General features: G+C 39.0%; 3 protein-coding genes across 4 annotated transcripts; 2 read left to right on the plus strand and 1 right to left on the minus strand.

Moving 5' to 3' along the window:
* Positions 1–2010: 2010 nt before the first annotated feature.
* WASL (WASP like actin nucleation promoting factor) lies at positions 2011–54803 on the minus strand. 2 transcript variants are annotated; one of them, XM_067315468.1, is made up of 12 exons: positions 54382–54803; positions 29320–29454; positions 27995–28081; positions 27322–27418; positions 22528–22551; positions 17311–17479; positions 13888–13930; positions 13325–13478; positions 12433–12450; positions 8653–9170; positions 6235–6343; positions 2011–4746 (listed from the first exon to the last, which is right to left on the minus strand). In XM_067315468.1, exons 1-12 carry the CDS (start codon positions 54499–54501, stop codon positions 4685–4687), a joined length of 1536 nt encoding a protein of 511 aa, XP_067171569.1. In that variant the 5' UTR covers positions 54502–54803; the 3' UTR covers positions 2011–4684. The 2 variants fall into 2 exon arrangements, with proteins under 2 accessions (XP_067171569.1, XP_067171576.1); XM_067315475.1 differs by lacking the exon at positions 12433–12450 and having other exon boundaries at positions 54382–54801.
* Positions 54804–93910: 39107 nt separating this feature from the next.
* On the plus strand, positions 93911–106355 carry LOC106495911 (hyaluronidase-1-like). Its single transcript, XM_013956473.1, has 3 exons — positions 93911–94828; positions 104794–104883; positions 105927–106355. The coding sequence occupies exons 1-3, from the start codon at positions 93911–93913 to the stop codon at positions 106353–106355; spliced, it is 1437 nt and encodes a 478-aa protein (XP_013811927.1).
* A 14610-nt stretch (positions 106356–120965) lies between these two features.
* On the plus strand, positions 120966–131435 carry HYAL4 (hyaluronidase 4). Its single transcript, XM_013956462.2, has 5 exons — positions 120966–121919; positions 124269–124358; positions 125499–125854; positions 130685–130809; positions 131395–131435. The coding sequence occupies exons 1-5, from the start codon at positions 120966–120968 to the stop codon at positions 131433–131435; spliced, it is 1566 nt and encodes a 521-aa protein (XP_013811916.2).
* Positions 131436–144179: the final 12744 nt, after the last annotated feature.

Genomic DNA, 144179 nt, shown 5'->3' on the forward strand with positions numbered 1-144179 from the left:
TTTATTCTTTGGCATCGACATTCACAGGAGCAGATCTGTGATTTTAAGTGCCTGCCTGTTTAAGGCACAGAGTTTAAATACTCTGTCTACACAAGCAATATCATACATTCTTATTTCTTATTCTCAAGCTTTAAAGATTTCCAGATTGTTAAGTCCCACAGTCTGCACAAACAAAAATACAGTGCCGATTATTGCTCTTCCCTAACTTGTTCTGTTCTTAAAACTTCTCTGAAGTTTCTCAGAAAAGCTTACATTCCCTCATCTAATCGCCAAGTAACAAGTTGAAAATTCACACTGCTTGAATAACAAAACTCAGAACTACGACAATGAACCTTGGGGGGGGGGGGGGAGGCATGAGGTAACGGCTTAAGAATTTCACTCCAAAAAGACTCCAACTGCGCTTCAGAGCACGAGCAATAAGGTCTTTAAGGATGTTTTTCAGTGATAATAGATAAAACACTTATAATAAATGTAAAAACATTAAGCTGTTTAGAGATGGGCAAGTGCTGCAGGTATTACCCAAAACCATGTTAGAGGCTGAATACCTGACAAATTACTATTCTGGCTCATCTTAGCAGGCTACTCTGCAAATACTGTAGAATTCAGCACACAATAAAATTTGTCAGAAAACGACTCCAATTATTTATATTTCAGTCCTGATGCAGTGATTGTTTATTGTTTCCATTTCTCTTCTCAACATGCGTTACTTTCATATCTGTGATTTCAAACAACTAAGGGCTTATTTTTTCAAGCAAATATAAACATAGCATATGTGTTATAGTAGTTTATTGCCTTTTTTTTTTTTAATCTCCTCCATATCTATATAAACATTCTCAAACTTTCAAGTATTACCTGAGAGAGAAAAATGTCAGGGTGGTGTCACTGACTGGCAGTCAAGTTTAACCATCTGCATTAAATCTAGACAGCTAATATTCTAGTTCATATTACCCCATATTTTATTTCTTCTCACACACAAGAAAACTCCAGCCAATAAACAAATACATAGTAACAGGAGTTCTCATGGTAGTGCTATGCAGTAACCCTGGTCCTTTTGAGAGAAAAAGGTTTAGTATCTTCTAAGCTTCCCTAAACCATTTTCACTTTTCTAAAAATAAAGCTGCTTATCACTGTACTTAAGCTTCAGGAACTTAAATTGGACTAGGAATTCCTCTAGTGATTAGATAAAGGCTGTTGCAATGGATTGACAACAGTCACCCCCCCCCCAAAACAAACAAACAAACAAAATTTCAAAACAAACAAAAAACCCCCCACATCCCCAAAACCTCCTTACTTGGGAATATGTTAGTAACTGCTGTCAATTAAATAATGTAACTTTGAAAGAGGAGCCTCCTTTCAAAAGCATGTTTTAAACTTCTGTTCACTAAGGAGAGAGGAAATAATTGTATGCTTAAGCAAACCCTGTAAATAACAATTTGAACTTTGTGTTGTATTTAAAGCCTAAAACTAGAAAAGTAAGAGAATGTGTACACAAGACAAACATTTGAGATGCCAGACTATTCAGACTTAGAGGAGAAAAGCAGAGTTATGAAATGTAATGAGCTCAAATATTACAGTCTTAGGTACAAGATATTTACATCTTGAAAAAGGCTAATAAATTACAACATTCTGAAAAGAGTTGGCTATTTAGTATTCATTCTGGAATGTTTATTAATGAAGCTATATTTGTTCAACCTTGAAATGTTATTGTATTATTGAACGTGCCTGCAGCAGTAGTTGTTTCCAGAGAAGCTGCTGAGCAGCAGTCAGATTTGCCAGGAGGACAGGGTGTTACATTCTCTTCCTCATTGTGTTTATTCACCAGCACTATCCAACTTTCCAGAGACATGAAAACTACTGAGATTTGACAGCAACTATTTACTGCTTCATGAACTTGGCTAGGCAACCAAAATCACTTTCAAAGTGTGTAATCAATATGTGCAGCTATTTTAAAAGCTGTTCTACAATTAGCACATAAAACAAAAACAAAAAACAACCACAGTTTTACACTAGTTGGGTCAAATTAATTTTATTATGCTCCATGATGAATTGCCACCAGTGCAACATCCTATTCACTGTACATTTCAAAAATTCACATACTAAAAATTTCAGTTTGATAAATGGAAAACTGAATGATTGAGAAGTTTTTATGGATTTCATACGTACAAGTGGCTAGCTGATATTGTCTATGCACATAGAGTGTTGAGATGCAAAAGCCTCATGCTAGTCTGTTAATTGCTAAGGCTATCTGGACAGTCATTTAACCAGAGTATATAGGAGAGGCCTTTATTACAATGTTTAGCAACAATGCACCAATATCATGAAATGCTATCTTCTGCTCATAGTGCAAGTGGTGGAATGCTGAAGCATGCAGTTATGACTTTACCTTAACTGCTATTGCAGTCTTTATGCCTGAATTTTATCATGTACACACACTATTTTAAAGCAAATATTAATCTGGACACCACAGAATGTGAGTGTACTTTTTATATGGAGAGAAAAAAACCAAACCAAACCAAACAAACAAAAAAAACCCCCCAAACCTTTCTTTGGCCAGTATCTACAAATCAAAGTTTTATTCAACAACACAACTTCACCAGAGCTCCCAAAACTTGGAATAGAAATTTGATTAATGAACTGTAATGCATAATTATATTACAGAAATCCCAACTCAGAAAACATAAGAGCTAAACATATCTAGTAAGTAGCATGTTCAGAAAACCTATAGGCCTCATCTGGTTAATTTTAAGTGCCCTATATGCAATAAGAATAAGGAAGCCGTGCCAGAAGTTATATGAAAGCCATACAATTGTTTTCCTTATACACAAGCTCCTAACTCCACTGACATTAGTTAACCCAGGCTGCACTTGCACTTGACTCAATGCTCAAGCCATTACAGCAGCAAAGCTAGTAGGAAGGGTTTCCAGTAGCAGAGGGCAATGCAAAAGCTACCGCAAGAAAGTTAGACCACTTGGAATTTTCTTTTTCCTCAAGTTATGTGCTTAAATTACTCTCAGAAGGAAGTTGGCATCCTCTGAATAATTTAACTACAACCTTACCTCTCCCACTACCTTTCAGTAACTTTCCTTTCTTTTTATATGTCTAAACTCATTCTCTAAAGACTAGGTTATAACTGGGTTAGAAATCCAAGCCATATCATGCAGGTCCAGCCTGTCAAGATCAGGTCAACACTGGGTTTCAGTCAATACAATTCTGATAAACTAAATTTAGTTTGATACCTTGACTACAGTCAAAGACCCAGGACACTATGTGTTAACTATGCTCCAAATATGACTGACTTAACTAAATATTCTGTGCCAGATAATGTGGCTCTCTTAAAATAAAAAATAAAAAAATTCTCTACCTGAAAATTACAGTAACAGTAATTAGTGCTGCAGATATTAAATACCCACCTAGCATAGATTAGTGTTTTGTAATAGGCAGATATGCCAATGTTTACCACACTATAAAGTACAACTTATATAAATGTGAAAGCTGTGAAATGAGAAACCATCTTCTGTCCACTTATTCAAATACCATTCCTGTAATAGGGTCCTTGATCTTCATCAAAACCCTTGGTCTTAAAGCCAACATATGAAGACAGAATATTGCCATAAAGTTCAGTACATATTAAAAGTGTATATTCTGAGTTAATGGCTTTCCAACTTCCTGGATGTAGGACTGGTGTTTTAGCATTTGTTATGTACCATTACTCAAAGACTGCAAAGTAATACCACTTAAGTTTACTTTATTAGTACACCAATGTCCTACACATTTTAAAATGTAATTAAACATTATTAAAGCAAGCATTAAATGCAGCCCTTCAGCCCAAAAAACACATAAAATTGATTTTAAAAATAAATCAAACTGTAGCAATTGCCAGACTCCAGTATAGCCCCCAGCAATTTACACTTCTTAATTCTGAAAGATAAGAGCTGGAAAGAGAGGACTGAACTGGTCTGCATCAAAGATGCCTTTACCACTACTATAGCGTAAAACCACCCTGTTTGACCTCAGATAGACAGTTCCCTAATTAAAGCATTCAATTATTCACTGCTGTTCAATAGCAGTCTGTATTGCTACAGTTAGGACAAGGTAATCTTCACAACTAGCTATGCATATCTGTAGTGATTTTGTTTTACGTAAAGCATACTGCTAAGATTTGAACTGCAATGTTGTGATGTATTTGAAACTGTGCAATATTATAAACCAGCCTCAACATTCATGTAATGTTGCATTTGAAATGAAGGGGCTAAATAAACTAAGAGCTGCATCACTTAAAGAACATAGTGCTATACTAGGTTTTAATAAGAAAATTTAGATACAGAAAAAGTAGGGTATGAAAATAGTGTTTTCCTTCTTGCATTATAACTAAATTACATTAAGGTTTTTGTCAGTCTCACATATTACATTTAAACTCCCTTATTGATGGAATGGAAAGTATTCACATGATCATCCAGGTGTAAACTCGCACACATTAACAGGGAGTAGCTTTGTAGAGGATTATGACAAACCTTTACAGATTAAATGAGGTATTGCACAGATTAATAAAAAAGCAAAAGGCAACAAAAATATACAGCAAATTGATAGAACATTTACATGATAATTTTACAGAATCCATAGACAGAAAGTAGTGTTTAGTATATCATTCACCTTAAAAAATATATATATATAATATAATATATGATCAATCGTCCCATTCATCATCATCCTCAAAGTCTTCTTCATCATCTTCATCCTCATCTTCATCTACAAGACAAGAAAGCACAAGTCATTTGCATGCACAGAACTAACACAACAGAAGTGTTACCTATTTCTTCCACAACTTTCGGGGGGGGGGGGGGGGCGCGGGGGACAACACCAATGAACAATCATTTCAATGAAGCCAGGACAATACACATGGTAATACTGAAGTAGATCCTAAGATCCCTGGATGTGACATTCAATTTAAGTTGCAACTACTATCAAAATGTAAGTTCTAATTCCTTCCCCTTCTCACTGCCTTCCTACTGCAGGAAAAACAAACACACACAAAAAAACCCCTTCTCTTATTGTAAGAGAGAAACAAGTTCTCATTTCACACTTTTACTGCTATTACTTTTCTCTGAAAAAGTGAGTGGCCACCATGTTCCAGATTGAGTTTTCAACTTCAAGGACAGATTCACTTCTGAAACTTAAGAACTGCTTCCCCAAATTTACTATATGAAGGGTTTTTTGCTTACTACATAAGCAAGAAAAAAAAAAGTTCTTGTTGGCTACAGACTGCTATTGTTACTGGAATATTCTAGATTGTGTAACGCACATCAGCTTCCATTTTTGCTAGCTTTATCCCATCTTCCACTTTTTTTAATTTTAGTAGGCTACAATTTTTAAATTATTGTACATATAAAAGTACTGATTTGTCAGGTCAGGGCATTCTCTCCTACGATAGCTCTGAATTTAGCATCCTTCTGGTGTTTAATTTGTGTAAAGCAATTTGTGTAAAATTAGAAATTACTACGTAGGTCAACAAATCAATAAGTTATATTGCACTCAGTCAAAGGGTCTGCAGAGTGCAAGTGCAGATTTGCTTCTAACGTAAATTCTGGTAGAAGAAAAACGTATCAAAGACTAAACAGAAGAGATGCAACCAAATAGCTGCACTGCAGCTACTGAACTGCATTCATTACAAGCTGGTGTTTGAAAAACGCAAATCCTCTTGTCACTGTTATAGTCTTACTTTTTCCACACATTGAAGTTTCAGAAGTTTATTCAGTAAAAGGTATGGGACTAGTCAAGTTAACACTAGTCATTCATTTATTATCCAGCAGGTGGCATCCAAAGTACGCTGGAAGCCACAGAGCTCTAGGAGTGTGCACCTCTGCAAGAGCCTTGGCTTCTAGAAACAAAAAGCTTTAAAAAAAAGCCTTCCTTCCAAAATATTCTTTTGACTAACATTATATTAGATATCTAGTGGATAAAAATATATCAGATAAAATTAAAAAAAGTCTTTAGAAGAGGTGGTTACTAACCCTGATTTGTAATTTTAAAGTCAGTATTACTGCAAACTACTATATACCAAGTAATTCACAAAGTAGCTCAGTGTGACCACTGAACCCATCACCAATGGTCTGTCTAGAGCGTTCTGTATTTGATTATATTCTGAAATTCATTTTTTTTGCTTAATATTTTATGTTCCACAGAAATGTTAATACTTAAATAGACACCTTGAGGTCAGAAAAATTCTATCAGACTGACCTGAAGAATGAATGGCTTTGCTCCTTTTCTGCATAACTTCCATTAACGCACCCACAATTCCTGAGGTGGGTGCAGGTGTAGGTGGTGCACTCTCTTGGCCATCAGATACCTTGGAAAAAAAGGACACAAAGAAGTAAAAAGCAAAACAATTTGTGTATTTCTAGACAAACTCTCCTTATAAAATTGATGAGTTTATTTTCAGCCAGAAGGACAAGTGAAACTACAGTTTCAGCTTCCTTAGCTCAAGCTAGACCTATGTAAAAAAGTCAGAAATTCTTTTTTTTGGCAGATAATCTTGAGTATGAACTAACTAGACTGGTATTATATATTACAACTCATACATCAGAAAGCGAGCGCTCAGCTAACAGAAAGCTTCTTAATGTAATCATACAGGCATAATGATTATATAGCTCCCCAAGCTACCTATTTTATCCCTAGTATATAACAAAATTTTCTTCTTGTTTGGGCTTGTTAGCCAAGTTTGTTTTGGGTTGATATTTCCTTCTGAAAGTAATACAGACTTTGATACTGCATACCTGTACTGACAATTAAATATTAATATGCCCTCACACTTTTTACACCAGAAGCATCAAATGCACAAAAGAATGACAAAAAAGCAGAACTGAGAGTAAGTGAGGTTTGTAACAGTAAAAACGAGGTTGAGCAGAAAACTTGCACTGAGCATCAGATTAGCTGAAGGTTGGATGAAAGTTGTGAGAATAAGCAGTCTAAACCAAAATGTGTAAAGAACACAATGAAGGATGATGAAAAGTAATAACTGAAGAGAGAAAAAAGAAATGAATTACACTTACAGAGTATGAAGGACTGAAGACGGGACTTGGTAAAAGTGATGAGAAAACAGAAGTTAAAGTATAAGGGGGGAAGAGAGAGAAAGAGGAGAGAGAGAGAGAGAGAGAGAGAGAGAGAGAGAGAGAGAGAGATGGCCTATTCTTAGAGATATAAGAAAGTTTGAAAATATTTTCTCCGACTTCATAAATTTTTAAAAGCTTGAGTAATTCAGGTGAGCAAATCCGTAAACTCTAGAAAACCCTCATATTTCAGAGCTCAAAGGCCAGAGAGATGTGTTATCTTTTGTACATCTACCACAGGTGTGCAGTGTGTTCTAGTTTAAGGGTTTTTTTTTTTTTTTTTTTTTTTAAAGAAATATGCAACCTCAAGCATCTCAAACTGAAATAAGGTCTTGGACCTACATGTTTATTAGTAAATTAAAGACTGCTATACTATATTAAATATACTTCATCTCCCCCTCTCTTTTTTTGTTTAAAGTTTCACAGCCTTTGTTTTCCTTGGGCCACAGTACTTAAGTGACCTAGACATGTCAGCAAGTTTGCTTACACAAGGAAAACTCGATACTATGACTACTTTCAATATTTCTGCAATTTTTACAGCATAAAACTTTTCTCTGCAGACTTCAAATTTGTTAAAAGCAGTATACTCCTAAATAGACAGTGATTACAGAAAGAAGTTCTAGATTTACACATTTTAGTATGCAAAATCTGTTTATAAAAAGTATTCAGTCATCTGCAAGGAAAGAGTTTGTTTTTCAGCATGGTTACACTGGGACCAGCTGATGGGGCTTAAGGTGGGAAGATGTTGATTTCCTCGCTTTACAAAAACCAATGATGATCTTGAATCCTCCCTTCTGTTTCCTCCCACATACCTTCTACAACCATTCTAACTACTGACTAGTCTTAGGTTAGGAGCACTTGCAATTTAGTGTTATCAGTGTGGTATTTTTGGTTTATTTTACTGTAATGTTAGAAGTGGATCACCTTCCATGTATAACCTCCTCTAGATGTCAGCTGCCAGGCTCTTAGGCTAACTTAATACTATGAATACATTTAATACAACCTATAGGGTGGAGTTACCCTAACAGCACTCCTGTATCTGCAGGCAAGAACTACCTTGCACATATTCAGTGTCCTAAAGAACAGATCGAGTAATACCCTGAGCTGCAGCAGGAACAGAGGCAACCTCTATGGGTGCAGGCAGCCACCTTCTTACAAGCTGCAACACTTGCGGAGCACGGGTCTCTTCTAAAACGGCAAGAAATAATCTAGTGATTGCTTTATAGCACTATTACCGCTGAACCCGTCCTCTGCAGTTATTTTTCACTGAAGTATTCAGGAAACCAGAAATCTTTGCATAGTACTTCTTGCAAAAGTTCTTTAAATTTAAAGCTTTACTGAAAAGTGAGAAGTGAATTTGAAATAAGAAAAACTCATGTATCAATACTCATCTAGCAAAAGTCCAGTAGTATTGTTTAAAGTCTTATTTTAAAAATTATAAAAAATATGATCCAGCCCAAGACAAAGCCACAAGTTACTGTTCATGCTGTGGTACTCTATCCATTTGCAAGTTCCATTAGGGACTTGGATAAGAAACAGCTTTACTTACAGATTTCAGTTGTATACCCTGTCGTATCTGGTCTAATAGTGCATCTCTTCCTGAGCAGGACACTGGTCGACTGTTATGTTCTACTTTCTTTAACTGAGCACCTTCTCTGATTTGATCTAAGAGTGCTGCTTTGTTTCCTGCAGGAACTGGAAGCTGGTTGTCAACCTCTGCATGAAGGCCTGGTGGTGGAGGAGGACCAGGAGGGGGTGGAGGTGGAGGCGGAGGCGGGGGCACAGATGACCCACTTGCTGGTGGCGGTGGCGGTGGAGGAGGGCCAGATGGTGCAGATGATGAATGCACTGGTGGTGGAGGAGGATTCATCCTGTTTGGAGGAGGTGGGGGCACTGTTGCACCTGGTCTAGATGGAGGTGGGGGTGGTGCTGCTGTGGGAGCTCTTGAAGGAGGTGGAGGTGGTGCCCCTCGGCCCCTAGCAGGTGGAGGAGGAGGGCCCGAGCTATGGGGAGGTGGTGGTGGAGGTGGAGGGGGTCCTCCTCTGCATGGTGGTGGTGGAGGTGGAGCTGAAACAGAACAAGACAGAATATATAATTACATACTACTCACTACTCTTCAATATTCTGGAGACTTACAGAAAGAGCCAACAAGTTTTTTTTATTTTTATTTTTAAACAACAACAACCACCACCAGGCTTTACCTTGCCTTTTACAAGGATCTCTGTGCCTGTGAAAGTTTTATCAGTCCTGGATTAAGTTGAAAATAGCTGAAGATAAGCTACACTTATACGAACACAAGTTAAGCTGAACACAGCCCCTATGTCTCTGTCACATATTTTGAAAGCACAGAATGAATACGGCAGGGAGCAACTGCAATATATAAAAAGAAGTCACAAAACAAGCTGTGTCTTTTTTTTTTTTTTTTTTTTTGGGGGGGGGGTCCCTACAGTAGTAGTTTCCTTCATAATCCAAAGTATACCTTAAGTCAACATTTTAGTTTCCCATGACAAAATGTGGTAAGATTTCAAAAGAAACCTTCAAAATTTTGTTGAATTACGACAGAAGGGGAAGGGGAAAGAGAAAGGTGTTAAAAAATACACTTAAAAGGAAGTATACAGAATTTCCACTCTGGAGACTATCCATTAATTTATATGGGAATTACTGAGAAATATATTTTTTGAAGCATCATCTTCTAATAATGAAAAAAAAATTAGAAATATGTTAATATTGGGAGGAGGTGGCATACAATGTCAAGCACACTATATTCAACCATATGCATTCACATCCTTAAACATACCTGGCAGCAAATAGTGAAGTAGTACTGCTGATGCAGCATCTCAAGTTACAGATGACAGGGGACATTCATAAAGACTAACTTTAATCTACTGAAGTTAGTTTTCCTCAGTAGGCAACAGCAGAGAAGCTGTTACAAAACCACATCTCTCTCCATTGACTATTGCTTCACTAGAGCAAAGCTGCCTTCACATGTCACTCAAAGTTTGCTTCTTTCTGTCATGGAAAGTACCTCCCAAATAAATGCTTTTTTAGTACCATCACTAGGCAATAAACTTTCTTCCACTCTATACTTGGTGTTCAAAAGGACCTTTTTTAAACAAAAGGATAAGCAAACATGATCTAATACTCATTTAGAAATGTTATCTTGTTAATAGTACAAGCATTTTTTAAATTTGCTTCAGTGAGGTAACTCATTCTGGTGTTCCCAAAAACCTGCTTCATGAGTTACTGGAAAAATATATGAGGATGATCTTTCTTATGATTACGCACCTATATTTTATTCTAGGTATTTGGACAGATTAATCTTGAAGAAACTGGCAAACATTAACAACAATATTTTTATGCAATCTTTATTTTTGCTAACATAAGCTACTTTGAGCCTTTCCTTCAGATTTTATGCCTGCAAAGTCTGAGTGAAATATATGAAATCCCTCTCCCTCCAAAAAACCCTATGAACTCTGACTCTTACTCCCTTTTACTGAAAATTAGTTCCAACAACATTGTTATGAAAAAGACTGTAGGAAGCAAACAACTTCAGAGATACCTCAGTGCATAGGATCATTTCTATGAGTTTGTGTTGAAATGTACTTCCTCTGCTAACAGCATTTTAAATAGCACAATTAGATTTCCTCTTCCATTAAGCATCTAATGGCTTGTGGCACTATACTTTGTGTGGTTGTTTCATGCAACTATTTAGCAATATGATGGTGCCTGAATTATTAAAAAAAAGAGTCATGTTTGATTGCATATGCTTTGATTGTGAAAAGGACTTTGCCCTCAAGAAAGGTCCTCAGGAAAGATGCTTGATTTTTACCTCTTCTATTAACCCCTTCCTGTTAACTGCTGAGAAAGCAACCTGTCTGCAATGAAAGAGAGGAGAAATCCCTGAAAAGGGAACTTGAAGCAGGAAACACCAATGCCTCCTTCCCTGCATATCATATAGAAAGGCATACCCTTCTTAAGTGTCATGTTCCTAAGTTTCATATAAATTTCTCTTTTTTCCCCCACCCCCTCAAAAAAAAAAACACAAGCAAAGAATCTCCTCTCAAACTTCATCTTCATAAATTTTTCCAGAAAGAAATATTATCAACATTCTTGATGGAAAAAAGTCACTTTTCAGTTGACTTGAACTTAGTTTCCTTCTGGGCCACTGAAGGCAATTGTTTTCAAATATAACTTATTCAGCAAGTATACAGTCTTTCTGTATTACTGAAATGATATACAAATATACAACATGGCCAGGCTCCAGAGTCTGTAATGTCTATAAATCTTGAACACGAGTTTTCCTGAGGAGAAGGGTTTATTTGTATCATATCCAGAGAAATATGCAACATCCAAACTGTGAAAATACAGTTCAGGAGGTTTTTTAAGGCTTATCTGCACTTTAACTGAAAAGTGAAATGAATGAAAGTTCCACATCCTGTATTGGAGTCGTCTCCCCCCACCCCCACAGGACTATAGCTAGCTGTAACATCTGTAACAGAGGGGAAAAAAAGAAAGTTTTTATAAATGCAAGTTAATCTGAACACGGGTATTAACAAAGAGGCTGTAAAGTCTATCGACAGCATCATCACAAAAAAAAAACAACAAAAAAACCAGCAACACCAAAGATAGAGGGTAAGAAAAACCAAGAAGTAACTTCTGTTTCAACAGAACAATAAATTGACTGTGACTCTCTTCAGTATCTTAGCAGGTTGAATACATAAGCACAGAAATTCTTGCAACAGAACACAGGAAAGTGCATTTCAGTGGAAAATTAGAACACTTCAAACAGCAGTCAAGACAACACACCACATAACATATTTCTGGATTAAATCACTGAAATGATGAATTAGAGCTTTTAGGAGCATTACACTACCTCTACCATAAAGCAAAAGCCTGATCTTATTCATCATGCACATTAAAGACGAGGCAGCTACTCTTTCAATTGCATGCACGCAAAGTGGTCATAACTTGACATTAATGCATACATATTAGAAAAACTAGCATTTTTAAAGGATTTTAAACTAGTCATAGGACTCCAAGGCAAATCTTCTCAATCTAAGAAGTTTGTGATCGGCATTGTGATATCAAGAACTCTGTACGCATTTAAACAGAGTTAAGATTATATAAAGAAACTGACAGACTTGTTACTGAGACAAAAATTAAGAATTCAAATTTTGCTTGCAATTTGACTAACAAAGAAGTTTGACTAATATTTAGTATCATTGTCAAACAAATGTGGACTAAGATTTCTTATCTATTAGGAAAGAATCACACAGTTGCAGCATGAATAGTTTGGAACATATGCTTGGATGCCAGCTCAAATACATACCACTCCAACGTGGGGGACCTAAGGAATAAATGTAATAAATTACTGTACCCTGAACCTGTATCTACAGTATTCAGGCACTAGAAAAACTTATTCACCAGTTTGAAATGGCTATAATTTCAACAGCTTTCATATCCTACTTCTCCTGGAAAGTGTTCTAGGCAATCTTTTTGAAGTTTGATATTGGTAGTGTAATTTTCAGACTGACTTGCCATGTTGCAGTAGATAATGCATCACCCAAAAATGTATTTAAATGTTAGGCTGGAAATGACTTATTTTAGAGTTTTCTCACAGCAGAAACCTAAATCAGACCTCCCTGATCAAAAAACGCTACTTTTACTTTAAACAGGGAGGGGGGGGTGAAAGGGAGAGGAGACACCTCTGGTTTCTTTAAACATTTACATCAAATTTGCAGGCCTCCGGCTGTTGCAAGGCACATCACACAGTGCTGCTAGGGTTAAATGGACACCACACATACTTGTCAGCCACGTACTACTACTATAACTGATAAAAGAAATATTGCTTTTAAGAGTTTAATTTATTTATGAGATTGAGACTATAAATAAAATATACATTTGCAGTCTGAAAAAATCCACATGAAATATACTGCATAGCTTTGCAGTCAGTAAAGCATTACTGGAAGTTACTTAACTGACATAGAAACGATCTTTAGTCTTTAGAAGAAAGTGCTCTCATGGGTGATGCACAGACTTTTTTTGATTTTTTTTTTCCATAGTGTATGATGTACGGAAGCATTACAAAATCCAATATATCTGCAGTGACATGAAGTCCAGAGAAGAATATCAGAAACTGATCATCATTAACAGCTTACAGTCCAATTTTTAAGGCAAAATAACCCCAGCAAAACCTGACGTGGAAGTAAAAGGAAGCCCACCTTGTCTACGCAGTTCATTTTTAACAGCTTCCACACCTCCTGTTTTTTCAATGAAATCATATATGACCTTTGAAGTTTCTTTGTCTTTTAGTTGAGCCTCTGAAATTCCACACAGATCAAACAGGTTTTTCAGTTCTGGGTCCAAGTTGTTCACCTGCAAGTTAAACAGATCAGTTCCAAGTATCTTGAAATAGCAGTTGTATTTTTTTTAATTTGTATTTGTATTAAAAAAAATAAAAAAAATCCATGTAGTTAGGAGGAGCGGCAAAAACAAAAGCACACGTCTCCGGGTTGGATTTTTCAGTCAGAAAGGACTATTTTAGGAGGGGGATGTACCTAACACAAAAACTTAAGTTTTACAAATTCTCCCCTTAATCCCAAATTCCTGTTCCCTTCTGCTCCTCCATCATCTTTCTATGTTTGAATTACAGAAACAAAGCAGTTCAAAAATCATGTGATGTGGAATTAACATTTATTTGATGCCAATCTTCAACCACTTAAGTTAAAAAGCCTCTTCAGCTTTTAACCATTCAGTATGTTGAACAATGCATTAAATTACTTACATCAAAACCTGTGTTTGGGTCCCAACCAACATGTCCAATGTGTCTAAAAAAGCAGAAAAGTCCATTTAATCCACAGAGTAAAAAGAATCTTGTTAACCAAAATAATTATTTTAAAATAGCAATTTTAAAATAAGATAATAACCCCCAGATATCTGAATCACTACCTAGCTTCTACCTTGATCTCATTAGACACATCAGTGCCTCACTTGTGAGGGGAATAACAATACTTCCCTTCTTCTCACTTTTTGTCTTGTGAGAAAAAGAAAGCAGAGAAACCAATTTTCCCCTTAGGTTATAGCCTGCGGCAAAAAGTTCAGGCTCCATACCATCCTGCAGTACATACTGATACTAATAAAAGGGCTGCACAAAGACCAAGGAGAGCCTCTGCCAAGGTCTTTAATGTCACATGGCTGTAATCCTCCTCTTCCCTCCCATCACGGTTTGCTGTCTAACCACTTTCCTGACATTTCTCCCATTCGCTTTGTTTTTTTCGGAGAAATAAAGTAAGGTTGCCATCTTCCTAGGCTTCACTCCAACCTCCTTTACTCCCCTAAAAATCCAGTACCTACTTCATGTGGATATTAAAGAATTATTTTATTTGATTCTCTAATCAGCTAAAAAGGCAGCAGAAGAGTTTGTGTCTCTCCAAGCCACTTTACACAACTGCCTGTTGGCTATAAAAGACAGAACTGTACTATTATCAGCACTCCAAATTTTGAGTTTCTTCTTGCCAAGGGTTAGTTCTACAAAAACAAGATGCTGAGAGTTCAGAAAGTCCAACTCGGTTACAGAAATACCAGGTGAGCTGTTACCAGCCAATATAGCTTAGACTAAGCGTGCCAAACTGCAAGGACTGTCTTGCTGTCTTTTTACAGTGCCTAGCACAATGGTTGTTGGATCCGGGCTTGGGTCTGTTATTACCACCACAGTACAAGTTTCCTTCATGACAATGCTGTTCTATGTTCAGGTTTTGGTCTTGGTATAACTGACTAGTTGACTTCTTAGCTCAAGGGGTAAGAGGAAAAGGAGAAGTCCAATTTAAAAATTGCATTATATTACAGAAAAGGCAGAAAGGGAAGCCCTCTGCTTTGCTTAAATATTTAAGTTAATATAATTTAAATATATGAAATTCTATTTAAATGGAAGGCATATTAAATTTCTTCCATTACCAACATATGGTCAGACTTATCACTACGGTATGATTCTGGATGTTAAGATACAGCTTGCTTTGTGTAAGCTAGATGTGTATTTCCAAATATATAGTCTCATAACCATTTCTAATGCATTAACTGGCATAGGCAAGTTAACAGAAGTTTACTAGCAAATATAATCTTATAGCTATCTCTCCACATACCTGTGCATTTCATAACGTTCTTTTAAAAGCTTGTGTGCATGAGATTATTAGTCAGAAATTATTACTGCACTTTACTGATATTAAAGTTCATATGAAGTAAAATGTTAACATTATTTCTCATTTATTTTCATCCCTCAAAGGGAGGAAAATAAGTTACTTATACATAATGACCACAACACATTATGCATTGCAATTAAAAACAAACCTCTGGAAATATTTGTAAGGTAACCATAACTCCTGTGTTATTTTAAAAAAGTGTATACAGCAGTAAGTTATATTAATGTTAAGTACAGTTTGATTTTTTTTTTTTTTTGAACTGCTCAGAATAGTGAAAGTCCACATGTGGATAACAAAAGGAATTCAAAAATTGTATTTACTGATTACCACTTTGATCCAGAATAAATAACATTGACAATGTTCATCTTCATCAGTATCACAACTCAAGTTACATACAACTTCAACTGATATATTCTCCTAACAATTCCAAAAATTATTTTTCTCGTAACTGCATAAAAACAGTAATTAAAGTATCTTATACACTAAGGTGACATTTAGCTGCAATTCACAGGAAACTTAACTAGAACCTAAGGGGGGGGGGGGGGAACCACACCAAAAAAACACCCATACATTTTCAAGCTGCTTTTGCAAAGTTCCACTACATACAATTTAAAATTACATTTAACATTAGTCTGTATACAAATCTTGACATGAACTAGAACGTATCCTTTGTTTGAACTTCATTAAATATTTTATCATCTTATTCTCAGCTTTTCTAGGACAGCTTTAATATTTTATGAGTGCACATAGTGTTCCACAACTGTCAAAGCCTGACAGACATTATAAACAAAGTCTCATACTCAACATATGTATCCGCGCTACTTAACACCCCTCCTACAGTTCTGATCAAAGGCAAGGTACGTTAAGGCAAATCGTGACTTGCAGTTTTGTCTGCCTGTGCCAAGTCTGCATCAGTACAGCCACAGTAGTGACCAGCTACCAATCATTAGACAATTTTCCTTACAGATCAAGTCTCATTTTCTTATTTTCTGTGTTTTTCAATATTAAGTGACTAACAGATACAGCACTTCAATTCTCTGCTCAGTTGATGTTTGAATTGTCCAAATACAGCCTAGTCAGAAATGCATTTTAGCCTCTCTCTCCTTTCATTTTCTGTCCTCTGCCCTATTCTACAGAACATTCTCTCAAAACACTATAATAATATTACTATAATTATAATATTACAGTAACTGGTAACACTACCATTATTTTATGGAGTTTTACTCTAGAAAAGCAGATCAGTGTAAGTGATGCCACAGAATGCTTCAAAAGAACAGGATTTACTAACTTGGGATGCGATCCTAACACTGATTTTCTAAGACTTCAAGGAAACTGATCTTTCCTGTAATTAACTCAAGCTTTTTATTTGTTAAAGCAACAGGAATTCAAAGTATACTTATTTTAAAATGCAGAAGATCAAATCATCAAATGACAGCTCAAAAAACCATTAACAATTCAGTAAACTGAAGCAGAGCTTTTCAAAATAACATTTTCCATCTATAACAATAGCTATCATTTAAGAAATGCTAGAAAACAAACTCGATTGATTCTTAACAGGTGTGCAAGTGCATCCTGTACTTTCATCACAAAATACAGGTGGTAGCCCACATACCAGAATAAGTAACATTGCAAACAGAAAGCCAAAGATAACAACATGGCTATATTGTTTCCGCTAGCATACCAAGTCAAAACCAGCACATGTATTTTGTATGACAATATGCAGACATAGCCTAAGAACAGCAATGTTAAAAAGTTGATCAATGAGGCTGTTAAGCTGACCACTTAATCTAGGCATCTTTATGCAGCTAAGTTGTTTTTTGAGTTACTTTAGAACAGCAAGTTATTTTGTGTTTGTTTAGAACGGAAGTAAACTTCACCTGTGTCTAAAGTAACTTGCTTTAAACCTCACAGCATGCCAACTCATATTACTATAGTTGAGATGACAACAGTTGCACAGTTTAAGCCTGGAGCACTTGCATGTGTAACTGACAAATCTCAAAAAGTGTCCTTACTGGAAGTTAGATGGTGTTCCAATATCTGCCTTTGTCAATCTTTTCTTTTTAGTTTTTCCCTTCTTCTTTTCTTTGGTATATGAAATATTGTTGACTTGAGGAGTATAAAATCTGTTAGTTGTAATTTCTGGGTTTTTGATATCAACAGTTGCCATTGGTAGATTTGGACCTGTGAAGCGAAAGTACAAGATTTTTACTATTGTGTTTCAACAAAACCATATTTAAACCTACTAACTGCCCCTCCCCCGCCCCTTTTTTTTCCCCCGAATGGGAAGATACCTGTACTGTAGCCATTGTTCTACATGCCACATGCATCTGAGTTCTGGATGTCAGAAGTATAAACTAAATTATTTGCTGAAGAAAAAAATGTTGTTACAGCAGAGCAAGGCCAGAAGAGTTTTGTAAACTGGAATTTAATTTTTGAAAGTTTGGTAAAGGAAATAATTTGAAATTAAGAAATTAAGATGTGTACAGAATTCATGAACTTTTTTATTCATTAGAATAAGAAACATTAAGGTATGTTTCTACACAGAAACAAGTGCAACTACAATCCTAGATACAGGTACTCTGACTTCCATAAATAAAACAGTAACACCAGCATACCACTACCTTGACAGCACAGTAAACTGATCTTAAAGGAGATCTTTTGCTTAGCAAGCTTCAAATGGGAATGATTTCTGTTACAGCACACAGAACTTAACACAAGAATTTCAGACTGTATAGAGACTTCACTCTGTATACATTATCACCTCTCTGAAGCACCAGAGTATTTATAGAGCTATTCAGGTTTTTTTTTTATTTTTCATTCTTTGACAGGTTCACAAAATAATCAAAGACCCAGATAAAAAGAGCTTGAAGAGTACTAGCAATAAAAGCAGCACTGGAAACACAAATTAAACACTCAAATTATGAATTAAATTCTCACACCTCATTCTTGAGATAAACAATTCTGAATTACTAATCTAGTCATTTTAAATGTATCTGAATTATACTCCTGCCAATTTTAGCATTCTAGTTGTATTTGTTATTTACATAATACTAGTAAAGAATCATACCTAGCAGGTTTTCCACACAGGTTTTCAGCTTTCACTGAAGATAGCTCTGAAGCAAATGCTAGTAGTATTTAAATACTAAGAGGTAATTTAAGCATGTTGTTCATAAATATCTATATATAGAGATATATATGTACACATGTGCGTGCACATGTGCACCCCTCAAAAAAATAAAACAAAAAACCTACAAGGATAAGTAATTTCATTCTTCCAAAATTGAAGCCATCTTCCATTCCCCTCTGAGTTGCTACCCAATGGTCAGCAAGTCAATTAAAATATTTTATCTTAAACTCAGGCTTCCAACCTTATACTGAAGTGGATGAGAAAAAACATTTATCAGACTTTGGTAGAGCAGAACCTTATTTTGACATCATCTATTCACAACTGCATTTTGTAGGGAGTACTCAGTCATCCTAAACTTTCTGCAGGGACCAGCCTTCTGAAGCCTTAGATTACACAGTCCAGACTCTGAATCAGAAAGAAGCAGGCACTGTGATAGGTAAATTATCGGATGCGCAGTTTAACACCTCCGTAGGTAGTGTCTAGTATCGACCAGAACAACAAACAAGAAAAGAAACAACACACTGGGCTAGACAAAGCTCATCTGAAAACGCGTGGCAGCTCCTACATTCCAGTGCAAGTGCTTGAGGACAAGATTTAAAACTGCATGAAAACAGCACAAGCAACAACAAGTGTTTTCTGCTAGCAGCAATTACAAAACTAGAAATGCTACAGTCTAGACAACTGTCTTCTGAGAGTACTAAAACACAAACTGACCACATATTGCTATGCACAGCAATTTATATACAACACTTAAAATTAGCATTAAATTCACTAATTGTCCAGTACTATCAACTCAAAACTTAACAATGTGCAGTTAAGTACATCTTCAGGATGAACGGACAATTACAGTCTTTATTTCATTAGCTTAGTATGAAACACTGTAGCAGCTCATTTTCTATTTAATCATTGATTATACTCTCTCACTATTATAGATATTTGTAGTTTCAAGCTATACTGAAATTTAAAATAAAACATGTAAAGTTCTCAATATACTCACAACTGACAAAGCCTTTCAATATATGCCTTGCTTTTTGCATGTAAAACCCTAAATTAACCATAAAAGGTTACGTGAAGAAAAATTTCAAAATGAAATTTTATTCACCAGAACTCAGTTTAAGGGCTGATAGCCTGATTCCTTGATACTAATAATATTCATTCTAGATATCACAGAAAGATCTTTGGTTATTCTTATCATCAGCTTTAGATCTTAGATGTCCACGAGGGATACAAGAACCTTGAAAAGAATTATATTCTTCTAGAACTGCCATATTTATATCCAGTAAAAATTTTCCCATCATAATACATGCACCTTCCCCATAAGGTGTAGACAGCTCAAAAAATGAAGATGAGAGAAGCATATAGAGCTCATCATTAGGAAGTACCTGACAATACAGTGGCTTTAAGCATCCACTGTTATCAATATCTGTGATATCCTCAGATGGGGCTCCAGCAAACGTGGTACAAAACATTTTGAAATATTTTCTACTTTATAAAATTTCTTGTATTTTAGAACTTTCTGGGCTGTCTGTAGCCTGGAACAGATGCCTTAGAATAACTGTAAACTGTTCTAGTTAACAGCTGAAATAAATCTGTCACATGATTTTTAGAGATTTCCTCAAAGACTAGTTCTCTGACAAATCCTCCTTTCATCTGGAACTTCACTAAGAGGTCAGTTCAACCACCACAACTCCTCTTTATTTGCATAAAGAGACCTCGTCATCACAAATGAGAGCAGAACGTAAATCCCAGGAAGTTACAGGCTAATACGCTTTATATAACTGTTAATGCTAATTTGATTTAATCCTGCAATTCTGTAAAAACAAAATAAAACCCAAAAAACAAATCCATACCACTGGAAAGATCATATCTTACAGCGTTTTTCCCATACAACTCTACATTTACCTCAATATATGCAGAAAATCCAAACAAGCCCCAGCTAAAACAAAATACCCCACAGTATTTCAAGCATGGATCATATGATTACAGAAATGTGACTGTTGCTGTTTTTCAGTTTTAAAGTAACTAGGTACTGATACACAGTACAGGAAAAAAAGCAAGTAATCCATTTTTTTGGGGGGAAAGATTTCACTGTACAGAAAGCAATACAAAAAAAAGTTACCCTACAAGAGCTCTTCTTCAGTTACACACTGACAGTTTATTTCTTCTGTTCCAGGCTGAATTGCAAGTACTGAAATGAAGAGTCTGAAGGCCATCATCATCTGAGGCTATAACCTATGTCCCAAGCCTGTCTCAGCTGAGACTACAGAAGGCAGGAATACAGCTAATCAAACCTTAGTTCCTTTATCAATAAAGCAGACAAGCTTTATACAATTCAAGGAAATCATAAAAGAAAGGTAGACAGTTCATGAAAGAAATATGGACACCCCAGGTTAGTAAAATGCAGAGCTTTGACTAGTGATTGTAAAGCATAAACACTGAGCATAAGCCTATGTCTTTTATAGAACAATTCAGCACAAATGTATAGGATGAAAGCATGCAAGTTTAGTCCATCAGTATTTTTCCTCCAAGAAGCTGCTGTTGCCTGAGCTATGACAGGATGAATAATGGAAACTACCATTTATATTTTCAGTACAAAAGTTTTCACAGGTTTAGTTTTCCTAAATCTTATTTCAGTCAAACATAAGAAGTCAGACAAATGATTTGTTTGTGTTATTGGAGGTGAAGATTTACAGTAGAGACAAAAGGTTTTTTTTGTTTTTTTTTTTTTTGTGGCACGTGGTGCTATACAGCATCACAACTACTGTTTTTCTTTCCCTCTGTCCTGCAGACACTGCTATCAGGAAGATACTGTTTAGGTGAGGGGAGGCAAATGTTGCTGAAAAGGTAGAACAATTACAACCTGAAGGCTCAGGAAACTTAGAGGATCATACACTGGTATTACCACAAATTAACTGAAGGAATCCAGCTGAAGAAATGGATATCAGAAATGCCTGTGCTAAACTGGAGTTACCAACATTACTGCCTGTGCTTCCTCAAAACTAAAGTGTTTATGAGAACAGAAACACTGATTTTTTTTGAGACACATTCTACACTGCGGAGGCTTTATTTGGAAATAAAGGCCATCAGTAGTTCCCATAAGTCAGGATTAGTTAGCAATTACCTACTTCCGTGACTTACCGAGATGCTTAGACACCTTGGCTAGTATAACCTTAAGACTACCTCCTCAAGTCTGTGGGTTTAGGGACTTAAGACTACTCCTCCTCAGGGTTTAGGGACATCAGATAATCAGTTGACGATATCCTTGCTCAAGTAGCAAACTAATAGACATGGCAATATGACCTACACTCCGGATCACCAACAGAAATATTACAGGTTAAAATCACTTTTTAGTTTCAGTGTGGGCTCATAATGAGATTAAAGACTTTATGCTTGATATTCACTGATGTGCATTTTTCACTTGATCTTGGAATAAACAATAAAATTTTTCGATCAAAGTTATACTTAATTTTGATTCCTTCTATCAATTTAGTAATGGCAGGATCTCCTGAGGAGCCTGCATCTTCATGTCAGCAAGATGTATTCTTGAGGCAAATAAATTCAAATAATCCTTGTATGCAAAGAAAAATGTTTAAAGTTGAACAACATACAATATATGTCCAAAAGACTATGCTACAGGGTTAGTTGGATAAATTGAAACTCAGATTTTAGAGGTGTTTTATGAACTCTGTCATGATTAAACCTATCTTTAAATAAATACCCTCCCCTATAACTATGTTTTAATTTCAGCAAGGTTCTGTATATCAACCATATATACATGTATTCTGAAGACCCAGCAGCAAATGAAAAATACAAAGCCTTCTGCATAGTTTAAGCTGAAGGGCTTCTGTTCTACTTGAAATAAAACATGCTCCTCCAAAAATATACTTTACAAGTGCCAGCTAAGCCACAAATCTTCCAAGCAAGAACTAAACAAACACCAAAGAACAGAAGCAAAACAAATATACTAACCTCCAGAATACAAATTTACTGCTTTCTCCACCACATAACTATCCTGAACAAGTCCAAAGCAAAGATATACACTAACAGTAATTGACAGAATTGGGCAAAAAATAAAATGCAGTAATTCATGCAAAAAGCTTACCATTTGGTGGGTCTCGTCTTTTTTCTGTTGAAAGAAGGAAAAGAACTATTTATTCATCGGTATCACCAGAAACTCATTCTAAATTTTATTTTTCTAGCGAAGCTTTGAATGACCTTGAACCTACTCTTAAGAACCTAAGAATATCTTTAAAGCCTACTTGTTACCCAACTAAAACAAAATTAAGCATTACAAAACTATAAAAAACATCTTAGAAATAAACACTAATTTGAAGTGAGCAAACTAAATCTGAACATAAGGAAGTGGCTGAGTTTCAGACGTTTTGAACACTTCACCAAATTTTGGAGTCAACAAGCAGCTTTCAAATGACTTTGTTCAGATACAACCTATCAACACAGGACTTCAAATAATGTTATACTTTTTGATTACTAGTGAATGAGACAGGTCCTTAATTTTAATTTGAAATACAATTAGCACTTCTAAGCAGTGATGTTCTCCCACAGACCCCAAAGCACTTCACAATTATTTTGGTTTTATATGCAAAGAATATAAGACAGAGGCAAGTCACTTTACCCAATGTTACTCACTGGATAACCGAAAAACAGGGAACAGAATTCAATCGCCTAAGTACTAATAACTGTTTCACTGAGCATGAAGAATTTTGTTTGACATGTTAGAATGTAGTTGCAAACATGTCACACCTAGGAGTCTCAGGCACTACTGTCAGCCTACAATGGTAAACTCTCCTTTAAAAGGAATTTCCCTCACTTACTACTCATCGCTATCTACCTCAGACATTTACCTACTGCAATCATCCTTCAAGACACATAGCTCACAGTTACATTTACACTATAGGCATACCTACACACACATTCTGAAAAGTTTTGGGTTTAGCAGTACCTATGTGGGCAAGCACAGTTTATCATCTCCCCCTGCCACACAACATGGCTCCATAAGAAAGACTGTATATGGTCCCTTTTAAATCTAGAGTATCTGGAATCTATCAGGGACCTAGTCCAAAACTGCCAACCCATTATATTTTTCAAGACACAAACACAGTCTTCCCCAAGGAAGGGAGCAGGCATCTGACTGTTTTGATCTGTACCCCCCCCCCAAAAAAAAATCCACCCCACAATTAAGTGTGCAAGGCAATTTGACCTGGTATACTGATCTTCAGGTGGGAGTAAAGAACGAATATGACCAAAAACCTCCGAGAATCATCTTTGGCTGAGCAAGCCTTCCAAGGACAAGCATTGTCTCTTAGCTCACAACAGAGCTTATTTAGCACAGAGACAGCAAGCCCCTGCAAGGAATCCTCAATAAAAGGTATCAGGTCTAGGGGACAAAAAGGGGCTTTTTTGCCCAATACTGTGCTCTCTCTCCCTAAGCATATACAGGGTAAGAAACTACTCATGCTGGACTGCCAAAAAGACTGCTCAACTTTTGGAGCATACTTACAGTCCTATCCAGGAAGGAACAACTCACAGAGACAGTAAAGGAGAGCGTAGGTTTGAGAGCAAGTCATCTGGCACAGGATGGGATGCTGGCAAAAGCACTAGGCATTCATAGGAAATGTTGAGTGACCTTGTGCTAAATCAAGGGAATCCATTACAATTTTCATTAGGAGAAAGAGAGTTCAAGAGATAAAGTAACAGAAAACAAAGTGAGACATTTTACACACTTTTCCCAGTATTTTTTGCTGGGTTTATATAAGAAGGTTAATCTGTGGCCAAAAGTCACTAGTTCTGTTCTTCTACAGTTGCCACTGCAGACCAGAAAAATATGATCTCCTGTTCTGAAGTGCAGAAGACCTGACTGGAGAGCAGCGTCAAGAGCAGGTACTCTATCAGAGAAATTTCTCTTTTTTTGAGGATGAAGATGCCTAATGATGCAAAAAGAGGCATCAATTGCACCAACTGCCCATGTCCGAGAAACACAACGATTCCTTCAGTAAGTATTCCTGGAAACAAGAGGGATCTCTGCTTAGACTTGAACCCATGCAAGCTGAACACTTCAGAGATATGCTTGTCTCCCAGGCAGACAAAACGAAAGCTGTAACCAAAGAGTCAGAAGATGTTCTCCATATGCAGCATCCACTGTATGAAGTTCCTGAAGTGCATTAGGAAGGTCATCAGGAGCTAAAGCTTGCATGGTAAGCAGAGAGCTTCTGAGAGGGCTAACAAAGCTCCCACTCCAGAACTACAAGCTGTCTATAAAATTAGTCAAGCACTCAAACCTTCTACCTCAAAGGCAGCTAAAAACAAGGCTAAAGACTTTGCTGCAAAATTATGGCTAAGTGCTCAGCACATGAAGAGGACAGTCCCTGTGTGTGAACACACATCAACATTCCTGATGCAAGTAAGAAAATAAAAGAATTCATGGTTCCTGTGTGCAGGTATACCCAAAGTGTGAATGTTCCAAACCGACAAGCACTAAGAGAAACATTGTGTTCAATGTTTCTTCAATCTGCTTACTAAGAGGAACTATTTGGGATCAGTTTTTAAGAATTAAGTATAAAGACCATTTAAGTAAGTCCAGAGAAATTAACTGATTATAGTAATTTCTTCCTAAGGTTAAGAAACTAATTTTGACTTTTTTTTTTTAATCAGAATTTAGCTAGACGAAAAGCAGACTGATATTAAAAATATGAAGACTTCACCTCAATCATTTTCTTTCTTCTTTCTCTCATTCTATTCTCTATTACACTCACCCCATAAACAAACTTTTGTACATTCAGTGTGGACCTGTACTTTCATCTCTGTGGAACTCCAGATGCGCTTACTCTAGAGCTGTCCACACATTGGAATACATTTCATGTACAGTGAAAAAGAGCAGACAGCTAGCCTCCTTTTGAGGCTGTTAGATGATATTTTGCATAGCGATACTAGTCTCAGCCTCAAGCCATAGCTTTCTGAGGAAGAATTGTTGTTCTTGCTGCCTCCCAATGACAACAGCTTTCCAAAAGACTCCTGGAAAAATCTCTTAGCAAGCCCTGAATGGCAAAAGATGCTGCTAAGTGATCACAGAGTACTCATTTCAGTAGAAAATATGTCAGGTGGCACCATGATGAAATGAAATATTTTGGAAGGCACAGGAGTGACAAAATCCCTTTAAATAGAAAGGACATCAAAAATACCAGGCTATACGACTTCTATTTTTGAGAAGTTAATTGCATTAAGAAGTATTATGCCACTTTGCAAATCAGGTTATGACTTGCAGAAGTGTAAAGCCTGTTATTTTAGAATCACAATTAGATACAATCCTGTCCATGCCATAAATACAGAACTCCATCTGGTGGCTTGTTCCAGGAAATCCTTGTTTTTTTTTTTTTTAATTCTTGCTTTGAAACTGAACATAAAAAAAAGTCTTTTTTTTAAGTTGTCTTCAATGTGTAGTTTAAAAAAAATAAAAATAAAAAATATTAGTAAGCTCATCCTACACATGATTTTGAGCACACAAACCAAGACATTTGCTCAAAGTGTAAGCAGGAAAACTTTTGTTGTCTTGAGAAGAAAAACTACATGCAGAATTTTGATCATCCTGTGAACAGGGGAGGGTTTTTTGACCGGAACCACTTTATTTTCGAACAGTTTATCATGGCCAACAACTTGGATACTTATTTCCTCCCAAGTCATGTCTGTGCACTGTAGCACAATATTTTAGACAGATAATAGTTAATAGAATGAAACTTCAAGAACAGGGGATGCAAGTTGATGCAAGTTTACTCTTACTCTACAAAACAGAAACATACATTAATAATGTCATTTCTTAGTATCCTCACTTCTTCTCAAGAAGTCATACTACCATATTCTAACTCTGCCCATAGGTAAACTTAAAGAAAGCAGTTAAGCTTCCGGACTGAATGCTCTGTGCTTGAGGCACCACACCTGAAGGAAATCTAAATGGCTACATAGATCATGTAGGTTACTGAGAACACTTGCAAGGATGGCATTGCAAGATCAGGGATTCCTCTTTACATTGGATTATACTGCATTCCTAGTGCAATTCAAGTCCAGAATGGACTACAGAAAAGCATCCTGTAGCTTGGACATAAGCCCGTGCTACTGCTTACAGCAAGCCTGAGAACATCCATGTGTGCCCAGCCCATGTTTAACATCAGCTTATTCTTCATGGTCACATGGCTGTCAGACAGGCAAGGTGCTAATGGGCTCCTCATAAAAGGACCCAGACAGGATCTGTAAGAAGCCCGAGCTCCCTTTAGAATAGTGACCATGCTTCTAAGGCATCCTGCAGCTGGCAAAATACATGTCATGCTTCAGACCGTCCTGCACTGCTAGGAACACTACAGACACACTATGTCTTCTGTTCTTGGCTTCTGACAAGATTACTGCTTGTGAATAAAAGACATTTCTCTACTAAACGCTGGACTAATGCCAATAATTCATTCACATGGACTACTGAACGTACCAGATGGTAAAATCTTCGTTACAACCCACTTGGGCTGAATTTAAACAGATTAGTTACAAACAGCCCAGAGCTAAAAGAGTGTTTAGTCAAATGTGAAAACAGCTTATGGGAAGATTTCTAGTTTTCCCACTGACAGCTTACCCTTTTTGCTTCTTCCTGGTCTATATTTTCAAACACCATAACCTTGGAGTCCAACTTGCACAGAAACTTACAGCAAAGAGCACCAAAGTTACTTCAGAAGAATTTTTTTTGCACAATAGAAAAATGAAACATGCTTTCATAATGCCATTACTTCTACATATAAATATGGCAGTAATGCCTTCAGGAGCTTTCAGACATAGAAGTAATTTCCTGCCTCCCCCCCAAAACATAAACAAGCCTGAACTTAAGATTAATTCGAATATTTACCAGATTTTCTTTGCCGTCGTCCAAGTAAATCTGTTACTGTTTTTCGGAATAGTTTAGCTTCTTCTTCATTAGCAAAATTAAGACCAACTTGACATGTCTGAAAAACATTAATATTCCCCCCCACCCATGACTAAGAAAACGCTTCAAAGGTTTTCTTAAATGTTTTCTTATACCTTTTGAAGGTATAACCAGGAAAAAAAAGAACAAAAAAACAAAAATAAGAAAAACACCACACTGTAAATTTGGCACCAGAGTCTTAAAACATATTCTAACCTAGGGATGCTCATCTACTAATCAAGTTTCTAAAGCTCATACTTTATCAAATTTGAGCAAAATCTTGTAGGCTGAAATCAAAGGGGAGAAAAAGGCAAAAATTTGTGTTTTAAGGATACATGAAACTTCACAAGCATCATCTGCAAGTGAAAATGTGTTAAATGTATTATCACTAAAGGGAGTTGAAAATAAGTGCATTTTATGCTTCTGTCTTATGGATTAAGTTTTCTAGTTGAGACACAAAAGTCTATTTATAAACAAAAATCTTCAAGGAATAATTAATATTGTACTTTTATAACTAATTTTACAGAATGAAGGTGAAGATCTCAATTATATTAGAAGAAGCTACTACGCAAATAAAAGACATTTAAAATAGATATTCAAAGATGTTGAGACTCACATCTCCAGCAAAGGTATGAAAATATCCTCTAGGACTATTATATACAAAGTTATTGTACAGCTCCTGCTCCCACAATAATTTCCCATCCTGAAAAGAAAAAAAAAAAAGGAAAAAAAAAAGATATTGAAAGATATTTTGAAAAGAAACTACTAAGTTTAACTTGTTTCACAACAGAACTTAAGAGTTTGAAGCTCCATGGTGTTAAGCATCTACCCTGCCATTCACCCAAAGACTGAGCTCAAAGTATACTGGAACATGTAGAGGCACCAGACTATTCCAGGTCACTGTCTTCTGTTCGAATTCCTGCATATTTTCAAAAAATACCTTTCAAATTCTACAAATCCGCAATCCTGATATTGGCAGCAGCAACTGTGACCAGTGATAATAGTGACAGCAATAATATAGTTATAATAGTAATAACAATAAAGGAGACTTGTACCAGTATGTTAACTATTTCCAGGTCAGCCCTCAAATAGTAACTTCAAAAAAACCAGAAATTTCACCTTTGTAAAGTTTTATATATTTCAATGGCATTGCAGTTCGGTACCCAAGGAACAAGTTTCTAACTCAAATTTAACAATCAAGTGGCCAAGTCACAAAGAATGCCAACAGGCAATCTTGAATGAATGACAGAAGTCAAGCCCTCAATGCTCATAGATAATGAGCTTTTTAGCTGTAGAGATAATAGGAAGCCTTCCAAAGTCTTAGTGAGAGTCACTAGGACTTATGCTTCTTGGTATTAGTTTATGAAAATGTGACATGCGCACTTCAGCTCTTACTTCCTATTCTGTTCTGAGTGAAATATTACAGTAGGATAGAGATCTTCAGTATGAACGTACACATCATGGAAAATCCTCTTGTTTGTCCTGCAATTTTCACATGTACCAACACACCAATCTTAAAGCTTCTTTTTCTCATCCCTACAAAGACAGCACCTAAATTGAAAACATCACACAATGTACAGGCACCTGCTAAAATTTTGACAACTATCCATACTGGTGACATTATACTAACTTCTACTAGTTTCACTAATCAGATTAGTAGAAAACTGCTTCTGTGAATTGTAAGAAAAATCATACCTGAACTTTATTTGTTCCATAAGAGCTGACATCTGTGAAATTATTGAATTTAGAATAGCCGAGAAAATTGCACAAATACCTATTAACAAGCATTGTAATTGCACTGCTCACAGCATGACATCTATTTACTTCAGAATTCTTGTATGAAGTTGTAGATGTAACAATTCATTCAATTCAAAACGGTGAATGAATACAGTTTAAAGAGTCTGAAAAGGAGGAAAAAAGAGCCAAAAAAAAGCTACTTACCTTGATGTCAAATATTCTGATAAAATATGACCTCTGTGGATTGTCCTTTACAAGGCAAGCTACACCACAGCACTTCTTTGACCACATGGCATTGCGATCTGCTGCATATATTTGAACGACTGCTGAAGACATTGTCTAAAAGGAAAAGTAGCTATTACTTTTAGGATTAAATTACAAGTCTGCATTTCACCTTTTAGCAAAGTATCTGTTAATTTTGTTCTTCATTTTGGGCAGCAACTCTGATGATTTCCCAGTTGGTAACACAGTCAAGATCAAACAGACTCCATATCACTTATATGCATTTTTTGCAAGATGATTTAGATGGCTTTAGACACCTGATAGGTCTTTGAGATCTTGGCCATTGGGGGGAAAAAAAAATAAAAATCCAACAACAAAACATCAAATAGACTTGCCTGTAACACGCAGACCAACAACTGTGGTGGTCACATAGAGAAGCCCTATTGTGCAGCTAAACTTCTTTCTGTTCGGTACTTCAAAATGGATAGAAATGAATTATTTAGGTTAGGACTGTAAATTAAACAGTGCCTGGAAGTGTTCCCAGTTATGGGAATGCAACTGTCTATATAGCTTAATTGTTAGAACGGTCTCTAGCATGATTTTAGTCTATGTCAACTAGCCACTTCCTAAAATTCCTGGGCATGGTTTGGGAATTCACATAAGCTAGGATCATTCCCAGCTGGCAGTATGAAACCATCCTGTTTTCAAATTAAGAAATTTTAGTGAGAGATGAAGATTATTCCACACCAGATGGCCTCAATGCCCAGAAATCTTCCTGAATATACTTTCTAGTATAGGCATAATTTATGCATAATAAATTATGGACATAATTATGGACTAGAGCATCTATCATATGAGAAAAGGCTGAGAGAGTTAGGATTGTTTAGCCTGGAGAAGAGAAGACAGAGGGGGGAATCTTATCAATGTGTATAAGTATCTGAAGGGGGTGTGAAAGATGGAGCCAGACTCTTCTCAGTGATGCCCAGTGACAGGACAAGAGGCACTGGGCACAAACTGAAACACAGTATGCATTGTATGAAGAGTTACCTCCTTTTGTTTAAAAATTTGCCACCTGCTAGTTTCAGTTAACTGTCCCTCCTAGCTCTTGTACTATGAGACACTGTTTATGGTTCCTTAGTTGCTTCTCTGTGATACATATGCTTTTACAGATATTCTGTTATGGTTGGTTCTTTTCCTCTTAACTTCCCTATTCTTTAGGGAGTGATGCTAGTTTTATTAAATTATTCCTGCACAAAAGTTATATTAACCTCGTCACTCATGAGGATCTTACCTAGTTCTACTACATCCTTCTTAGACTGGGGATAAGAAAGTTACAGCATAAGTCCAGTTTGTTAGCCGTTTGAATATATGGTCACAATAATAATGTCTTCTATTTTTGTCTGTATTTCTTTCCTTGTAAGTCAAAATGTTTTATTTGCCTCTTTGACTATGAAACATTAAGTTGATGTTTTCACAGATCTATTATAATTCCAAAACCTTTCTTGAAGGATCATACCTAATCTGAGTAATGGGCTCTGTATTAGGTTTTCCCCATCCCCTTTATCAACATCTTGCCAAAGAGACTGACTCACGTAGAATGAAAATGCGTCTTGTTGCATTATAAGATTATCTAAGTATCATCAGCACCCACATCACACTTATGTTTCAACAGGTTAACAATGATCAAAAGAATCACCATACAAGCTTTTTAGAATTTTCTTACCAACAAACTTCCATTTTTTCCTTAAAATAGAATCAAAATAATTAGCCAGACTGTCAGCTACTCCCTAAGGAAGTTTTATAACCTTTGTCCAAGAATTGTAATGTAGCTTCCACAAGTTAAGATATGGATTCTGCTCCTTTTTTGCAGCTACTTCTTCAGAAGTACTAGAATCGACTGCTAACCCTTCTGGTAACCTACATTCAAAAAAAGCTTTGCAGTTGCCTCTTCAAGCATTCTACATCCATACGGAAAGAAGTATGATTCTACATTTAACCTACAGAGTAATATGAATATTTTAATCATAACCGAACTTGTCAGATGAGGAAAGGGAATCCTGAATTAGCCACACCAAAGCAGTTAGCTGACAGATGTTGCAGGTATAAGAGATGCTATTCTTTCCTTATATTGCAACTGTAATGGGCAAAGACTTAAAATTTTGGCCACAACTGGCCAGATTTTGTTCAAAACTTCTGCTAACAGATGTCCCTTATTTCTGCAATTCCAGCTCATTCTTCAGCTGATAATCTTGCAGACACAAAACAACAAGGAGCACAGATGGAGCCATTCTACAGTTGTGACTAAGGCAGCATCACATCCAAATACAGTAACTGTCCCACTGTCCAAACACAAAATCTTTTCAACTCTTCAAAACAAGTCCAGTTCCACTCCCATTAACCACTCAAAATAATAGGTGGCCTAGGTAACACTTATATGCCTTAAATTTAAAGCACAGAAGACTATGGTTGATCAGTATCAAGAAGGATTTCCTTCTACACATTGCTTCCTATTGCACCTAGTAAAAAAGCACCAACTGAATTATTTGAGTAAACCAGTAACAGGTTCAACTCCATGACAACAGCCTTGAACCAGCACAGAATTCTTCACTCATTCCTATGAATTTTCCAGTCATGGAAACCACCTACCACTTGAGTAGAAGGAAGAACACTACACAAAAAGAGAGTATGCCCGCATTCTGCATAATCACGATAGATTTAATTAACACTTGGGTGCTCTTTGGCACGTAAAGCTTACTGGGAATGTTAAAGAACAATTTCACTGAATCTAAAGTAGGTGTTGTTTTGAGACTTACCAAGCCTAGAATTCAATTACATTTTAACTTATTAATTAGCATTATGCAAATTCCTAACATTCAGACTACAATGAAGTTTTCACATGTTAGAACATAATTATGAATTCCACTGCCATGCCCCTACTATTTTTACTAAAGGGACAACAAAGAAAAAAAACCCCAACATATATCTTTTGTGGGGGAGGAGGTGGATTAGGGAAAATCCAGCTCCTTTTACTCAGCTACTGTTCATTTTCACCATACATAGCAATGTTGTTACTCAGTTTCTGGAAGACAGGTGGCAAAAACATTTAGTTTCTAATCATTCACTGACTTCAGAAACTTTCAAACTTACTAGTAAAACTTGTAACTTGCAAAAACAGATGACCATAAACTTCATCCACTGCTATTCATTATGAATCCCAGCCAAACAAATTCAATTAAAATTTTTTCAACCTTAATTGCAGGGTCTGAGAACACTTAAGCCAGTGTCATAATTTAAACATTCAATTGCATTTTCTGAAGAAGCATTCAATTTGTCTGTTGTGAAGTCAGTTATTACATATAGCTCGTTTCTCACACATCATTCCTGAACAGAATGTTGTATCTAAAAGTATGTTTGTTTGGTTTTAATTATGTGTAAATGTTTCTTCAAGAGAGGTCATGCCATTGACTTTACAGGAGTGCCACTAAATACTCTAATTAGTGATTTTTTTTTCCTGAGCTATAGTAAGTTTTGATATTATTTAGTACCTAAAGATATTACTGTATTTTCAGAAGAAGAATTTTAAAGTTGACACTACTGCTTTGTTTAATAATTTTGGTGAGACCTTGCCTTTCTTATATACCTATAGGATTTGAAAAGGTGGACAGGGAAAAAAAAAATAAGCTAGTCCACAAACTGACAATAGTGTGTGTGTGCGTGTGTGGGGGAGGGTCATGAAACCACCTTCTGCCTGCCATAACTAACTTGCAGTAGAATAATGTAAACACATCAGCCAGTGTTAGTTTCCTGCCTAGAAGCTGGGCAGGAAATACCCGAATACTTCGATCAGCTTCTGGTGTGAACATCTGTTGAAGTAGCCTGTCAAATTAATGGATTACAGTAATTCAGCTTGTTCCTCAAAAAAACTAAAAAGCAAGCCAACACAAGCTATCCTCATCAATGATATTACTGGTGTGCAGGTTGCCTGTGACAGATTTTTTTTTTTTTTTCCAAAGCATGCTATGGTGGAAATCCCTATTATGTCTAAGCCAACATGCAGAAGAAGCCCGACCAGGTGGTGTTGGCTGCTCCTACTGTATCACTCATTCACCTCTAGAGTAACTCTTCAAGAATAAAGGGCCATTGTTATTCAATCACATTAAAACAGTGATAAGTAATAGGCTTCCTCAGATGGCAGGGCTCAGAAATAGAGGTGCTAGAGTCAAGTACCACTTCAGAGAGGTTAACACTTCATGAGGAGGTGTAACCCTAATCTTGACCACAGCAAGTACAGGAAGCTTCAGTGCTGAGGAAGTCTCTAATAGCCTAGCATTATCTGAATCACAGAAGATATGGAAACTCACTAAGACTCATGGACTAGAAAGACAAGCAGCAGAACAATGCAGGATAGCTAACTCTATATGTAGCCACCCTAATCCACAGGAAGTTAGTCAACTAGAAGTAATTCAGTGGCTGGTATTTCCTTCTCTACATTACAGGGGTTCTACAGGGGAAAAAAAAAGGGGGGAAATAACATGTAGCACTGATTGATCAAGCAGAAATACCACTTGAAGCATTAGCTCTACTTATGTCAAAAGAATAACAGCTAATGTTCTACAACTGGACATTTACATGCCAATACTTTAATTTTGTTTGCTTTGAATATTGTGAATTTATTAGTCAGGCAATGTAATACCTGAACAATGTTCTCTGATCAGCTTATCTTTAGGGTCAGAAATAGATGGAGATTGCAAAAAATGTGCCTGTAGTGTTCAACACTGCTTATGTGTTTTATCCCATTACTCAACACAGAAAGTACAAACAGATTCAGGAACCTCCTCCCCTTCTCAAGGGAATGTCTTCAGAGGCCTACAGAACTGAATTCTGCTCATTCTTTCTGGCAATTTCAATTCCCTTCTGCACAGTGGTCCAGTTTTAAGACAAAACGTTGCCACTTTCTTGGCATTTAGGATGTTCTGCCATGTGGGAACAGCGTGTTCCCTTCCTACCAGGAAGGGCAAACAACCACTTCCAGGGTGAGTGTTCGAATCATGAAGCAAATCTTACAGAAGGCAAGTATTGTAATCACCTCCAGCTAGGCTTTTTAGATGAACTGAATACCCCTGTCACTATCCAGATGATCCCTAACTAATTAGGCCACTTAAATGACCGGTAAGCATGTTTCCCTAACAATTTCTACATTGTAAGCAGCAGAGGCACTTTTTACATTAGACAAAAACATTTCCTAGCACTTTCACAGAAACTTAGTGACTATGACCTTAATTAAGTTCAGAATTCTACAATATTTGACAGCCACAGAGAGCAAGTAATCCAAATCTCTCTTAAGCATAGATGCCAACGACAGCGGTTTAGGTCTACTTCAGACATCACTGCTAAAAACGAGGGCCTCCTTCATCAAATTTTAAAGATCTCTTAATAAATATTCACAAGGGTCAACTGCCAATTACTTAATTTTGCAGTTTTAGAAAGGGAAGGGAAGAAGATGGGAAGTAGCAGCAGATGGAGAGAGAAGAGGCTGGTAACAGTAAGGGCAGACTGTTTTTGCTTTCTGCTGACTCCATCTAAAGAATCACAAGGACTGTGGCCCTATTCAGCAATGCTGAGAAAAGAATGAGATGATGGAAAAAGTATAATAGGTGTCTGACTGTCTTATTAGTCTCTTCCCTCAAGAGCAGGGATCAGGCTGTTTATGATTACTGAATTTTGTATAACTAGAGTATCATGATATTGCCTGAGTAGCAGATACATGGAGACTTTTCTGTAGATAAATACACCTTTCAAAGACCTTACAATATTTTGACTATTAAATTTAGATTTTAGTAAGTTATATTTTGTAACTCTCATACTGGCTTACAATTTGTATTTTAGCACCAGATTATCCCCTGAATCTTCACAGAATTCTAGTAATGTTCATTCATTGTGGATTTAGATATTTATTTGCAGTTCAGGAAAACTATACTAAACTTTTAGAGCTATTATAGGTTTTGTTTAAAGAAGTGCTAATAATTTTCTCTTTAAAGACAACTGTGTATTGTACCTTAAGATGCAATGCAGAAAGAGGATTTTAAGCTATTTTCCCATATGAACAAATACGGGACTTCTGAGGTTTTCTGGCAGATTTCAACAAAATCAAGCAGCTGGAAACAGATCTTGTATCTTGTAATTTTGATGCAACTTATAGGAAATTATTTTGAGAAGACAGACTTTGATTACTCCATGGAGGGGAAGACTGAAACAAGATTTTGTATTATATTTGACAGAATCCACATAAAAGAGACCTTTTTGTAAATGTCCAAACACATGAGAAGCTTTATTTGGTGCAAGTTAAAAAATTACTCAACTGCAAGACAAAGGGCCTCATTAGTTCTATTGCTCATAGAATTTTTTGTTAAAATCACCAGTGTTCAATTTAAGCTTAAAGCATGCTTCTCATTCCTTAATTTCCCATAATTACCAACAGATTTAAAAATATACTATGAATAGCTGCTAAGAAATTCATGTTTTTTTCCACCTATCCACAGTTCGGCTATGTTAAATAAAGCCACAGCATTTACTTATTTGAAGGCAGAAATAAGAGAACAGGATTTTCTGAAAACAGAACAGAAAGTTCCGTTCAACAGAAAGTCACTTTAGGTATTTCATATTATCTTGGAAATATGAAGATCTTAATCTAAGCTAGGTCCATGCAACCATAGCCCAAAACATTAAGGAATCAAGTCACCAAAGCAATTTAAATAATGTTAATACCTGAGAACAGATTTTCCACCTTATTCTGATCAGCTGCAGCATCCTGACTCAAGAACTTTTACTGATGCAAAGAAGCTGTCAGTGACCATTAAGTGACATTACAATGAAAAAAGGGATGAAACAAGGGACTAGTGTTTAACAAACCTAAACTTAATATAAATCATAAATAATAGTGAGAATTTACTATTCTGAACTTTCTTCTTCCATAATTTCTCAAAAAGTAAATTTTGAATTAGTGAAAATAGCTAGAAGACAGGAAATACATTTCAATAATGTGTTTTTTTTCCTTTACTTAGAAAGAAGATTTTATATGCTTCATATTTTCACTTAAGAGGAAGTTTACTTTTGCACACATATCTAGAAGTTCAGACAAACGGATAAATTATGCCTGGTTTATAAAACTGAACCTAGCTTTCAAAAGTGATTTACGCAGTGGCCCACTGGAAAAAGCCCACAGATCTTGATACTTTTTTCATACTCTTATGTGTGGAAACATACCTTTGATCTGCCTCATAATTTAAAAATTGTTTCTTTTCTCTAACCACGTGACTATAAAAGTGCTTGTCCAGGTTCAAGTCTGTAGTTATCTAATAAAGTGATCTTTCACTCCTAATCTTTGCTCAGGCAGTTACAGACAGCTCATGTGGTTTGAGTGTGTTCAGATGCAAGTTCACTTACATTTCTAGTACTTACTTCTGAGAACACTCCAGTTTGGCTAGACAGAGCTAGCCAATTACCTTTCAAATGCTCATTGCTTCCTAAAATATCCACATCCCAAAAGCTGCTCAACTATGGGTCACAGAAGTCCAATAATTAAGATGCGAGTAACCAATATAACATTTAAAATCAAATCAAACAACATATCATTAATTAAAATAGACATGGTTTTATCAGACACAGAATAAAGATTTTTTTTTTGAATCCCACAACCTCAGTTCAAATAAACACATACAAGTATTCAGCCTTCCAGAGATATGACATAACCATAAGCACAAGCATGCTCCAGTGAAAATTGTAATATTCCAAATTGGTCTCAGTTGTTTAGCAGTTAATTTACTAGATGACATATAACCTTTTAATACCGTCACTTCCTGTGTACCTAGATAGCATTATTACTAGCTTAATCAGCTGTCTCATGCCTCAACATTTCGAAATCTTGGCTGAACAGAAAGCAGCAGGCACATGACAAAATGCTACAGTATGTGTGTCCTGCTTTATACATTTAGTTACTTTCAGAACTAATGAAAAGGTGGAGCACACAGATCTTCGATAAAATTGTCTGTGTCCTACTGCCACAGAGCAAAAATTATTGCTATGAAAGACACACTCTGTCTTGTATTCCACCCCCAATGGTTCAAAGTCAAGGCATACATAGGACTCTCCTTTTTCAAAGTTTGGGCAATTTTTAGATGAAATGTTTACAATTGTTTCTAAGCCATTTTAAGTTAACCAAGACTCCCAAGACTAAAGAGACCCTTACATGAATTAAGCACTGTACAGATACTTAGATTAATTGGTTCCCAAAGCTATGTTTTATGGTTCTGCAGAGACTGGCAAATTGATTTGCACCATGAATCTGTATGGCTTGAAACACCAGAATTTCAAAGCAATCCATGAGACAGAATCAGGGATAGAATCTATTTTGTCTTGTACCACTGCTTATTCAGTTATAATAGAGATGAACTGCTCTGTCTCAACATTTTCTGCTTTTCTGCCAAGCACCACTACCTTCTCCTTCATGCAGTAAGGTCATCTTTTTCTTCAGTGCTCCATGAAGCATTTCATTTTCTACCCTTTAACATTTTTCCAAATGCTATTTGCTAGTTCTGTATTTAATGCAGGTTCATATAAGTAGAACTTCACATTACTTTGAAAATGCCTTTGAGAAAATAAGTCAGAATGCAGACCTCTGTCATCTAGCAAAACCAACACAGGCACAAACTTAAAAAAAAATGTTTTAGACCTACTTAAGCTTTTTATAGACCCACTCAATGGTATCTGCATCATCACTTTCATAAGTGTTCAGAGCAACAGTTAAATTGATTAAAGGATGTGAAGTATAAACTTCAGGAATTCCTGAACTGTGCTCATTCTGGAATACTCATTAATGAGCCCTTGAAAATTCTATTTAACATCTGCTTGTATTCCCATGTATAGATTAAAAAAAATACAGATGAACATTTGCTTTGCAGAGATGAGATTCATGTGAACTTTTCTTAAGGTCCTTACATTTGAGGACAGAACATAATATTCAGAAATGCTGACTTCAGACACCTAGGGAACACTGGAATAAAACAGCTTAAGTTGTTTTAAAATAAAATGTCTTTTGTAAGAAAACATTAACCTCATGCCAACACAAAACAAAAATCACTTCAAAATACAAGCCAAGTTTGAGAAAAGGCTATTAAAAGTAAAACCTCTTTGAATAATAGCCAACAATTGGTCTCTTGCAATCCTGTATGAGTTTTGTCCTGTCCCATAAAGCAAACTCAATCCACTTATATAAGGGTAGTTACAGATGCAACTCTTCCCACTTTTGCTGGGCCACAACTAAACATTTAATTCCTCCTTCAACAGTTCATGTTTGAACAGAACAGTTTTGATAATTCAAGTCAAGATAAGCAAATTCGTAATTCTACTTTTTTTTTTTTAATATATCAGTAGCTTTGAGTCTGCTACGAAAAAAATTATCTCCAGTTATAAGTCTTAAAAAGTAGTTATGCTACTGGAAAAAATAACACAAAGACTTAGTAGTTATACAATCCCTGGCCAAATTCAAAGCTCAGTCCAGGGATACAATGCTAAAAACCCCTTTAGAACGGGAGACTGATATCTAATAGTGAAAGCATCAAATAGATGTTTGGGAGATCACTATTTTAGCTTTAGTTCTGCCAGTGGCCTGTTGTATGACCTTTGCATTCATTTCTCCCCTGTGCCTCAGTTTCCTGCTCTGTAATATACAGATATTGACCTCTACCTTTGTAAAGCACTTTGAGAACTACTGAAGAAGAAAAAGGATTAAGTTGCTACAGACACAAATCCATTACTTTTGGGGGAGCTATATAACCCTTGCTATGAGCAAATAAAGTAAGGACAGTTTAATTTCCACATCACTAGTGTTAATTTTCCCCAGAATGCATGAACACCAATTAATATTTGATAGTCTAGTTGCAATTGACTGCTTCAGAGTGTCTCAGACATGCTATAATCATGAAGATCAGGAAATGCTGATATTGTTATCATGATTGATGAAACCTTGATTAAAGTGACAGTTATTATAACTAACAGTAATAATGGTCACTACCTCAAGACAGAGGGATCTAGAAAATCATGAGACTAGGCACAAAGGAAGTCTGACACTGGCAAAATCAAAGGAGCTAGATAATCACATAAAAGCACTTCTCAAAAGGCTCTCTAGATTAATTCTGACATAGCCTTTCAACAAGAGAGTAATCATTACCCCCCACATTTAGGTTCTTTCTCTTTTGAGGTATTCCAGCTACATAGTATAACATACTACAGATACTTCGGATTTTGGCATTGCTATTTTTGCCTCTTAAAACATGTATTGAGATCTTGCCCTCAGTGATATCCTGTGACACGGGCTCTATAGTTCAAGATTAACAACGGAGTTGACATTTTCCTTTTTGAACTTACCACCCACTACCCAAAAATAAATGCAGAGGACTGCTGGATGGGAAAGCGCCTTTCCTGAAGCCAACTTCTTCCTCCACAGTTCCTTACAAATCCAAACTGTCACTTAGTATCACAAGGCTGCTTGCTCTGCTAGGCAAAGCTAGAACACAAAAAACTGCAAAGAATTTACTAATTTGCAGTTGGTAAGTTGTTTCTTTATACAATAAGGACCTTGCAGAAAGAAGGCAGCAGGATGTATTTCTCTACCCTCAACACTTTGGTGTCTATGTTTACTTATTCTTCATGAAGAAAACACCAATTTCTACTTTAAATCACAAGACCCTCATTTTTCTTTTAGTGCACAGCAGGTAGCACAGCTTTAGATAGCATTCCTAATGAGCTATTTGGAGCAGAACTGAGGAGCAGAGGCAGTGATATTGTTCTCAAACTTTTATTCTTAAATATTCATATGTTAGGACGTGGCAGAGTAAAAGCATCCCCCGAAAAAATTGAAGATCATGAGCTTTGCACTAGTTCAGTATTCCTGTTCATGAGCATAACCTGTGAATATTATTCAGTAGCTAAAACAAGCATGCTACATGTCACAATAAAAGTCTGAATTTACAGATAATCCAAAAGTGATTTTACCTATAACAGTACTGAAGTACCATTAGTTCTTGTGTGAGGAGCAAAGCTTAAAGAAAATCAATATTAGACTAGATCAATATAAGAATTTTTAGAAGCCATAAAGTCACCAATGTAATTTTAACACAAAGACAGTAGTTTAGGGTATTTAATAAACTCTTAATAGAAAATAGCTGCTTTAAAAAAAAAAACATTTAGAAGAAGCATTAGAAAGATTGACACTGAACTTTACTCTTTTAGGTTAATACTGCCTGAATTAATAAAATACAACAAGTTGAGCCAAAAGAATAATTAATGAAAAAACTTAAGATAGCTTTGTTCTCGATCCTAATGAGAATGAAATACTGAAGACAATCAATCTGCACTGCACTGGCATCTTAATCAGCCAGTATCATTAAGCTAATCAAGCATTAGATTTGAAGCGTTACATGCTTCAGTTTCTGAACTGTTTTTATCCAAGTATTTCAATCTGTTCTGGAGCTATTGACAATGAGGCTAACATGTTTAATGTCAGTGGTTCTTGCTGCTTGAGAGAATTGACAACAGTTATACTCTCAGGTCAAGTGTTTGTCACCTTTCTGAAAAATTCCACTTATGCAATGATAAGTTACAGTGGTTTCATGATGGTATATAAAGACAGTGCAGTGCAACAATATACCTACTAACAGAATAAGAATGCTCATAGTACTAGTCATAATCATTAAATAATAGAAAAAAGGTTATTAGTGACATATAGTGATATATTCTTCCAAACATATAACACACGTCTGGGAAGGAGATACTCCTACATAAGGGCACTGATGCAACTGAAACCCCGATGACTGAAAGAAGCTCCACCTTGCCAAAGCAGACACTGGGCTGCCAATTTTTGCATGAACTTTCCTTTTCTTTGTGACCAGCAAAATACACCAATTGCTTTGAGCACTACCTAAACCGCCTGATTCTGTTAACATAAAAACAGAAAGCTCTTCATGTTGGGAATATGGAAGAGAGTATCAGTCCCAGGAGTATACAGTTCAGAGAAAACAAGTCAATATCCTGATTAAGATAAGGCTCTTAACCTAGAGATTGAGATGAGCAAGAGCTCAAGAAAAGAGAAACACTACCTGAAACACTTTATGTGGGTACAGGAATAGAGTATCTCTTTCAGTCTCCTGGAAGAAACAATCACAAGAATGGGAGTGACATACAAGAGCACCACATTAATCTGATGTTCATAATGTTCACCAGATTGAGTCTTTAGCAACCTATCAAAGGCTTACTGTATAACTGGGTTTCAAAAAGATCTAGGAATTAAGTTGTTTGCCAGAAACTTCACACTGGTACAAACACCAAAGGGGGCAGCATCAGTAACACAGGTAGGTAGGTCTTAACCAAGTTTGAGAAAAAAGAAACCAAAAGAAAAAATACAGATCTCCTGCTGGCCCAGATTTCAATCCCAGGCACGTGGATTATTTACATAAAGTGAAGCTATTCAGCTCTGATGAAAGTGTCTTGTAGAACACTTGTTATTCAAAAGTAAATCCTTCAGAAGAAGGCATTTTTAAGTGACAAAGGCCTCTAACATTCACCGTGTGACACAGAACACAACACAGAACTTCAGAAAAATACGTTAGCTGATCTGGAACTTCAGATCACAAACTCTTCTGATCTTGATATGTCTGTGACAGACATTACAGCCCTCTGGAGAATCACAGAATCAAAGTGTCAGTTACCTTACTTCAGGACCAGATTAATCTGACATAACAGGACACCATGCTGCACTGCAGCAAAGTGTCCAATGCTCAAAAAGAAAAAAAAAGTGTCAATCTGATCTGAAAAATGGCCTCTAAGATATATGTCTGGCATCCTCATTTATGGCTCATTTATTTGGTACGAGTCAACTATTTAACACCCTTTGCTAATTCACACATGGTGACCCTGGAGCAACAAAATTATCTCCGATGAGCTACACCAGCATATGGATATAGGTACTGCACCATTTGACTTCTAGCGCAATTATTGCAGCCAGAATTATTGATGTGTAAATCACCATCTAAAACTAACCCTAAAAGCATTCAGCTTCCAAATCCATGATGGTTTATTATCTCCCTTTTACTTTGAAGCAAAGACCACCTGCTGTGGAAGAACAGCTTATACAGCACCAAGCATCACCAGGGGTCCAGTTCCTGCCAGTGCTGACTTATAAACACAGGCCTTAGGGAAAAAAAAAAAAAGATGGCTTGAGGGGGAAGAGAAGCTCACAGGACAACAGAGAAAAACCGAAAAGCTGCAGGTAAGTGTCTAAAGAACAGTGGTGCCTAAATGTGATCTGATGTCAGGTCTAGTAGATGTGGAAGACAAAACTGAAAAAAGGTCCTGAGCTCACACCTTTGCAGCCCCAAGAGAACCAGATGATTAAGGTGAGACACCAGAATTGACAGAATGCCTGTGGTGATTAAATGGTCATTAATCATGCTACTCCACTCCCGCAAATTCAAATGGGAAACAAATTATGTCTGAACTGATAGAAAATTGCTAAAACTCTCTAAAAGGCAGCTGCAAATTCCAAGAGACCTCAGCATCCCTCTGGAAGCTCTGAAGAGGCACACAAGTTGGACAGTTCTTAAATTACTTACAAACTAGCCATCAGAAAAGAAAGCCTTGTACAAGACTACATTTTCTTTGTAGGCCAGTGCTCTGTAATCAAGAAGCATATTAAACGAAATGTAACAGCCCTTAAGGTAATCTCTACTGTATATAATGCAGCCTATTAAAGAACAGCTGGAAATTAATCAGCTCTCCTTACCAGAAGGCTCTGCCTCCCCCCTCCCCGAAATCAGAAAAGGTGATCAGCAGCCTGATGAGTTTGTATTCACAATATGTCAAATGCACTTGATAATGTGTCAACTGCAGTAAGTTGCCACATGCAGAGGCACACTTTCAATTGCTGGAAACTTCTAGTCACCTGAATCTTCTCAGGTTTCCAAGGCAATTTCTAGGAGCAGAGAGGCAAGACTTGAATTCTGCTGCTGACAAGAAAATCTGCATTGACTCTACCTGGATGTCAGAGAAGACAGTTATGGGAACAGCAGCAGAGTTGACCCTCACTTTGATACTAGTATGTGCTGATAATGAAAATGCTAGAACAGATGGCTTAGTTAAGTTTCCTGATCCCCAACACTATAGTTGCTTGTCTCCTGGTAGCTTTCATTGGTTGCATTAGTAAATCGGACCAGGGCCGCCTTCTGGACCTAATGGCAAACAGTACAATAGAGTTCACATCTGAACAGATGAACTTTCTCTGCTCCTCCCAACAAAAATTGGGTAAGGATGGCCTTATACACACTACCTATTTAAACTGTTTACCCCATGTTATTCCCAAAACCATGTTCATTTATTATTTGAGTGAGTGCTAGCTAGCATTAGCCACACCCATGCCAGGAGGTGTGCCAACAAATTAAACACCACACACAGTTACAAGACAGTGCCTAGGTTCATTCTACCATCCTTCTAAGTTTGCTAGTATCAATATAGGTAGCACAGCTGGCTGACAGACCAGGATGAGGGAGAGGACAGGATGAATCTTTCTGGAAAACTACATTTTGAGAGCATGTTGATTCTGGTTATCGGAAACAGAAAGTTATAGTCTAGACAGGTACGGCAAGTGCAAAGTACGGACTCTTTGGGTACACTGTGTGAAGTTTGGAGTAGCAGCAAGGGGAACATTTGTTCAAAAAGCAACCCTCAACTAAACAGTATAAACAGAGTGCAGAGTAACTAACAGAATTTGTTTGCAGACAGTAAAGGTCAGAGATGTTCAAAGACACTATTAAATAAAAGTCTCAATGAAGAAATGAAGCACTGAAAAAGATATCTGCTAAATGTCATAAAAACACAAAATGAAAACATGAGGTGGACTGAGCAAGAGCTATGTTGGCTAGAGAAACATTTAGCATCAAACCCATCTCTATCCATCTTATCAAACGAAACTAAAATACCACCAAGTATTCACCATATATAATTATGAACTAAGATAAGGAAGGGCATGCTCCATACAGATGTACAGACATAGTAACAGTCTCAGCTGTATAAATACTGGCAACTGAATACAGGCAAATCTTTCAAAAACGCAACTAAATCTTTTTTTTTTTCTTTTTTACAACAGGAGAGTGATCTTTGAATCAATATTGAGTTCTTTGTAGAAATCAAGTGCAACCAACATTTCCTGTTGCACTGACACTTTAAACCCTTCTGTAGTTTCAAATGAAAAGTTCCAGATAAACAAATTGAAAACAGTGGCTAACAGGGCAATAAAATCCTTGAAGAAGCCAACGTCCATTCAAAGAAGGTCAAAACTATCAAAACACACCGTGCTTCTACTGTGGATAAAAAAAAATACCAACTGATGTAAAATTGTGTAAAATTAAGCCACAAACCTATACTTTTTTGAAAGCGTTAATTGGCATGTTATTAAAAATATAAAAGCTCATTTAATAATTCTGTATGTCCAATTATGGAACAAATTTCTTACCTGAGACACTCTTAGCTACTGACTAAATGCAAATAAAGAAAAGGCAGACTGCCACTTTATTTATTAGAATGTACTGCTTCCTTTTTTGCAAATGCAAGAGGAAGCTTGCCCGCAGTATTGCACTGAACACATACCACTACAGGACGTTCATAGCCTTCTTCCTCTCTTTTCTGTTAACCACAAAAATCAAGCACAGTTTTATAGACAGGAGCCTATTTAGACGTATTTGTGTATATTTAGTGTCATAAGCTAAGCGATGATTCTGTTTGCTTTGGCTGACTGAGGGGGAGTAAAAGAAAAAGTGTCTGCTTACAAAGGATGACCACATCTTAGCTCTCAGAGACAGAGTTGTCACATGGATAGAGGAGCAGGAAATAACTTACAGTTCACTCAAAGCAGTACTAAGCATTTCTGTGGTTTCAAATCTCAGCTTGTAGAGTTGCTGAAGCTGTATCTTCCACTATACAGTTCCTTAATATAGGAACTTCCAAACTGGAGAGTCTGGTCCCGCCTGGAGAAAGAATAGAGAAGGGTGGAGCAGGGCAAGAAGCCTGAGGAATATCACACCCAGGTTTTGCTTCTCCCTCTCTCATCCACCAGAGATTCTCTTTTCTCTAGCAAGATTAACATTTACTTTGGGCCAGTGAAGATGGAATAGGAGAAAAGGGTCTATCTTAGGCTGAAGTGCACTTCACACATCCAACAGCAGCCTGCTGGCTGGCACAGAGTCTGCCTCCTTTCCTCATCTCTTTCTTTGTGCAACACTGTTGAGTAAGGAGAATACAAGCCATGTCTACGCCAGCACCAGGAATGGACAGGGCTACACTTCTTATAAGACATCAAATCTGTCGGTGAGAAAAAGCAATTACGGAACTGAAAGAAGCTGCATGATAAGGGAGCGGTGGGAAGAATGGCAAGGAAAAAAAAATAGAGGTTGGGGGAGACACCTTGAAATCTTTATGCAAACTAAGTATGCTGGGGCTGGACGTAGAAAGAAAAATTCTGGAGGTACTTGAACTACAAGGAGGAAAAGGAAATCAGGGGAGAAGAGCCTTTGGCTGGGACATAGGGGCAGAAAATGAAGTGAACAATGAGAGTTCAAGGAGCCCATGCTGGAAGCTGAGATATGAGATTTGGAGAACAGAGATCAAGGTGCAGGAGTGAAGGAAATCAGCCAGAGGCAGCTTACAAGGGAAACAGTGGTTAAATTAATCCCTAAAAATATCACTACAAACTCTACTGTAATCTGCTGCATAAAATTCTTAACAGAGTTCCATTTTCTATACGGAAACTAAGACCCTTCTGAAGAATTACTTAATATACTGCTTCTGTTGTAAGATATACTCTACAAGAAAGTTGTGAAACATATTATACTTTTTTGTATTCTCTTACACCATTACAGATTCATATTTTTCTAACTTAGATATTAATCCAACAGAAAGCATTTACAATTTAGTGCCAAATTCCCACATTCCCATATTCTTGCTGTTCTTCAGGCTAGAGAGAGAGACAATTATTAGGCTTTGTTACTTAACATTCAGAGTATGTTATTTAGGAATACATATTTTAACTTAACCTTTCTTGTAAATAATCCTACTAAGTGTCTTGGTTGACTTTTGGGAAAGCTGTCATCTGTTACAATTGAAGTAAACATATTTTAAAAATGTTTTCAAACCTAGAGACAAGAATTTTCTTCCATAGTTGAGAGTTCAAATAATGAAAAGTCATCTTAGCTTTTCAAGGAGGAAGAAAACCTTCACTTTTTCTTTCATTAGGTCGGTATTTTTCAAACTGCAGGCACAATGCCCCAGCATACAGAATAGGCTTAGTGAGCATGAATAGGTTCCTGTACAACTATACCACTCAGATGCTGCATACAGGCTAATTAACAAGGAGAGATCAGGGTAAAAATAACATATTCACTTTGAAGGCAAATGTGATGAATGCAGGGGAATTTTGAATTAGGTATAAGCTTATGAAGGGGAAAAAATAGTGTGGGAAATTATGTTACAGAAATGGAAACACTTATGATCTTGATTAGCAAGCCTTAATGCAATATTTCAGCTTTAAACTACATACTGGAGAAGTACAAAATACATTAGCACTGTTTCTCAGCAAACTTGTATCAAACAGGGCGGGGGGGTGGGGGGAAATTGCCTAGAGTAAGGATTTTTAAGATAGCTGAATAAACAGCACAGGGAAAACAGTCTCACCAAGACGGGAATGCATGTGCGAAAGCAAGTGCCTAAGGTAAGTCTCAATCTGGTATAGCAAATTTGCCAGTATGTCATGGAGCTCTTTCAGCAATAGTTTCCTTGCCAGCGATCATATCCTTTACAGAATGTTAAGTTTACAAGAGCCGACTAATTTGTAAGATGCTTTAATGAACTTCTTCCAGAGCCACGTATTCTTAATGCAGGAATTTTATTTTGAGATTCCTAAAAGGCCATGCACATAAAAAGGTACCAGAAAAATTGTCTACCTTTAACACAAAGGTAGCTGAAAATAATCAAGCTTGAAGAAATAAGCAAATGAGCAGCTTTCTAAGCAAGCATCCCTATGACTATCTGCATTACATCTTTCCTTTCCTAACTGGCCCTTCTAGTACACTGCTCCTGTGACACGAAGATCATAGCACACTTCAGAACTTGGGATTTATCTGGTCCTGTCTGTGAAGGTAATGGAATATCTACTTTGCTTATTTTCTTAAGGTAGACAGGCATAAACAACAGGCCTGGAAACAACAGGAGTTAGCATGGCAGTGTACCCAAGTAAATACGCTGAGAACAAAGATACCTTGCACAGCTTCTGTCTATGGCTGAATCATGTCCTGGTGAAGTGGACTGCTTAAAACCACCCATGAAGATACACTCTTAGTTCTGCTAAATCCAGTTTGTATAATTTATTTACTAACAAACCAGCAAATAAAAGATTCCTGCTGTGCCCAAGTAACAAGTGACACATATTGACAAGGTTTCTTGAGGAAATTATGCCCTAACATACCAAAAAACAACTGTCTAGTGCCCAAGACACATTTTTGTTACTTCCTTTTACTGTAATAATATTATCTAGGCATTATGTCATGAAACCATGAGTCTTCTGCACTATACTAAATTTTAATTCTCTTTATAAATATTTCTCAAGAGACAGGAGAAGCCTATGAAAGACTCTCACTAGAAGAAAGGACACCATAAATCTTACCACATTCCTTTAAATGAATGGTATATGTTCTCTGACAAACAGAACACTTAAGACTTCACCAAAACCCACCTTTATTGAAGACAGCTCTGTCTATAAAATATCCATGAAAGAAGCAAGCCATTTGCTATGTCAGTTAGAGAACTGCTGCAGAATTTCCAATACTATCGCTTATCATATGCAATCCCCTTCAACATTACACAGGCTCCAGCACCGAGCCAGAAGCTGCCAGCAGCAATTGCTGCTGTTGGTGGCACCTACAGCCAATACTTACCAGCGACGGCAGTAAACAAATTTAATCCCTGCACTACTAGAGACACTACCAGTACAGCAGTAACAGTCATACAAAAAGCTCTAGAGAAAAAAAACATGGAAGCTTCTGCTGGCAGAAGTAACAGAACTCCACTGAAACTGGAGATTCAAAGTTTTAAGTTTGAGTATCCTCCATGATTACCCTTTTTTTACCCTGAAATTGAATGGTGTAATAAGCAGAGTATATAGGATTCATCAAGTCGGGTTCATACTAAATTCCTTCAAAGTCCCAGAGGAAACATGCCAGTGATGACAAACTGATGCTTATAATCAGAGGATGCAAAGAAATCACACAAATTCTTCATTAAAGGAGGAGCAAAGCAGAGTCTGTCTATTTACACACTTGTATGAAATAGCAAACTTGAGCAATTTTTATCTTCTCACAAAAAACTCTGTTCTCCTGAACAAGTGGGATCTCTCTCTTATGCGTTCTCCTGAACAAGTGGGATCTGGACACTTTGGTGGAAATCCATAAGATGTTCTGACTGCAGGATGTTCATTTGCATCCTACATTAAAACTTATGCTCCAACTTCGTAATCTCCTAAACTCCACCTGATTCTTAGCTGTGAAGAGCTGATAAATTACAACACAACAGCATGTGATTGCAAATTGCTTTCATCCTGTTGTATCTGCACACCACAGGATTCCAGAGCACATTATCAGGAGCATGGGCGGTATTTTCTACAGGCTAATTAGCCACAGAGATGCTCAGAGACTTCTGACACTTGACTACCCTCAAAACAGAAAAGGTCTGCAAAGTAGCTCGGAAGGGAATACCAAAGCTCTGGAGAATTCTCAAGAATTTAAGAGGTGAATAGAAAAGCCTTCTCTATGCTTAGCAACACAGCACTCCATAACAGAGATGCACGGTGACTGAAATTTGTAGGACTTAGAGGTCGAGACACCTACATGCAGGTGTCTGACGTGATCTACATCTCTTCACTACCAGCATAGTCAGGAGAGATGTAACCAAAAGAGAAATTGAGTTGACAGTCGTACGTGTCTATCTTAAGCTAAGTAAAAATAAGAGATCAAGGCAGAAGCCAGTGATGCCTATTAACAGTAATGGAATTCAAACACCTAAATTGTCACCTCTTAATCCTGAGCCGAATGCCATTCTTGGTGACTCGATGCTTTGTGTTAAATGTGAACAACTATGGGACACAGTGCCTGCTAGAGTGTTCATATGTGGACTCAACACATTTCGCATCCACAACTAAATGATCTTTGTTTACAGCACATTTCACAACTGCAGTCAAAGAGCAAGCTACGAGCATGAAATACTTGTGATAAGTAATCCTACTGTAGATACATGAAGGCAGGCACTTGCTGCAAAGAATCTGATTTGACCTCTTCCTGTGAGAATCAGTTTTGTAGGCACAAGTTTGATTCAAAGGAACTGTCCAAAAAAAAAAAAAAGAGAGAGAGAGAGAGATTCTCTAGAAGAGAAGATGATTGCTGACAAGTTGTTTAGAGAAATGACTCCACCGGATACTAATGAGGCAAATGAAGAAGTTGCATGACAGATACCTCAAAAGAAATCTAGACATAACTCTTAATACTCCTGCATTCCACAGGGCCTTATCCTTTACACTTTGTTTTTCCCCTCTACATCTCATCTCTTTATGCGTTTCTAAAAGAGATAGCTACCACTTCTGACCTGGTGAATCAGTTCTTCCCCTCTCTCCCAGAGATAGCTCCTATTCAGACTAGAATCTCAGCCTTTCAGATACCTTTGTGGATGCACAGCCAGCAGCATAAGCACAAACTGAAATATTTCTCAGTCACATAAACTTGCCTGTTACTCAGTTTGTAAGCCGCCTTTAAGTCTCGGCTCCTGCTGTTTTCATGTGCACAAGAAGTTTTATGGGTTCTTTCCTGATAAAATTTTTACGTCTTATCAATTAAGAACTAAAACTCCCATTTAGATTTTTATTCTGTTTTATTTCAATTATTATTGCAACTTGTACTTTGGCTTTGACAAATACAATTGTATTCTGCTCAGTGCATTTTAAAAGCAGTTTTCTCAGTTTATTACTCTTATTGTGACTTTTCTTTGCATTCTTCCACCATTTCTCATTTATCACATCAGTCAGGGCAAGATCTTGCCAATAACAGGTTATTACTAGACTTATTACATGTTATCCAAGATTCAAGTCACACTTCTGAGAACTGTAAAATATCCACACTCCACTACCTGCTTCTAATCTTAAGTATACACCGACATTTTCTTTCCTAAGCCTTCTCATATATAAGCATAAAACTATTTCTACAGACTAAACTGATTTTCAGCCAGTGACATTCATGACTGATAAGTCTTGCAAGTTAGTAAACAGGTTTTCTTTATTTAAAATGGTTAATTGGACCCTACCTCACCCCCAAATAAATAAATAATATTGTACTGAACAATAAGATTTTTGTTTTGTTTTTTTTGTTTGTTTTTAAGAGTGACTGTTTTGCAACTAAACTCAGATTTCAGCAAAAAACTTCCAAGTTTAGCATAGCCAAGAAAATAGTTCATTAACATAATTGTAAACAATCTCATAGCTCTGCTCAGCATAAATTTATGGACTTTTATATTTACAGTATGATAAAAGATTAGCTATTGATAAATTTCTACAGATGTTAAATTTAACCCCTGACATTGATCCAAGTACATCTTGTTATCTAAGTTAGTTACATGCTTTTTGTACATTTAAGCATGACAGAAGCCACTAAATATGGTATGCTGGATTTCACAGTAGGTATGCTGGATACCTACTGGAAAAAAAAAAAAAACACACACAAAAAAACCACACACAACCCCCCCCACACACATTGTTTTTTATTTAAACTGATTTAGCTATAGGTGCAACTTTAATTACGAACAAATAGCTTGTTTCTGCTCACAGCAGGTTAGGTTTTCAAAGATACTTTAACTGCTTATAGATTCAGGTAAGCATTTTACAGCTCAGCAAATGAAAAAAAATGGGTGCTGAAATCAGTAATATTATTTACATATATTTTTCTGCTAGGCAATGAAACTTCCAGAGCATTAGAAGAAGTCCAGAAAGTGATATCAAACACAATGACAGCCTTTTCACCACTTCCCTCACTCCCAGGTAGTTTTTGTGGTTACCAGTCATAATGATTTAAGATTACATTGAAATTATGTCAGTATTGGAATTCTTAGCTTGTCAGTACTAATTTAAATAAAGCTACTCTCTAAATTCTGTTGCTTGTCCATGGAACAAAAATTGACTAGATGAATCCTCAATATAATTTCAAAGTAACTGCCTTGCAAGCAGCCAAACACATCAGTCTATAAAGTAAAGACTGTTGAAACATGCCATGTTCAGAGCTCCATAAATTCTCCTGACTAAGGCCCTTCAGGACTGATCCTAGCATTACGTCCTCCTTGAAAGTACTATGAATTATTATTATAAAAGGTTATTAGGGGTCATAATTGCATGCCTCAACTGTTCCTCTGCCATTCATTTTCCTAGTCATGTATACACAAGGTTAAGTAAAACACAATCTGAAATGATGCTGAAGTACACCACATCTGGTAGCACATTCATGCCCAAAGTGATGCAACCATCACCTATAGTAGCCAGGTAGCACAGTCAATTCAGCTCAAGTTAAAGCAAACTTAACATCCTGTGAAACTTGCAAAATTTTTGTATACTAGTAACATTTACTATCTAAAGTTTCAAGAATGCCTAATTCCAAATATGATCAAATATAATGTATGTTACAGTTAAAAAAAAAAAAAAAAAAACAACACTCATCAGCATAGCACGCTGACGCTGAGCTGTAATCAAGCTAGAAGGTCAATGGTATGCAGAGTACCATACAGCTCTTGTCAGATATGTTGGATTCAGACTGGAAAGTTGAAGCTGTTACCATCCCCAGGTGCCCATCCCTCTTCTCTGGGAGATATTGCTGTCCCTGGGATAGAAATGTTCAATTTGGTCATGAATTAATTTCCGAGTTGCCACCATTTTGGCTCAGCATGCTACAGAAAGCCAAAAAGCCTAGAGTACTATCTTTGACAGTCTTCTGGACCCATGTCCTCAAACATATGATACAGACCCTCAATTACAGTAAGATGAGCCTAAGCTTAAGCTAGAAAACATATAGGGCAGGAGGAAAAGGGTAAGGGGGTTGGCCACAACTAATAAATAAAATCCTCAGTTAGAAAGATATCCAAGATTCAGACTAAATGGCAAGAATGTGTAGTCTCCAAAAAAAAAAAAATCCTTTATCTGTAAAACTATCAACATGTTACAAACCACACATCACCCAAACACTATAAAGATATTTACTTCGAGGCCTGTTTAACTTACCCCCATAAGTAACACATTTCAAAAACTTAAGATGAGTGTTACAGCAGAGCATAGCAAAACAGACTTTTCCTTGACAAAGAAATAAAAATAAAAAAAATCTCAGTCACAGAAAAAAAGAGTCTGGAAATCAACTTAAACACACAAATTCATGTGCTGCTTCTTAATATAGACAACAGTTTACTTTTTTTTCTTGCAATGGAACCAAATGTATGAAATGTGTGCCTGAAAGTAATTCAAGTAGTTAGATAAAGGTGTTTCTTACAAATTTATTACTTTTTACCATAACTCTCTTTTTACATGTTTCATGATCACACTTTCTGACCTATCCGAAAATGGCAGTAACTTAATTATGGTGACATCATGTTATTTAACTCATTCCAATGCAAATATCACCTACTTCCTGTTCGGTTACAACTCTTGCCTTCCTTGCAACATTCGGTTTGATCAACAATACCATTTCAAAGTCCATGGAGTAATGTGGAACTACTATGATTACACTGATATCCTGCTTTAAAATAGCGCAACAAGAAGGTGTAGGTGCCTGATGTTACTATTCTAGGCGTCGGACATGAAGCATCAGAAGATACCAGGATAGCATCATTTTAAACGGCTTCAAAAAGGTAATTTGAAAAATGAGAAGCCCTTTAGGAAAAAGATACAAGCGGTTAACTTTTGAAGCTCCAAAACAGTTTATTTTAAAACTGTATTAAAACTCTACTTCATAACTATATTATATTAATATGCAAGAAGCTATTCAGGAAATTAAGAACTTACTGATAAACTTGGGAACACATCTACTACACTTTTTTCCCCCTTTTTTAATCTTGATATTGCATTTCTTTTTTGACAGAGAGAGATGCAGCATCAGAGTTGCACCTAAAAACGCCAACCTGTTGTTCAGGCTGACAAAAGTACAAGCTAAATCCAAGGCAGGCCTAGCACCGATACGAGCCTTCCCCCAACTTTGCCAGCGTTGCTTTGTTGTGCCGCAGGTGCAGCTGGGACTCATGTCAGCCTTGTCAAGCAATCAAACTTTCGGGCCGCCCAGCCCCTCCGCAAGTCGCAGGTTAGCTGCGGGGCAGAGCGGAGCGGAGAGCGCGGCCGGACAGGCGCTAGCCACGGCTGCCGCCGCTGCCACTCGAGACGTCCGGAGGGAAGAACAGCCGGGGCCGAGCGGCCCCGCGCAGCCCGCGGCGCCCGGCCCGGCCGGAGGCGGGGGGCGCCGGCACGGGGAGGGGGCCGGGCCGGGCCGGGCGCGGCGCTTGGGGGTAGCCGCCCCCCTGCCCGGGCGGCGGCGCGGTCCGCGCCAGCCGGGCCAGGCCCCGCCGCCTCCCCTGCCCTGCCGGCGGCGCCGCGCTCGCCTCATTCATTGCCGCCGGCAGCGGCCCCGCGCCCCGCCGCCGGGGAGGCCGCGGCTCCTCGGCCAGGCCGGGCCTGCAGCGCCGTCCCCCGCCCGGGCGCCGGCGGCGAGGAAGGCGGCTGGGCCGGGGAGAAACTTCCGGGCGGGGACCCACGCACGGGCCGGGCCAGGCGAGCCGAGGCGGGCAAGTTACCGCCGCGGTCCCCAAGTTCCCGGCCTCCCTCCCCGCCTGTCCTCGCCCGCCCCCGGCCGCGCGCCCGCCCTGCCCCTTGCCCGCGGGGCTCACCACGCATTTCTTGCCGAGGAAGCCGAAGAGGCTCTCGTTCTCCTGTGGAGTCAGCAGCAGGGAGCCCACGTTGCTGACCCGCCGCGGCTGCGGGGGCTGCTGCTGCTGGCTGCCGCTCATGGCCGGGGCCGGCCCCGCGGGGCTTAGCGCTGCCCTCGCCGCGCTGCGACCGCCGCCGCCCGCGGCACCCTCCTGCTGCTGCTGCTGCTGCTGCTGGCCGCCGCGGCCTCACGGCAGCCGCATCGCGGAGCCTCCCTCTGGGGCCGGGGAAGGCGGCAGGGGGCGGGGGGAGAGCGGCGGCCGGGCCTCGGCGAGCTGCGGGCGGCCCGCGGCGGGGCGCCGGGGAAGGGAAGGGAGGGGACGGGCCGCGCCGCGCCGGTCGCCGCTGCCCGCCGCCAGCGGATCGCGCCCACCCCGCGGCGGGCACTAAACTTCCAACTTCGGCCCGGCTCCGGCGGCCGCACAATCCAACATGGCAGCGGGGGCGGACGAGACCACAGCGCACAGCAGCCAGAGGGGAGGCCGGCAAGCGCGCTGCCGCCGCCGCTACCATGCGCGGTGCGACGACCCGCAGCCGCCTTCCGCCCCGCCCGCCCCTGGGCGGGCCTCGCTCGCTCACGCCGCCGGCGGGGAAGCCCCGCGCCCTCCCCCTAAATACCTGCCGGGCCGGCTCGGCGGCGGGAGGCGGGGGAAGCGGCCGGAAGCAGCGCGCCGCCGCCCCGAGAGGCCCGTAGCGCTGCGGGCGCCCGAGAGGCCGCGGGCGGCGCAGCCCGGAGCGGGGGCCCGGCTGGCCGTGAGGCGGCCGGGGGCCGGGCGGGATGTGGCGGCCGCGGCCGGGGGGGAGCGGTGCCGGGGAGCCGGGCCGGGGCCGCGAGGCACCTGCCGCCGCCACTGCCCACCCGCGTGCGGGAAACGTGTCGGAAAAAATCGGGCCCATACTCAAAATTACCCGGAGCGGGACCGGGCATAAAAACGTTCATGATGAAATCCCATAATAAACATAATCGTTCTTACTTAAGTTCATTACCAAAGTGAGTGCTCAGTGCAGTTGGCCTCATGCAGTGCTTTGAGGATGGAGGTGACAAAGAGTGTGATGGAAGGCCGGGGCTGAATTCCAATTACATTTTTAGTCAAATGTGATTTAATTTATAGCTCAAAAATCTGTTGAACATTTGTTATTGAAAGGAAAATGTTTCCTTATGGCTTATCTTATGAATTACTGAGTCAATTTTGCTGTTCCAAGCTGTGTTGCAGAGGGTGGGTAATTTATGCACCACTTCGCTTCACTGTGGAGAGGCAACTCCTTCTCCCTGCTCGGTCACACAGAGAGGTAGGAGTGGGTGTGCGAGACTTCACGGTCCTAAACACAGGCTTTTACAGTATGAGGTAAAATAGCTGGTAAATATAGTAGTAGGTACTTAGGCTTTCCAGGGGGTCAGCTGCAGGGGAGAAACATACACAGACAGTGTGCTTCGTGAGCTAGGTCTCTGTTCCCTCTGCCTCTCTCTCTCCTTGTGGTAGTCCCCAGCCGGGATGGCTGAAGGCCTTTCAAAGCCCTGCGGCCCGGAGCACAGCTGCCCGCTGCCCAGGCCGGCCTGCAGCTCCGCAGGAGAAGTGCTCGTGCTTCTCCACGTACGAAAGTGAAAGCCAGATGCCAAGCGAGCACCTTGCTAGTCTTCTCAGTATTTTTGAGTGAAGAATATGTTGGCTTCATCTTCTCTGATAAATTCGTTGTCCATCTGGAAAATGCCAAAGCGGCCCCTCTCGTGATGAGTTACTTTGTATTAAAAAAACTGAAGCACAGGAGGAGAACATGCAAACACAGATCTTTGTAAGAAGCTGTACCGACTTTCCTTCATGTCTTCCAAAAGATCAGGCAGGAACAGATGGCAAACCCTTCTGCTCTGCTTCTAGGCCTCTTGTCCCCTTGCTTAAAAGAGCCTGTAACAGTGTTTGAAAATGTAAATAAGGGAGAGTATGGGGGGGGGGGGGTTGGAATCCTGAGCCTCCAGTACAAAAAGTTCAGATAAAGGCATATACAGGATTCCTCAATGTGCAGATGTCTTATAAGTGGTTAGGGTCTTCGTTATATAGGAAAACCAATGAGTAGGACCCAATTACTTACAAAGTATATTTCAACAATAATAGGTTATTCAGTTTTAATTCCTTTTCTGTATAAGTGTGTGCAGACTCAGAACATATTTTAGTGGAAAAGGAAATATTTTAGTTGAAGCCTGTTAGAATATTGGCAGCATTTCGTTGGTTGAAAATGTATGTAAAAAGATAACAGACGTTAAACTACTTTACAAGGCGCTTGTTTTTTATTTCATAAAAATAGTCAGTTATTTTATAGCCAAAACCCATTTCAAGGAAATGTATATGGTGGTCACAATGTAAATAGCTGAATTAAAAATATGGTAGGCCTCTAATAGGTACTTTTCTCACTTTGGCCCCTTAAGTTCAGTGATGTTTTTCTCATTTTCGTTAATTGTTTGTTCCTCGTTGTGTGGATCTTTTCATCCAAATAAAATTCTGTTATTACTGGTGGTACTTTTTGCTTCATACTGTTCTTCTCAGACCAGCTGGCCAGTAGCTATTCTTAAGGACACTTTAACCAGACTCTGTTGTTAGGATTTTTTTGCTTTTTTAATAGGGGTAGACAGGAAAGGGGGGAGGGGGGCGGTTTTCAACTTCTGTTTCATTAATTATGCAAAAGCCATTTCTGTTCTTATACCTGGCAAAACAGTGAGTCCTGAAGTGAAATGAAAATATCAATAGTTGGTCATGAGTCCAAGGGACTCACTGAAAAATAGATTTTTGCCGTTGATATTTACATTAGCAGTAATACCAGCAAAGAGCTGCTATTTCTGCATAATATATCCAATTTCAAGGAAAGTTCTTTTAAGTAAAGCCACAAACCAGAATTACCTGGCTATATTTTAAAGAAATTGCAGTGCTCTGGCTGACCACTCTTAGAGAAATTGCTGTCCTGTATTGTAGGCTTTGCTCTGAATTTCTCACTGTAGTCCATAAGGTTGAAACTGTGTTGCCTACTACTGATGCCTACAAGCTTTGTGGCAGCCTGATATTCCTTTGTATTTTTTCATTTTTTTAAGATACCAGCTCATAGTCCCAAGGTGCTGAACTGCATTGAAAGTGACATACATCTATTGATATAAGCAAGTGTAATGATTTTAAAGGTTTATATTATAAACATTTAATAAACAATTATTATCCTTGTCAAACCTTTGACAGAAATATGTATCTCTGAATTCTACCCTTACATGCGGACTTCTACCTTTTTCAGCTGTTTGTCACAAGCAGAAAATTGAATACTACAACTATTCTGAAGTTACATGCTTTGAATTTCAGAATTCAAATATTCATACAATTTCAGAAATAAAATTCTGCAATTGAAAATAATAAGAGCAAAAAAGAGAGGAAAGCTTTCTACTTAAAGTTGATCTTTCTAGCACTATAAATTATAGTATATTTTAAAGGTTTTGCAAGGGTCACATTCTAAAACATAAAGGTTAATTATCTAAATAAAAGAGATGAAATTTGTCCACTCGGAAGTAGTTCACCAACGATTTTGTCTGTTTATTTTTAGTAATGGCACTGCATTTTCCAAATCTTGATTTTGTCCCAGTACTGAATTTAGGTCACACAGTCTGTTTTTTTCTTTTTTAATTCCCATAAAATGAAAAGATGGTTAATTACACAAAGAACAAGCAGGCTTAAAGGGGAATGAAGCTCTCAATAGGAAAAGATTCCTACCTTCTCTCTTCCATCTCATATTATATTCAATGAGAAGTGGAAGAGCATAGTACAAGTGCATGCATTGTTGCAGCAACCACATAAATATGGCTGGGGGAGAACAGAAGTAAGAATATATGATTATTGTCACCACATTTAAGGGGTGTGTCAACAGAATAGTAAAAGACTGAGAAAAAGGAAAGAAGGCCTTGTTTCCCTGAGCATCCTTTTTGGTTGTGCCTTTAGAGGACACTGGTCCATTTACTGCAAAACCACTTGTGGTAACCAAAAAAAAGAATTCTCCCTGTGGTTGAAAATAATGTTTGAGTTGTGAAGATACAAGTTTTCTTTTTTAAGTAAACAACAATTTCTTTTTCTCAACATAGAACTCATCTAAGAGAATTGGTTTCAATTATTACTGAATCAATGATAAATAACATTTTTTTTACCGAAAAGAAGTTCATTCACTTCTCTCTGTGCATTGAACCTTTAAATGTTTAGGAAACCTAGCCTGCTCTGGAAGTAACTGAATAATCTATTAATTTATGGTTCATTTCAGATGCAGTTACTGTATTTCCTTTCTCACAGAGATTTTAAGTTTGATGATTTTTTTTTTGGGGGGGGGGGAGAGGAGCAGGGAGGGAATAGTCTGGAATAAACAGGGCCAGGAATCTATGGTGGTTTTTTTTCTACATATTAAGTTTATATACTAAAAATTTCAGATACAGAAGGACATGAAGTAGCCACAGAAGTTGCAAAGCTGGCAATTAAGTTTTATTTTAATTAGTCAGCAAAGCCTCTGATAATTCCTTGTGTATATGAACCCGCACAGTTAATAGGAAGAATCATCTCCTTTTGTGGGTCAGCCACGTCGAAGAGTGTCCTTGCCACCAGAATGAGCAGGTTGAAGCCTGAGAACTGACGTAGCAGGACAATAAGTTCTTTCATTTATTGCACAAATGCTGCCTTGGGTGCTAGCTAGAACTTTTTTTCCCTTATACTGCCTGTTATCCCTTTCTTTCTGGCTGCTGTATCCTTTCTTCTCATTTTCAGTATCAGACTGTTGACTTTAAGATGAAAGAGAGGAATTTGTGTCCTTCCATTCTTCTTAGCAAAGAATAACATTGATTTTGCTTTGGATGAAGAATCATATTTTGAATACGCTGGTGCAAGATTTCTGGGGTAGTGTTTTAACTTTGAAATCAGTCTTGGGGAGACCTAGCTCTTTTCAAGAGTTCATCTCCAGTTCCCTAATGGCCTGAAACATTGGACTGTATTGTCCTCCTTTTCAGGGCTGTGGAGAAGACAGACCTAAACACATACTGGCATCAGAAATATCCTGTCTCTCCTCTTAATATTTCTTTGTTATGCAGGTATGCTGATCATTGGCTGTAGAAACTGTGAAACACTTCTGTATCCACTCTACAGGAAAACATTTTTCTTCTCCAAACGTAGCTAGCATCCAGCCTTGCATCAAAGCTCATCTCCAAAACTTGTATATCCACAGGGATTGTTGAGATGCTGTTTTTATTCTCTTTGCTTGATTTACACCTCAGCAGAGGTGTGATTTCTGAGTTTTACACCCAGCGATAAATATGAGTGGAGTAAATGAGTTTATTTTGATTTATCCACAGATCTTAAAAGGAACATTTATTCTTTCCTCTGAGGTTCTTGACAGTTTTTAAATTCAGTGTAATGAAATCTTCCCTTCAACCATTAGTCAGCCACCGTAGCACTCAAGAATTTCACCAGTTAAAAAAAAAAAGAAAGAAAAGAAAAAGGAAAACATGTTCTTTCCTTCATTGGGATCTGCAAATATGTTGCTATAGCAGATTCCATTGATGACAGAAGGTTTGCTCTGGCTTTGAAAAGTCAGTTCCTCTTTGCAGCATGACTGAACACCCTTCCCAGTCTGCATGGTCCTGACCAGGAAGCCTCATCTTTACTGAGGTGAGCGTAGCACAGTCAAGTACACTCAAAATCTACTGTTTTTACTGGAAGTACTAAGTATGATGTACATATTCGCCCTCTATGAGCTGGCTTGAGATCAGTAGTTTACTCCCAATAGGTCATTGAACAACTGTCAAATATGTAATGTAATTCAGCAGCAATTGCAATCTGGATCCAGGTGGATGACTTGCATGTAGTTTTTCTTTCTTTTTTTAATTCTGTATCCAGTGCATGATAACCTTAAGGGATAGGCATGAACTGTACTCTGGTTCGTCTTTGGATTGTCTTCTACTGGGGTTTACAGTATCAAATCTTTACTGCTGTATTTTGTTGTATCATCGAGCCACTTCCTGCCCAGGCCAGTTCTTGTTCTCCTGCCCTCCAATTAGGCCAAGGAGCAAGATCTCTATCAAAGGGTCATCCTTCATCTGATGATATGTTCAGCCTTGGGGTTTCATTGTTGCAGCAAACTGTCACTGCAGTGTTTGTATGTTTGTAATAGCCTTGCTTCTGCATGGTTTTGCTAGTTGATGCAAATAGTAAAAAAAAAAAAAAAAAAAAAAAAGAGCAGTCTTTATGCATCAGCATTCTTGAAGGTTTATGGCTCCGGCTCATAAAGCAAGATTGAGAACATGCATATCTTGATTAGCCTGATTTTTGTGTTCAGGGAGATTGCTTATATCAGCCATCTATTCTTTCAAAACTATGTGTACAGTCAGTTGACTGCCACTTGTTTGTGTGATACATTAACAAGAAAATCAGCTGTCTGTCCTCTTGTTTCACCTCAGAGATAAGTAGGTCTAAAAATAAATCTTCATTTTTGAATGTATCTTAGTAAATAAAAATAATCAAATTTCTTTAAGGCCTTAGGGATGTCTAGAAGAATTTTAACACCAGGCAACTAAGTTATTTTAATTGGTATTTTCATGGCTACCCTATTATTGCTTTCAATTAAGTACTCTTCTCATTGTATGTTGAGATGGCACATACAAATGATATTAGTGCTTTATGTGAATATCCACTACTTTGTTCATGCTAAAAACACAAAATGACATGAAGGAGATGCTAATTGCTAATTTGTTCTATGAGAACTAATCTAATTGTTTTATCTTTTAGTTATTACAATCCTGCTGTATGTGTAGTACAGTAGTGCTAGAAGCCCTGTATGGATTTGATGTCTAGGTGCCTTGTACATGCATATATACCCAGTAGCTGATCCAGAGGGAGAAAATATTAAACTTGGAGGCAAACATCCACAGATATCTGCCTCTTAAAACTAACCAGAATTGAATAAGTATAGATTCTGTAGGCTAGAATCTGAAGTAGACAAATTTAGTTAAGTTCCTTTAACCAATTTTATTTCTATCCTTCTCTCATTTGTGACAGATTTTGGAAGATGTGTGACCTATGTTGTCTGCCTCTTTTTTTGTGGGTGTCACAATGAATCAAGCCTACCATCAAATTGGTTAAAAAAACCTTATATCTCAGCTTTAGATCTAACCTACCATTTTGAGTTGATATGCTGAGGGGGTTGTGTATTTTAAGAGGGACAGAACTGCATTTATTTGAACTTGTAACTCTCAACATAGCTTTGTAGTATTTGCTGTAACCACATAGCATGCATGCTGACCTGTTTTGTTCAGTTAGGTTTCTTGGCCTTGAATTTTCTCGTATTTATTTAAAGATGAAACCAAACTTCTTCATTTAAAATACTTTCTCACTAAGTACATTGAGATGAACAGTTGTTTGAAGACTAGAAACATAGAGCACAGTTAATATCTGGGAAAATACTTGCTACTGCTATAACAGCTCTTTCACAGAGGTCATGGCAGGGAGCCAGAGGAGGCTGGTAGACAGCTAGGCAACCCAGAAAAGAACAAGTTTGTCAGCATGTATGGCTGATTACTGTGAGAATAATTTTCCTTAGCATAGCCTGCATGGTGTTTACTTAAGAGAGGTTTAATTTTTCACTAAACTTCCTAGAAGCTAGGTCATTTTTAACTGGTGGTGTAGAAAGTCGTTTGTTCAAATCAGATGGAATAAGGGTCAGTAGGGTTTTTAATAATATCACTTTTCATTCATTTGTGGTTACACTTCCTGTAAAGAAAATTTTACTGAAAGACCAAGAAGTTTTCTGGGAAGAACAGTCCCCAGTTCAAAGCATTCAGAGTAGAAACAGAGTATGTAACTGAAAATTTGAAGTAAAAGGTGTAGCAATGCCTACTGCTCAGGTTGATGGTAATAATAAAAATAGAAGCTGTTATTCTTGAGGTGTCTCATAGGATGTATATAGCAAAGGTTGAGGTATGATGTTTCAGTATATATAGGAGATACAGGATCATTCTCATAACTATATATTATGGAGATTATTTTGGATAAGTGTTTTGATTTCTAATAGCTGCAGTGATTAATTCTGCAGTGTCTCAAAACTAGTAAATATGAGAAAGGTTACCCTTAGGGGAAAGGGAGACAGTCTTCAGTCACTACGTTTTCCTGCCTGTGACTGCCATCTAGACTGCCAACATGTAACCATAAGAAATAAATTCACTTTCATTTCTAGGTTGTTTGTGACTACAAACTTAGCATAACTCTGTGGGAATATAGGTGGTCATGCCAGTTTTATGGTACCCTGTTACCCAGAATCCCTAACCAAGTATAACTGAATCACGGTTCAAATTGAATAGCTCCAAAGTAGGCTTAGGTGTGTTTAACTGCTGCACTGTATCCATACTGCCCTTTTCTCTGGCTATCTCTGTATGCCAGGTCAATCCTGCAAGAGAGTATTACACCAGATCTGTGTCATATGGAGATTTTTCTCACCCTGAAATAATCCTTTGTTAGGTGATTGCCTAATGGTATGGTATAAAGCATGGAATGGTATTAAGCAGATAGAGTAGAATAAATGCATGAACATTACCCTTTCAAAAGAGAAGGTGAGGTAAATTCATATTTATACTGAAAAATAGTTTTGACAAAATAATAATTCAATCTTAATTTTAATATTGTTCTTGAATATACAAAATGTTTGCCAAAGCCTCTATGATCACGTGTGTGTTTTATTTCAAATATGATGCAATCCATAACCTGCAGCCTGCTTAATTTTGCAATATGAGCTGTCTTTATCCATTATTTATTGTGTCTTAATATGAAGAGGTTCAGAATATTAGACAGAAAGAACACAGTGGCTTTGTGGATGAGTTATAGGGATGAGATGAAATCCAGCAGTAAAAAGGGCTATGGTCAAGTGTCTTAGTTGAGAACAGCTTAGGAGGGCCTGAGAATGACTGTGAGCTACTGTGCCAATGTAGTTTGGGAATGGTGACTGGAAATCTTGGATGCTTCGAGAGGGATTCCCATTAAAGACAGAGAAATATTAGTATCATTCTGCAAGGCCCTAATGGACCTTATTAGGAATAATGTATATGATTCTGCCTGCCCATTTTCAAGAATGTGAATTTTGATTCAAACAGGTGTAGAGGAAAGATAGCATGCTTGGGAAAATAGGGAAGAGGAGCCACAGCAAAACAAAAAACAAAAGACCTGAGAAAAGGTAGAACTTTGTAATGTACTTTCTGATCATTGAATACATGTCATTTCTGTATATACATGTAATTTTTAAACAGTTTATCCACAGTGACTGAATCCTTATATATCACATGATGAAGGGCTTTATGATGAATATGTCAGAGCATAAGTATCTTTTTTAAAGCAAAGGACAATGTTGGTTCAAATAAATGGTTAGAAATTGATAATGAATACATTTAGAAAGAAATTTGCAGATTCCTAACTATAAGGATGGTCAGGGTCAGCAACATTTTTCCATCAGGAGTAAGTGAGGGCAAAGAATAGAGCTGCTTTTAAGATGGAGTTTGATACATGAAAGGGATTTTTGAAAGGGATTCTATAAAGTGTTGCCTTTAATACCAAAGGACTCAATATTTCAGAAAATTCCTTTATGTTTTCTGTTGAAATTTGTCCTGCAGCTGTCTTACCATCTAAAAAGGAGTAATAAAAACAGTCCTGTTATGGAAAGAATGCAGAATCCTTCTTTCTAAAGTTGTATAGAAATAATAACTGATTTTGGATCTGTTGGAGAACAATAGCTTTCTAAGCAAATCTGTCAAAAATCTAAATTTAAGTCTTTGTTTAGTCTGCAAAGGTGAAATTGCTCTGAATAGAAAGTACATGATAAAATATGCCTGACAAGTATTTTCAAGTAGTTTCTTTTCATTCTATTTAGCTCTTTCCAATAATAGACAATCTGTACTGCATTTAATAAAAGGTAATAAATTATCGAATTCAGAATTGAATGCTGGTTAGTTTAAAACAAAAAAAAGTTTATAACTTCTTTACAGTGTACTGCTCGTACTTGGTATCTAGAAATCAATGGTTAAATAAGGTGTGTCTGAGAGGAATTTTCTATTCTGCGTTATAAGCATTGGATTGATGGATCTGTACAGAAATTTAAACATAATCCTGTTAAACAACATACTTAGATAATAACATAGATTTTTTTCCTTGGATGTGGGGGAACTAAGCTGCAGTATCTTGAAGGACAGTTTTTAGACATTTTGTATAACTATGCAAATAGATAAGGCTAGGAATTGCTGGGCTAAAACACCTCAAGCATCTCTTCAGAAAGATGGGATATCTGGTGGGTACAGAATCTACCAGTAAGCAGCAACTATTTAAACACTTTTTGCTCACAGGAATAGTGGGCAAAGCGGCAGCTACACAAATTAAAAGTTGATGGATTTTTTTTTCGATATCCTTTTAGAGCAGGATATTTTATTTGCAAGCTTCATTTGAAACAAATACATTAATAAAATGCAAATAACTATCACAATACCTCCTGTTAGATATTTCAAACATATCAAAATTAGAAAATTCATTTCTCTAAGTTTACTTCATGGATTCATCAACATTGGCTGTATCAGCTGTAAGTATGAATTTGGCTTCATGCTGAGTTGATTTGCATGCAACTGCAGAATTTGCCCCGAGCTTTAACCCTTATAATCTTTAGAAAATTTATAAGTGAAAAATGTAAATGTAGTAAACATTATACAAGAACGCGCACGCCAGTTTTGTCACAGAAAAATAAGCTATTCGTAGGGGAAATTAATTTTTCTAATATTAAAAATAATGGTTTGGCAAATGTAAAGGCCAATCAACCCCCTCAGGATGCTGAGCATACAGACAGAGGAGAAAACTGGAAAGATCACAGAGGATGTTGTAATGATGCAAAGGAAGAATGCTGAAAAAAATGAGAAATGAAGATGTTGGACAGCTTTCTGGAACAGTGGAGAACTGGGAGACAGCGGGAGCTCATGAGACTACAGTTTTGATTAAATTCCAGCACTCATGAGTTCAAATGCATAATCATGCTTCTGTGAAAATTTCTTTTTAGTCCCTAGCTGCTGTGCAGAGCTAGGGTCGTGATGAAATCTTTGGACATAGGCCCTCCTTGATGGGCAATTCCCTGTGTGTTCTCAAAGGCTACACAAATACATGAGTGTACAAAATACCACACCCAGCACAATCCCTTTTGTCAGTGGTTGATCATGCACAAGATACTGTGCAAGTCATTTCTTGTTTTCACCCTTGCACTATCACAACCTCTAGATGACTTAAGATGCGGTACTATTATTAGCTTCCTGGGGAAGGGCATCCAAAGGTGATCGCAAATTATAGATGTGGATGCAAACTCTGTGAGGCTTAGCACTATGCTTATTAGAAGAGGGGCTTGCAAAAAAAAATGAACTGAAGCACTGCAGGTGTTAGAGAGCACTGCCATCAACATGATCTGTTTTGTAGCATTAATTTTCTTCACAGTCTCTACTTTTACCTGTTGTTCCTTCTTCGTTAATTTAAAGCAACAATTGCTTACTGTTAGAAAACAGTAACCAATAAACCAGGGCTCAGCTGGTCTAACTGCATGGTTCTTTCCCTTCTCCCCCAAAAGCAAAGTTACTAATAAAAGTTCAAGGTTTGTGTTTTGCTTGTGTTTTCCGGACTTGTTCCAGACACTGGAGGAAACTGAGCAGTCAAAGTTATACCAAAAGTTTTAACAAACAAACAAACAGAAACCAGTAAGCAATCTACTCAAGTTAATTGTATTTCAGCACATGATTCTAAGCTAGCAGTCAAAAAGATTTACATTTAAATTGATATTTGGCAACAAAGTCGGCCATTAGCCAGTGCAGTCCATAAAATTAATCAGCCATGATAGACTCTGTAAAGATTAGTAGTCCTTTCATCCCAGGAGGTAACCCCCCCCCCAGTAAAACAGGCACTTTACAAATCTGTAACACTTCAGTACACCATATCCTGTGGTAGTGCACAATCCAGAAATTAGCATGCTCATTTACAATTGGTTTTCATTAAAATTGTCCTGTATTGCGTAGATGGGAGTGTGTGTTTGTGTAAATATGTATATATGTGTATATATGTATTAGTACATATATCATCACTGACCTTTCTCCTACTGCACTGATATTTCAATAGGGATACATCCTGGCCATTTGATCAAAGGAAAAGTCCCACTGGAGAAGAATCATTTCACCTTTTGCCTTCAACAGTTTTGCAAAGAGTATCATTTGCCTTTGGCCTTTCACATTCATGTTACACTGGAACCTTGCACCAGGCAAGAGTATAGCTGAACTTTTAATATAGCCTTTGTTGTCTGAGTGAGATTTTATAACCAATAGGGCCTGCAGACAGACAGGACTACCAAGAAGACGGGGCTATTTCCTGACAAGGCTTTGAAGAGCCTGCTTCCTCACATGGCATTTTGAACTGACTGCTGCTCATCCAAGACAATCTGAAGATTCAGATTGCCTTGGATGACCAACAGTTACTCCAAAATCGCGTGAGAAACCTCCTGCTTTCAAAGTGCTGATGTGTTTGCTGGATTTTGCAAGCAGCTGGCATGAAAATGTTAACCTCCTATGGTAAGCATTTACAATTTGTTGTGAGTCAATAAAGCAACGATTAATTCAGATAGATCTGTAGCTGGTGCAAGCTGAATTCAGTGGAGCTATGAAAATTTAAATGTGTTGAGAACCTGACTGATTCTCAAGTTTGTAGTTTTGTCTGTACTGAGGTAAATGAGACTTTTACTGATGAAAGGTGAGAATAATCTTAGACCCCCTCAAACAGCTATGTTATGGTTCAGTGTTCAACCCTTGTTTATTCTCATTACCACATTTGTCAGCTGCTGCCATTCTGAAGGCTTAAAACCCTAAACTCATCTGTCAAAACCCTTTTCGGTACATTACTGAAAAGACTTCTGCCACTATTGTGCTGAACGGTAGGCAGTGAAGGTACAGAGACCTGATATTAAGATTTTTAAAATATATTAATCATTGAATGAAGAAATCCCAGATTCTCCTGCTTTGGTTTTGTCTTCATATTCTTTTCTGAATGTTACACTTGACAAATCTCCATTTCATATCAATAGATTTTCTTTTCAGTGTTTCTAATGCTCCCTCATTTTGCCCTGTCACAAATACTGAAAAGCAGAAACAATAGTTAGGTGTTGCCTATTCTAATACAGGCTGCTCAGGGAAGTGCAGAGAACATGGCAAATAACATGACGATGAGTATGACAAATGATGGTGACTGTGACTGAGCTTTCTGACTGCTTTGGGTTTGTTCGTTTTCAGCCTGAATTCTGCTCAAACTGATGGGACAAAGTTTAAAGTTTAGATGATTTTCCATGCTTTCTTGAAATTAATTAGTCTGCAACAATGGGCTGCAAATTGCATGAGCAAAGATTTAAGGAAGGGCCCCAGTTACATCATGCTTGCAGTTGGGCCTGGAGTGACACAAGAATGTCTTCTACTGTCAGTGTCATCTTCCACCCAGAATCACTGGAGGAGATGAAAAGGTGGGTGGAGTGCCTAGCATTTAAATGAGCCAGACTGCTTCTAATTTCAAAAGAGATTCAGTTCAAGAATTGGCCAAAGGGTCAACCAGATTCTTGCTTTACCTAAGGCAGTGTTTCCGTAATGATTTTGCAGTCTTCAAGTGCTTATTACAAATACAGAGCCAGGGAGCTTAGGCAAACTCCTAAACTTACCAAAACTTTGTGTTGGACTAGGGATTGTCCTTGTTGCTTAAAAATTGGACATTTAACTTCTAGACTATGTATCTTACCCAAATTACCTCAATACTGCATTTCTGTATCTTTTCAATTTTCTGATAAATATTCTCAGTTTATTGCACACAATATCTGTGTCTTTCCTCATTGGGTGAATAATTGGGCTGGTCTGCCATATACACTTTTAATCTGTCTTACATCATATCTAGAAACTGACAGGTAGTTAAATTTCCTTGCTAAGTAGGATGTTGGGGAAGAATTTTCTTATGATTTGCCTTTGCAAATATATAGACACACGTACATATGTTTGTGTGTATGTGCATGTGTGCATGTATGCATGTATATGTGTCTATATATATGAATGTGTCTATATATATATATATATTTGGGTTTGGGGGGGGGATATCTCCTTATTTCCTTATGTTTCTTCACAATTTAATACTGCCATTATTTTACAAACTGAGTCCATTCAATGTCCCAGAATATCCCTTCTCATGAGAAAATCATTGGGAAAGAGATCTTAGGAGAGGATATATCCTATTTTGAATCCTTGTAGATATTTCCCATGTCAGTAGTTCCAAAATGGAGATATCAATGTGCTTGAGCTTAAGGCACAGCATAAAAGCCAAATGAAAGAATCTCTGGCATTTTAAACTTCAAGAATTAGAAACTCTAAGAGTTGTGTCCAGAAACACTCGGGTATCAGGTGTGTCCAGCCAGGCTTGTGTCCCAGTCCTGGAATCAGACGCAGAGCCGATGAAGGCACAAGTGAGCAGGCCAAGGACAGCCATGGGCCTGGAGGGGTGAAGGTGGATACACATGGACATTGCCGGTTTTCCTGTGTGAGCTTTGGGCACAAGAAGGCTCTGAACCACTGTCCTGTGTCATGACAAGAGGATGGCCAAGACCTGTCCCACCTCTCCTGTCCCATCAGAAGAGACCTTCACACCTTACAGGTGTAGGGCAACTGTTGGACAGCAAGACCATCTGGCCTTCCCATTTTCTCCCTGCGCTTCTGGAAACAGGCTCATCCTTGTGACTCAGTCTTGAGAAAACAAGCTGTGCTCTAAGGGGTGCTGCGGAATTCAGCATTCTGCTCACTGTATTTCAACAACAAAAAGAAAATATTCTTTTAAACTTTCCTCAGAAGGGGGAATACTAACGCAGGACCATATGCTTTGCACAAGTAATTGATTTTGGGAGGAAGGCACTCGTGTTAGGTTTTGCTTTACAGCCCAGCTCATGTTCTGGCACTTTGATTTTGAAGAATAGTTGCAACGTAACAATAAGTATTTTAGGGCTAACTTATATTTCAGTGGTTAAAATGACAGTTAGTACTACTTTGCACATTACCTTTTACTGCTGCTTTGTATTTATGCTTATCAGACAGGAAGAACTGAAAACACTTCTGAATATGAAGCAATCAGTGCTATAATATATAGTTCCTTTCATGGGTTCACCAGAAAGGATCATGCCAACCTCCTGATGCAGCATGTTGAGACCTATGGTCTATTTTAATGGGTCTGAATTCAGTTTTAATCTTTAGAGCTTGCTCTTGAAATCCACATTTTAGATAGTCTGTATTAAGTCATCTGGAGTGCTGACTTAAATATCATCCACAGTGCTCCAACGATCTTGATAATGTCGTTTATATTAGGCACAGGGGTGGGATTCATTTGACTGCGTGCAAATCGCAGCTATCTACAGCTACGCTAATCACATCATGTTCCCTTTATAACCAAAGAAGAGAAATAAGCACTCTAAGGGTATGAGTCAGCTGATCTGTTGCAGATATCTAGCATATGATGAGATGTACTGCACCCTAACAGTAACTATTACTCTCTAATGTTTTCAAAGGGGCCTTTCAAAGGGTTCAGATGTAAGCATTTGTACTGGTGATATCTAAAGAGAGATGAATCCCGCTGAGATGACTGACAGTAATTATGGATATGATTTTCAATAAATGAGATCAAGCGCTACACATTTTACTCCTAGCTCTACAGCTGTTTGCATATTAAACCTATTCAGACAGCTGGTAATAGTCCATCATCAACAGTCTTCTTGGTCTTCTCTTTTCTGTTTCCACATTAAGTTGCTGACAAGTCTCACTAGTCCTTTAAAAGGAGGAGAAATCAAGGTATTCACAAATAATAATAAAAAAGGCCTGAGAAAAAATGTGAGTCCACAGTGTTGCTGGAATTTCTTGTCTGGAACTGTGCTGTTTCCAAGACCTACACGCGAATTAGGCGAATCCTGCGCGAGGGAGGAGAAGGAGGATGAGGAGGCTATTTGCGGGCTGTAATTCCCCAAACAGAACAGCAGAGTCTATTTGCTGATTGTCAGGCGAACACAGCACAAGGGCCAGGTCCTTCTCTCAAGCCTCTGGTCCTGGCTACTGCTGACCTCCACAGAACCCTACAAACATTGTAGAGCTTGCCAGACCTTGATATTCTCAGCGCCAAGGTACTGGACTCAGTTTTTAAGCAAATTGAAATCCTCTATATATGGATTTGAACAATTTCAAGACACTTCTGAGAGTAAAACATTGCATTAAGCTGCACATGTAGCCAGTATTTTCTTGATAGACATAGTTTGGCTTTTCTTCTTTTTTACCTTATTTCTGGAAAGTCTGGGGCTGACCTCAAAAGGGATTTTCAAATATCATTCATAGACATTAGCCGATATCTCAAAAATCTGTTTAGCACGGTCAAGTTATCAAAGTATGCATTTGTTGACTTTGTAGGGGGCTCTGTGTTGAAGTCTTCTGAAAAAATAATTTTTAGACTCAAAATTATACTCTGTAGAATTATGAGAACCTAGGAGAGAATGAAAAGTAAAAGTGAGAGAAAAGTAAAAAAAGACTATATTTACTAAAGAAAAACATTTTCTTTATCACCCACAAGATGGTGCCACTTACTCAACCTAAAGTGCAATTTTCCTTTGAAAACTATATAAAAATGACACTTACAAAATTCATCCTCATGAAAAGGGTGACGGAGCCCAAAAGTCTCAGTAGCACCTTTAAAATAGGGCTTAAATGTAGTCCTTGTGCTGGCCTTCTGCACACGAGCAAATTATGTCCTGCAGAAATTCAGGGCCATATTTGCTAATCTGAGTAACAGAGATAACCTTTTATTGCATATTATCACTGCTGGTTCTGCAGAGTCACAAAACTCAGTCTGAGCAGATTCCTGTTTCTTTCTGTGCACCATAAAAATAATCATTTCCTAAATTCCAAAGCATTATGTCTAAGGAAATGTAGTGAAGATGGGCGATATTCGCAAATATAACTGATAGTGCAATTTAAAAAGAATGGGGTTGCCAATGTGTGACTGAGAACACATTTGAGCTTCATTTCCTGAGATGATTAATCAGATGGAAAGCTACCAGCTTTTCTTTAGGTTGCTGCTGGGTTTACAAAGTTGCCAGTTAGGGGAAAAAAAAAACAAAAACACACTTTTTACTTATAAACTAAATGCATAAGAGAAATAAAAACTAGAACATTCCACAATGTCATTTTTATAGTCACTTTAGATGAAGATTTTTTGGGATGGTAACTGCTGTTTATTATTACACATCACTGAAAGTGAATATCTTAAAGATTAAGAATCCAAGTTGTGGTTGTGTACAACATTTCATCCATAGAAATACCTTTAAGTCAAATACTGAAGGGGAAGGAGATGGCAAAAAAAAGAAGCTGCCCCTTCGCAGATAACGATCCCCATATTCAGCTTCCCTTTGCTTCTGCCCTCCTGCCAGTCACTTCCAGTGCCCTGGCCTTTGCCCTGACTGGCTCCTATCCATCTCCTGGCAGCTCCTACCTGCTTCCAAATCTGCTTACCCACCATCCTCCCTCTCTGCTTCTCCTCACACTCAGTTTTCTTCCTAGTTCCCCAGCCGTTCAGTAGCTCTTTCTGCTCTTGGGCACCCAAAGAAGTCCTGGGGAGTGAAACAGCTTGCAGGGTCTCGATGCTTTTATTTCTTCTCTCCAGTATCTCAGCAATCTTTCTGCTCCTGGGAGTAGCACTTGTAGTGAAAATCCTATTCAGCATCCTTGGACTGGAGCATATTCACTGCAGAAGGATGCTTCACAGAGGTAGCTGTCAAATGCTAGTAGGATTGTCTTGACCAAATTTTTTTCTGAAAAAGAAAAAAAAAAGTTTTGGAGCAGTACACTTTGGTCAGATTTGGTATTCAGACTTGTTAGATGATATCCTATCTCCTCTGTGTTTCAAGCTCTTGCTCCAAGTAATTGAATTATTAGATCTTTTTATCAAAATGGTTGTCAGATTCTTTTTAACATAGGCAAAAAGGTGTTTTCTTCTAATCTCCTATTGAGAAGAATAGATGCACCATTTTATCTGAAATGTTAAATAAGTTACCCAAAGGTTGAAATCTGGCACTGCAAATTTCAGCCTGGACGGATTCAGTTGTCAATAGTCTAAGTGCCAAAAAAAAGGATCTAATGATGGGAAAATATTGAGCAAGCCTGACCATATGCATCGTTACAAGTCCAACATATGGTAAGAATACATTCTAATTTGCTGAGAATAGAGGAGAGTTTTCATTTTCTGTCATGGAGATCCTAATCTGTGTTTAAACCAAAAGGGGGAAAACCTTTTATTCAAATGACTTGTGCATCCGATTCCCACTGAAAGTCAGAAAAAGAGGCTTCTATGTCTCTTAGGCAGTTTTGAGGATTTTATTTGAGAGTATAATCCAAAACTGCTTCCAGTAACATGGTTAGGAACAGCAGTGCAAATGACAAAAATGGTTTCAATGTTTCTGTTGCCCATTGAAATCATCCTAATTACAGATACACTAAATTGCTGGATTAAAAAGCGTGGGTACGCCTCTGAACCATGAAGCAAGTCATTGTCTCAGGGTAGTTCCCCACTAAAACCCTGGCTTCTTCCTGTCTGAGGAGATACAGTGTCATCTGTATTATAATCTCTAATTCTAAAGAAAACAGATTATTAACGACCTGAAGCATTTTACCATCCCAAGGGGTGTCGAAAGAGATTGTTTGCTTCCAGTTGCAGGAGTATGACAGTTTGCGTGACTCACAGTAGTATGATGACTCCATACCTATTTTGTTTAGGTAGCTCCAAGCCTAAGGATATGTCTCAGCCTAAATCACACAGGGTGTTTCTCAGATGCAGTAATCCAGTTTCTTGAGATATTTCCTCATATGCATATGCATCCTGTGCTTGAAAAATGAAAATTAGTTTATGTATGAGACAGAAACATTTTTAGAAAATGCCCATTACTTCTTTTATTTACAAAAAAATCTGGATTTGAGGTTCTGTTGCAAGAATCTTGTTTTTTACTTACTAAGAAGGAAAATTATATTCATTTTTATTAAAATGCAAAAAAAGGAAGAGAAATAGAGAGTAGGAAGAGAGAAAAAAGAAAAAACCTCCCAAATTATGGGTAGGATTTTCAAAGAAGCAAATGTAATTTGAACCAAACCTTATTAGAAACTCCAGTACACCTTATTCCTAAATATTTCCACCTTTATTATACCATATACATTTTTAGAGGAAAAAAGCTCTCATCTGGTAGTCTTTAAAGTCATAATTAATGTATTTTCTATGGAAAAAAAATGTGTTGACTTCAGACAGTGGCTTTTGTGTTTCATAGTTAAAATTGAATCATATTTCCTTGTAAAGCAAAACAAAGCACACTGGTAGGAAGGGGAAGGAGGAAGGAATAGCAAAGGCAGGAAAATATAGCTTCTGTATCTGGGTAGATTTTGAAGCACATGATCCAAACTGTGTTCTTCTGGCCAGGAAAAACATTTGCCTTTTTGCTCTTATTTTTCTCTCTACAATTCATGGAAAACTTTTTTTTTTTTTTTAGAACTAGATCTGATTGTTTGGGATTGGGTTTTAGCTTACTACACTAAGTTAAATGTAATAAGGTTAAGACATTCTGTCTGGCTAAGATGGGTTTTTATTAGACAGGAAGCAAAATGATTGAGAAAAAATAACCCAAAGAAGGAAAGAAGCTGTAAAGAAGTTAGTACACTAGAAGAATGATTTTTAGAGAGGGCCTGCGTCAGAGACATGAGATGGCTATCTCACACATTACTGATTGCTGTAGCCCTTGCTACTGGGGCTGCTGACCATCACAACCTTTGCAAACACAAATGCCCCAGATTGCTATGAACCAGAGCACATTGCCCTTTTTCTCTGCATTTTAGCAACGGTGTAATTAAGGTGTGCAACACCAGTGAGTTGTGGGTGCTACAATGGAAGTTATTCAGGTAAGGTGGTCGTACTGGTGAACCCAAATGAAACTTCAGTTGGCTGTCTCCTGAACATCTCTTGGCTATGTTGGTTCGCAATTCTTCCATTTTTTGTTTCATGTTCAGCACTTTTTACAGTCTTTCCTCTTCCCTTTCTCACAAAGAGCTTTCAAAAGGTCAAAGAACATAACCAGAGCAAACACTTTTACAAATATTTTTTATGTATCAGCTGAATAAATTCAGAAAAATGCAGCTGAATAATTTCAGAAAAATGAATCCCTTACTTTTATTGGTGGATCACTTTTACCCTCCTCACTTATCCAAGTTTTGTTTTACAGAGTTAACTTTAGATAATAAGGGTAAAGCATGAAGGACTTTAGTGAGCAGTGGGTTTCTTGTAATTTCTGTATAGCAAGAGAGCTTTTGGATAAACAGAGACTTTTTTCCCACAAAAAGTATTTTCTCAAGTGCCGTCTACTTTTTTTCATTTTAGTATCCAAAAGACAAGTGTTAATTGTAGAAGTAAAACTTTGCTTTTTCAATATGTAGAATAACCTGATTTGGTGAATTTTCTACAATCCTACTTGTTTTTTTATAATGTTAGAAAATCTAAGAAAATTGTGAAGATAAGATTTATCCATAGGACCCAGCTTCTGCTTTCTGGCTATAAAATAGAAATACAACAAAGCTGCCTTGAAGAAGTATGTGGGAAGTCATGGTTGTTCTTTAGCTTCCTCTTTAGCAAACATAAATTGATATTTTTTTTCTCCTTATTCATTTATCTCCTGCTGTTGTTTGAAAGTACCATCAGCCGTACAGGCCTGTGAGTCAGCAACTTCTCTGCATGAAGCTGAACAATAAATTCCATTTCCTGCTCTTTACACTTTAAATATAACTTCATTTCTCTGTTCAACTAGGAATGAAGTCTGTTAGTTATTCTCTTCTTGTATGATGATGACAGTATCAGCTTTCTTGCTACTCTGGAGTAGCTTTTGCATGACAATGAAAATTCAGTTAAATTCAGAAAAAAGTGAATGCACAAGATTTTATTCTGAAGGAGTGCTAAAATAATGGCAATATCACAGAAAAATGAGGAAAGGATCTTTGAATAACATACCTCTTTAGACAGGAGCATCTCAGACCTGAAGACTCTTATCTTCAGAGAAATGTGCTCAGGGACTTAGATCTTCTTTTCTCTATTTGTTATATGTACTGAGTTGAGGAGCCACAGATCTGATTTTGCAAAAGTCATTGCCAAAGCATTTATCTTTCCAAAATGATGTTCTGGGTCTGATAAGCTTATAAATGTTTGCAGACTTTAAGCTTTAAACACATTCACTATCTCTGTATTGCAAACATGATCAGCACCAGAGTAAGATCTCAGCTATATAAGTGCAAAGGCCTGATGTTCTTACTGTATTCTCAGGAGTGTCTTGCAAGAATACCTAAAAACTGAGGTTAACTAAGCCACCAAATGCTTTCAGAAAATGTTAGTGAAGTGAACTTTTTTTGTAATTATCCTCAGAATTAAGTATTTACTTAATGCAGAGGAGAGCTATAAAAAGTTCTGTCTTAAATAGATTTTATGTTCTTTAGAAAACATATAGAAAATTAAGGGTTTTTTAATCTTTTTTTTTTATTATTTTGTGTTATACTAAATGAGACCATTTGAGATTTGTTGGCTAGAAGCTCTAACCTCATTACATAATTTCGCTGTAACACTGTGTTAAATCCTTGTTCTTTCTCCTGATGAAACCAGACTGTTAGCCCAAACTTTGCATCGACATTGGCTGACTTGTGATTGCTTTGATATTCATAGGTCTGGGCTTTACTTCACCCCAAACTTGCTTACACTCCCTGTCCTTTCTACATAACGAAATTGCCACACACAGATTGTGCACACATTATTCGGAGACACTCCTACCTGAAGGAGCATCAGCCCTTTTCTATGGCTTGACATCCACAGGTTGCTGTGGCAACTCAGCAGCAGGCAGCCTGGCATCTCCTGGGTGAGATTTTAGCATGAGGAGGAAACAGCCAACACAGGAAGAGGCAAAATAAGTGGGGTAGGTTGGATTTGGACCTGTAGCTCAAGGGAGGAGATATGACAGAGGTGTTGGAGGCTGACTTCTGGGCCTGCAACTGAGGCAAGTCACTTTCCCAGCAGAAGTGGTCTGAACATCCTTAACTTCAGAAAAACGTCAATGAAATCCTGTCTCATTGGGGTGGTATTCCCCAAAAAGGAGTCAGAGTGAGCAGTGCTGGCAAAAAGGTAGCGAAAAGAAGGTACAAACATCCCAAGGCAAACTCATCCCTGTCCAAATGGGGAGCTGGGAAAGGCAGTTCAGTCTGCCTTGCAGTTATCAAGATATTTTTAGAATGTGTTTGAGTTTCGGTTTATCTAGCCCTAAAATCAGATGTCTTGCATTTACAATTAAATGTGATTGAAAAAATAAGAGGGACCTATCCCTCTAACCCTTTTATCCTCTAACCTTTGAAGGGATAGATTTGTAATGTTAATAAGGGCTTAAAGTGCAGATAACTATTTAATGATATTTTTCAGAAGTGCCAAAACTGGTTCAGTGTTATCAGTCTTATACCCAAGGGTATTTAGGTGCCTGACTGCACTGAAATCACAAATAAACAGAAATTAAGTATTTAAATAATTTTTGCAAATATAAGCCCTTAGTCCTATGAGGCCCAAGTAGTTCAAGTGCTTTTAACAGCGTCACTTCATGTCTGTTTGCATCTTTAGTCAATAATGTGTTTTGGAAAACTGACCACAGGGGCAAGCGTCATCTTACTTAACAATAACTTTTAATAAAACAGACTCCTGGGAGGGAATTCATTTCAAGATACATGTATGGGCTTAAAAGTTCACTAGGTCTAATGAACTTGACAAAAATTATACAAAAAGTCAATATTAAAACACAGTCTATTGCTGGATTATTCCCACACCCCAGGACTTTGTACTCTTTTTAATGCCTTCTAGCTATGAAGCATAGGCTGTTGTTCCGTAAGTAGCATTGAATTTAATTTTATCTAAAAATCTTTGAAATAATTTAGATAGTAAAGGTATACTATTCATAGAATCTCCATATTAGTTCATTTGTTTCATAAGTTATGACTTTTTTAGAAGCATTTATTGTTCAAAATGCATTTGTGACATAGAAGAGAACCTGTAATATGTGTCAAGACTTCATATTTTTCTTATATCCTTTAATTCCTAATGCCAATAAGTACATAGTTAATTAATTAGGAAACATGCATTCTAATTATTTTGTCAGGTATCTGAAAAAATGGTTCTGTGTTTGAAAATACACTATTTTTTATTCAAGTGACAGATCATTTTCATACTGTGATTTCTTGAGGCATTTCTCTCCTGAGACATAGGAAATTGGATTATATCAGGAAGAAAAAAGAATATATCAGGAATATAAATATAAAAATATAAAAATATATTTGTTATAGAAATATAATAAAGTATCAGGAATGATACTTTAAAATAAAAATATCAGTATTTTTAAACATGTAATAAGAGGCTGGGGACAGCTGAGCTTCCTATCCAGTGCTATCGCGTGAAAGGGAGGGACGGAAGGCCCTTCCTTATCTTTATAATTTACGTTTGCCTGCCAGAGCCCCCCCGTTTGAGGACTTTCCCTGAGACAGTTTCGCAAAGTAAAAAGAATAAGATTTTACTAAAGCGACAGATACAACAGGTTCGGAATTGCCGTTGATAAATGCACTTGCTGCTACAAATGTTCTTTTTATGAGCTCAAACTAACAATTAAGCGCTTTCAATAATAATATATTTTCCTGGGTAATGTCCAACATTTGTCAGAGGTGCAAGTCTTACCAAAGAGGCGTCGCTGTTTGGGGGAGGGAGAAGGAGGCTCGCTCGTCAGCAATCTCCAGTGAACAGGTCAGCGGTTCAATTTTCTTCCCTTCCAAAAACGTTAGTGGGCCGTCCTCTCTTTTATAGCTGCTGAGGTGGGATGTGGAAGTGCGGCAGTCATACTTCATTGGCTAGATTGGGGTTTGCGTGACTGTTGTGGGGTATGCCCCCCCTTATTCACATATCGCCATGCAGCAAAGGGTGTGTTTTTTGATAAGGTAAATGAGGCATAAAGAGGCTAGGGGGACTGCAGGTCAACACTTAGTCCATGAGCAGCAATTATTTTTTCGGGATGCAACCCTTTGTGGTCAGGGGCGGACCATGATACCTCCATATCGCTCCCTCCTCCGCCGTGCAGCTGGAACAAACTGTCTGGCCTTCACCAGCTAGTTCATTACTCGTGTTGCAAAAGGGTGGTGTGCTTTGGCTGCCACGTGCTGTTTTTCCTTTGTGCCCCCTTATCTTTCTCCCTGAGTTCTCTCTTGATCCCACAAGCGCTAAACAAATAATACCACTCTACATGATGTACAGATTTCTTTCTCAGATTTTTTCCGTTAAAGATCTTGGTTTCATTTGTAATTCAAACAAAAGCAAAACATAAATCTCCCTCTGAAATGTTCCCCAAACAGTCCATACCTACAGTTTCCTTTCTTCTGCTGCAGTCCATAATTCCTTCTGCCCCAGGGAACATTTTTGGTGTCTTCTGTAGCATGGCTGGGGTTGAGGTCTGTCTGCCAAGATGAACTGGTAGAAGTCGGTAAGGTTCCTGATTTAGACTGGGAGCACCTGAGTTTAGGATGACGCAGCATGAATCAGGCATTCTCACATCCCAGACAGAAAAAGACAAAAAAAAAGTCTTAGGCTACTCCAGGCTTGAAGATTTGGCAAAAGCTTTCTGTTGCACTTGGGAAGGTTGGCAGGAGCTAGACTTCAAATCTTAGCAATGTTGTCTTGGTATCTGTGTGAATTAAATGCATATATATATTTATGCATGTATGTACACACATTTGTCACATGGCAGGAATCAGTAACTACTGCCTCACTGCAATTGTTACCTCTCCCTTGTGATCTCCATTTCTCAAATATCAAATATAACTGTAATATCAAGTAAAAAAAGCAACAGCAAGCAAACAAACTCAGTTCTTAGTGCTCCCACAAAGTGTAGGTAGAAAGAAAGATTAAAGACAAACCTTTGATGGGCTGCAGTATTACACTGACTTTTAATAAGTATCATTGTTACCATCAAGTAGTATTGTCAAGCAGAAATTACTTGTTATCAAAGCTGCTTCTTCCATTCTAGATTGTCTGTGGTTATTTCATAGTCCTGGACACACATTTTTTGCTCTTGCTGGCTTTTTTCCCCAGTGGTTGGAGGGATTTCTCTTATGCTGACAGGTCTGAGCACTGTCTGTATGACTAGAGATGCCTTGAAGAAACAAGTTCTTGAGTTCAGTTTTGTCTCCTGTTTATCCTACAGGATACACTTTTGTAAGCATTTCTGAGTGAAACTGGAGTGAATATTTTGGTAGGCTGCCAACCATTTATTTGAAATTTGTCGTTCTTTCCCACTTTAGTTAAAGAAATGCAATGCTTGTTAGCAGTTAATCTGAGATGCTTTTTCCACAATACCAATGTATTTTAACTTGTTGAGGTCTAATCTTTCAACTGTACCAAAGATTTTACTTATATATTTATATATACCAAGTACATGTACACACCATGTATAGATCTGAGACTTGTGCATACTGATCATTCTAATAACATACTTAATTGGAAGGTTATTCTTTATGGGGTATATTTGAACTCATAGAAAAAGAGAATCATCAAAATGAAGTCCTCATGAATTATGCATCAATTTACTTCATATTGTTCTATCTGAGTACATGATTAAAAAACAACTATTAGTAGAGCTAAATGAAAAACAAAACAACAATGAAAATAAAGGGGGAATATCATAGGGATGCTATCAGTCAGTAACTATCACTGCATGGCTGGCAAGGCTTGGTTTTCTAGAACTGAGCCTGAAAGAGGATCCTAACCCTTAAAAAGGCTTTGGAATAAGGGGGCGGTGGAGGGTACCTAGGTTAGGAGCCACCACCCAAGGGAGAGAAGAGAGCAGAAACACACTGAGAAAGGCATTTAGCTCCCTGCATCAGATCAGTGTGTGATCCTGAGCCCACAGACTGAGACAATTGGACTGAACAGAACTGCAATTGCTTTAAAAGGAAGATGGATATTTAGGCCAGGCCAAATAAAGCAAGCTGTTTGTTTATTTTTACCCGTTGTCTTATGTTCTATTTTAGGTCAATAAATAGTGCTTTGTTTTGCATAAGCTGTTTCTGAGTCATGGAAGTCATTCACGGAAAGCTGTGCCTGTGGGTCTAACACAATTCCTGCACTATAGGATGGGAAACCAAAGAGCGGGCTGTACCAGTGGAACTGCAAGGCTCCAGCTACAAAGGCATGAGAGAGGCAGATCTCCTCTCAGAGGGGTGTACACAGTGTAGGAGGAGTATATAGTGTGGCCTCACCCATGGCACAAGTCGGACAGTTACTAAATGCACAGCATACCATGCATACCTACTGGAGGTGATGGACATCAGCTCACTCACTAGAAGTTATTTCTCTCTTTCTTACTGCAGAGAGGAAGCTAAGGCACTCAGAGTGAGTGTATATATGTATGTAAGTCTGTCTGTCTGTGTAACTGTGTGTCGACCCCCACCAGTAAGTATCAGCCAAGCATTCAGGAGAGGTACAGTTCTCAAAGATCATTGTGTTTTTACACACTGATGAAAACAACCTTCTGAGTAAAACAAAAATACCCTATCTGAAGGGAAAGATTGCAGTATGTGCTCTGATTATATTACAGGCCAGACAATGAACACAGAAGATAACTTTTATAAATATCTCAACTTTGGGAAAACTTAGATTGGCGCTCAGTCAATGATCACAGAATCACAGAATGGTTGAGGTCAGAAGGGACCTCTGGAGATCATCAAGTCCAACCCCCCTGCTCAAGCAGGCTCACCTAGAGCACGTTGCACAGGATCGCGTCCAGGTGAGTTTTGAATATCTCCAGAGAAGGAGACTCCACAACCTTTCTGGGCAACCTGTTCCAGTGCTCTGTCACCCTCACAGTGAAGAAGTTTTTCCTCATGTTCAGATGGAAGTGTCTGTGTTTCAGTTTGTGCCCGTTGCCTCGCGTCCTGTCGCTGGGCACCACTGAAAAGAGTCTGGTCCCATCCTCTCGACACCCTCCCTTCAGATACTTGTACACGTTGATAAGATTCCCTCTCAGCCTTCTCTTCTCCAGGCTAAACAGGCCCAGCTCTCTCAGCCTTTCCTCATAAGAGAGATGCTCCACTCCCCTAATCATCTTTGTAGCCCTTCGCTGGACTTGCTCCAGTAGTGCCACGTCCCTCTTGTGCTGGGGAGCCCAGAACTGGATGCAGTACTCCAGATGTGGCCTCACCAGGGCTGAGGAGAGGGGGAGAATCACCTCCCTCGACCTGCTGGCAACACTCTTCCTGATGCAGCCCAGGATACCATTGGCCTTCTTGGCCACAAGGGCACATTGCTGCCTCATGCTTAACTTGGTGTCCACCAGCACTCCCAGGTCCTTCTCCGCAGAGCTGCTTTCCAGCAGGTCAACCCCCAACCTGTACTGGTGACTGGGGTTATTCCTCCCCAGGTGCAGCACCCTGCACTTGCCTTTGTTGAACTTCAGGAGGTTCCTCTCCGCCCACCTCTCCAGCCTGTCCAGGTCTCTCTGAATGGCAGCACAGCCCTCTGGTGTATCGGCCACTCCTCCCAGTTTTGTATCGTCAGCAAACTCGCTGAGGGTGCACTCTGTGCCTTCATCCAGGTCATTGATGAAGAAGTTGAACAAGACTGGACCCAGTACTGACCCCTGGGGGACACTGCTAGCTACAGGCCGCCAACTAGACTGCGCCGCTGATCACAACCCTCTGAGCTCTGCCATTCAGGCAGTTCTCAATCCACCTCACTGTCCACTCATCCAGCCCACACTTCCTGAGCTTGTCTATGAGGATGTTATGGGAGACAGTGTCGAAAGCCTTGCTGAAGTCAAGGTAGACAACATCCACTGCTCTCCCCTCATCTACCCAGCCAGTCATCCCATCATAGAAGGCTGTCAGATTGGTTAGGCATGATTTCCCCCTGGTGAAGCCATGCTGACTACTGATCACCTTCTTGTCCTCCACATGCGTGGAGATGGCCTCCAGGATGAGCTGCTCCATCACCTTTCCAGGGATGCATCACCCTTCCAGGGTGATGCGACACAAGTCCATAGGAAACAGCTTTATTTTTTCCAGGGCTCAGGGAGCTACTTGCTTCCTATTTAATTTGAATAATTGCACAGATTTGGGGCCAAATGTAGCAACAACAACAAAAATCTCTAGTTGTTTCAGTAGTTCTCTGTATTTGTTTCTTGTATTTATTTCAGTTTTAATACTTATCTTAAATGGAAACAGTCATGCTTGACAAGATTAGGAAACTTTTCTTCTTTAACACTTCTTAGTTCCCACATGGGAATGTGGACTACATTTCTGACTTCATTGTCCGCACTACTTTAATACACAAATATGTAGAGACTCCCTCTACAAAATCCCTATACATTTGATGTATTTTCAACTGATGATTCAGGTAGAATGTATCCATTTAAGTGTTTTGTTGTGCTGAATCATTTTCAAAGTCTCTTTGAGCAGTACACATGGCTGCTGTTAGGATACTGGTCTTTCCTGGTGGGTGCTCTGGTGCAGAGGGCCTCTTCAGGGAATTTTGAAGGCCAAACATTTCAGGATAAGCCTTGAGGAGGTTTATGCCCAACTTTTCTCTTTAAAATAGCCATTCCTGAACTATTTTGCTTGTTTTGATTTGCAAGTGGCCCTGCTTTTTGCTGTTCCGCAGTGGTGCACTATAGACAGCCATCAAATTGTCCCAACTGTTAATGCCTGTCACTTACTGAGCTGAGAGTGTGTAACTCTCAAAACATAACTTCATTCTTCTTGAACACTGATTCAGTCATTCCCCCATCAGTTCACAAAAGCAGGCGATACAAAATTATTTTTCTGAGAGCCATACTGCTTCAACAGTTATGGCTAACTTTTTAATTCTTTTATTTATTTATTTATTTATTTTGCAGTTGCATGATGACAGTTAGGTAAAACTCTGTCCTTATCTTCCCATTCTGTGAGTTTCTCATTAGTTAAAAGCCCACTCATTAGGAAGAACAAATTCCCAGGACAAACACATCAGCTATTGTAAATTGTTCTACCAAAGTTTTCTGCCATTCAGTGATTTTAGAGAGGTAAGTGCCATGTTATTTACTCAATTATTAATCATTAAAGACAAAGTTTTCTCTTCTGCTTATAGTCTAACAATAGGAAAGTTTCTGTATTATTTTCTGTAGCGTGTCACTTCTGGACTATATTTTATTTCTATATTCCTGTCAAATAGCTTTGGTGCTTTACACTCTTTATAGTCTATAACAACATTTTTCGATTAGAAAAGTGATCTTGAAAAGCTGTCTGTGAATAAAAGTCACATTTGAAAAACAAGAGTAATGTTTTGACTTTAAATGGAATTTCACAATATGATTAATCAGTTTAATACTTAAATGCACTCAACACTAGAGACGTAGAAAGCAGCTAACCATAAGCTGTCCATATAGTTAATCCCATATGAAAAATAAAAGTTTTCCTTTTTCATTAGAAACAAAACACTGAACATAAATGTTTCAGTAATATAGATCTTTTGTAATACGTCCATCACCTACAATCAGTATATTTGAAAATCATCTCCAAAGTAGCCCAAAAGAGGATGTAGTTAGTTGTTTGACAATGAGTTCTGTTCATTAATGATTTGTGTTAATATGTTATGCTCTATAGATCTAGTGATATTTTAAATTCATTTTTTTGAGACAATGTAGACTGCCAAACAAGCTGAGTATTGGCACGAAAATAAAGTCAGAAGCTAATTTCACCTCAAAAGCTTTATGCATTGTTTTCCAAATTGTCCTGAGTTTCTGTTCAGCAAAGTGCTATTTCCTTTTGTGATATCCAAAAGTAGGAATTATTTACTGCAAGCATTTACAGTGGATATACACAATTATTTTAAAGATTTGCCAACGTATTAGTTTTTTTAGCTGACTGAAGGATACATTTTTTCTTCTCACAAGATTAAAAATGCTTAGTAACTCCATTATTTCAACTGGAATACTTCCAGATTTACACCTGTCAATTAATTTCAATTGAATTTCCTTGAGTTACACATCTGAAAGCAGAATTTATCTCAGAGAGCGCTACTGTTAATTTAGCTTATAGCATTTTCTCCGGAATAAGCCAATGCCTGATCAGAGGAATTCTCTGTGTTATCAATTTCACTTAATTTTCTCTGTTTTATGAGTGCCTCTGGTAACAATAACGCTTTCAAAAATGAACATTTGAATTAAGTAGATTGTGTTAAAGAAGCAAAACTATTTTAAATGCTTCACAACAATGTAAACTCATGTATTATTTATTGTACTGTATTGCCCATTCATACATTCTCATAGCTATTAAAAATTATGTGCCAGAAGGTAGGATGTATTCTGTTAGTGCTAATTAATGTTCATGATCTTCAGTGAAAAGTATTTAGTAATACATTAAAAGGAAGTTCTATAAACCAGTAAGAATTTTTTTCAGGATACTGTTGGTGTGTGCTTCTATTTTCACCCACCAAGTGCCAGAGTCAGAAAAACAGTATCCTGAACATTGCTAAGGACATTAGTCTTACTTAATTTCTCAGGGAAATAAGGCTTTAACAGCTCTTACAATCAATATGGCTCCTCAAGACGGCAAAAAAAGTAGAATTTCTTTTTTTCTTCTTTATTCTTTGCAAAGTACTTTAATGGAGTAACATTTGAAAAACAATAAATACTATTAAAATTACATCTGTAGGTATAATCTTTTATACTTTTAACACAAACACTAAGAATATTTTTTTTCTAAAATATGCTTGTGTCCAGAATATAGTGCAATAGCAGCAAGCAAAATTGGAACAACACAACAAACCAGGCTTTTTCCAATGTCAGTGTGAATAGCATGGATTTGAATAAAACAAATCAGATCAATGCTTCATATATTAGATTCAGTCTGAATTCAGGTATTAGGTACACAAAATGACATAATACTCTGGATTTTATATAGCTTCCTCCATTCAAAAATACTTCTTTTTACTCAGTACTTAAGCAAATGAAAGATTGTTTGTGGCATGTATAAATATTTGTAGTCTCCCTCTACTACATGGACAGATTAATCCAAATTAACTTGTATTTCCTTGGTATTCAAAGTATCATCCATAATCTCCTGTGATTTAAAATGACAGGATGGTCTTTTAAGTAAAACACAGAACTGGGAATCATGATATGTATCTTATTTTTCTGTCTGTTACTGATTTGCTAGTAAATTATTTAAAAGTTTCTCTGGCTCAGTTTTGCAATACGCTCCATTAGAATGGGAATATTTTTCTCTCCAGCAGTATGTTAAGAGTTCACCTCTGAAAAACAATGTGAGGTTTCTGTGTTAGTGGCAATGGGGCAATGAGAAAGAAGAGCCAAGAGGGAATAAAATCCAGGAAATTACCCTGAGAACCTCTCCATGTGCATGTGCGTGTCTGCCTATGAGCTTTCTCAGGGAGCATGTAGGAAGCACAAGCCTGAGATCTGCACTGACTCTGGAAAATCCATTTGTGACTGGGCAAGCTGTACTCAGGCCAGGTAGGGCCAAATCAGAAAAAAGAAAGAAAGAAAGAAAAAAAAAAAAGATGCAGACTCCAAAAATGGGATCTGAAGGAATTTAGGATGAGAAATGAGGAGAGTGTTGACATGTTTCAGCACTGGAACACTAAATATTTAGGGTGCCTAAATTCTGTGTACCTTGGATGGGCAAGGCTGAGCATTTTACCTGTCTGCCTGAAATGGGTGATAGGAAATACCAATCCTGCCACCCTGTTGGGTTTCGGTGTCAATATGTAGATACGGATACCTTTGTCAGTGTCTGCACTGCAAGATCTGGAAGTGACCCCCAGCTACTCTGCGCCTAGGCCTGAGTATGTGACTTGTCCCTGCCCTGATTACAAGTCAAAATGACAATCTCTCCATACCCTGAGATGAAAATTCAGAAGTGAGGACCAGGAGAGCACCCCAGAATGCTCCAGGTGGTCCCTTGGATCATTTTTTGTGATCTTTGTCAGGAGGGATACACAAATGTCTGGAGCACTCTTTGGTTTCAGGACCTCAAATTTGGAGGACTAATCCTGCCTTATAAATTTGTCCTCTAAATTTGCTTCTGGGCAGGCCAAGGGCCCAACTGTTAACTTCACAGACAAAGGAGAACGTTTGATGGCAAAAACTAATAGAATGAATGTAATTAGTTACAGACTGCATAAAGGGTTTGACACAGATACCAAGAAACTGGGCAAACCTGACATTTCTGCCTATTGTTAACCTAAGCTATTGTTTCTAGCTTTTAAATACAACTAAAACCTCAGCTATTTCACACACCAAAAATTGTAGTTGGAAAAGTTACGAGTCTTGTGGTTTTACTGATTTTTTTTTTCCAGTGTGGAAGTAGTTTAAGGAGTGATTTGTATTTCTTTTAAACCAATCTTATGGCATCGGCTGAGGTGAAATTACATCACCATTTATCAAACTGAATAGCCCTCAGAGCTGTTGATACGAATGCGATGACTTGGCACACCAGACTGTGATTAAGGATGGCAGAGTCTGGCCTCTGAAGACTATCCTATAAAGAAGTTACATATAGACTAGGGATAAGCTAGGACACATGAAGTATTAAAATGGTTGCTTTTAACAGAACAGAAGAATTATGGGTTTCATGGGAAAAACATCTTTTCAATACCAATTTTTTTTTATCTTTCATTCCCATGCTTGCTTACAGTCTTTTCTCTCAGTTTAAGGCATGACATGAACTGCACATCACAGAAACAATAAAGCTAAACAGGAAATGCCTAAGCAGACCTTTGGCCCAAATGTGACTTATTGTAAAACTGTGATGCATCCAAGAATGTCTTCTAGAGTTTTTTCTCTTTGCTTTAGAATGAATAATCCACAATTCCCAAAAGGTCAGCAGTGATAACAGTGATTGTGTAGGTCTGACCCTCCACCTCCTTGCTGTTTGAACTTCTTTTCACATATCTTGCACAAAAATGCAACGGATGCTACTTTTTACCTTGAAATTAAGCCTCTCCATTCATCAATTGAAAGTGAACTTTAATATGACTTGCAAAGCAAAAAGTTAGTCATATGTCCCTTTTGTACTTCCAGCGATCTGTAAGCAAGACTGTGAACATTTTAGTTATTTTTTCTTCTGTTCACTTTTTAACTTTTAATCTAGTCTAAGAAATAATTGTAGTTGGAGAATTAAGATGATGTGACACAAGAGACTGAAAAAGGGATAGTGGAGAGGAGGCAGTGAATACTTAATCTTTCTAAAATGTGATGCTAATGAAAATTTAAGAGAAATTACACTTGAATAATGAAGTCAATCTGTGTCCACCTTACCACCTTGTCTTATACAAGCAGGTTTTCAACAAGACCAGGAAAAGCAAGACTTTTGACAGTTTTGAAGCAGAAAAATAATAGCAGAGAGGGAGTAGGATGGACAAAAAGCAGACAGATTTGGCCTTTCCTTTATGTCATAAGAAGACAGAGAAATATACATACTTGCATAGATATAGACATGATATCTGGTAAATGTGTCCTGCAAAATTGTATGTCATAGAGAATAATGTATTGATGCACAAGATTTTTCAAGTTATTTGCAAGCCACTTTTAAATGTGATTCTATTGTGAAAAGTCTTTTTATATTAATACGGTTGAAATATCCATATTTCTTAGCCACAATAATAATTTCTACCCCAAATATGGTCAGCCTATGTGCAAAAAGGGACATTTCTTTTAGCTGCCAATTCTACACAATCCTCAGTGGAATACAAACAGTCCACTTACTTATATTCATTTCCTTTTTAAGTACCATCATACTTTTTTTTCCAAGCAAAATACTTCCCTCCAGATATGAGAAAACTTAGCTAAAATGGATGTGTGTCTACAGTGAATGCAAGTACAGCTTTATACTTAGCAGTTGCAAGACAGAAGTCAATACTGCATTTGGGAGCCTGAAAGGACCTTGGTGAAGTATTGTAAATCTAGTTTAGGCCACACAGCATGACTCTTATCTGCTAAATAAGCTGGAAAACATCACCTTTCCTATATGATTTGACTGTACCTCTTTAGTATATAGTAAAACACATTCTGCCTTTCCGACTCTAGATTTTAAATTATAGTAGCCAGATATTGGTTAATGATGGAATCTGAAGTAGCCATTATTGTAGGAACTTTTCTTCTTTTTTTCCAAAATATGCTTCTGAATTTTGAAATAATTATGGAGTTCAATGAAAGATACAAAACCTAACTCTCAGACTTCATAGATAAAACGGCATATCTGTGAGTTCTTACTTTCCTACTGCACATTATGGTGCATACATTTCAACTTAGTTTCAAGACTGTAGTTTTCCCTTTTCTGTCAGAAGCAAGGGCATGCAATGTGCTCAAGTTAGTCGTAAGTTACAGGCTTCCAAGTGTTGCAATTGTTACGCAATTCAGGTTTTAAGATCATCTTTATATATATTTCAAAAAATTGAATTGTCAACTAAAACACCTTTAAATCCTAGTTGAAATTAGGTTTAAAACTACATGCTCTTTCTGCCTCAATGCAGCTGCTGCTTAAAATCTACCTTTCACCTTATGGCATAGTTTGTCATTATAGTTTTAGAGAAATTATACCTATTCGGAATAAGTATGAAAAAAGAAATAGAAATCCTGTAAGTAAGTTTCTTACATGACAGGTAAAGAATTTTAACGAAATAAAATCTCCAGAAAACACATGGTGAAAGATTATTAAGTTTTACAAAATGTTTAGCTGTTTGAAGAAATGTTCTTATTTTTGTTGTCCATTGACATAAAACTCCACCAGTAGTCAAAACACTTAAAACGTTCCACTTCTGGAAATGAAATCTGAATAGCGAATATGTCCACATTAATGAGCTGTTTATCCAGAAGAGATGGAAATCATTGATCTTCAAGGACAATTAAAACCAGCAGAAGATGAAAAAATAGAATGGTATTATTGTTAAATGTATGGATTGTACTTTCTTGAGAAGTCAATATACAAACAGGAGTATAAAATGAGATATTGCATTTGCTGGCTATTATGAAATTGCACTGGTTTGCCATTATATGTCCGCAATATGAACCATAATCTAAAGTATCAGCTGTAACATATTGTGTTGTACTGTAAAGAACCCTGGGATAATCAGTAAAAATGGCAGAGGAGCAAAACTGTCTGTCTGGAAAACTTCATTGGACTGTATTGGAATCCATGTTGTTCAACTTCAGTAGTCATGGGATCAGGCCCTTAATTCTTTCATTTATGAAGAATTCATTTTTGTTTTTAGAATATACAGCAGAAACATTGAGAACAGATTCTGTTCTGAAAATACTGTAGTGCCTGAGAAGGAAATGTGCATCTTTGAGGAGTTAAATTAATCATGAGAACATGTCATTGAATCAGAAAAACAGGAGAACTTGGATTGAGGTTAATAATGAGCTTCAAGATGGAATCATTAATGCCTGTGCTCATTAAAAAATAGGAATTAAAGCAGCCCAATTAATGCTCATGCATGAGATCTAAAACCCCATAGTCCAAACAAACAGCAGTGGAAATTGTAATAAAAGATGTTTTGTTCCTGCTTAGAGGTTGTTTCATGCATTTGTGAAACAATAGATAATTTATTCTCCCCTCTTTTTTCAGTATTAAAGGTAAGACCTACCTGCTTCCTTGAAAACTTGTTTCACATAGCCTCAGATGGCAAAATAAAACATCTGTAATAAAATTCCCATGTGCCAATAACACCAAAGCTCATCATGGATTAATGCATCTATGTTGGACTTTGTCCACAGAACAAGCTTTTTGGGGAATCCTCTGCCCTTTAAGGAATTATGCATATGGGTTGTCTCCCTCTGAGTCTTATAAAGAGTAGCAGGAAAAGTGAGATGCTTTGCACTTTTAGACATCTAAAAGGTAGGCATGTTACCTTATCTAGGTGCTTATCACCTCTCTGGGCTAATGGAGAGAGCTGGGTGACTGCTTCCATATAGCTCTAAAATAGGGAGCTTGTAATAACTTTGGGAGGTGTCCATTATTTGGTGAAGAAGCCTGAATGACTGTCCTAGATGAGCTCCCCAACTTCTAAATATCTAGAACAAGGTTAGATGGATTCCACCCCCTCGTAGTGGGATTCCATTTGCAGATGAAGACACCTACATGTCTACAATTAAGCAAGGCAGCCAGGGTCCTTCACATCTTCAGTGAAGAGCCTAGAGAGTTCTTCAACACATCCTGATATAAACGTATTCATTTTTTCAGCTGTGGTGTTATTTAAAGCCTTGTCAAGGACAGTGACAAGCATTGGCCAAGAATTAAAAATATCACTTAGAATTACTCTATTATATATTTCCTGGCCTATCACCGTTAGGGTTTATTATCTGCATTGTGGTAATGCCTATGGGCCTCAGCTCTGACAACAACTGTACTGGATTAGTCATTAATACATGACAAAATGATCTAATTATATATTCATAATAACACAAGACTGAACAACATCAACATTTGGATTGTGGGGTTAGGCAGCTGGGATCTTTTCTTAGATCTTTCCTTACACAGAAATTCACTAAACACCTTTTCTTTCTCCTGTTTTGCTCCTCCTCTTTCATCTGGGCTATCACTGCTAGAGAAAAGTCTTGCATTATGTTCTCATGTACGGCAAAGCAATCTGATCTCGATCGTGAAAAAGCTCTTACAAATGTACTGAATCAGATCACTGCATCAAAGAAGCAGTGCAAACTACTGTGATGTATTGAGCATTTTGTGTATAACAGGAAGCAAAAAGAGTTCTTTGGGGGTTTTTTGTTTTTGTTTTTTTTAACCTATGGCATTACTTAGGTGGCTGTGCAAGGCTCTGATTGAAGGATAACAGAGAAAAAGATACCGGTTGCAAGCATGAGACTTCCTTCCATCTGATCAGTGGAGTGAAATTAAGCTGTCTTCTTTTTGCAACAGGCACACTTATATACAGTACCAGCTTGATGCCCTGTAGCAATGGCCCATTTCATTCATGCATGTTATCATTATTAGAATATAAAGAATTGCAAACAAAGTTTTCAAACTTGGGAGCTAAATCTATATTTAGGCATGCAAAACAAGTAACCAAAGGAGAGTGAGGAAACAACGGGAGTATAAATCTGCAGCTTGCTGATGAGGGCTTACTCCTGTGAAGTCCTGCTGTCCTGGCCTTTTGCTGTTCTGCTCTTTTTGCACTCCCTCTGGTCATTGCTTAATGCAGCTTGCTCTCCTCCACCGCTTAGGAAGATATCCTTTTACCAGACTATTGGACAGGGGGACTCAATTCTTTCCTAGGACTGAGGATGAAACAAAACAGGACTGGGGGTAAAAGAGAAAAAGGTTGTTCTGTGGGAGATAAAAACGCAAAGTAAGGAGTTAAGGGAGTGGCAGAAGATCAGGAGAGCAGTGATAGCTAGGAAAAGAAACATCAAACCTAGGGGACAAATGGTACGGGAGAATGCTGGATTGTATCACTTATGAGAGCTAACACTTTTTCAGACAAAGGAAAAGAGTTTTTTTCTTTAATAAGTCTACTGAGGGGTTTGGATAGGGGTATCTGCAGCCTTCCTGTAGATTTGGCATTCCATTACAGATAAAAAGGCAGTATCTGAGAAGTGCTACAAAATCTAGTATTTAGAATAGTCTGTTGGCTATAATGTTTTGGAAAGAAAGAAATCTACCTGTTTCACCTGTGATCTAATGGCTCTATAACAGATGGTTAGGTGTGTTATTATTGCTATTATCTAGAAAAGGAGTTAAATTGTGTATATGTTTAACTGGTTATAACTGAGTGAGAATACACTAGGGCCAACTGAAGCTACTATAATTAAGCTATCTGTATTAAGACAGGATAACTTGGGCCTGATTTTACAGTCATGGAAAGAAATCATTAAAAAAGAATGTAAATATAGGGAAACATCCAGATTCAGGATATTTCAAATTCATATGGCTAGTGCATGAATTGTACATACAGCACAGACAGTGATTGCAGCTTGACTGTGTTTAACATGTGAATAAAACTGAGAAACGTGATAGATGAATGACAGAAGGTAACAACTGGGAGGATAAACCATGTCATATGATAGATGCAATAATGTTTATAAAGAGAAGTCAATTTTGTGATTCCTAGGTTCAAGCTGATATGTAAGCTGGACCTATTGTGTAGTGTTTGGTCATCAGTACCAGTAATATGAACTGTACAACCCAGCAAAGAAATCTGAATAACAAATCGAGCATAGAGGTGAGCTGTGCTTCTTGGGCAAGAGACAGGAGCAGGGAGAGATTCTGGAGCAGCTGACTGGGGCAGTGATGAACAGCTGCCCCATGGGGTGCAAAGCACAGGTTTGGGCTCCCCAGGTGCCAGCAACCCTGCAGCACTGACAACTCCCAGAGTACTAGTAGTCCTTAAGCCAGTATGGCCTATAGCTAGTGAAAATGGCAGACCTTGAAAGGAAAAAAGAATAAGCACCCGCTTATACAGACTAACTCCCCTTTTCAAAGATATAGGATGCTTTTCCGTCTAGTTCAAATATGTTTAATATAGTTTATTTTCTTTAACATTTTAAATATTTAAATTATTTTCAGTATAATAAGTAGCTTATTAATGCATTAATAGCAACACCCTTCTAGACTGCAGGATTATCATTCTTCCATGTAAATATTTAGAAAATAAAGAGTATGATCAGTGGTACATAAACAACACACTTTTTTCAGATGTCCTAAAAATTGCAGCATTTCTGAGTTCTCTTGGTTAATCTGTGTGAGGTAAACACTTCTGTTTAAATTATCTTTCCTATTATGATCATTAGCATATACAGATAATAAAGAAGACCTCAGCCTCACAGTGGTAATATCCTGAACAAGACAGACCATAGCAGAACATTCTTGGAAGGTGAAATTTGAAATAAGCATCATGCTCTTTTTTATACTGTTCTTTTGAGTTATTCTGTTATTAACTCATTTCATGTAGACATCAAGGAGCAAATAAGCGTAAGGGAAAGGTCTGAAGCAAATGTGTGAGGTGTCTGGGAGAAGTGGAAAGCAAAAAAAAGGGAACATCAGAACATACTTCCAGACAGTGAAGTCTATCAAAAAGTCTTGGAAAGCGTTTGAGATTAGACTTAGTTTTTCCAAGGTCACAGTTTGGTACTTTTTTCCATTTGCACTGAGTGTAATGTTAACAAAAGAAAATCAAACTATAAGACATCCCTTTGTCATCTTTTCTGCCTCCAAGGTGGCTACTGTCCTTCTAAAATGTCTTCTCTTGTTTTTGTTTTCAGGAAACATTATAACAATATCCCAGAAAACAACATACCATGGATGTCTGGGTCAAATGGACAGTAATTTCAGTGTTGCTTACTATGGTCTGTGGCCAATTACTGAAGCAGGCAAAGGCCCCTCTGCTTCTCCACAAGCCTTTCATTGTTGTCTGGAACGCACCCACTGAACAGTGCAGGCTGCAGTATAAGGTAGACCTGGATCTCAGTGTTTTTGACATTGCATCAAACACCAATGAAACTTTGTGTGGATCGAATGTGACAATCTTTTATCACACTCATTTGGGATACTATCCCTATTACTCGGATAATGGAGATCCTGTGAATGGAGGTGTGCCACAAAATGAAAGTCTTACAAAATACCTTAATAAAGCAAAGTCCGACATTGACTATTCCATACCCATGAAGAAATTCCAAGAACTTGCAGTCATTGACTGGGAAAACTGGAGACCCCAGTGGGATAGGAACTGGGGCAATAAAACCATTTATAGAAATAAATCTCTTGAGATGGTTAGGAGACGGCACCCTCAGTGGTCAGAGGACAAAATTAGGAAAGTAGCTAAAGAGGAATTTGAAAAAGCTGGCAAGAGCTTTATGAACAACACTATCCTTCTGGCTGAACATATGAGACCAAACGGTTTGTGGGGTTACTATCTTCACCCAGACTGCTACAATTATGATTACAAAGAACACCCAGAAACGTACACAGGAAAATGCCCAGCCATTGAATCTTCCCGCAATGACCTCCTGCTTTGGCTGTGGAAGGAAAGTACTGCTCTCTACCCTTCTATATATCTGGATTATATATTGAAATCGAGTCCAAATGCACTAAAATTTGTTCACTATCGGGTTAAAGAGGCAATACATATTGCCTCAATTGCTAGAAAAGACTATGTTTTGCCTGTTTTTGTTTACTCCAGACCATTTTATGCCTATACTTTTCATGTTTTAACTGAGGTAAGTGGACAGACTTCTTTATAAATCTAGAGGTTAGAGACAGCCTCTTAGAAAAAGTACTTTCTAAAAATTTTCCTTGTATAGAAGCATTTATGCATTTGTATTTCATATGTAAAACAATCCCTCTAAAAGGAAGTACTACAGTCACAGTATAAAACACTACACCTTTCAATAGTTAATCCTACAGTGTTTTGATCTATTTCTGTAGAGTAGCATTGTATATTTTTAATGAAGATAATTTAGAAAGAAAGTGCAAATAAATTGTTTCCTTAAGTAATTCATTCCAATATTTTAATCTTTAAGACAGCTTGTGGAATGAAGCTGACAAATTTTTGTGAAGTTTGAAACTGATTAGTATAATGGAAAGATAAACTTTAATGAGAAAAGATCCTCCAGGCTTTTTTGTTTCCTTCTCCAAAGGGAAATTCATTCAGTATAGAAATGAACTAATCAAATAAACTAGTCTGGCCTGGAGCGCCTAACTCCTGCATGGTGAGCATTGGCCATCTAGTTTTTCAGAGGTACAACACATTCAAATATCTTCATGATCCAACATTTAGTGCTAACACCTTGGAATCTTTTAAATTAGGAAACCAAGTTTTTGAATGATAGAATGTTCTTTCAACCAGTGATAGAGTACAGTACATATACAGTGGCCACAATATTGGTGGTCAAGCTATATTCATACAAATCCTAAACTAAACAGAAAATGGGAGAGAAGAGGTAAAGAAAGAAGGTCCAGATTCATTTCAGCAGTCCACAAACTGCTTCAGCCTGGAGATGGGAATAGGGGTGTCGTGGTGGATCTCTGCCAACCTGTGAAATGTTTCAAACTGCTCCCTGGAATCAAATGGTATGCCTCATTTTTCGTGCCTGGGGACTCTTTGCAGCTGTTTTCTGTGTGATGTGGGAAGGGAAAGGAAACTGCAGGTCCCAGCTGCCTCAGAAACCATGTACAAGTAGGCAAAGCCAGATTGCATTGAAGGCAAGGGGAGCCACTGGTGTCAGTGCAGACAGGATTTCACCCAAGGTGCCTTTGTTTAAGAACTCAAAACAGAAGGCCATGACATAAATCAGTAGTCTGAAGATGTAGGCTAAAATAATATGTTCTTCATAATATGTCAGCCCCTTAATTAGTATAAAAATACCATGAATGTTATTGAAAGCTATGAAAACTGTTACAAATTGTGCAAAAGTTCAAAATCTGTGGTGATGTAATGTTACAGTTTTACCTTAAGCAATTTTCTGAAAAGTACAGTGGCAATTTGAAATGATATTCCTCGTAAGTTTTTCAATTGTGTATAGCCATTTACTTTTGCATGCCTTAAAGATCACTTTACAACTCACCAGCAGGGGAGATCCATGCACAGCCAGAAAATCATCCTTGGGTTATGCTCCAATACATATTTTCTAATAAGGCACAGTACCCAGTTCTGCAGGCAGTCATGGAGACAGAGCTTGCTGTGTCTCCAGAGTATACATATAGTCTGTGAGAACAGCTTGGGAGCTGCCAGAAACTTGTAGGGTTGTACTTGAGAATACTTTAAATAGCAGTTATCAGGAAATTAATGTTCCTGTTTTCTTTCATAGCCATGAAGCCATGAAGATATTTTAAGTATGCTTTTGTGCAGTCAGATTTGTAGACTAGACTGGAGTTTCCCATTTGAACCACGAGATGCCCCCAAGGGAAGCTCACAAACCTACAAATGAGGTATGAAACCTCCGAGCTCTGGAAACAATTTGCATGAACAAGACATGAAAAGGTGCCAGTGAAGTGCAATGGCATCCAAGCTAAATAATCATGGAAAAACTGGGATACCGGGTTAATAGCCATTTGAGCTCTGACATGGACTGGGACAGGAGAACTGCTCTCCTGTTCCCCTGAGCTGTGCAAGAGTTATGCCATTCTGGTCTAATAGCAATAACTGCTGACACATTCAAGCCTTGTATGAAGCCCTTATGTATACGACATGAAAGATGCAGCAAATATCACAGTGGAAGAAAAGAAATTGAAACAGTGGTTGTGAGTCAGAGTCATTGAGGGAGAGACACAGGTCTAGCTAGCACACCTACAGAAAGACAAAAGGCATAGGCCCAAAACTCATGCAATGGCTATGTCTGCTCTACCTTTTACCCTGACTGCACTTGGAAATCAGGGGAGTTGTTCACAAGGTATCTGAAAAATTCATCTAAACCATTTATAAATAGTGAATTGGGATCCCAATCACTATGAATGATTTCTGTATCTGTTAAAAATGAGCATAAGCAGTTTGCTGTCTGTAGAATATTTAGAAACTATCTTCCTTAACAATTCATTATTAACTACATGGGAGGGGTAAGTTGCACAGAAGCATCTGTGCTTCCTGACTAGATGACTGAAGTCATTAATAAAGCAAGATGACAACTAACAAATGATGAATAATGGATACCAACTTCTTTCACTCACATACAGATAGTCTTCTCTGAAGCCAGGGTGTGCATGTATACAAAGGCCATTCCCTGCAACCAAACTAGGCTTGCACTAGCATTCCTGTATAAAGAAAAAGCATGTCTGAAACTAATGACTGTTCCAAATGTGAAGGAAAGATTACAGAAATAATTCTTTTCCTTTTCTGCAACATGTGACTTGGACTGACTGTTCTGTTTCCCCTCATACCCATAAACTGGAACAGCTTAGCTCACCTCCTATTTTTTTAGTATACAGTGCAGTTACTTGGCTGACCAAAATATGGAGAAGCATTGATGGGAGATAGAGCCTCCTTCTGTGTGTCAAGTCAGCTGCCTGCTAGGAAATAGCCCAGAATACTCTTGAGGATCTTTGGTTGTTGCACACTGCCCTGAAAAGCTGGAACAAGAATTAACATCAGTAGGGAACAGGCTTTACTGAAATGTTTATCACTCATACAAATACCAAACACCTGGGTGGCAGCTGACCCAGAAATTTGTCTCTTTAGCACAGGCATGTAACATGCATGCCAGAGGATCTGATACAAAGAGTGAAACAGGATTTCTCACCCAGAAAAATGCCAGTATGGCCATATTTAAAATGATGTCTACATTTTTTATAAACTCATATTTCCTGCATATGACTCCACAGGGATTAGAAGCAGAGGCCAAGAATACCTGCTTAACAGTCCATCTGTTTGTCTACTTACATTTATATGGAAGAGCCATGCCAGTGCTCCCCCTGCTAGTGCCAAGCTGTAGTCTGTGAGGAAGACTCTAGGTTCAGCCCTGAAGGCAGGATCATTGCAAAAGTTTCACATGTGTCTGAGGCCTCTCTTGGAGCTTACTCAGGGCTTCAGGGAGGTACCTCTCTGTCTCTGCTTCCAAGTTGCATCTCTCAGCAGTTATGAGAGGCACTTATGTTTCTTTTTTTTTCTTTTTTTCAAAAAATCCAAAAGTGATACTTTTAGTTTTAACCATGACTGTGGCAGAAAAGAGTGGTGGTGGTAACTTCCTTTTTATGCAATAGTCTAGTGATCAGAGCACTGATCTCTGCTGCAGGAGCTCTCAGTTCAGTTCTCCTCTCAGACTGTTGAAGCTGAAATCCAGGTCTGTCATTTGCTTAAAAATGTCCTACTCACTAGTGGTTATTCAGGTATATTGGTGTACAGGTGGAAGACAAGGGGGAGTATTCCTTTTCCCCTTTTCAGCCTGTGTTGGACATCAGAAAAGGATTAGGGAATTACTGGACCAAAAAGAATGAGAGTATAAGAGAATAAGTGAATGAGATGGTACAACCTCATGGTCATAGGCTATTTAGGGAAGAGCCCTTCCGGGCTAAAGGTTTTTGAGACACTTAATGTGAGTCAGTCATTCAGTAAAAGACATAACTATGCCTAGAAATGACAGGCAAAAATCTGATTTCCTTCCTTGCAGGCAAGTTCCCTAATTACTAAGCTGAATTAATTATAAACTTTAGAGTTCGGTTCACACTTGTTTCTCTTGCTCTCCTTTGAATCTTTCATTATATGGTGCAGAGTGAAATGGCATCTGAAAGAAAAAAGGCACTTCTCTAAGGGCTGCCTTAGCCTCATGGTGAAGATAACCCCCACATACTGGGAGATGACATATATCTGAAGCACAGGAGAAGAGAGGAAAATACAGCCTATATCTTTCTAATTCTTCCTCTGCGTGAGGATTTTCACCACTAGACCTTTATATTAACGAACAAGAGAAGAGGAAATTTAAAGAGGAGGGAGAGTGTTTAAATGAAATTCCATATAATTTTTTGGAAGGGAGTTGCTGTTTTCTGCAGCATCCAACACCTGGGCAGATGCAATGGGTATCCTTTGAGCACCCCTAGAGAAATGTGCCTTCCAATCAAATGCTAAGTTTTTGATCCTGGTGTTAGTGTGAGAAAGATGCTGAGTTTCTCAGTATTGACAAGGGAATGATTCTAGATGTGCACAAAAATGGAAGCTTAGGTGGTTAGGAAATTTCAGTTGTGAAAATATCACTCTGCCTATGGAATTTACACATATGGAGAATTAGAGTAACTTTAAGGATATGCTCTTGGATCTAAATATCTTAATTCCATATAAATCATATATGAAGTGCCAAAATTCTTTTGGAATCACCTTTATGGATCTGGATCTGAACAATTTCTCCAAGTAACAAAAGGAAGTTGTGGAAGGTGAGGGCATAGAGCCTGGATTTTACGGGATAACAGAATCACAGAATAGTTGGGGTTGGAAGGGACCTCTGGAGATCACCTGGTTCAACTTCCTGTTCAAGAAGGGTCAGCTAGAGCAGGTTGCCCAGGACAATGTCTAGTCGGTTTTTGAATATATCCAAGGATGGAGACTCCACAACTTCTTTGGGTAATCTGTTCCAATGTTCAGCCACCCTCATAGTGAAAAAGTGTTTTCTTGTGTTCAAGTGGAATTTCCTGTGTTTCAGTTTGTGCCCATTGTATCTTGTTCTGCCCATTGCCTCTTGTACTGACTTCTGGTCAAGCACTTTAACTGCTAAAGCATATCACTTACAAAATCTTTATTTTGTGTTTCCCAGATCTTAGTTCAGTCAATGATGCAAAATATCTATTGATTCTTTAGTTTTTATGACTGAAAAAGTTTCATTAATTTGTTAATGAGATCTGAACTGTGCTAGTGCACAGCTAGAATCACAGCCCAGTCTTTGTATATGGATAATCTTTATAAAGTGCTTTGCAGATGAAAAGGGTTTGGGATCACTCTTTACTAAGAAGTCAGGTTATATTTCACATTCTCTTAACATTTGATATTTTGATCTTTAATTCATACTTTTTTTTTTCTTTTTCCTACCAAATTAAATCCTGTGAGGAAAAAAAGATCCTCTCCCACATGAAAATAACACCTGCAGCAGGTCCTTTTATAAGGACACTGAACTATATACTTTTATAGGGCACTGAACTATATACTTTTAAGAGTAATAACATTCTTTCAAAGACTGCTTGGATGATCAGCAGCAATGTGAACTTCAGGTGAAACCAATTATTGTTTGTAACACTAAACCCTACACTAAGAACCAGTAGGCAAGCTCTACTCTGTACAACTTCTGTAGGTTTTCCTACAATATTTTGTCTCACCTTCAGTTAAAGGTCAAAATCACTGCTCATTGTGACTTCTCTGTAATTGTCTTCAACCCTTCAGCACAATCTCCCTTTCCCAACATATTTATTTATGCCTTCTTTTATTTCTCTTCAACCATAAATGTTTCAGGAACAGGAATTCTTATTCCGCATCAGTAAATCAACAGGCACACTTACACACTGAAATAAATTATTTATTAATAATACAGAATAGTAAGAAAATAGTCCATCCACTCTATTAATCTGAATTTCTCTGACCGCCATACTCTCGTAATTTGGTTGGTCATTTGGATTGTTTTCTCCTAAGAAGGGATGACAAGACTGTATCAAAGACTAACTTTTTAAGGAAATTTGCTGGTTCTTCATACAATTAAGAAAAATTACAGAATTTGTCATTACAAAAAATGATCAGGAGCTACTTATTAATCATTTATTGTGGGTAGGATTGGTTTTAGATGTAAGACTTGAAGATCCTTCCTCTATATTAAATCTATAAGATTTAATTGCATTTCTCCTGATGCAGTATTCACAGAATCACAGAATCACAGAATCACTGAGGTTGGAAGGGACCTCTGGAGATCACCTAGTCCAACCCCCCTGCTCAAGCAGGGTCACCTAGAGCACATTGCACAGGATTGCATCCAGGCGTGTTTTGAATATCTCCAGAGAAGGAGACTCCACCACCTCTCTGGGCAACCTGTTCCAGTGCTCTGTCACCCTCACAGTGAAAAAGTTTTTCCTCATGTTCAGATGGAAGTGTCTGTGTTTCAGTTTGTGCCCGTTGCCTCGTGTCCTGTCACTGGGCACCACTGAAAAGAGTCTGGTCCCATCCTCTCGACACCCTCCCTTCAGATACTTGTACACATTGATAAGATCCCCTCTCAGCCTTCTCTTCTCCAGGCTAAACAGGCCCAGCTCTCTCAGCCTTTCCTCATAAGAGAGATGCTCCAGTCCCCTAATCATCTTTGTAGCCCTTCGCTGGACTTGCTCCAGTAGTGCCACATCCCTCTTGTACTGGGGAGCCCAGAACTGGACGCAGTACTCCAGATGTGGCCTCACCAGGGCTGAGGAGAGGGGGAGAATCACCTCCCTCGACCTGCTGGCAACACTCTTCCTGATGCAGCCCAGGATACCATTGGCCTTCTTGGCCACAAGGGCACATTGCTGCCTCATGCTTAACTTGGTGTCCACCAGCACTCCCAGGTCCTTCTCTGCAGAGCTGCTTTCCAGCAGGTCAACCCCCAACCTGTACTGGTGACTGGGGTTATTCCTCCCCAGGTGCAGCACCCTGCACTTGCCTTTGTTGAACTTCAGGAGGTTCCTCTCCGCCCACCTCTCCAGCCTGTCCAGGTCTCTCTGAATGGCAGCACAGCCCTCTGGTGTATCGGCCACTCCTCCCAGTTTTGTATCGTCAGCAAACTCGCTGAGGGTGCACTCTGTGCCTTCATCCAGGTCATTGATGAAGAAGTTGAACAAGACTGGACCCAGTACTGACCCCTGGGGGACACCGCTAGCTACAGGCCTCCAACTAGACTCTGTGCCACTGATCACAACTCTCTGAGCTCTGCCATTCAGGCAGTTCTCAATCCACCTCACTGTCCACTCATCCAGCCCACACTTCCTGAGCTTGTCTATGAGGATGCTATGGGAGACAGTGTCAAAAGCCTTGCTGAAGTCTAGGTAGACAACATCCACTGCTCTCCCCTCATCTACCCAGCCTGTCATTCCATCATAGAAGGCTATCAGATTGGTTAGGCATGATTTCCCCTTGGTGAAGCCATGCTGACTACTCCTGATCACCTTCTTGTCCTCCACATGCTTGGAGATGGCCTCCAGGATGAGCTGCTCCATCACCTTTCCAGGGATGGAGGTGAGGCTGACTGGCCTGTAGTTCCCTGGGTCCTCCTTCTTGCCCTTTTTGAAGACTGGGGTGACATTGGCTTTCTTCCAGTCCTCGGGCACCTCTCCTGTTCTCCATGACTTTTCAAAGATGATGGAGAGTGGCTTAGCAATAATGTCCGCCAGCTCCCTCAGCACTCGTGGGTGCATCCCATCAGGGCCCATGGATTTGTGGGTGTCAAGTTTGCTTAAATGATCTCTAACCCACTCCTCCTCGACCAAGGGAAAGTCTTCCTCTCTCCAGACTTTCTCTCTTGCCTCCAGGGTCTGGGGTTCCTGAGGGCTGGCCTGAGCAGTAAAGACTGAAGCAAAGAAGGCATTCAGTAACTCTGCCTTCTCTGCATCCTTCGTCACCAGGGCACCCACCCCATTCAGCAAAGGGCCCACATTTTCCCTAGTCTTCCTCTTACTGCTGATGTATTTGAAGAAGCCCTTCTTGCTGTCCTTGACATCTCTCGCCAGATTTAATTCCAAATGGGCCTTAGCCTTCCTCGTTGCATCCCTGCATACTCTGACAACATTCCTATATTCCTCCCAAGTGGCCTGTCCCCCTTTCCACTTTCTGTATACTTCCTTCTTCTGCTTGAGTTTTGCCAGGAGCTCCTTGCTCATCCATGCAGGTCTCCTGCCTCCTTTGCTTGACTTCCTACTCATAGGGATGCACCGCTCTTGAGCCTGGAGGAGGTGATGTTTGAATATTAACCAGCTCTCTTGAACGTCCCTTCCTTCTAGGGCCCTCACCCATGGGATTCCTCCAAGTAGGTCCCTGAAGAGGCCAAAGTTTGCTCTCCTGAAGTCCAGGGTTGCGATCCTACTTGGTGCCCTGCTGCCTCCTCGCAGGATCCTGAACTCCACCATCTCATGGTCACTGCAGCCAAGGCAGCCCCCAACCTTCACATCTTCCACCAGTCCTTCTTTTTTTGTTAGTACGAGGTCCTGCAGCACACCTCTCCTTGTTGGCTCCTCCACCACCTGTGTCAAGAAGTTGTCACCAATGCTCTGCAGGAACCTCCAGGACTGTTTGTGCCTAGCTGTGTTGTCTTTCCAGCAGATATCGGGGTGGCTGAAGTCCCCCATGAGAACCAGGGCCTGGGATTGTGAGGCTACTTCCAGCTGTCTGTAGAAGGCCTCATCGACTTCCTCTTCCTGATCAGGTGGCCTGTAGTAAACACCCACAACAGTGTCACCTCTGTTAGCCTGCCCTTTAATCCTTACCCATAAGCTCTCGACTTGCTCTTCATCCACCCCTAGGCACAGCTCCATACATTCCAGTTGCTCTCTCACATAAAGAGCAACTCCACCACCTCGCTTTCCTGGCCTGTCTTTCCTAAAAAGCACATAGCCATCCATGACAGCATTCCAGTCATGTGAGCTATCCCACCATGTCTCTGTAATGGCAATGAGATCATGGCCCTGCGACCGCACACACATCTCTAGTTCTTCCTGTTTGTTCCCCATGCTGCGTGCATTGGTGTACAGGCATTTCAGGGAGGTGATCGAGCATGCAGGTTTCCCAGGAGGGGTAAAAGAGGGTCCTCCATAGCCACATCCCATGTGTACTTCCCTGGCTGCATTCACCTGCTGGAGGCATCCCGACTTGAGCAGTCTTTTGCCAACTACCCTGTCACTATAACTCTCCCCTTCCCCCATCATACCTAGTTTAAAGCCCTCCTTACCAGGTTGGCCAACCTGTTGGCAAAGACCCGCGTGCCCCGCCTCGTGAGGTGGATCCCATCTCTCGCCATCAGTTGTCGATCTTCAAACAGGGTCCCATGGTCGTAGAAACCAAAACCCTGTTGCCAACACCAGCGGCGCAGCCAGTCGTTAACCTGGAAAGTCCATCTCCTCCTCCTCTCATCCATCCCCCTCACTGGCAGGATTGAGGAGAAGATGACCTGGGCTCCCAGACCCTTGACCACCATCCCCAGAGCTCTGAAATCCTGCTTGATGGTCTCCAGTTTGCCCTTGGTGTCATTGGCGCCCACATGGAAGAGCAGCAGTGGGTAATAGTCTGAAGCGTGGACGAGCCTTGGCAGTCTTTGCCTGACATCTCTCACACGAGCCCCCGGCAGGCCACAAACCTCTCTAGACATGAGGTCAGGTCGGCAGATAGATGCCTCCGTCCCCTGCAGCAGGGAGTCCCCCACAACAATCACCCGCCGCTTTTTCCGGGTGTTCCGGCAGGGCACAGTCTCACCATTCCATTCTTACTTCTCCAGTTTGTCTGGAAAGAGCCCTTGTGAGTAAACTGTAATGTTTTTATTAGTAGTAGTCCTGCTCATGAACAAAGACCTATGCAAGCCTCTTGACAGAAGAACTGTAATCTGAAGAGTGCTTTTATTGTGAAGACTATACTGCAAGGACCAGTGTTTCCTCCAGGAAAAAAAACAAAAAAACAAAAAAACAGTGCCTGGATGCCTGGATCCTAAAGCTTTTTTATTTTTATATCTGTGGTTTTCTGATGTCTATTTTTGGCCTTCTCCTTTTTCAGACTGATCTGGTGAATACTATCGGTGAGAGTGCTGCCTTGGGAGCAGCTGGAGTTGTTCTTTGGGGGAGTATGCAATATGCCAGTTCAAAGGTAAGTGATGTTGGTTTATTATTATTTAGGAATACCCTCAACAGTTCTTCTCTACCACCAGCCAGTTCTGTGCTTTAGTTAGGCCCAAAAGTCTCATTCTTGCAGAGCAGAAAAAATGGAGTTTGGCGAGTTAGGGGGTGCTCTACCTAGTCATTAGTGGAAACTGTGTTGAAATGACAGATGGAGAATAATGTCACTACAAGAAAAAGCCTGCTTTCTCCTCTTCCTCTCCTCAGGTGTTCATAAATAATCCATCTGTAAGTGATGGAGGGGGCAAGGTATCCCAGTACTGCTGGAATTGCTCCAGACATTAAGCGTATTTTTAAATCAGGTAGTGTGTGTTTTCATAGGAGGCATGGCAGGCTGGCTTACGCTTCACCCTTGTGGGAAGAGCATCATGCCTGAGCCTGGAAGGGGCTTTCGTGCCCTCTCTGCTTTTGATGCAGTCTGTCGTCCTCCTGCTGAAGTCTCTGGCAAAGCACCACCTACTTCAGCACAGGAAGAAGAAAACCTGAACTAGAGCAACAGCCAGAGGATTTCAGAGCTTTTTAGCCACAGTTGCAACAACTTCTATGCCAGTTTCTGAAAAAGATGCAGCTGCTAATAAATTGAAGGAGTTAGAGTGTTTGGGATCAAAGCTATGAATCAATATGTGCTTTAAAGCCTAACTGTGGCACATTGCTCCTTTTCAACAGCTACCAGAAATCTCTACATAAGAAACTAGTTAGTCTTAGATTAACATACAAACTCTCTTTCTGTTTACTAGGACACACCGCCTTCCCTCAATTCACTCTAAAACACTGTGTATTGCTACTAAGCACCGAAATAGAGAATATAATAAAAGTTAATATTTTGCTAATCTTACACATGGAAATAATCTCACTTAAACCAATAGATTACTCCAATATGTAAATCCAACAAGAATTATCTCAGTATCTTACTTTAGCTCCAAACAGTTTTATACTAGTATTTTATGAAACATATGGAATTTGGCCATAATGTTAGCTACTGAGTAATTTGTCACAGTCTTTTATTTTTTATAGGAAAGCTGTTCAACTGTGAAACGTTACATTGACGGCCCCTTAGGGCATTATGTCATTAATGTGACTTCTGCAGCCAAACTCTGTAGCAAAGTCCTGTGCAAGAAGAACGGAAGATGTATCCGCAAAAACAGTGGCTCCTCTGCTTACCTCCATTTGTCACCCAATAATTTTAAGATTCAAGTCCATCACTCTGAGATGGGCCCAAGATTCCAGGTGACTGGAAAACTGAGCCTGAAAAATACAGAAGCCATGAGGCAGCGATTCATGTGTCAGTGTTACCAAGGCTGGACAGGAATATTTTGTGAACTGCCTGACCAAAGGCTAATGGAGCGCTGGGTTCACTTTGTGTTCAGCAGGTCAAGAAAACAGAAGCTTTATATCTTCCTCTTAGGAGCCATGCAGCTTCTTCTCCTTTGTACTGCACACTAAATTTTTCTGAAGTAGTGCAACGAAATCAGAGATGGTGCCACTAAAACTTATATTCTTTAGAAAGTTTATATTACAAAGGGAAATAGTATTACTGATTAAATAATTTTATTCTGTTTTGTTCATGGTCCCAGTCCTTCTGGAATTGCTCCAGATATTAAGTGTATTTTTAAAGCACCCCTGCTATTTTTGGAACAGCTCCTTTACTGCTAGCTCAGTTTTTACTTATGCCTTAAACAAATAAACCTTCTGCTGCTACAGTGGGAGTTTTGCCTGAGTAAAAAAAGTTGAATAAAGCTGTATAAGGACTCATCTATGTACAAACTTAAAAAAGGACCCAGATCCTCTTTGTTTCAGGGCTGGATGACTTAACACATGGTGATGAGGAGATTTTTCATGTGGACCAGGCATCCCAGTCCGTTCACTACAGCTCCTGCTGAAATGAAATGGGGTGTTTTGTGTGAGCAGCCACAGTGTCCAGATCCACATCCACCACAAGTTACTGATTTCACTGCTTCCCTAGAAACCTCTGCAGAGAAAATGTGAAGAGTGCAAGAATTATACATTGGTGCACATATTTAAAATATATATATTCAAGTCCTGAAGCTGATTTGTGTTACTTCTGGAGGTATCAGTATTTCCAGTGATATTTTTGTCCCATCAGTTTCAAAGGTACAGTTTGACTAAAGCAAGATCATCTCTGTGATTTCCAGTCATTTGGTCAAATGTTCATTTTCCCACAACTGCAGTCAACCAGCAGAACTTATGTGCATTTAGATCAGGGCTCCTGAGCTTTGTCCTGGCAGGTGGCACTTCACAAAGTTGCTGCCAAGGCAGAAGAAAGGACACGTCTCCTTTTTCCTCTGCCCACCTGGAAAGCAAGCAGCCTCGCGCTTTCTCTCTCTTCTTAGCCAGGCCCCTTTCTTGATATTGGCCTAAATTACTTTAAACATTACCATGTCTCTGTGCATTATAATTTGCCTGGGTGTTCTTTGTGCTCCGCTGTTATTGCTGAATATTTTTTCATGGTAACCCCTCCCCCCCCCAAAAAAAAACCCAAAAAACTTTCCTTCATTTCCTAGGGCCAGATTCACAGCTGGTGTGAGCTGTGGTGCTCAGGTTCACTCCAGCCAAGGACCCAGAGTATGACAGAACTGTAATGGATATTTTAAGGCTGCAGTGATCACTTTAAACCTAGACACTGAAGAAGGAATGACTTCATTTAAATAGAGATTTATTGCTAGCCATGGTGTTTTGAATCACTCTGTAATGACATGTTGTGCTGAGAAGCCACAGAAGAGATTTGCCACTGACCTTTTACTTTATAGCACGTAACAGCAATGGATGACAGCAAAGTGAAGGTAAAAAAAATCATTTTTTAGTGTGGGAGAGAAGGAATTAAAATGCAAGTTTAGGAAAACTGAAAGCTGTTAACACAGAATCAAGCTAGAGTGTTTACTTTTTTTTTTCTTGATTATGTATATTCTGCTTTAGCTCCTTTTTTCAGCTGAGTTTGACAAAGTTCAGGGGAAAGTTACTGGTACTTTAATGTAGTAAGTAAGTGCATTGAAACCATTCGCTCATTTTTACTAAATACCTGTCATCAGTAATAGATCTGTATTTAAACTGGATGTTTCTGCTTTGTAGAACACTAACCTGCGTTCTAAAACCATGATGTGATGTGAAAATATTATAATGTCATGGGTTGTGTCACTGAAATGTGTTTTAAAAATGTTGTGTGTGTCACATTGTAAAGTGTTTCTATTATTTCTATAGGTACATAAGAATAAACTGTTTAATGACTTATATACAAAATTTATTTGGATAACATAAATTCAATTAAACTGATATAAGCTCTTAGTCAGCTAAAGTTCTGGTACTTTGTGGGAAATTTATACAAACAATACAAAGGCTGTGAGTGAAGTGGCAATTTTCCTGATTCAGCCTGTGATGTATATTCCCTATTAGTGTACACTGACAGAACCTTACTAAAGTCCCTAGGGCTTTGTCAGTTTATCTCAGGTGTAAATCTGTGCAACAGCTCTTCTTTAGTCTAGGCTACCATCTCACACACAGGAGTATATGAATGTCTATAGCAGCACATCTGCCTGGATACAGAGGTCTTTGGATTTGGCTCAAATATTTCTGCAAAGAACTGCAAGGCCAGTTCTGCACCCTGATCACCAAACTGACTTCAGTAGATTTCTCTGGGTAAAATCAAAATCAGAATTTGTTCTGAGCTCCTTAATCACTCTTAATGGAGCTAAGCACTTAAGTGAATGTACTTTTACAGTTTTTTTTATATTTCAGCTAGCTAGCACCTTCTTCTGGCAATAAAATAAGATTTATTGTTAGAAAGTAAGTGTCTTTGAAAGTTCTTTACAGCTATAGCTGCCACTAACAGGGTTGGAGGTAGTTGAGTTGCTGACTGAGGGCAGGCAGGGGTTGTGCAGCTGCATGTAGGGGTTCCCACATTTTGCATGCTCCCAGGTAGATCACTGACTACACCAGTCAGTACCGAAGCTGGGATGCATTTGTCCCTGTTAGCCACACTGGTGAATATGCCTTGCCTGGTCAGAGGCAATAGAGCCCTACAAGGTCGCAGTGTGGCACTCGGCCAGTGCCCTGCATTGGCTGAGCACAGAGTGGCACCATGTGAGGCTGGCCGTGTGGCCTGATGCTCAGCAGGGCCATGCAGGACCCATCTGCCCCAAAATCAAAGGAGGCCATACACTTGTCTGCTCCCTTCCCTTCTTTTGTGGGTGCTGTGCTCATTGGAGGACCCACCACACCTCCGCTGAAGGGCTTACTGATATTCTGGCATATTTTTTTTCCATTTCTTGCTGAGAAATGTGAAGTAGGTTGACCTTGATAATGGACAGTTTTCAACTTCAGTTACCACTAAATTAATATTAGCTTCCAAAATAAATGATGGACTAATCGATTCACTTAATCTAGGTCTAAAAACTCAAATCTATTTCAAATGAATAGGCTTTCTCCAAAAGCTCAGCTACCTGGAAGACAGGGGAGATGTATCTCCTCATTAATTTTTTCCATTTCATTGATGCTCCCACCACTATCCCACCATTCCCAACACTATTATGCAGTTACAGTCTTGACAATTTATTTCTTTATAAGTGTATTTCTGTCTTTGATAGTACTTCCAATAAAATCTGACTCCAGATGCTACAGTAATACAAACAATAAATAGCAAATGGCCTATTTGCAGTTGCTGTGGTAGGTCTTACATGACCATACTGGTGCACATAATTTAACAAAGACTTTTTCTGGTCCAGGTGGATGGTCAAGTCTTTGAAGATACACTCTTCTATTTCTATCTGTGTTAGAATTATTTGGAGGAGGGAGAGTTACAAGCAGCAGAGAGCTGTGCTACAAACCTTTATGCTGATCTCCTTAGCTAGAGCCAGTTTTTAAAGCAGAGTTGATACTCAGAAATGGGCATTTGGTTTCCTGAGATGATAGAAATCAAAATTTTCTGTATTCTGTCTGGACCTCCTCCACCAGGATATTAATGTATTTGGATCCCATATCTGTAGCTCTTCCCAAACGCTGACCTGTGGAGCCATGTAATCTTCTACCTCTCATCAGGGGATTAACAATACCAACAGAAGCACAACAGACAGATTTCCAGATTTTTAAAATTTGCTGATTTAACATTCTGAAATTTTGAAATTTGGGGAAATGCTTTGTTCATTTCTTCTTTCTCTCTCACCACTGCCTCACTGCCTGTAAATGTAAACAAAGCAATAAAAACATTTGTTTTTAAAGTCATCTTATTAATGTTAGGTGATTGTTCATTCCAGGAATAAAAACACCTGATCTGTGCACCCAGAAGTCTGAGTGATCAGCAAAAACATGAATGGGTGGACAAAAATTATACCGTCTGGAGGGTCATGATCTTCTACACTCAATTTATCCTGAGCTCCCATTAAAGTCTAATGAAAGCCCTCGTGGATAAATTTGTTCCATGGTGGGTTTTCTATTTCTGTATATTATCTCTTTTGCATGTCTGGAAATATAACTAACACCAACCTTAATTTATCAGTGGGGAAGCCATGTGGCAAGCAAGAAAAAGGCAGAGTTATTTCAGTGAGCTATTGTACCTAACATATGGTTGTATGTTTTGAGCAAGTATGGAAAGGCTGGGGCTCAATTTGCTCCACTTCAGTGTCTGACAGGCAGATGTGTGGGGCTGCAGACACAGTTTGACAGCAATACCAGCTTCGGGTGCTACCAGCATCTTCTTTCCACTCCCAACCTTTCCTCTGACTCCCATCCCTGTACTGTGGTGTGATGTCCCCTTGCTTTTGTGAGCAGGGCTGTTTGGGTGTCCTTCCTGGGAGCATCGAGTGCTCATCCAGCTAAGAAGTTTCCTGTTAAAAAAGTGCCCTAAACAATGCATTTTTTTAAAGTCTTTCTTTTTGAAAGATTGAGATTCCTTAATCTGACTCATATCATGACTGCTCAAGCAGCTGAGCCAAGGTTATGGGAGTGGGCAAAAGCCATAGTGTAGTGGTAGCAACACCGTAAGCTGAGTATTGCCCCTCAGGGCAATATATCATGAATAAGCAGCCTTGGTATGAACTTGAGGACTCAGTGGGGAGGAACTGGCAGCGTCAGTGGGTGACTCACCCGACCCATCGCACAGTACAGCTCTGCAGTGGTGGCAGCCTCTGCGAGGCCAAGCTGTGGCCAGCCTGGCTCCCTCCCTGCCCTCGGCTCCACTCCCGCTGCCTGGCATGGCCACTGCACCCTGGGCCACCACCGGGCAAGTGGGCTGGAGGTGCTGAGCTGGAAACTCACCCGGGGGCTGGGCTGGAGACTGGTTTCTCCTGGATCAGCTCCCTGTACTGGCTCCTTATATCAGTTCACAAGCCATGGCCAGCAAGGGCGGGAGAGAGGCTGCATGTTGCAGCCTCAGTGTCTGGAGAAGCTCACGCTGCTGGGGGACAGAGCGCTGCACATCTGGCTAAGAAGGAGGTGTACAGACATGTGAGGGCCCCTGTGTAGCTCCCCTAAATCTAAGGGCTCTTTAGGGTAACAAGCTAAGACTTAGATATCTAACCAGAGGCCAAAGTCAGGGTAGGTAAGTCTCACCTTAGACAGTGCAGCTCAAAGAACATGAATATTTAAAATATCCTATGGAGTCTCCTTTTGCCCCTGAGTCTTTAAGATGAAAACAAAAGCTGGCTGGCTGAACATAATCAGACCAGCATTTTTGTGTTTCATCAGCTTTTTCCTAATGCAAGGTCTCTGCTAGGGTCAGTGGATTTGTAAAAATGGGAATTATTTTTTAGAGAAAAAAGAGCTAAAATCACTCACATACAAAGCACAAACAGAATGAAAGCTCAGATCAGTTAGTTACAATTTGTGACACTGTTCAAAAACAGGCATGTGTGCATTTTTTCTGTTAAAAATTCCTTGTCAAAATAAAAATTTTTGCTTAAATTAAAAATTGCCTTAGTTTTGCACTAAAAGCAGATTGTGTAGGCAGTGAATTAAAGTTGCACACCATGCATAATAAGAAGATTTTCACCAAAGAAACTTTGATACACTTAAGGTGCTGTGGCAGCCACAACTTATTTTTGTTTATGTTTCAGGAAAAGTAATTTCCTGTCAATCTGTGCCAGACTCAGAGAGTGGGAATATTTGCAAACACAGGTTACTCTAAAAATAAGTTGGAAATGATAGTTTTGTGCACTTCGAAGAATGATACAGGCTGGGAACAGTACAGCTTCTCAAAGACAAAAATCCAGTCCTTAAAAAAGAAAACAAAGCAATGTCACATACTCTTTAATAAGATTAAAACCACTAGAATGTTTTTACAGAAACTAAGCAATGGCACTGTTCACTTTTTACATACCATAACATGCAGCAGTCAAGAGCATTTAGATGTCAAATTAGAGGAGAGGTGGGAACTTTTTTGGTAGCTTCATAAAGTAAAAGTAAGAATGTATTTGAGATTTAACTTTGTGATTTTTAATAGATACAATATACCAATTTATCCCTTATTTAATGTCACCAAAGTAATTTCAAGGTTGTATTTTCCTGATTCAGTGAATATCTCGTTTAAGCTGCAATAAGAAAACATGACTAAACATATCCATGTGTATATTTAAATATATACATTTATTATATTGATCTTTGCCCCAGAAAGAGCAGAAGAGTTAACCCAGGAATGAGGCTTTGTTTTCCGTCATGTGGAAGCAAGCTTAGAGGCAGTTACATAACCTTTTAACTTGGCACTTATGGTCTTTGCAGAGGTTCAGATTATGTGTATTATGTAACCTAGTTTACACAAGAAGCCAAAAACATCCAACAAGCTAAAAATAAGCAGTCTTCTGTAATTTCAAATGGCAATATTTCAAACTTCTTTAGTATGACTGCTCTTATTTTAACAATAAAAGTGGTCCCTTCAGACAATTTATTTATTTTTTGTCTTTGGCAATGTTTTACTACACTGGCAGTCTGTTTTCTCAGAGAGATTCAAAGCTACTTTCTCATTTTTCCATTACAGCAAGACTCTTCTGTTTTTTATTTAAGGTGCTCTCCTTTTGTGTTTGTGAAAAGAAACCTGGAATATTGTTTCTGCTTTTTCTGACATTTGTGAGCAGCTTTTGGAAAAATGATGTTTTTTTCTGTGCTAGTAATAACATTTTCAGTTAATTAGCAGGTTATTAAGCCTATTTGTTATGTTGCTCCTTCAGACACTGGGTTTTCAGGACAGAACACAAACTATTTATTTTTTGCCTTACTATAGTTGCTGCTTACCTTGGTTTTGTGGCCACTCACTTAATATTTCCCTCCAGTAAGAGACAGGTATGCTAGAGAAACCCTATGGGACTGGTAAGTCAGTCCCTGACTGCAGTAAGGGTAGTGGATCCTGTACACAGAGGGTGGCTGCCTTTTCTTAGGCTGACATTTGCTTTCACCTCGTATCACTATCCCTGTCCTCCTGTGTATGACCGCTCATGCTTCTCGCTATAAGGAATGGTCCGGTGGAGGTGAGCTTCAATATATGCATTTTAATGTTCAGGGAATTTGACCCTTCATTTTTGCACAGGGTTCCCAATGGGCTTGTTAAAACAGACCCTCTCCAAATGCCTTCTTCCCCCCTTCAGGCTGCTCTGGGTCAGTGGGCACAGGGAGCATATTTGCCTGCTCATGCGGTAGGAGAAGGCCCAAGGTGCTGGTGGTGGCCGTTTGCTACAAGACTTGTCTAAATGGGAGAGTCCCAGCCCCTTCTGGCCTTCCTCCTGCTCTTTGGCACCCAGAGCAGGCTGCGGCAGGAGCGCTGCTGGGGGCACCGCATGAAGGTGAGATACAAGCCGGTCTGGCAGGGGGGACAGGACGGAGGCAAGGACACTTCGCAAGTCTATCAAAGGTGCTTTTTCAAGCTTCTGAAATTCGGTTATGCACAAAGGTCTCGCCCAATGGTCGACATAGTGCTTGAGCCCTTCAGCCCTACGATGGTAAGTGATGCTGATTGCATGGGGTTAATTTGCACAAGTGTGAACTGAAATCCTTTGGAGACTTCAGACTGTTCTATGGACAAGTGCTCTTTTCTTAAGTTTCAGCATCAAACTTTGTTTTGTGCACTTTGGACTAATCACAAATGTTTTAAACTTAAGAGAACGGAGAAATAAGACAAACGCTCCTTGGGCTTCTGTAAGAATTTAGGTATTGATGTATGTTGATTGGGATGGAATAGTGTAAGTACTGAGGTTGCATTCATTCCTCAGCAGCAGTACTCAGAAGGGTCTCCTAGCTCTCTGACCCCACTCTGAGTATACTTTGATCAGGACCTGATAATAAACTGACCTGATTTCAGTGAAGATGCTAATTTGAGTTGTGGAGTTCCCCACTCACTTTGGACAGAAAGCACTTGATTTTTCTGAATATGATCTCTTATTTTTGTGTGTGTGTGATTCCTCCACTCTTAAAGGGGCACAACCTCATCTGATTTAAGATAATACATCATTTTTGATTTGCAGTAGCTGAAAACCAGACATGAACTATTCATATTTGCTTTGTTCGTTCTCAGATTTTTCCTTTTAGGCTAGCACTAATCCTTTAGTTCCTAGCACCCACCCGCTGTTGCAAGGATGGTCAGCAACAATTCCTTAAAATATCCTCTCTGTGCTCACAGTGAAGCAGCAGGTCATATGACTTTTGATGAAAGCTGCATGGAGAGGCTGCCTGAGACCATTGCCACTGAGTGAGGCTTGCTAAATTTGTTCAAAGCCTCCTATTAGAATCCAATCCATCCATGAGGCTTACGGAGGTTTACATGACTCCCGGCTTAAAATAATTGCAATAATCCCTTAAATTGACAACGTTGAATTGTATTTCCGCCAACAATAACATTTAGTTCTAATGTAATATTCAGCTGGTGGGGGAAAAAATCAAATGCCTTTTTTGTTGTTGTTGTTGCATTACAGTTATTCTGTAGGAGGAGGAAGAAAGGAATGTCACCCAAATCTGCTGATGCCGGGTACAAGCTGTAATCATTCCAGTCCATGTGTGGGAGTTCGTTCTGCAGACACTGGGGGGGCTGATCTTATCCTAGAGCAAGTACAAAGTCACTCTGCTGGACTCACTGGAAAGTTAGTGGGAGGAGAGTCAACCCCTTCCTATATGGCAGGGCTAATCTTCTGTTTAATTTCTGTGAAAAGAGTATGCTCAGAACATTAATTATCATTTATTTGCTTTTTCAATTGGGATTTACCATACAATTGGATCAGGAAAATGGACAGAGAGTAAAACTATTTCTTAAGAGAATCATTTCAACACAATTTAACACGCTATGAAGAATAAGGTAGCACTAATTTGTTGGTATTTGATCTTTTCTCTCAGTAGCTGCAGAACTGCAGGAAAAAGAGGATGGTAATAACATTCCATTAAGCCCATTCCTGGTCCAAAACCACCCTTCATCCACACTGTGTGGGCACACTAGATGCCCAGAAAAGCAGTGAAGCCCTCTGTAGAGGGAGAGCCCAAGGAGTTTTCATGTCTTAAAATGGGCCCACACTTGTTTTTTTGCACACAGCCTAAGTCAGGTGGCTGTGCTGTGGTCCTCTAAGCACATCTACCAAACTTGGCTCTTCATAGTGTGGTTATTTTGAACTACCAATAAACGAACAGTCAGCAGCGTCACAGGAAACCTGGACATCCTGGGACTCAGAGTTTAAGCCAGCTCCTGAACACAGAGTTCATGTCATGCTGCTGATGTAACCCTAGAGAGTGAATTGCCTTGCTTGCAACTAGTGTAATTCTTATAACTTTCTAATATGCTATGCTATGCCAGTATCCAGGCCATTATGCTGATTCTATAGCATAAAAGTCCAAAATAAAGCAAAAGCTACCCTCTTTGGAAAAGATGTACTGGAAAACCTTTGGGATTTAAAACAGGGGGAAAGTTGTGGTATGGAGCACTGAGAACCTTTCAAAACTAGACACAGGCAAAAGAAGCCCTGTCATTATTTCAGTATATACCAGACATTAGTGCAGTCACTGGCGTCAAGAGCATCATGGAAGTACAAAGCTAAGCATAAAGACTGACTTCATGGATGTTTCTGTGAGATATTAAATGAAGCCATTAAACCAGCTCCCTTTTTGCTAGGGCTAAGTATGGATTTAATCTCTGCGTCTGGACCACTGTCAGATGTAGTTGTCTGCAAATGAGAGAGACTTACGTAGCATGTAGTGAAGGGGGAGCTGTATGTGCCATAAGGGCACTTGATCAATCTTTTTCATTTTTCCAGCTATCCAGCAGGCCACCATAATGCAAGTGTTCTCACACAGACACTGGGAAAATTCCACTATTGCAGCAAAAGGCGCTGATATGATAGAGACCAGGTTACTATCCTGAGGAAAACTACACAGACTTGTAACTCGTTTGCTAAAATCTGCTCACCTCTGTCTAGCAGTCCCAATCTTTTGTCACAGGAGGTTCAATTTTACTGCAGAATTGCTATCAGTACCTGTCTCCCAACATGCCATAGGTGAGTTAAAATGCTGAATTATAGTTTTTGAATCTTTATTCAGCTTATTGCTCACAGGTGCTATGGGAAGTAACTGTGCTGCAACAGATTCACACTTTAATTTGCAGCATTTTAAGAGTGTTCTGCACTAGATTTGAAATACTATCAAATATATATGTCAGCTCATGCTGCTCAGGGTTTCTAGCATCTTTATTGGGAACATTTTACTGAAATGGTTTGAATCCCAGCTGTATCAGCCCTCATTGTCACTGAGTCATGGTCAGATAACGCTAGGTGAGGTCCTGCTCCATTTTTATTATTCATTATGCTCAATATTCAGTCCCTTACGTTTAATAACTTAACAGAGATACTCCACAGCATCTCTTCCAGGCCACTAGCTAAAGGATGCATTGGTCTAACGAGCCCCCATCCACACAAAGGAAGGTAGAGGATGGCAGCAATGCATCTTCCCATACTGTCCTCCCTCAGGCTGTGGCAAATGGCTTTCAGGGTGATCTTCTCTGTCTCTGGGCTCTGTGCATCTGCAAAGCCTCTGAGCATATTGCCTCCGCATCCAGATTTGGCACTGAAAGCAAGATTTGCTTCTGATGTTGTGACTTAAACCAGACAAAATTTGTTCCAGCTCATGAGACTTCTGAGTGTATCAGTTTTAGCTTTGTTGATAAAAAGACAACAAAACAATAATTCTATAAAAATCCAGAGATTTTATTGGATCTCTGTGAGTGTGAAAATTCACATTTAAAAAAACCATGCACCTCTGACAAAAGTGTTTGGTGATTGGCTGGCCTGTTGGGACAGCCTGTTTTAAGCCCATCAACTTGTGCTGAGTCAATGTCATATTATTGTTACAATGTTAACTGGAAAGGAAAAAAAAAAAAAAACCCTCACTGTCTTTATTCACCATTTATAACTTTTCTAATCCTTTGAATGAATAGAGTAACATCACTGGAATAGAATTCTGTTACAAGATAAATGTCAAGGTTTTGAAGTACATTTCTCAGCTATAGATTAATCGGGATAGAGAATACAGGACTTACATGATCTGATCAGTGCTTAGACTTTCCCTTATCATTTAGTTGGCCTTTTTTTTTTTTTTTTTTTCAGCACAATCCTGTGATCTGGTACAAGCAATGTCCTCTGTGTCTATTCAGTTCTGAGCTGTATGTTTTAAGCTGGTTTTGCTTAGACCTAGCTAGAGCTGTTTGCTGTCTAATATAAGGTCGCACTTGCTTCTGTCTATTGGGAATTGCTGCCTGTTGTGCTTTTTGACTGTCAGCTGGACACCAAGGCAGGCTGCCTCTGTGCTGACTTGGTTCACAGAACAACCATAATTAGCAGAAGGGGTATAATTGGATACATTCATCCTGGGTTTTGGCAATTATGACAGGCGTAATTGAGAGAAAAACCTAGCAGAAAGGGGAGGAGAAGTTCCTAGTGTGCACTGTAATGCTGCACAAGTAGAATCAGATTTAAAAAGCCTGGGTGAAGGGAACAGCACTGAGCAGAGCCTGGGCACCGGGCTTCCTCTCAGCTCTCTGACACAAGTGCCTGCAGAGCTTGCTCCCAGCTCCAATATGTGTGATGGTGAAATGCACCAAAGGGAATAAACTCAGGAAACAGGACACCTCAGTGGTTTGCCCTCAGAGTGCAATATGAAATAGTGACTGTTTCTTTCTTAACAGTAGGACAACTGCAAGTACCTTTCCATGTAAGCCCCTGCATAGTAAGCTTTTCTCTGGGGCTCTTTCTGTACCAGACCAGCCAATGCTGCTGCAAAAACAGAACTGCCACTTCCCTGGAGTGTTCAATAACCTATAGTGATACTATTATTGATAGTGATATTATCAGTGGCCAGATGACCAGTGACCCAGGCTGGGGTGCATGCTGGGGCCATGCAGCCTGGCGGGGCAGCCCTGGTCCTGGTGCTGCCAGCCCCGGGGTGCACTGCCCCAGGAGCCCTGACCCCATGCAAGCCGGCTACCTGCATGCTGGTGTGAAGCGACATTGCACCGTGAGAAGCAATGCATACAGGCGCTGCATGGGAAGCCATCCCCAAAACCTCGAGCAAATGTCCCAAGGGCTGTGCTCAGCCCTGCTGAGGGACAATTTACCCACCTGGCCTGTGACAGGCCTGGGAGGAGAGCTGCCTGGCAGCAGCACAGCTCTCTCTGAGGGAACTGAAAAGCAGAGCACATAAGCAATTTGAAGAGTAATTGTAGGGATTTGCTGCCCTCTGGTAGGATTTTCTTGCAGCTCCGACTCTCTGTGAGTGAGAGTTGTGCACAGCCAGATGCACTAGTGCAGGGGGCATCTGCTGGCAGAGGGAGCGTGGTGGGTACCTGCCTGGGGATCTGCTGGCCTGCCTGTATTTTGGAGCTCCTTGGAGGCAAACAGAGCATTGCTGTAGGCAGCAAATGGCTGGGGACCCCAGTTATAGCCTCCCTGCTCTTTCCTGGAAAGCCAGAAGGCTTTTGCTGATCTGAGGGAGAGGGTGGAGTAGGAGGTACCTTGGCTGGTGCTGTCATGAAGCCCCCTCCCTTTGTTCCATCCCTCCCAGAGGCAACAGGACAGCAAGCCTGACTCCCTAGAGCTGGTCCTTGGGTGTTTGTGCCCTCACAAGAGCAAGCCCATCTTGGTCCAGCTTGGGCTGTACATCCTTTTAGTGACAAAATTGAGTTTGGCCTAAAATGCTGAGAAGCCCTGAGTGGCTCTGCTAAATTTAGTTTCTCAGCATGATATATTCTTTCTGAGAGACACTGAGAAAATTAAGCTAATTTTCATTAAAACCATTTCCCAAAAGGCACGTTAATGCAAATTAAGTGTGCTACTCCCTTTGCCTTTTCATATGGGTCAGCCATCTAATTTGCCGACAGTGGTTTTGAAAATCTGGGACTACTCTTCTTCACTAAATGCACAATATTGCGAGTATCTAGGGGTGAGATTTCTCTGATGAAAGTTTGAGTTCTGCATGTCTACACTGCACATGCATCGGTCCTGTGACCTGTCTTTGTAGCCAGTAGAAGAAACTGGCATATGTAGGACACATCAAATCACTGGTGTCTCAAACCATCAGATGACTTGTATCCTAAAAACATCTATGGCTTATTAAAAGTGCCTGGGGTCACTACCTTGGATGTTGATGGTTTTGCTGCAGATGCCCCAAATTAGGTCCTAAAACAACAAAGAAATGGAGATGGGGGGGGGGGTGTCAAAGAATACCACAGGTGCATAGATATCACCTAATTGATGTTCTTTTTTTGTCATAAAGAAGGGATATCCTAGATGCCCTGGAGGAATACAACTGTTATTCCCATTCATTTATGAACCAGTCTAGCTGCTCAAATGAGACAAATGATCCTTACCTCCAGCAGCTGACAGTCCCAGGAGATATAAACAGCTAGGCAAGGACCGAGGAAGAAGAAAAAGAAGTAGGACTCGGAAAAGTACAAATACATGATACTCACTGATGGTTGTACTGCTACAACCATCCCTAGGTTTCCCTAGGGCTTTGAATGGGGAGGGGAGCTCAGGGTTGGGTGCGGGTAAGGCTGAATAAGCAACTTCCATACTGATGAGTGAGCAAAGCAAAGGAGGCTGAGGCAGTGCTACTTGCTAGGAGAGGGGCAAATCAGCAATGCATAAGAGGCATGTTTTTATGATAGAGATGATTGTATTATGTGAACAGAAGATGGGCACAGGCAATGACACTATAGCTATTTAATTAACATATATACATGCATGCACACATACGTACATACATATATATATATATACATATACATAGTACAGACATAGCAAACAATGTAAGCTTTTAGTGGCTTGATGCCTTACACTGGTGTGACTAATGATTCTGCTTGTACCAGTGGCCACAGGCAGTGGCATAAAAGTCCACATTGCACAATGCAGTGCTGTGCAAAACAATATGAGCTGGTTCGTAAGGAGTTAGTTCAATGTGATAATACAGCCAGGCTAATAAATAATTAGAGCAGCCTTTCATGGATCTGGTTTATTGCTGTCAGGGGTCTGATCTTGTATCCCTTTATGGTACTGCACAATGACAGTGAAATATGTGTGCTTGTTTAGAGCTATTTGGAGCATCTCTAGATGGCACAGTACTAGACAGGTCAGGCAGGTTCACAAAGCTGTGAAGATGGTGATAAAACCTAAGATTTGATTTGATAGTTATCTTTGTTACTATTGAGAGATTTGGGGGAATAAGGTAACCATTTCTTCATCAACCTTTTCAGCTACAACAGCTGTGGCTACTAAGACACCCTGGGGCCCACTGAAGTGATGGTAACATCCTCAGTGATTTCAGAAGGATTTGGATTGGCAAAACCAGCAGCTGCTGCTAATTTCTGCAGTTACACTCCACAGACCAACACAGGTTTGCTTCAGCTGAGAATCTGCCCCCTTTGTTTGGATTAGATTATGACCACTTTGTTTCTTCAGTGCTACTGTAAGACAGTGATACCTTAGAAATGGCTGATACATATTCATATAGCTGTATGTGGAATAAGTAGTAATACCTCTTCTCTTATGCTCTACAGACAATCTGGGAGATCCATCTACTGCTGTCTCTTACATCATGAGAATACTGCCAGAAAATGGGATACTATTATGCATCATTCACATGTTTCAACTCATGGCATGGCTGTGCATAACATTTATCCAGACTTCTTCTCTTGCTCTGAAACCAGCCCGACCACCAGTTTTCCGGAGAAAACCTTTTATAGCTGCCTGGAATGCACCAACGGACCTGTGCTCCCTGAGATACAACATAATACTGAACTTGAAAATGTTCCATATAATTGGAAGCCCATTAGCTAAAGCAAGAGGGCAGAATGTGACCATATTTTATTTTAATAGGCTTGGCTATTATCCTTGGTACACATCACAGGAAATCCCTGTTAATGGTGGTCTACCCCAGAACTTCAGTTTGCAAACTCATCTGGAAAAAGCTGGCCGTGACATTAACTATTACATCCCAGCTAAGGACTTCAATGTATTAGCTGTCATAGACTGGGAGTACTGGAGGCCTCAGTGGGCTCGCAACTGGGACACAAAAGATGTTTACAGAAGAAAGTCCAGGAAACTTATTTCTGAATTGCAAGGGAATATTTCAGCAAATGATGTTGAGCATTTAGCCAGACTTTCCTTTGAAGAAAGTGCAAAAGCTTTTATGAAGGAAACAATTACATTAGGAATGAAAAGCAGACCAAAGGGCCTGTGGGGATACTATTTATACCCTGACTGTCACAATTACAATTTCCATGATCAGAACTACAGTGGTTCCTGTCCAAAGAGTGAAGTTTTGAGGAACAATGAACTTTCCTGGCTCTGGGATAGCAGTGCAGCCCTGTATCCTTCCATTGGCATTAAGAAATCCCTTGGAAACAGTCAAAACATTTTGCACTTTTCTCAGTTTAGGGTGAATGAATCCATAAGGATTTCCTCCATGACATCTCAGGATTATGCTTTGCCTGTATTTGTGTACACTCGACTAGGTTATAGAGATGATCCTTTATTCTTTCTGTCTACGGTAAGCTATTGCTGGAACAATGTGGGCTACATTAATGCTTTAACCACTCTTGCAGATGGTGCTTTGGGATGGGAACACTCCTAACTGGGCCAGCTCTGCTGATTCATGTTAATTGTCCACATGCTTTAAAGAGCTCAATGTTCTGAAAGAAAATTTAGGTCTCAAATATGTAGATTTTTGCTTCAGTTCATCACTGTGCTATACTCAAACATTAATTTGAAGGGATTAAAAGGATTTCAGCAGTTTGATGTAGTACACCAGAGATGGTTAATACATTAATCCTCCCTGATGTGCTTTCTTCTGCTCAGGTATGCAATTACTAACTAATCCCCAGATAGCTTTCCCTTTTATAGAAGGGAAACTGAGGCAGAGATGTTAGCAACTTGTTCAGTGTCACATCAGAATGGGAAATTGAAACCAGGAGTCTTCTTTTCAAAAAAACAGCTTAATTTTTCTGTCACAACCCTGACTTAGTTCTCCCCTGCAGAGAGTGACTACATTACCAACAGGTCTCAAATTCTATATTTTATAGTTCAGAGAGTGAGCTGTGTCCACTTTATAAAGGCTATATTCAGTCTTGCAGCTGAGGTACACAGTCCAAAGTTGGCACCTTGTGTGGGAAGGAGTTTTAGTTCCCTCTATGAGATCCTACTCCTCCCCAGCATTGCTATCACTTACTACACTTCCTAGTAAGGGACTACACTTCTCTCCAGCTTGAAGGCATGTGCCTGTTCTTGGCTGAAGACCTGACTTTGGGCCCATTTGTGCCTTTTGAAGCAATGTGCATGTTGTATGTTGCGGCGGAGGAGGAAGTGGGAGAGTATCCCAGCATAAGGGAAACCTTCACTTGATCTGAGCGGGGCTGGGGGACATGAATGTACCCAATCATTTATATCCATTCTGTGGTCACCCACGCTCTGGATTATTAATTTACCACGTGTGACAGGGGGCATACTCTGGAAACAATGCAGTTCACTTCCTGACAAAACACAGAGATTACAGAAAACAGTCATCTGAAAGCAATGGCCTCTTGGGAATTCTTAGGACTTATTGCACCTCTGGCTATCTACACCACCTTTTCATTGGACTTTGGGTCTGTGCTAGAGAGTTTCCTTTCCAAAACCTGACAGCTTTCTTGACCTAACTCTGAATGGTGTGTGTCACTCAGAATGAAGGTAGCTCTGAATCATTCAGAGGGGAGGACATTGCAAAATTGATGAGTAACTTGCAGTGGATAGCTCCTGGTCAGCATTGAAGGAGGTGTAGACACCTGCTTTGGTGGTTTTATCCAGCTTGCCCTTTAGCTTTGCAAGAAGAGGATAGATGGAAGATAGGTAAAGGTTAAGGACTGCTACAGCTGCTGTGTATCACTTTCCACCTCTTTCCCCTTTTAGACAACCAACTCCTGTGCAATTTTTCTACTTCGATTCTTCATGTGGCCTGCAGTCTCCCTTAAATCTATGATGGTGACTAAGGAGTCACTTGCACACCAATGATCTTTCACCTTCAATGTAAAATGTCATGCTTATGGCATAGTAATTCACTTGTTACTGATCTGTAATCACTGTTCAAATCAGGGAAAAACAGCCAAGCACCAAATACCCTCCCCTTAAAGGTTGTGATATGAGGAAAAAGTACAATGAAAGACATCTCTAATGACACAAACATAGAAAGAACATGAAAATTCAAACTGAAATTCTTAAGATTCCCAGATTGTTGCATTTCTCTTTCATTAAAGATTGCACAATGCCAACATTCTCCTTCCTATAATTTGTGTCTATTTACAATAACTTTTTATAGGCTTTGTATAAGAACTTAAGTGAGCTCTGAAAGCTACTGAAAGCAGCAAGAATAATGCACGCCATCAGAATCATAGCTTTCAGATTTGAGTGGGACTGGAAAATAATTGATTGGCATTGAAAAGTAACTCTCTCCTTCCCCTTATCAGCAAGATATGAACTCATGGAATGATTTTGGGAATTCTCATGTTAAAATCCCACTTTAATAAAAAGATTTTAGTTGCTCCTAGTAAATGCCGAAATATCAGATAATTACAGTTAAATTTTGCATCAAAGCTAATTAAAATGCATTCTTTTCCCAATATTTGTAACTTGCTTATTACCAGCATCTCAGGCAGTACCTGAATTTGCAAAGATCAACCTATGTTTAATTATCTTTGTACTCCAGAAAGCAAACCTTGAGCTATAATAAAAATTAGTTTATAGGGACAGGTAAGAAAAGAAAATGCACTCTGAAGGACTGTCGCATAACAAGATCTTGGCTTGCTTTAGAAAAGCTGTGAAATGCTGAAATATTCTGACAGTCATGTCTTTATTCTTTTCACCGTAGCAAGATCTTATTAGCACTATTGGAGAGAGTGCCGCCTTGGGAGCTGCAGGCATTGTTATTTGGGGAGACATGAATTTAACTTCTTCAGAGGTAAGCCTGTGCCTGATTTAAATGGAATGCGTAACATCCTCATTTTATCCTATTAATAGACAGGGTCTAACTGCATCAGTTCTTCTGAGTACTCGGTACCAGCAGAGCTAACTGCATAATCAGTCTTTGTTGTTCTTGGTCAGGATTACTATGGAACATCCAGTTCCTCCTGGCTCAACAAGGCATTGTGAGGCTTATAGGCCACCAGTGGTAGGAAAGGAAACCAATGGTGAACACCAGGCATTCTGGAAGACAGTTCCTCAATACTTATAATCCTGTGCAGATTCCTTTCCAGCTGGACAAAACACCAGTAAATCAGCTAAAGCCTGATTAGCAGATCAGTCAGGACTAGGACAAGGGTGCCCAGCAATTTGTCTGGTTATGGGAAATCCATTTGCGCTTGTTTGTGGGCATGTCAGATGAAGCAGTCTGTTAAGATCAGATGGAAGGACTTTGGATTACATGATACTGGATCTGGCCTCATTAAACTCAAAGACTGATTTCTGAGGCTGCAACATATCCTGGATACCCACACATCAAACTTTGTCATGAGAAAGGACTTTGTTCTTGAAGCCCTGTGAAACAGGTGTTCTGGGCCACTTCTCTACTGGCAGATAGTATAGAAAACCTAGCTAGCATGTGAAGGAATGGCTGGAGATAAGTGTTCAGTTGTCCTCAGCAAACTCAACTGCATCAGCCAATTTTTATGAATACTCGGCTGTGGCATCTCTCAGAGTCAATGTGAATAGGAGGGTTGAGCTTCTTTCCAGCTGTGTCAAGCTCCTGGAGCACCTCCATCAGGTCTTGACTCCCACACTCTTGCCACACTATCATGCTGTCATGACCTGCATTTCCAGCATGCATCATGGCTTCTTTCTGGATCTTCAGGCTGTAGTGTTTTCTGGGGAGTACAAATTGCTAAAGACCTTTGCAAATATCTGCACTTCTATATTGGGTTATATTTCCTGTATAAAACCCTCTAATAATCCTTTAAATTAATTAAAGTTAAGTTATCCTGAATGAATTCAATCAGCTTTAATGAGGGCTGCTTGCATAGTGTACATTTTTCAGGTTGAAAAAGAGAAAAAAATAGAGTGGTTAGTTTCACATCAGCTAAATTCTCTTCTCTACTATTTACAGAGCAACTGCACAAAAGTGCAACAATTCCTTGATTCTGAATTAGGGCCCTACATTATCAATGTAACAACAGCTGCTGAAGTGTGCAGTAGGCATCTTTGTCAGGACAACGGACGATGTGTACGAAGAACCTGGAAAGCCCAGGCATATTTACATTTGAATCCTAAGAACTTCAGAATAGAAGCTTCAGAGGACCAAGGATTTATTGTGAGAGGAGAAGCATCAAATGAAGATCTGGAAATAATGTCAAAGAAATTTGTCTGTCATTGCTATCAGGGTTATGAAGGAACTGACTGTACAGAAGCTAAAGTAGCTGATGAACGTCCAGGGGACTCTGCAGATTTTGTCTTATGCAGAAGGTTTGCAGTGCTCTGCCTGCTTTCTTTGCCTTTCATTAGTTTGTTCTAATGGCTGCTTAGTCAAAGGACTGGTTAGTCAGTTGAGAGGGGTGATGGAGAGGAGCTTTCAAAAAGACTCGCATGATCTCCAGCTGGGGGCTGAAGGTGTCTCACTAACATGGCATGGTGTGGACCCAGGATTTTGTAATCCAAAATCTGCAGCTAATGGCCTGATGCTCTTTACATAATGCGTGAGGAGAATGGGGCACCTTGAAGGCTGAGTCAAAGACCCATGCTCTGAATAAGGACCTGCCTTATTTAGAGTTAATCAACAGGAAACACAGGTCATAGGAATATGTCTGGACCTCTGTCCCATCTTCTGAGATTAGACTGCTTAGAGAAGCTGGAGGCCAGTTTTCTGTCCACATGACAGCCACAACCATGACGGTGGGTGGAAAAAAAATAGAGTGGGGTTCACTGCTTTCCTCTTTAAAAAGAAAAAGATAGACTATCCATAGCTACCTCTTGTGGGATAACTTATTGGATAGAACTTTCTCCCAGAAAACGAGGATGGGAGCGAGAAGATCTAGTTTCTTTTCCATTTGGGTGGATTCACGCCCATTTTTTCCCCTTTCACATCCATCATGCTGGAGGTGTTCATACTTTGAGTCCCCCACCAGGCAGAAAGGAGCACAAGAGTCAGGAGACAGGGAAGAAAAAGAACAAGCAGTGCTCTGGTGATCAGGATATTAACCAAGAAAAAGAAGGCATATGTTCTAATCCCACAACCAAAGACCTTCCTATTTCTTCTATCCTATGACTATTTAAAGTAAAATTAATAAATAATGCTGGGAGCAGGAACTCCATCTCCCCCAGATCTACCTCTATCCTGAATCTGTGACAATACTCCAATGTCTTTTAAAGACAAAGCTAATGAAAGCACCCCTTGGCAATCAGAGATGCAATTAGTCAGGATCAGGCAGGTTTATCATCTTCGACAAGAGACCTATATTTGTCCCAAATACCATTGTAAGAGCAGTCCTTTGGAGAGGGTGGAAATACTGCCAAGGCTCTCCTTCCAGTCAACACCAGAAGAATGCTCTTCTAGAGGTGATTAAGAGCAGGAAGCTTACTTGGCCTGTCTCCAAGGCACTCTGTGAACTTGCAGCTTCCCAGCTTCCCAAGGGTTATGTATTCTTGGAATAGAATTTACTTGCATGAGACAATTACAAATTATTTGGTTTGTAACAATATATATAAAAATATACATATACATATACATATATATATAATGTGCATGTTCAATAAATCATGTCTTTATATTAGCATCTCTAGCTAGATAATGAATAGACAAATAATCATAATACAATTAAGAGGCCTATGAGACCTAATTTCAGCTCCCTATTTTTTCTGTTTGACTCGGGCAAACATTTGAAACATACTCTCTAACTCTGCCCAGAACCTTATCAATCTTATCAGGCTTACACCTTTGTGATTTTACACCTTTTAGGAGCTTTTCATTCCTCAAACATATGCTATTATTCTCATATTCAACCTCAATGAGTTATTGTCATAATAAATATGTGAAATAAAAGATTGTAAGGTGAACAAGCACTATGTTAATGGAGCTCCTGGAGGCAAATGAGAAAAGCTTTAATTATTTTTTTTGTCAGAACTCCTTTGTAAATAGAAATATTTTAAATTCCATTTAAGTTAAAGGAGACTATGGCTACACCACAGAAAATCAATAAGAAATAAACTGAGCTTAGAATACTCGTTCTTAAAAAGAAAAAAAAAAACTAAATGAAATTCAGACTATTTATTTCAAAAAATAGATGCAGGAAAAACATTAAAAATTTTCTAAAGAACATTCTTGATAGCGAGGAAAAGTAGAGATATTCTAGTTGAAAATTTTTTGATGGAACAACTTTCTGCCAGAAACATGCAGTCTGTTAAAATGAGAGTGCTGATTGTGGTGGAATTTTTGAGGGAAAGGTGTCAAAATGATTCATTTTCATGTTCTACTTGCCATACTGTAGGACTGAGGTACATACTAATGGGATACAAAATGTCTCCTAATGTTTTCTGAGCAGCATTTGATTAGATGTTAGTTCTGACTCTTCTTGCTATCTTGTTTAAGGCCACGCTCTTACTGCTTATAATAACTAAAGAGACTCACCAGTTTGTAAAACAATTTTCAAACTCTTCTACATATATGTTAAAGCATAGTAACTGCCTATGATATGTTAATGAATCTTGTATACACACTGCAGTATTCCTTGATATCCAAACACAGATCCAGGGATCCAGGCCCAGATTTCTCCCATGCAATTTATCCATTGAACAGAGATGATTAAATTAAAGCTAACCTGCTTGGAGGGTGTGAGAGAGGAAGGGCACCTCCTGAAGATGACTTTAGCTGTGGTAAGATTTAGCTGTTTCTGAGGTAAGTAGCACTTGCGCATCAGTTGTGAAGATGGCAATTTTGGTCAGAGGGGCCTATACCCTACTGCCTCTCCAAGCCAGGTACATAAGCCCTGGTTTGGATCTGGGACACACTTCTCCTTTAGGCAAAGGTACACTATCTTTTTATCAAAGTACAAAATAGGTACCAGATGTTGCTTCCTTTCATTGAGAGATAGAGGGTTTTTTTCTCCAATGACTAAAAAAATTTTCAAGTGCCATCCTGCTAGTCTGCATTCAGAGGAAGACTTCCAAATCCAACTTAAATTAAGAAGTATAATTCTTACTTGTTACAGCCCAGGTAGGCAACAAATGAAGGACAGACCAGTACAACAAAACTGGGCTTTGAAATATTTCAGAAATATCTATCAAGGTTCAGTCTTTCTCTCCCTCTCTACACAATATTGGCAGGTCTGATGTTTTTGTGAGGACAAAGTAGCAGAGATCTGCAGCATGCTAGTCATCATCTGCACAATGGCACAGTAATGAGATACTTGCTGAACCACAGTAGGAGGTTACCCTACACACATTCTTCTCATAGGAAAAACTGAACTAGGTGCTCTTTCTGACTCTTCTGCTAGCATCCCTCTCCTTTTGAGGCCAGAGATGCAGGTTATGTGAGATCTGGTATAAATTTGTATCAACTGCAGCTCTAAGATCAAACTGCCTTCCTTCTGCTCTCCTGTAAGAGAGAACAGTTTCAGTCTTACACCTTTCTGGATTTCTATTTATTTCTTTTTGTGTTTCCTGCTGGCTGTGTTTCATGGTCCTCAGCTTATGTGCTGGGATTTCTAAACCTCCTTCTTAGACGTCTAGCTCTCACAGCGCATCCTATAAAGGATCAAACTGATTATACTTCAGACTGTGGGTTCCTTTCTGGTGTCAATTCCCTTAACAGTTAGGCATGCCAAAACTGAGCTTTATGGTGCATAAATTATTTTATAGATTTCAGTAGAGTTAGGCACTTAAAGAGGTCTGAGAACTTGTGCCTTAGCTCTTAACAGCTGCATGGTTAGAACTATCTAATGTAGCATGTAGAATGTAATGCAGCATGTCATAATAAAGCTGACAGTGGAACAAATTATTCTGCCTGTAGGTTTTTTCCCTGCACAGGATTAGAGCTCAGTTTATGCTATTATACTCACTAAATGCTGATGACAAAACTGACTAATCTCTGCACATTCATGAGAATGCAAGCTTTTAAGGATGATACATGTAAACATACTTTCTCTTGTCATAGTATAAGTTTTGATTCTTTTTTGTTTTGTGAAGTTAAACATTCTTCTGTAATGTCACATGAAAATAAGCATCTGGAATTCAAAGTCAGAACAAAGCAGATAAACACAGAAGTATTTTAGTCAATGCTTTGATGGGTTGACCCAAAGCCCTCTGCAGTCAATGGGAAAATGCATCGAGCTGGGGAGCCTCCCAGGGGAGGACACCACAAGGCTTCTGGAGACTTTCTGGGGCATCTCTTCCATGCTAGAACACTCCTAAAATAGCACAGATGGAAGAAGGGATGCATTATAAACAAAAACAAATTTTGAAAAGGCTTGTGTAGCCTATCTAAAAATACCTCTTTTCTTTGCTATCTGAGTTGCTAAAGGTTTTGATAAGCTACTAAGCATTTAAATAACCAATGCATTAAAATAACCAATAAAATAAACAAAATGACCAGTAAATAAACATGATTTGGTATCTAACAATATTTATTGGTATAGGGCATGAAAATAGCCTTAAATATTCTTTCACGTAGCCAAAAGACTAACAACCATTTAACAGTCAGCTAAAAATATCCATGTATCTCATTAGTTATTGAGACAGTGTACTATCTTCTATACATTTAGTCTCTCAGAAGAGATAAGCAATGTTATTGAAATAGATTTGGAGTTTTGAATGAGAACGGGACATACAGAAAACTTCTCTGACACTATCATCTGCTGATGACCCTCCTAGTCTTTTTAGGAAGCACTTTGAAATGGAAAATCTGCTACTAATTTTGACTTTCAGTTAATTTGGAACCTCCATTTGTAGTATTATGTAGCATTGACATGCTGTCCCACATTTCCCACAGGCTTTATGTTGGTAAAGATATCTTCTGGTTTTGCTTCTATTAACTCTCATCCTGACAAAGGGCAGATGTTTGAAGCTGGCACATGGCTACAGTCATACTGTGAAGTGGCTGTAAAAATCATGGCCTTGTTCCTTCAACTAGATCCAATCAGACAAAAACCATCTGCATGTGTAGCCAGTTACAAGGAACAAATCCAAATAGCAGCAAGGTTAAGTTAGGGTTTCAAATTAAATAAGAAATTCTGATCTGGTGTAGGCAGTCCTTGTCTGAACCATCCTAGCTTATTCAGTACTAAACTGTTTTCCTCCTATTAGCCTGGAGGCTGCTGAACGGTACTGCTATACCTTTTTGTCCATGTTTACTGCTTCATCTTACAGACCGGGATTTTGGTTTATTATTCAACCAGTTCCAGATATTTGGGTGTTGATGTTAATCCCAGGTAACTGTCTTTTGACTGAGGCTTTGCTGCATATCAGTCTGACAGCCAAGTGCAAAATAAATTTGCCTCGGCCTAATTCAGGTGCATAACTCCCTGAAATGATGGCTAAACTCACAGCAATAACACTATTAAATAAAGCATTTTAAACACTCTGCAGATTGTGTTACATATTCATTTTTAATTGCATTCTGCATTGAAATTGATGGGAGTAGGGCTCCTAAGTATCTTTAATGAGTTAGATGTTTGTTTTTATTATTATTGTTTTCATGTAGAGGAGATTAAAGCATAACTATTTATCTGGACCTTAGCACTCTCGATGACAGATTATTTTATGCTTACATTGAATAATTTAATCACAACTATTATTGTAATGAGGATATTGGAGCAAATTATAGAGCTCTTGCATCTTTTTGCATATACTTCCACCTTGTGCTCCACTGGAGCACAAGTCTGAGGTAAGCCGTTTTCAGCAAATTACAGAATTACACTTAAATCTTAATTTGTCTTGAAACTTAAATTGCTGTTTTATTAGTAGCTGAATTTCTACTGTGTTCCCCCTTTAATGCAGTATTTTCTGACAAACAGGTGCAGCTAAAATCGGGGAAGAAAAAGATTCAAAGCTTTAGCAGATTTAGAACCCCTGTGGCTTTCCTCTACTATGTGAGCTTAGTTAATGAGGTTGCTTACAGTTTTCATAGCCTGATACACCACACAGAATCCCCCAGAACATGAAATCTCATCCATGTGTGTCTTCCTTAGTAGCTTAAGGTGAGATATTTACTGTTGTTATAGACTTCTGTTCTCTGATTCTTTGGGATTTTTTTTTTGTCCTTTTTTTGCTTGGACTGTTTTGAGAGAGTGGGAAAGGAGAAATAGAATATGAACACAGGAAGCTGATAATCAACTAATAACAAATATGAGAGGAGATTCAGATTCAAGTTCTTTCTTTGCATAGTATCTGACAGAAGTGTTACACTACCATCCTGTTAAAACACCATGTTTTAGATCCTTATTCAATCAAGTTTTGCAGTTCAGCCCATGTCCCTCCATGAAATAAAGGCAACCTTCTGAATAGAAAGGCAAGACTCAGATATTCCAAGGATAGTAAAGCTGTATGTCTTAATAATGGCATTGAATCTATATTCTGCTAGCATTTCAGGTAAACAGTAACTCTTGAAGGTAGGAGGTTATTAGTTCTCTCTGAAATCTTTGTTTTTGCAAGTATTCTCTCTAAGCAGACAAGCAAAGAAATGTTGAAATCTGCTGGGACTGGGTGCAGTGACACCTTAGATGTAACTGCGGAAAACCTGTCTCTCGCTGACTGTGACCTGCAAAGGCTCGAGCACAGATTCTCTGAAGCATTGTTTAAGGCTGCCTTTAAGCTTGTTTAAGCAGTTCTGAGTTTTCCTATTGCAAGGGAAGTTTTGGATAAGTCTCAAAGAGCTCTTATGCAAGTAAAAGCCTAGCCTTTTTCCAAATCTTCTGGCATAGATCATTGAAATGATCACAGTATTGAAGGTGAAGACTTTCCTAGTCTAAGTGAATGGGACTGGATTATTTCTGAGTGTAAGTGGGAGGAGGGATGGCAGCCCATCATTTAGGGTGAAGTCCTTATTTTAAAAGACTGGGTTTCTGAAATAAAGACTACACCTCTGCTGCAAAGAAAATCAACACCAACTTAACGACCATTCAGTTAAGGCAACATAACTACAAAAGATTTACTTGTGACTCCTGGGAGAGAAGTGGGTGTTTCTATAGATGGTAAAATCCTTTTCTTCAGCTTTCTGAGCATACTGCTTTTATATTAATAATACACATTTTGTTACCCTTTTTATATTCTGCATTGTGATTTATTATATTCTAAATGTAAAAAGGATCTGATTCTATTAAGATCAGAACAGGCTTTGGTTATGTTTTAAATGAGTACAGGGTAAAATAAAAAGGTGTAATTTACAGCCTGTTCTCGCCTTTATCTAAATAATTACAATAGTTTCTGGCTGGTCAAATGAAATATCACTGCTCTATATCAAATAAATCATGTTCTTATCTTGATACAATATAGACTTCAGTAGTGGTGACTTGCTTGCACAATACTGCTGAGAAGATAGAGAAAACTTAGTATGGCTGTATGTCAAGGAACAAGGTGCATACACCCAAAGTTGTTCATCCCCAAATCCCATATGGTTAGGCGACTGAAAGACACATAGGAAAAACTGCGGTCAGAATGACTAGGCTGACAAAAGTTTCCTAAAACATATGGATATTAGAGGCAAGCCTGACATTAGATTTCTCAGAAATTATGAAACAAGTCCAGGCAGTGTTTGTCTCCCAAGACAATGTCTTCATCTGCTACCAGAGAAAAGGCAGGAGCTTCTCTCGCCTTCCTTTAGCTCTCTAATTCTCCCAAGGCCTTTCAGCTACTGGGTCTTCAATTTTCACTAGAACGCTTGTCTGGTATGGCAAAATGTTGAATATTTTGAAAAGCAAAACTGAAAAATGGAATGGAACAAAAATGTAATAACTGTTATGTAACCTTCACATAGATGATATCCACACCAGCTGGGGAATTGGGCTTCACAAAGGATGCAGTCAACGCCCACTGAAAGTAGGCGAAATCTTTCAAATGACTTTGACAGGACTATCAAACTTGCATACAAGAAAAGTGCAGGACTCTTAAAACTGAATTATTATTGATTATGATAAATGACACACATCTGTAAAGGGTAATGATAGCTCAAAATGTAAAATTTGCTTCCACATTTTGCCTGTTATGCCTAAAACTTATGTTGCTACTAAGATCCTAATGCATACTGTTTTTAATACTCAGTAGCTTTTAAGCCAGTTGCATAATGAATCTTATAAATACCTACTTTTTTATAGTGTGTCCAGGCTGTGAATCTTGGAATGCTTTACAGAGTCCAAAACTGTACAGATGGTCAAACTGAGGTCCAGAGAGACAAATTATCTCGGCTCATCTTACAGCTGATCAGCTGCTGAGCCAGGAACAGGACTGGAGCTCCTGAACCCCAAATGAGTGTGCTGCTCCTGAGGCCAAGGAGTGGAAAGGATCCTTCTTCACCACAAACTATTGCAATTGTATTTCCTGCAAGGGAGGACATCCCAGAGGGCAGCACAGGGAGGGTCCAATAGCTCTTTCTTTACTTCATAAGTCTGTAATGGCTCCTTTGGGGTTTTTCTCATGGTTTTTTGAATGTTTGAGGTTAAAAACACTGGCATAGTTCTTATCAAGCCAGCGCTGTTATGACACTTTACATCTGTTGAACCCCTGATCCTGTCTGTTTTCAGAAAAAGCAGCTAAACACAAGGAATCGTTACAGAAATGACCTATGGCATATTTGTACAGGGTACTTTCATTCAAAAAAGTCACATGCAGACCTCCGTAAAAAGAGCTAGAAACATGAATGCAATTGGCCAGGGTTTTCAGAGTTTATGCAGTGAAGCTCAGAATAGTTTACCTGTCTTAACTAGTTTAGCTAAACTGCATCATACCCTTTTACTGGTGAAAGTAGCTTTAATTCACCCTGTTTCCCTTTATTTCTAGAGTGACTTAAAGAGACTTGAGCAAAGGCCCTTTAATTTTGAATAAAGGTGTCACACAGGAGTTTTAATGCAGTCAGTCCCAAACATCTTAAAAACATATCTTTAGTTAGCCTACAGTAGCATTCCCATTTCTTCTCATTAGCTAACTCCCAGTTTTAGCTGCTGAATAGACAAATCCTAAACTACTAACTCTTGATTCTGTGGAAGCAAGCTTTGAAACATGATCCTGAAGCTCAAGTTCTAGAAAACAAGTAGGAGACCACTTAAAAATGTCTGTAAACTCTTTGTAAATGACCAACTTTGATGACTAGAATCACTATCGCGATACATTCACAGTTGCTAGCTGACGAGCTTCTCTATGGCTTAGTCTGCGGCTGTGGGATCAAAGCTTCATTTGCACACGTACCTTCATGTATATACCACCAGTGGAATCTGTGAATCTCCTATGTGATGTCTGGTTAATATTTATTTAGTACATAGCATTAAAACCTGAGCTATGGATAAGCACAGTGAGAACTGCGTCTCATCTACTTGCTGTAAATGTTATGGCATATATGAAATCTACATAAAGGAACCATAGTCTGTGCAAAGATGATTACCTTATTGCACCACCAAACCTTGGAATAGAAATCTGCTTTGTCTGTAGCAGAAGATTAGCTTTATCTACATGGTTTGTCTACTTCTTGAATATACTGCCATATCTGAATTTTGCATTAAAATCTTTATATTTTTATGTTCTGTCCTGTTTCAGGATAGGTTAGTGAATAATTCCCACAGTTTTATCTTGTTTTCTGAGTTGCTTGATCTCTCTGACCAAATCAATCAAATTCTTGGAATCAAGCTCCAAGGCAAATGTTAATGAAAAAAAAATGTAGAACCCACTTTTTAGAAATATTCTCCCCTTCCAAATAAAATTTGCTGTTTCCTCAAGAGATTCTTCAAAGAAAATTTGCTCATTAGAAATTTAATTGGACACAGACAGAAAAGGTTCATGAACAGTCACATATTTTTTGAAACCTGCCTAGAGGAATTCGATTACCTAGTTTCTCAAATAGACTTTGTAGCACTAATAATTCACTGTATTGAAATATGGCAAGATAACCTTTCTGATCTTTTCTTTGCTCAGCAGAAGCTTTGATGGTGTAGAAATGACCACATATAGGGAGAGTTACAACTTTTTCATGGTATCTTCTGGGAAAGGATTACTTCCAAAATAAGGTAAACCTTTTGGTGATTGATTGAAAATGAAATCTCACTCATTGCCTTTCCTTATTCCAGATTTCAGTATTTAGTGATTTTTTACACAACGCAACATAAAATCTTTTCAGGGTGACTCAAGCAATAAGAAACATTTTTTTTCCCCCACTTTATCTTTTTTAGTAACGTTGAGTCCCATTGCTGGCTTCCAATATACTTTCTGAATGGTTCTGAATACCTTCTTACTTTGAGGAACTACAGCTAGGAGTCTGCAAAGCTGGTGGAGGGGTGCACAGTGACTGCAGGGCTCTGTTACACTAAAGCAATGGGAGCAACAAACCCAATTTTTCCGTGCACTTAGCTTGCTATGCAGGGAGAAGGAATTAGAAACATAGCCTGTTTTACACTGACAGAAGCAGACAGCCATTTGTTTCCTACTTGACTTGGGAAAAGGAGTTCCTGTGGAGCAGGATTTGTACAGCTCCTTAACAGCTTTGCTCTCCTTCTGCTGAACGGGATTTCGGTATAACAAAAGAGAGAGAAAATCCCAAGAACATTTCTGGTTCTGCAAAAGCATAGGCCTGGAAAGAACTTTCACAAACTTGCTAGTGCTGCCCAAGTGTCCCTGTAGTCTGGTCTTACATAGTACTGCTTTTCAGTGAGTTATGCTTAGCTTGAATACAGAGGCCTAGTGCACTAGTTCAAAAGCAGTCCAGTAAAAAAGTACAAAAAGACTCACTTCATGTCTCTATCTGTCCTTGAGATTTCTGATTCATGCCTACATTTTAGAAGCTTGCAAAGTTTTCCAATAGCCAGTTTTCATTCTCTTTATATCCCCTATCTCTGATTAGGGATATGACTTTCTACAAAGCACTGAGTGCTTCTGTCTGCATACTAGCAGCCCTCACATCTTACTAACTTCAAACACTCAAAAAATATTGGAATTGATTTGTTTACTGTGTCAAAGAGTACATGCTGTAACAAGTGAAAGTGGGCATAAGTAGCATGCCACAGACTGCACTGTTTGCCACCTACTGAGGGACTGGAAGAACTGGATTCTCGCCAGCCAGTATAAAGGTAATGTACCTTTGAGAACAGGTAGTTCTGGTAGTTCTCTCCTACAGAACCTTGCAAGCAGCAGATCTCATCAGAATCGCTAAAATCTCTGTATGGACTTGCTTATTTTTGTTTAAGCCTGCTACTGTTTGAGCTGGCTCATTCAAAAGCTAAGGGTGGGAGTCAGGTGTATCCCATCTGGCCTCCAGCCAGTTCCAGAGGGACATGGCATCCTGTACAGCTTGTGTCATATCTGCCAACCCCATGAAGGTACTGGGATACAGCAGGGTGGTTATAATGTCACTAGATGCCTGTATTTAGACAACTGAATCATCACCAAGTGTTTTCACAACCATTTGCACTAGTTTTATAGGGTTTTAACATTCATAAATTTGTGTTTAGGCCAGAAATAGCTGTGTCCTAATGTATGAGGACACTGACAAAGATAGTTTGCTTTGATAAGCTCGTTAATAGATGTGCACTGGTAGCAATCTTAGTAAGCTAAGATGCTTAAGTCTACCATGCAGATGTTACCAAACTCCTAAAAACCTCTGCTCATTTCCTAGCACTCTAGACCCTGGCATTCCTTCTGCACAACAGGCTTTCCTAGTAATATCTCATCATCACCTGACTCCTTCTGCTACCTGGATAACTGCGCACCTAAGATTTGGTGGGATTCTCTAGAAGTCTCATCTATCTGACCTGCAGAGGGTGTTTTGGTAAGTGTCCTTGGAGCCTATCTCCTGGACACCTGAGGAAGAGCCAGCTAATACTGATGAACTCCAACTGTATCTCATTTTATTCGACAGCCTAGTATTTTGGTAAATTCATTTGAAAGACCTGGTTTCTGATCTTGTTTGGAATCAGAGGCTTAAACCCAAGAGTCCTGCAATTCTACCTATATGGTTTTTGGACATTCTGAAGCAAATTTTTCATGCTTTCTGTCAATGCGGTTCTACTTTGGGTAAATCATTAGATGCTATTGGGCAAGAGAATGAAGCTGGAAATAAAAGATTGATTCAATAGCCCAGAGGTTAGGATGTTCCTATATGATAGAGTCACAACTTCAGGGCTCTCTTCTAATGGTAGTTAGTATTTAACTAAAATGTCCCCACTTCAGAATAATAGAGAGTGTGACCCTTGCCCAAGAATAAGTACAGACAGGAAATAAGAACACTCTCCTAGGACACAGTAGGCCTGGATTTCAGTTCCTGCTCCAAGTCAGGAAGAGTACAGAGCTGAAAACATCTTGGCCAGCCTCTAGAGCTGAAAGAAGCACAGGTCAGGAGTTCTTGGTTCTTCTCTCCTCCAGCCCCAGCATCTGCCCTAGAAGAGCCAGGCCACTCCCTGCATCTTATGGCTGAAGGTTCCACTGTGTAGCAAGACCCCAAAAAGCTGTAGACTGTGTGTTACACTACCCAAGTTACTGCCCAAGACTGATCCCACTATCTGCTGTTGCCTAGGCTAAAGTCTTGGTTCAAAAGCTCATTGATTCCAATGTTCTTCTACTACAAATCGTAACTGAATTTTACACTATCATCTGCATGATGAAGTGTAGTGAGTCTTTAGATAATGATGCAACAAAATAAGAAGTACTCTTGTTTAAACATTACAGTGACAGGAAAATTAGATAGATTTTAGATTAGATAGACCCCAGTGCAGGCCATGCCCTCATTGATGGTGGCAGTCCCAGAGTCTGGACACAATGGGCAGGGCTGGGTGCTGGTAACAGGATCCATGAACGGCCCCAGAGGAGATGAGTGACAAACCAGGTTTGGAGTCATCAAGGGAGTCCAATCAGGAGCAGCAGGAGATGGGGCTGGAAACAAGGCTACAACATGGGTCCAAAGGGCCCATCCAACTGAAACAGCCAGAGAGAGGACTGGAGACAGGTTCACCTACAGTGTAGTTCAAGACAGACTGACAGGCCTGGTCTGAGATGAAATAGGGTCCTGGGCCATGGGCAGGGGTGGGGAAGGCCCCAGGGGAGGCCAGTCAGGGCTATTGGTGTGCTCAGGGCCCTGAGAGAGAAGTGTTTGAACCCCTTTTGTCAAACAATCACCAAGACATGAGAGAGAAGGGTACAGTTATGAAATCAGCATCATCCGTGAGAAGCTTTGGAAGTGGCAATGCAAGTAGCTCTCCTAAAATCTCGGTGTTGTAGGAAGAAGGATCAAGTTCTCTAAACTCCCAGTAACGTGCCCTAGTTGGGTGTTTATTTTGAGAAAGGAAAGACAAGAGAGTTTTTTGGAACCTACAGATAATACATTTTTTAAAAGATTCCCTCCCTTTAAGGTGAAAGCTCTGTAGCCTGTGTTTAAAGTGCTGGATTAGGATCTCTTGGAATTGTTCTTGCTTCTATTCCTAACATATTTTGCAGCCATAGGAAAGTCTGTGATTGTTTTTACCTTCAAAAAGTTGCTTTCTTCATTAAGCTTTTGATCTGTTGTGGAAATACAAACGCCAATTACTCCTAATACAATTTATTTGCTTCACTGGAATTTACATATTTATTAAAGCACTGTCTGCCTCATTTAATCTTAGAAGTGAATATAAAAGAGTCAGAAATGTAGAGACATAGAAATACAAGGAAAATGAAAACAGATTTGAGGCAATATCTTCTAGTAACAAGCTAAATTAAGTGAAAGAGTAGTTCTACTACACAGATCCTCTATGGACAAACTTAGAAAACCCTTCAAGTCAGTTAGCCTCTTAAAGCCATGAAATTTTGCTTGCATATGTACAGTCCTTTCATTTTTAGCACATTTTAGCAAAAAGCCTCAGATAGTCTAACCAGACACAGAAAGTTCAAGAGCTTCATGCACAGAAACAGCAAGTAACTTAAAATATGTATTGCTCCCTTTGGGAAAAAACATCTGAACTCTGTAAAGAGTACCTATTAAATGCTATTCTGGAGGATACTGAGCATTGTTTCACAAGTATATTGTTGTGTTTGTTGGATTTATTTACAGTTATGTTGACAGGCCTACTATAAACATTACAGCATTGATTACCTCTCTTGACAATGTTAGTGTTGATAACAAGACTGTGTTTGGGTTTTATTGTGTACATTAATTCCCACTGGTCTGTCACTGTATGCAGTAAAATATTGACTTAATAGACATAATTAGAGGGTGCAATATTAAAAATAATTATCAGGATTGACACATACTCAGGATGTTGTCTTCCTGCTAAATTAATGGCAATAGTAAAGGTAACAAGATTTCAAAAAAATCATGTTCTTTTCTTAGAGAGACAAAGTTAGGGAAAGAATTTGATGCTAGTAAGTAAGTGAACTCAATCTGTACAAAATGGCGGAGTCCAGAAATCATTGCCAGCTCATTGTATTTGCACATGCGGATGGCAATAAAGAAAGCATTGTCACTTGAATATATCTATTTGAAGGTACCACAGTCATCTTTTGTGCAGTTGAGCACAAAAGAATATTTTTTCTTCTGTTATTACAACACCTATTTTTGACCTAAGGCCTTCCTATGTCAGAGCAAGGCAAGTTGTATCCCTGTTTATAGAAATTTGGGGTGCCATAGGTTCAGGTAAGTCTGTTTTTATCATTAGTTCAACTTGTATGCGGAATAAAACAACCCATAAAATAAATCAACAAAGCAAGATTTTACAAGTAAGAATGCAACTTTTTTTGATTAAATCATAAATAAAATCTCACCTATCAAAAACTCCCCCTTTTCTCTTTCCCAACAGGATGAGTAAGTACTTCTCTTTAGAAAAGTGTGACAGGGAAGCAGACAATCTGTTAGAAATTCAGTTGCTTTTCCCCCTACATTAAGACCCTGAGGGGAAAGGCTCCAGCAAATGAGTGTCCCTGACTCACAGCACTCACCACCTGGCTGAGTAGCAACCAAGAGGAGGATCTAATTCTACCTCATGCTAAGAGAAAGATGTCAATGCCATGAGCACTGGTTTGACTCCCAGAGCCAAGACAATGCAAGTGCTGCTGAAGGAAACCCTCAGGCCAGTGGCAAGGCTTGGGAGAGAACAAAAAAAGACTTGGAACAACAGTGATACATCTTCATTTTCAACTGCATTTTCAAGCAGTTATGTCCTTTTATTTCCAAGGGACTCAGATAATGTAACCCAGATGCTTCTCTGGCCATCAATTTAAAGACTCCAAAGGTTTTTTAGGCAGGAAATGAAAAAAGTCTTTTCATAGCTGTTTCACTTAAACAGATAATTTTGCCTTCAGCTTTTTAACTTCTAACTAAATACAAAATTGAATGAAAAGTCATTTCAAGTGACAAACTTTTTTCCAGAATATTTTGATGTTGTTGGAACTTTCTCCCCCTGTTTACTGAAATTTCATTTTGGAGAAAAATTGAATAATTTCATAGAGCTTAAAAATATATTTGATTAAAAGTAATGCACTTTTTAATGGAAAACTGTTTTTCTAGCAGTTCCACTTCCTGCAGTGGAAATACACATTAAGGTCAGACTATTCTTTACAATATTTGCTAGACACTTTCTGCAGAATACTACATACCATTTATTCATTTTCACATGGGCAGAAGGTGTTTAACATCTCAAAGCCAGATATATGTAGAATTTGAATAAACACACAGAATTTTTCTAGTCTTTACACCACAGATTCTATGATCCACATTTAAGAAGGTATATCACCATCCATCTCCCAACCATTTAAATGGAATGCAGGCTTTGAAATGCTTTTCAGCCTAAATGCTTAGGTGGTTCCTTGGATCCCTACAGGCTTCTTTAGATTGATAGTGGTAAATCAGGGACTACAGCACTGAAAATAGGAGTGGGGGTTACCACCTAGATTATAGTGAGAACTAGGGCTGGAGAAGTGGATTCAATAACAGTGAACTGCACCCTTCAGTGATCCTTGCCCAAAGCCTAAAGAACACTAAATTTGAACTCTTAGGAAACAAGGAAAGAGTTTCCTTTCAGCCTCTCACAGTGAATGCACCTTGCAACAATTCCTTTTTTAAAATTGGAAGTAGAAATAGAAAATACCACAAGCTATCCTGCTGTGTTGATCCTACCAAACTCAAGAACAGAGAAATTACTGGAAATTGTATTAGAAAACCTGATGGGGGGAAGTTTCCTGGTTCAAGAAACTTAGATGAGTTTCAGTTATTGTTGGATAACTTTTTGCAAGCTGAATGCTTCTGAATATTTATGTCTCTGGATTTCCTCTTATTTATGAAAACATGTTTATATATATTTTGATATCTATAAACCTCAGGTTTTGTACTGTAACCAACATTTTAGACAACATAGAAGTTTATCATGTAAAAAGGTCACAAAAGCAGATATCAGTTTTACTGGCTTTGGGCAAAATTTAATCTTTAATTCTTCCCTTTGGGGCTTAAATGCCTTTAGTTTTCCACACTGCAAAAACGAAAATACATCAAAGAACTTCTCCTCTGAGGGCCGCCAGCTGTTCCTTCTTTCACATATAAGCCGCAAAACTCAACAAAACATTGTCATCTCCTACTGCTTCAGTAAAACTCTTCCCTTCCCCCCCCCCCCCCCCAATCTTCTGCTTTACTTCTGCAAGAATTCTCTATATCCCCTATCAAGAGGTTATGTCCAGCTGAGTTCAATGATAGACATTCACCCATCAGCAAACACAGCTGCTTCTTAAATTTTGCTTGGCTGAAATAAAGCCCTGTGAGGTTAGCAAGCTAATAAGGTTTTCTTTCTTTTAGTGAAAACTTTGCATGAGTCTGTTCCATGTTGTCCTGAAGGACTAAGCTAGTTAAGAATACCAACAAGAGTAGCAATAGCTGATGGGTTTGTAAGCTGGTTTGCATAATGAAAAATCAGTATTAATATTAACTAATTAACTTGGGAAAATCATGCTTGAAAGAAATTATATTCTTCCCTTTTGAAAATAATAAAATATGTGGAAAGTTCATATGATTGACAAAAAGGCTGAGTACCAGGCTAAGGGGAAAGTTTGTATTGTGAAATATTGTGTTCCAAAAGAAAAATGTATATCAAAGATGAGGAAACTTTTACCACTGATCCAGTAATATAGGAAATTCTTTTCTGAAGAAATCTTGCAAATGATCATTTCCCTACACGCTTATCAGAGACACTGTCACCAGGTGTGCAGAGAATTCAGTTCACACAAGACCGCTGGCTGGAGGGCCCTGATTTCTAACACCTGAGAAAGCACAGAGTGAGGCACTGGTGATTGGCAGTACAGGCCAATGAACGTAATCCCTTGCAACAGGATACATGCCAGCTGCTCAGTACCTCTGTGTGGAAGATTTTACACACCAATGCCCCACCATTTCTCTCCATTAATGTAAGTCACTCATTGTTCATCAGTGGAGTAATAGTTCCTATTATTCTTGCAATTGTCCATGAGGACAAAGATGAGATAATGGCAAAATTAGAGGAGGAGAAGAACTGGAAAGAAGGAGTTCAGGCAGGTTTGCTAGTGGTTCCCTTCAAAATAGGTTATACTTTGGAGGAGGTTCCTGAAAGGATAGTTCTGCAGGCAGGAAGGAGTAGGAATTTATATCTGCAGCCCTTCCCTAGAGAAAGATGTGGAGAGGTGGGGGTTTACACCCTCTACCTGCCCAGTTCCTCTGAAGGAGCACAGGGGAAGGCAATTACAGGCTTGTGTTGCACTACATACATTGGGTGCGTTATCTGAGGATCTGAGCTGCTAAAAAAAAAGGCAGCCAAAAAGGAGAATGAGGATCTCTTTGTTTACTGCCTGCATTAACTGTTTCTGAAATTGGTACAGATGGATCCTGGGTAGCCTTGTCATTATGGCAGAGAAACTTCAAAGAAGAGCACCCTATCTTCTTGGAGTGGCAGCTGATGAAGGTGGACTGTGAAAAAGGCTTGCATATTTGTGGCTTTAGGCATTTTGCTTCCTGACACATCTCATGTTTTGCTGAACTAAACTCAAGCTGCTACAGTCGCTTCAGGGTATTCACAGAAGGCTGACTCCACTTTGAAGATGGAAATGCTATAAATGTCAAACACCTCTGTGATTATTTACATGCAAATTTACATTGTATCAGTAATTTACAGTATGGCAATCAAAATGATAAGGTCAGAATTCAGAGAAAGGTCAAAAGTCAGCATTTTATACCTGAAAATAATGTGCCACTGAAAACCATTTGGCCAGTTCTAGTTAAAAGTTGAGCTCAGGTAGAACAGTTGATAAATACCACATGTCCTTTCCTTAGATATTGGACATTAAGCTTCAAAAACTACAATGAACTTGTTACATACTGCCTTCATGTGGTTCCTGAAAATATTTTCACTCCTATTTTCACCACAGAAATGCTTCACTGTAGAGCAATTGTTCCTGTGAGCAGTTTGTGAAGTAATTCTCTTCCTCAGCCCATGACAATTTAGACAATCCTACTCCACTAAATTCTTTAGATTCCAAATCTTTTTGTAGATCTAGAGCCTAGTCATACTCACATTAAAGTCAATTTTAAAAAGTACATTTATTCTGGTGGCACAGGATCAGACCCTTAGGCAAGGCATTTTATCAGCCTTTTTAAAAACTGGTAATAAATGGATTAAATAGT

This window comes from Apteryx mantelli, chromosome 1 (genome assembly GCF_036417845.1).
Source record: "Apteryx mantelli isolate bAptMan1 chromosome 1, bAptMan1.hap1, whole genome shotgun sequence".
NCBI classification, from domain to species: Eukaryota; Metazoa; Chordata; class Aves; order Apterygiformes; family Apterygidae; genus Apteryx; species Apteryx mantelli.

Excerpts from the sequence above, each read along its gene's own strand:
- WASL (XM_067315468.1), bottom strand. The coding sequence starts at position 54,501 with ATGAGCGGCAGCCAGCAGCAGCAGCCCCCGCAGCCGCGGCGGGTCAGC. Across the intron at positions 28,082-29,319 it reads TCAGAATATTTGACATCAAG|GATGGGAAATTATTGTGGGA; the intron begins GTAAGTAGCTTT and ends TTTTCTTTTCAG. Across the intron at positions 13,479-13,887 it reads ACCCAAACACAGGTTTTGAT|GTGAACAACTTGGACCCAGA; the intron begins GTAAGTAATTTA and ends TTTAACTTGCAG.
- HYAL4 (XM_013956462.2), top strand. The coding sequence starts at position 120,966 with ATGAGAATACTGCCAGAAAATGGGATACTATTATGCATCATTCACATG. Across the intron at positions 121,920-124,268 it reads CTTTATTCTTTCTGTCTACG|CAAGATCTTATTAGCACTAT; the intron begins GTAAGCTATTGC and ends TTTTCACCGTAG. Across the intron at positions 130,810-131,394 it reads GGTGTTGATGTTAATCCCAG|GTGCAGCTAAAATCGGGGAA; the intron begins GTAACTGTCTTT and ends TCTGACAAACAG.
- LOC106495911 (XM_013956473.1), top strand. The coding sequence starts at position 93,911 with ATGGATGTCTGGGTCAAATGGACAGTAATTTCAGTGTTGCTTACTATG. Across the intron at positions 94,829-104,793 it reads CTTTTCATGTTTTAACTGAG|ACTGATCTGGTGAATACTAT; the intron begins GTAAGTGGACAG and ends CTCCTTTTTCAG. Across the intron at positions 104,884-105,926 it reads TGCAATATGCCAGTTCAAAG|GAAAGCTGTTCAACTGTGAA; the intron begins GTAAGTGATGTT and ends TATTTTTTATAG.